Below are 112925 nucleotides of genomic sequence, written 5' to 3' on the forward strand. Positions count from 1 at the left end.
TTTTGATTCCTCACAGGCCTATTTCAGGAATATACTTCCATGAAAGGTGCAACAAAGAGAACCTGGCTATTTTTAAAAAAATGATCTCTCAGCTGAAGCAAAGGTAGTTCTTTATATACATGATTTTCTCCTCACTAAATTGCAAACACGGAAGAATTAGGCAATCTTAAAAAGAAGGTTGCAGCAGTCTGGAAATTACAATAAACTACAACATGAGGTTTGCTACTGATTCCGATATAATGTATTCCCTCTTTTACATGTAATCATGGTTTGGTTTGGGTTTTCTTTTTTTCCCTGAGTCCTTTTATCACAAAGTATTTGAAAGTTAAGGTATATCAGACCAGAGACTGACAGGGTTTTCACTCTGCCACCCTCCACACATGCCTTGTGAAACGGCTTCTGGTTTGCATGGCTTTTTGATTGCGAAAAGGGCACCTCCTTTCTGAAAAGGGGATCTCCCTTCTGAAAAGGGGATCTTGTTTCTGAAAAGGGGATCTTGTTTTAGAAAAGGGGATCTTGTTTCAGAAAAGGGCTCTTCCACATGCAGTGGGCTGGCAGCCCGTGTCCAGCCATCGTTTCACGAGCAGGGTCACAGTTCTGTCAGCACAAGAAATGTCAAGGCGGGGACGAAGCATGGGAGGAACGTGCTTTACAGTGAAAAATAATTAAAAAAAAAAAAGTATGAATATCTGTGAATGGAGTCCAGGTTGAAAAGGTTGGGCTGGAGAGGGAGAAGTTTCCCTGTTTGCTGCTGGCTCTGGGACAGCTTTGGCCTCACGCTGGGTGAGGTTTGTCTGGAAACAGAGGTGCATTTCCACGCAGCCCCTGAGTTCAGGTGGTTTCTATTTTTACAGCTTTAAGCTAGAGAAGAAATCTGGTTTGCTGTTTTGGAAAACACCAAGTGTTTTAGTATAAATAGAGGATACGCTTCGATGGTAATTCCCATTAAAATCGGTCAAATATCATTACTGGAAAGTGTTATCTGCCACAGATAGCCTGGAAAAGCTCCGGGGCAGCCCCTGAAACAACAAAACCTGTGAGAGGTGCAGGGGAACAACCCCTACACGTTCAAACTGTGAAGCCCTCCTCTGCGGAAGGGCTCTCCAGGCAATTTAATATTAAAATCGAAATAACTGGACGTTATAACAAAACAAAGCCGAGGAGAACTATCAAGAACCGAAGCTCCCAACTCCCCTGACTCTGGCGGGAGCTTCCCCGCCTCAGCCGCGGGGACTACAACTCCCGTCAGGCTTTGCGCCGCCGCGCCATACCCCGGCGGAACTACATTTCCCAGAAGGCCCCGCAGCTCGCAGCCTCCCGGGGCTGCTCTACAGCGCATGCGCAGGGGCGGGGCTGATCAGAGCGGAGCGGGGGCCTCGGCGGTGTCGCCGCGGTCGGTGTCGGCTGAGGCGGTGAAGTTTCTGCGGAGGTAGAAGAGGGCGGGAAGGAGAAGGAAGGGCCGCTCGCCGAACCGAACCAAGCCGGGCCGGGCTGGGCTGGGAGGAAGAGGCAGGTCCCCGCGCGGCCCGGCTCTCTCCTGACGGGGACTCCCGGACTGCCCTGGACTCCAGTGAGTGTCTCGGCCGGGGCCGGGGGAGCTGAGGCGCTGAGGAGAGGCTGAGGCGGGGCTGTGGGGCTGAGGAACTGAGGGGCTGTGAGGCTGAGGGGCTGTATGGTTGAGGAGCTGTGGGGCTGAGGAGCTGCCCGGCCCGTCGGGACGGCTCCTGGCTGATGCTTCTTCCTTCCGTGCTCTCCCCGGGTCCGGGCGGGCAGGGCGGGCAGTGTCCTCTTCCCTCGACGCCTCTGCCTTTGTGTAGCTCCTCGATCGCAGCCGCTTCGTGCCTTTCCCTTCCCTCCTCCTTCTCCTTCTTCTCCCTTTTCGTTTTCTCTCCGAAGCCACTGCCTTGGCGTGGGGGCTCTGCCGTGGTTCTCCTCGGGGCAGCGCGGAGGAGGCCGTGGCGTAATTCCCCCGGTAAAGGCTCTGTCACCTCCCCAGAGGTGAGAGGACGGGTCTCATTACCCATTACTATATTTATTATTATTGTTATTCTTTCTTTTCTTCCTTTCTCCTCCTCCACTTCGCTCTGGAGGCATGTTGGGAAGGAACGATCTTATCTGGGCAGAGCCCGGCAGTGATGGTGCCGGGGAGGGTGTGGAGCAGCCCGCCTGCCAAGCCGGGCCTGGCTCCCTCCTGCTCATCCCCTCCTCAAGCTGCAGCTTCCAGCAGAGCTGCCCACGATTGGGACACCCAAGACGGAGTTTGGGGTAGTTTGCTTGTAACTTCCAAAGGTTCTGATCGAGGGCATTTTTAGGGAAAGCTGGCAGTGCAAGCCTGCATCTGCGAGTTGTGTTCTGGCTTAGTTGTACCCCGGGCTGGTTATTTACTGGAGCAAAGTGTCTTTAAATGAGTAACTCGACTATAAATGAATGTTAAACTGTAACTAACGCTGTCAGATTTGTAGGTTTTAGCACATGTAAAATTCCCAACGTGCTACTACGTTAGCACAGATTTTAATGCTGTATGCATTGTGCAGTTCTCTGAGGTGTAGCTGATGCATAATCATTGTGTTACTGCATAAAATATTTGCAGTGTTATCAAGAGGACAGTCATTACTGTTTAGGGAACAGAATCCTGTTTTGTGGCCTTTTTTCCTTTTTTTAAAAGTCTAATTTTCACTTATCAGTGTCCTATGTTACTTTAAAAGCAAGCATAAAAAACTTCCTTTTCAAGTATAGAAACAGTTATTAATTTGTTAAGCAGAGCATTATGAATTAGGCATGAGCAAAATGATGTTGCAGAGCTGAGAGGGAGACTTTCTTTTTTTTTTTTTTTTTGTTTAGATTCTTATGAGCCAGACTTCTGCATGCTTCTTCTCACAAAAGCATAGTACTTTTTAAAGAGACTTCTAGACACCCTTGCATGTAAGCAACCTGACTGGCATCAGCTTTTTTGTTGCCTTCTGACACTAAAAGGGACTGTAATGTCACTAAATAGACATTTTCACTTCTCTTCCTGTTACCCAGTGCTGTATGTGACACTGGAAGGCAGAGCTATTCTTGATCTTACAGTTTAGGCCTCTGAGGTGCTAGGAATAGCTGAATCCAGCAAGGTTTGTTTGTTTTTTTTCTTTGATTTGACCACTTCCTTTTTATATTTTGGGCTGTGTGCCTTAGGATGCAGCACAAGCAGCATCTGCACGGAGATGGAGCTGGGCATGGCAGCTTTGGGTGGTTGCTCTGTAGTGTTACTCTGTCTTAATTTGCCATAGTGCACTTTTAAGGGTGGGGTTTTAAAAATATTTTTGATTTGAAGGTAGTTCAAGTCTGACAAAGCTTTGTATCAGTTTATTTCAGAGTTACAGGTCCAAATTAAAAACAAAATCAGTAGTCCTTGAGAAGGTCTATACATCCAGTTATATATAGGAAGTTTTCTTTAAGTTTTATCACCTCTTCTCATGAGGTGGATGAATTCACAGATCACTTTGCTGCATTACAGTAAGTCTTAATAGTGGGTTTGGAACAGTGCACTTGCCTTTTAGGTCCCTGCAGCCTTGTCTCCTACTTCTGGCTGGTATTTTTGAGAGTCATGCAAGTAATAATACATAAAACTGTCAGGTATGTAAAGCAGAGAAGTGCACAAGTGCTGCTTTCCTGTTTGTCTCACGAGTAAGTGTTAAAAGTGGGCTGAAATATTTTAACAGCAGAGAGAGGTTCTTGGCCTGGCTGTTATTTGGAGGCAGGCATTTTTAATTCTGGAATAAATAAGCACTGGTGCTTCATAAAGTGATTAATTCAAGAGATAATCCATGAGAGCTTTGTGTATCCTGGATATCACTGAATACGAGACTGCTGGAGACAGCTTTGCATAAAATGTAAAACTTTGTGTGTTTTTCTTGTGTTCTTTTCTGCAGTTATTAAGCATTGCAATTTTGGTTTGTTAATGTAGAAAATTTAATTTTTATCTAGCTGTAATGATGAAATCTACTTCTTAAGCTATTTTTGTCTTTTATAGCTGCATTTGTCTATGTTCTGTTGTCTAGCTGTACATTTCTAGAGTGGACATAAAGAAAAATAGGCACAGGAGGTCACTGACAGGTATATTGCAGAGTTTAAATGTTTCAGAGGAGCAGATGCTGTCATAAAAATTAGAGAATAGAGTAGAATCAGTGTATGAAGAACATAGGGAGCATCTCAATGCCTTTCCTCCTCCTCCTGTCCCCCTGTATTCTTCCTTGGGAGTGGTGAGTGACAGCAGACAGACACACACGTGGGGAGTAGGGAAGTCATGTTGTGTATGGGGAAAAGAACTGAATGCAGGAAAAGGCCTTGGTTTTTCCAGGTAGCTGTGGCTTACTTCAGAAGACAAGGGAGCTATAGCAGCAGAAATAATAAAGGCTGCATGGCAGAAAGTTAGTGTAGAAGAGAGGGAGTGTGAAAGTCAGGTTTTATTGACTGGAATAGACTAGAAAGAAGTTGAGGATGTCACTGAAATGTGAACAGATCTCTTACTTGCAACAGTCTCTGGTGTAGTGTTGGACATAGCCCAGACTGCCAGGCCTGCAATATTCCCAATCTATTTTAGTAGTAGAATCAGAATTCCATCAGTGTCTGTTACTAAATGTTCCTGCTTATTTAAGCTGACAGTTATTGTCAATGTAGTAACTTCAAAATGCAGCAAACTCACTGAGAAGTGAGTGCAGAGGTGGGAAGTTTCCTTGGATGCCATGGATTATGCTTCCTTGAACCCGGCTGTACCTCAGTGTCTGCCTTAACAATGGCTTATGATACAAGAGCTTGTGTCTTTCTTGCAAGATTTTGTTTTTCCCTGATAATTATGAACAATAGAAACATTCTTAGAAAATACTTTCAGGGGTTTGAAGCCAAATAAACCTTTGTGCAGCTGTGTAATTGTATGAAAATACAGGGTTTTAACTAAATTCCCATAGTTTGGCACTGAAGTAACTGGCTTTAGCATGAACTTTTTTACAAGGTGGAGCAACTGCTGTAGGTGCCACCAGGAAAAAAACCCCAAAACAATACAAGAATTAAAACAATCAGTGCAGGTATTCTTTTGGTTTTGAGCCTAAATGCAACAAGACAAAAAATGCTTTCAGTGCTTTATAAAAATATATAAGAAACAGAAGCTCACTAGAATTTTGATACTTAACTGACAGAGAAATAGTGTAGCTGCTTATAAAAATCACCTACTGAAGAGGAGGGAGTAACAAGTGCAGTTCAAGTTCAGCTTTTGAAGTTACACTTGAATGCACAGAAGGGCAGAAATGAATTGCAGTGGGAGCTGTTTCAAATTTTTTTTCCTGCTCTTACACTGATCTCTTGGAAGATTTGTAAGCCTAGTGTAATCTTGACAGGTCCTGTAGTCTGACTCTGAGAAACGTTTAGATAAACATTCATATATGGTTCGATTTTTATAAATAACACTTTCCTGTTAGTGCTAGGTAAAGCAGCAGGGTTTTGTTGCTGTTGAGGAAGGAAGCTTGGTTCATTGTCTCAGCACTAAGCAGCAATTTCTCCCTCCAGGGACTTGCAGAAGCATCTAGAATGTGTAGGTGTTTCTTTAATCTTGGAGAAGGAACTTATTAAGCTTTCTGGTGCAGAACTGTATGAGCCACTTACTTTTAGCAGATGTTATCTGCAGGAGTAGGGAGTTGCAGGTCTGGTAGACGTTTGTGGCATTCAAGAGTTTAAACAGTTTTCAGGTTTGAACATATGCCTCTGCCTTGAAAATCTGAATAGTTTCAGGTATTTTATGTAGAAGAAAGGTGGTTCAATGGTGAGGTTGCTGCTCTGGGAGTTGGGAAACAGGTTCAGCTCACTGTGTTGCCAAAAGCTTCCTGTGTGGCCTGGGACAAGCTGCTTCTCTGTCCCTCGGTTCTCCTTGCTGAAACTGCAGGGCAGTAGCAGTTCTCTGCATCCCACGAGTGTGACAGGGGTACAGCAGTCAGGTTTTCATGTGTTCATTACATCAACATGGGAACTTGGGGCATATAACTCCCTTGTGCCAGGTGGCAGAGGATGAAGAGAGATTTGAGAGAGAAAAGTGAGGGGTAAGCTCCAGGCAGAAGGCATAAAATCAGAAAAATAAGGAGGGGGGCAGGGGAAAGGCTTTGGTTGGAAATCACTAGGATCAGTTAGAAACAGACAAGGCAAGTACTTAAAAAGTTTCAGGAGCTCGAGCATTGCTTTGTTTAACAAAGTACGAAAGCAGTGCTTAAAATACTTGAATGAACCTGGCAAATATTTTCTATTATGATTCAGCCACACAGGGAACAATAGCAAAGCTGTCTTCGTTCCTCTCTCCACTGCTGTTTCCTTTGGAAAATGTTTTTTATTCTGGTTAACCATTACATCCAAATGTTTTAGCCATCAGTTCTGTTCATTTGTTCTGCTGGTATGATAGGCAGAATGTCTTAAATTCAGACCAGTGTATTGACCTTTCATGTGAAAGCTTGAGAAAAGATGGAAAAGCTGTCTCCCATCTTCCCCAAGGGGCAAGACAATTTGCAGCCACCTCTAAAGAGTAAGTGGCTTTAGTAACTTCATAGAGCAAAAAGTATTTTGGATTTAAAATCGTTCTGGTGAAAATATAAGCTGGTGTTGTCATGCTGTAAACTGAAAATGTAGACGAGACAGCAATTACCAAGCTCTGCAAACATGTTTTCATTGTGGAGAGTCAACACTCCCAGGAACTGTCTCTATACTGACAGATAGGTGATAAATGCATTAGTTTAACATGGAATTGTTTTGATGTGTGTGCTTTCCATGGGTGCTTTGGTACCCACCACATTTACATCCCATGTCCAAGAAAATGTGTTTGAACTTGTCTAGACTAGTGACTTAATTAAGTGTTCTCCTGTTAAGGCTGAATAGTTACATGTCAGGTTTGTTGTAAGAGTGAGAAGTCCTCTTAAAACTGCACTTCAAAAAGTGTTGTTAAATATATTGGTGAACTCTTCAGGGAGACTTGTAATAACAAATGAAAACTCAGGCTTTACTAATAATTCAGCTGACAAGTTATTTCTGTAGCTAGCAGGGTTGGTGCCTGTATGTGCACTAGTCCTGCTAAGTTAGGTAGCAGTGTTTAAAGCAAGACCTGGCTTCAGAAGTGTTCTTGCCTTTATTAGATTTTTTTCTCATTAACTTTTCCCTCCCCCTTTTTTGTTTTTTTCCCTTAAATCAAGTTCACTGTAGGAGCTGTAAATTATTTATGCTGTTTGCTAATTCATGCTGGTGCCCTGATTTTTGGGTGGAGGAGCAGGATTTCTTAGGTCCATTTGTTCCCATCTTCGGGGGAAGGCTACAGTTGGGTGCTTTGCAAACCAGTCTGTTGCATACAGCTCAGGATTTCCAGGCATGTTATTGCACATACACAGGATTTGTGATTCTTCTGGAGCATTTCCATCCTGCAAAGGCCCAGGAGCCTGATGACTTCCTGGTACTTTTGGGATTACTCTGTAGGTGGAGCATGGTTTCTCTCCACAGGGCATCGTAATTTACACTTTGGGAACCACCAGTGTCAACAGCTGTGTAGTAATCTGGTGTTTGTGTCACTGCACAAAGAAGAAGAAAGGCAGGGAAGAAGGTCAGCAAGCAAGACAGAAGCTGAACCTGGTTTGAGGACAACTCCTTGGGCTCACAAGTTGCTGCCAAGGAGGTTTGAGGACAACTCCTTGGGCTCACAAGTTGCTGCCAAGGAGGAAAGCTGCTGGAAGTGAATTGTGTGAGAGGTTAGAGTGAGGTATGTTTGTCAAGTGAAGCATCAGTGTGCTGGCACCATGCTACCAAACCTACCATAGCAGATAAACTTATATGAAGTATTAAAATTTTTCCCTGTGTCAGGTGAGACTTTTTTATTAATAAAACAGAGTGGGATTTTATTTTCTCAATTTAACAAACACATAAAAAGGGGGAGGGGAAGGTAATGACTTCAAAACCTTCTTATTCAATGGGAGCTTAATTTTCTCCTCCCACCATGGTAAAGAGGAGCTGGCACATGTTCTGTAAATGAGTACTGCTTCCCTTACAGGAGACAGACAAAGCCTTATTCTTCCTAAAGAACTTTCATTAAACTTGCACTTTCTGGAGAGCTCTGAGATTAGTCCTAATCTCTGTGAATCCTTCTGTAGTACTAATCTGACAGATAAGTGAGATAGATTCTGAAGGAGACATCTGGTCCTCACAGTAGTGGGAATTTTGGCTTGCACAGTGGCTTATGCAAAGAGCTGAATGTGATCTGTACCATTATGTCCCACAATATTAAAATAATACTGACATTTTAAATTTTAATGGCAACATTTTTTTCCTTCACAAAGTGTTAATGTAGGTGAACCACTGTGGCTTCTTGTTCTGCATTGAGTTTGCTAAATTAGATCAAATTTGATCATCAGTGCCTTCCTCTGTGTTTTGGTTTCATTAAATCCTTCCACATCCTTAAAAAAGGTCAAACCAAATATTCTGCTAAACGTTCTTTTCATTATTTGATACTTTAAATGAATTGAAGCATCACTGAAAAACCAGTTCCTTACAGTCCTTTTTAGACTCCACAGTTAGGTTACAAAAAGTAAAAAAAAGTTTGCTTCCTTTGTTCTGAGATCTGTAGAAAAAATAAAATTGTTAAAAGTTGGTGTTGAGATGGCCTGTTCTGTGCAGTGCTACTCGTAGACATGTGAAATCACAATTTGCAGGTGTTCAGCTCTTCAGAGTGTTTTAAATATGTACATTTTAAGGGAATTAATCTGACTCTGTTCTTGCATTTAAATTTGGAACTTGCCTTTGAGTCTGTATGTAAAAGGTAATTTTGTACTCTGCAACATTCTCATAAGTTTCCCTCTGTTTGGCTTCTACCCAATGTTTTCAGCAGATTTTGGTGCCACTAAGGCCGATTTTTTTCCAGAATATACTTTCAAAATCAATCTTACACCTTCTTATCTATGTGCTGTTTGTTCAGCAATATAAGGTACTCTGGAAACTGAGGAAAACCTTTTCAACTTGCTAATTTCCTAACCATCTGACCTTTCATTTTTTTCATCCTTTACGGGAAGATGATCTATGTTTGGTTGTGCTGGTGAGTTTGTACTCAGGATTCAGGGTGAAAATCACCAACCCTGGCTCAAAAGGGGCAAATTTAGGGTTGGAGTGTTTTGTGTATGGGTTTGCTTGGGTTTTTTTTGCCACCAACCTCACCTTTTCTTACTGAAATTCCTCTGGTCAAATAAGCTTCATAAGGATTTGTAGTTTGATGGAGAAAGTCTTTGTGCTTTGTTGGGATACTCTTGGGACTCTTTCCCTTTCATATTTGAAGACAAACTTGGGCTGAATTTGGGATAGCTGGCAGTGGGTGGAAGCTGAGTTCTCAGGAGTGGTTGGCCTAGATGACTAGCAATTGAAATTAAACAGTTATGTTACTAATGAGTAACTAGTATTAGCAAGTAATCCTAATAACTAATGTGCTTACTCACTGATTAATTTTTAATTTGGTTTAGTTGTCATGAATGGAAGAATTTCTGGACTAATGAACGTAAGCATTTTCAAGAACAAGGACCTTATTTGTCAGACTTGGAAATTTGCATACTGAAAATTTTGAAAAGGCCCATAATAATATTAAAAATGATAAATAATAATTAGCCTCTCATTAAGAATTCTAACTAGAATGTAACTGACATTAATAAGCTTTTAAAAATTGTTTTGAAGATTGTATAAGTCAAAGTGAATGAGTTTAACTGTGTTTTATTTTCCTCTGTTGTGCTCATCTCTAGTTATATCTCGTTCTGAGGGACTTTGTGTTACCTAAATTGAATAGGAAGAGATGAAAACCATACTTCTGACTGTTCTAAAGGCTGCTTTAATGAGCATACTCTTTCACCATCTTTTAACTTCATTGTTTTACTTTATTCCTTTCTAGGCTAGCTATCACTCAGAAGGTATTAATAGATAAATTTCAGGAGTGTCTTATAATGGCCTCATTTCACAAGGTGCTTCCTTTTATTTGCATCAACTCTGTGCATTTAATGGACAGTTGAAATACTTGTTTTAGCCTGACAAAAACCATTAATACTTTAGGGTTTATTTTTCATTTTGGCTGCCTTAAGAGATTAGTGATAGAGAGGGATTTGACATCCTGTGCAGTGCATTTCCTCATTTCATCATATCCCAAAGCATTTGGCTGCTACTGCAAGCACCTTAAGATGGAGGAAAGCAGTTAAACTGGGAGTGAAACATCAATTCTAACAATTCCTGCAAAAGTTCTTGAGGGAGCACCAGTTTTTTCAATTGTGCAAGTTGCAGGTCAGTATTTGGAACAGACCAGTGGAAGATGGATTCAGGGAACTTTGGAGTAGTTTCCTTGGAACTGTGTCTTCCCCTAAAACAGACTGAAATTTGTACATAGGCAAAGGTGACATTCCTGCAGTTTAGCCTGGAGATGAAGGGGTTGTGGATGGATTGATGTCCCTCTCCGTGGGGAATGACTGCAGCTTTCTGGTGAGCAGAGATTGGAGTTGGAAGGAGTTGGAAAAAATCCTGGGTCTCTGGGGGCTGTAGGTTTTACTGGAGTAAAAGAAGGCTTATTAAGCTGTATGCTTGGATGCATTCCTGTTGTCAAATGTGTATTTTAATACGTGTTGGTTATATGTGGGTATTCCCCCCCTGATTAATGCTGTTGCATTTAGGTAGTAAATAGCATGGAATAAAATGCCAGTAATTTGGTTTGCTGAGGTACACAGGGAAGGGGGAATAGTTGGCTTACCCTGATGTAACAATTCTTTCTGGAAAACAGCAGACGAGGTGGGTTCTGAAGGCAGAATGGTGACTGAGTAAGACTTCAGTGCCCCATGGGACTGCTGGTTTTGTTAGATGATTCATCAGTGTAAATGATGATTTTTCTATCTTGTGGCCACGTTAGGAGTTGGATTGTTTGGTTTGCCTCACTGTTTGATGAGGGATAGGAGAGGTCAGTGCTACTGGTGCTTTCAAGTTGTTTTTGTTTTATTTATTTATTTTAAATTGACTCTGTATGCTTAGGAATTCTCTTCTAGGTGAATATTGGCCTTCAGCAGCTGCTTTTGTCTTCCTTTTTGACTGCTTTAGAGAGAGAGAGAATCTAAATTTAGGGATCAGCATATCCTGGAGACTTCCAGTTCTCATTCATAGGCATTCTCATTGGCAGAAATAGTTTAAAATGTTGCTTTTTCACACTATTCTAGCAAATCAAAAGTCATGCTGTCTCTTAACCAAAAGCATTCAATGTCTGATGTGCCCCCCAGAGCAAAACCAAATCAGTGAAGGAATCTTTGGGAAACAGAAAAGCTCAGCAAGTCATGTTAAAACAGTCAATCCTAAATTATCTTTGGTTGTCATCAGAATTGTACCAAAGTCATCTCTCCAGCTGCTGGATTAGTGTTTTTCTGTCCTGTTCTTGGTGCTTAGGAAATTGTGGCTTGAAGGGATTTGTGAAAGATGAGCAGAGATGTAGTCTCTGAGTTTAAATTATCCATACGGTGTTCTGCCTCCCCTGGAAGGTTTTCAAGGGGTTGAAAATATAGAATTTTGAATGACTGTTCTGGAAGATTTATGGGATTTGTTTTCAGAGGTTGTTCCAAGCTGGTTGTCTCAGGGTTGGATTTCCACCCCCTCCCACCTCCTCTTCATAGTCCTGGATGTACTCAAGAGGGAAAGCTTTAATTGCTGTATTCCTCAAGGGATAAGCAGGACTGTCTGAACTTATCCCTCACTCTTGGGAGTTGGTAAATGGAATAAATGGCCAGTAAAAGAGATGACCAACTGGAGAGAAGCTGATTTACAGCAGGAAGCTGCTACTAATTGCCAAGGCAAAAGCCAAGAGCATTTGATAATTAAGCTGTCCTTGGAACTGCAGGAAAGACTGGAGATTGCTGGGGATCCTTCCCTTGGCAGTGATGGAGCTGGTGTAAAACAGCAGAGCTTTAAAAGGGGGTGGGGAGGAGGGGCTGGTATGACTTGTGACATCAGGTTCAATTTATCTGGTGTGGTGTGGTGCTGTGAATGGTGTTCATCTTATTGCAGAGCTGAGTAAGTGGTAATGTATGTGTCTTAATCTTCTTAGCTAATAGAAAAAGAACCCCCAAGTCATCTCCTACATTAAGTTAAATCCAAAGTCCAAAATGCCCGTGTGCTTATAGAGCAGGAAGCAGAAGTGTTGCTCCAAGTTAAAGAAATAAAATAACAATAAAATTATCCACAAAGCTTGGGGAGAACACATGTAAAATAAAACTAAAAAGGCACTAAGGAGCAGTAGGGTAACCTCAACACAGAAAAGTTACCCTGCATGCCACTCTTAATAGTCTGGTCTGATTATGTACCCAAAGATATGGAGGCTGCAAGCTCTCTGTAAAGGAGGTGAGCTCAAGAACAGGTGCTGGTGTGAAACTAAAAATAGAAATTAATGTAGGAGAGTTTAAGCAGTCTGTTATAAATGGTGCAGTGAGGTGCTCATGTGCCTCTGCAGGTTCTGGTTGTGCAGTCATGCATTTATAGTTACAGACTGGGAGAAGGTGATCTGTAAATCTGTGATTTTTATTTATAGTGGTGCCCAGGAAGCCAGGCAGCCTTCAGTTTGTGATATAAATGCTGAGGAATGTTGGTGTATGGCCTGCCCCAAAGGAAAAGAGCAGTGAGAGGGGAAAGCTGAGAGAAGCTGGGCTGGTGAGGTATGTACCTACTTAAATTAGTAAGTACACTGCCACTGGAAAGGGGGATGTAAGATTTCAAAAATAAGCAAGACATCCTGTTTGGATTATAGCACAGCCCACCAAGAAAGCAGTTTTAAGGAGCTGAGAATTTTCTGATTCCTTACATTGGAGTGACAATACACACCACAAAAGGGTTTTTCAGAAACAGATTTGGCTTCTGGTGGATTATGTTGAGAGCACAGGGAGATTTATTCTGAAGTAGCACTGTGTCATTGACTCATGTTCCTTCCTCCCCTGTGCTTTCCAGCTCCAGGGAGGAAGGGCAGAGTTGAATGAAGTTGTATGCAATCTGTTACAGGTTTGATATCATCAGCTTTTCTCTCTCCTACAACTCATAATCTTTCCACAATACTTGATTCTAAAAAGTGGGCACAAGAGTTACTACACTATAATAGGAATTCTCAGAATATAACTGCAGAATATAATAGTGCATCTCCTAAGAGCTGTAAAACGTACACAGACTTGGAGATTTTTGTTTTATAATCAGCTGAAGTAATAAATTCATGAAAAATCAATTTTATCTAGGTGTAAGACAGGGTCTGTATGCTGAAGACTCTTTGAAGTTGAAGCTTTGGTGATTTGTTAGGCTGATAGTCTTCCAGCCAGATTCCCTACACTGAAAGATTAATGCTGGAGTTCTGCAATTTCTTTTGTTAATCTTTACAAGTAATGTGTTAATTCTGACTTCATTACTTTTTTTGGTCAGTGTAGAGTTGCCAGGAGAGATGTCAGGGTGGTTTTTGTCACGTATGTTCAGCTGCTTTAGTAACTGAAAGGAAGGCACAAATTGATTTTAATTTTATTTTTTTTTCAGTGTGTGCCACATATGGTGGTTCATTAATGAAAGCTGAATAGAATTGGTATTAATTTACAGTGGAATCTTGCCAAGGTACAATAGAAAGGAGACAGACTTTTAAAACAGGAAAACAGTTGCATGATTTCATGTTTGATTTCAATTTTATAGTAAAGTTGAAGGGGTTTTGGTTTTTTTTAAATCTTTTAATCTTTAGGAGCATCAATCTGGTAGGTATCAGTAATCCCAAGAGGAATTTCAAACTAATTTGAAGAAAAGAGCAGTTACCCAATTTTAAGTTTTTAAACTAGTGATAGTTGTTTTTTCAGAGGACAAAAGAGCTGCAAATAGTATAGAAATTGGCTAGTAGTAGTTTGAAACAGAAAATCAATGAATTTAGGCTTTTTTTTTATTTTTCTCCTGTGAAAATCTGTGTAATGACAAATGAAAGCTTCAAAATTTTGTCCTTTGACCTGGAAAAAAAAAAAGAATTAAATTGTTGGAGTAGTTCCACTTCAGCTAATTGCATGCTCATAATGGGGTGTTCTGAGCATCCTTCCTTCCTTACACATAAAGGTCTTTTTAAAGGTAGATACTCTAACATGAAGTTGGTTTTATTCAAGGATTTTTAATCAATTTATAACTTGTTTCAAACACAAGGTTTTTTTTGTTTCATTTTCTTCACATCTGCAGGGAAGGCAGCTTCAGCTGGCTCAGGCAGGAAACCAGCCACCCATCTCAGCTTTTTTTAGGAACAAGGTTTTTCTGGGCTGTGTAAACTCTTGATACTTTATCTTAGAAGTGCTGTGTATTTTGCTGAGGGACCACCTGGCACAATTAAGGACAAGACTGGTAGACGAGAATTTAAAGAAAACAAAACCAAATTAAATGACAGCAATGTGTGATGCCAAGTTCTGCCTGCTTTAGGGTAGATCTCAGAGGATGGCTACACTTCAGCTTGCCCCAAGCCACAGATGTGCTTCTGGTGAGATGTTGCTTCAGTGTAAAGTGATCCCAAGAGCCAGGATATGAATTACTGATGAATGTTTGTTACAAATGTGACATCGTCTTAAGAGTGCTCAAGTGTTTTTGTTTGCTGCTAACTCAGTTACAGCTGTGATACTGAAGTTGTGAAGAGCACACTAATAAACCATAGATAACCTGAGTGAATTTTGTTACTTTATTGATGAACAAACCCCTGCCTTTGAAGCTTTAAACCATCTTTGCATACCTTAAATGTGGAGTCTTTTAGCTGTTGGAGGTGGAAAGAACAACAAATCAGTCAAGCACTTCATGTAAGGCTTACACCCACTTAATATCTTTGCAGCTGTGTATAAATGTCTCTATCAGAAGTGTGTTAGTTATACACAAAAATGCCTAGAACTTCAGAATTTAGTAGCTTGCATCTAAAAAAGAAACCACTAAAATTTTGAATAGTCTGCCATCACTATGTTACTGCAATCTTTTCAGCTTTTTTGCCTGTAGTGCTGAGCTGAGTTTTAGATCTGGACCCTGATGCCATACTTAGTGTATCAGACTTGAGTCAGCACCAAGAGGTGAATTTGGTATTGGGCACAAGAAAAAATCAGTTCTTTGACAGACTGAAGTGAATGATTTTAAGCTGTTTTCTATAAATTCTTCTAATATGGTATCTGAATCACAATACTGGATTTTTCACAAAAACTTCCTCAGAGTTGCTGAAGCAAAATTTGAGTAGCATTCTAATTAGCCATAGAAAAGGACAGGTGTAAATACAAGCATATATCCACATATTTGCTTATAGGATCCCTCAAAATAAATGGATGCATCTCTGTAAATCTGATTCTTCCAAGTAAACACTTCAAACTCTGCTTCACCATGTGTCATATTTTACTGTGGTGTATCAATTGCCGGGGAGAGTTATCAGGTGTCTGCCTCATTGCAGATGTATGTAGCTGTTTTTAAATCAAATAACTAAAAGCAAGGAAATAGTCAAGATAAACAATTTCAAGAGATTAATTTTATTATCAAACAGAAAATGTGGTGAAAAGTACAAAATGCTTAAACCCTCTTACGTGTAAATATTGTTGGATATGTGCTGTTTCAGAGTAGATAACACTGAATTATTCCTTTCCTTCTCTAGGAAAGCTTGGCATCAACCAGATTTTTATCGTATTTAAATGTTGCTTTATTGCCATTTTTAGATAAGTATGCAAATTTATCTTTCATCTTACAAGGCTGACTCTTAGAGTAAAATGACTGACCCATAAAATAAAAGGAAGAAAAAAAAAAATGATACAATAGCCTTCAGTAAGGCAGGCCCCTAAAAGGTGAAGCAGGCAAAATGGGAATAGGTGACCAGCAGTTACAGATCATTCTGGTTTTATTTATTTAAAGCAAAAGCAAAAAAAGTCAAAAAACCCCAACAAAATAACCCACCCCAAAACCCAAAATAAAAATGGAAAAAAGCCTCAAATGTAGTACAACAGGGTTGTTGAGGATTTCAGTTTAGAACTAACAAGTATGTCCACATCTCTGTTGCTGTTCACACAACTCCATTTCAACTCTTTAATGTCTAAAGATGAGAAGATGTCTGTTCTTAGATGCTGCTAGGCATGAAGTTCTTTTTTGTAGGAGAAAGAAAACATGAACAATGTTTCTGAAAGCTTTTCTGTTGAATTTGCTGAAGCAAAATACGAAGAATCAACGTTGGATGGTAGAGCTGCTGAGAAAGATCCTTTCTTGACCATGAAAGGCAATGTCAGAGAAGGAAGTGTAAACCCAGGCATTATCTTAACTCTGTGCAAGTCATGGTGGAGAACCTTTGGCTTTTCTGTGTGTAGAGCATATATTCTGCAGTGTTCTACATCAGGACTTTAGAAGCTAGTCTTGATGGTTATCTACTCTTTCCCACCTGTATCTTTGCCTTTAGGATGTCATTTATCTTAAGCATATGATTCAAAGAAGTAAGACCTACCTAAAAACACAGTGGTAGTGGGGGGGAAGCAGCAATGCCTCACTTACTCTTCTGTAGAAACTCCTTTAAGCTACTGGTTGAAACTGCTGAAAATGTCACGGGTAGGCACAGAGCAGTCTTAAAATTAGTAACAAGGAAGTTGGCTTAAATTCTGTGCTTTTTTTGTTTTTCAGTGTGATGCTCAGGGTCAGAAATGCCTTATGTGGATCGTCAGAATCGCATTTGTGGTTTCCTAGATATTGAAGAAAATGAGAATAGTGGGAAATTTCTGCGGAGATATTTCATCCTGGACACACGAGAAGACAGCCTGGTCTGGTACATGGATAACCCACAGGTGAGGTGATCCTAGCAATAGTTTCCTGGCTTTTACCAGTTTTCACTTTCTTAGTTGTTAAGTTGTTTTTTTTAAAACAAACCTACTTTAAAAAACCCACGTTTTAGTATTACCTTATGGACCTCGGAGCTTGGGGAAAAAATAAGTTCCAGCAGTGAAATAATTATAAATCAGCTAATATATGCAGACAAAAAAAAAAATGAAGTCCATATTTCTGAAAATGCTTCCAGTTGCACTTAACAGTAGAACATTAAAACCAACTTGAATGTTGGTAAATTGCCAACATTTGGAATCTTTAGGGATTTAGTGATCATAGGGGCATCTAAACTTGATCCCCCCCCTATAAATCAGTTGTGAGGTTTGAATCGTGATAGGCTGTATTTATTTTCTATTCATTGTTTTGAGTGAGAAGTGCAGGTCCTTGCAGGCACTAGGCAGAGCTGTTTAATACATCCAGATGAGCCCAATCATATCCTGGTTTCACTACACAACTCTTTTAATTCATGTGTGTAGTTTTCCTTGCACTGCACGAGTCAGTGTTAGCTGTTCCATATGGCTTTACCTCAACAGAATCAGTTGCTGAAAAGCAGTTTCTGGGGATACTTGCAATTTCAACACAGCCTGAGTGGTGTAGGGATGAGGAAAGCCTGCACCATGGTGATGGGACAGCATCCTTTCTGTAAAAGCTGCTTCTGTAATGTGCGTGCATCAGTGTGTTCTCTAACAGAGAACAGATAATTGCTCAGGGCTTGGGTACAGAGACAGGGAGAGCCTAGGATCTAGGTCAGCTGACAGCTGTCTGCCAGAAGAATGTCCCTCTACCATTCTGCCAGGAAGACCACAGTTAAAATGCAGAAGTCTGTTGTTCAAACCGATGAAAAAAATAACAATTAAACGCTGTGTAGTTCAATGAATGCAACTTGTGACTGAAGCAGTCAGGAATTCTTACTGAGGAGAAAAAAGAAATAACAAGAGAGCTCCAATGTTTGATCTCAGTGAGTGATATGAAGCAGTTCTTTTCTTCAGCTTCTCCTGTGATATAACCAGGGCATGTGGGCAAAAACTTGAAATGCCATAGAAATTGCAGTCATCAGAAGCTTTTAAGACTGATATTTACAGTGCACAACTCTTAGTTTTTAGTTAAGCCTGTCTTAGATTTTTTTTTTTAATGTGAAGAGTTCATGCACAAATGAAAGGGTGCCTTGCACAGGGCAAGTTGAATCTTGTTGATTTTCTTCCACTGCTGCTTTAGTTTTGAAGAACTACAGAGCTTTTATAGAGCCACTGTTTGGAGACCATCTTTAATCCTATAAGTGATGAAACTCTTTATATAGGATGAGTCTGTGGTGTGTGCATGTGGGCCCTTTGTTGCTGATGGAAGTGCTCTGTTTGTTTCTGTGAAAATCACTTCAACTGTGTAAAGAAATAACTTTTTCAAGTCCAAATTACTATCCTAATAAAAATAAAAAACAATGGTGTATGCTGGGATCAAAATCACTCTAATAAAGTAAAACTTAATTATTTATTTTGGCAGAGTGAGAAGACTTTATTATTTCAGTGTTACCTGTCTACAGTAAACCTCTAACCTACTTCTTAGCTTTGACATATGGTTGGAATAATACAATTATATACAATATAATACAATTACCTATCTGTCTTTCTGGCTCTGTGTAGCATTAGGCTGGATCCTGATCTCTTAGCAATGCAAAAATTCATAAGGCACTGTGGAAATAAGGCAGAGCACTTGAGGTGGGGACAGGACCAGCAAGCAGATGCAATACCACTGGTATAGTTTCCAGGGAGACCTGCCCAGGGAAGAATGTAATAGAGAGTAATTTTGAAAGTAAAAATTGTAATGGAAAGTGAAAAAAAAAGCTCTGTTTAAAGGAATAAAATCAGACTGATTTGTCAGTTAATAAAAAAGGTAGCCATGGTTTGTGATGCTCACTTTTTTAGCTGTTGTATTTCTAGGCTACTTGCTGGTAGTGAATAGTAATGTAAGGGTTAAGACCTGGTGTATTAAAGGATAACCAGTAGACAGCTCCTTTCAACTTCAATTTAGGCTCAACTGCAACTTTGGGAGGTATTGTGGCCTTTCCCTGCAGTAACTTGGATATTGAATGATAAGGTTGTGATTTTTCAATCTGTTTTAGCAAATATGTTAGACAGCCTTTGAAGTGTCTGACATAATAGATGAATGTCACTTCTTGTCCCTTCCTCCTGCCCTGGTCAGAATACATAAAACTCCAACATCTGTTAAGGAAAAAGTATTCTTTCCGGATTTCCTGGATGCAGACCTGCAAGAGTCCTTTTTCCTCTAGTAAAATACATAAACCTCTGAAACAATTACTGTTTTGTATTGTTCCTAGCAGTTGTTCTGTTTTTAGTTGATTAACAGATGTGTGTACAATAAACAAGTGGTTTAGATCCTGTTTCAAGCATACATTGTGCATTGTCTGTACAAGCACATATAGGATTTTATCTCTGTGGAATTATTGGCTTTTTCTGTGTAAACACTGACTGTGATTTGTAACATCTGATTTGTTTCAGAACCTTCCCTCTGGATCTCCACCTGTTGGAGTCATTAAACTTACCTATATTTCAAAGGTAAGATAATCAGTAAGACACTGGGTGCTAAATTTTTGGTGATACTTTCCAAGTGCTGCTTCTGGAGGCTTCAACTTTTAAACATTTTTAAATGTAGTACATGGAAAATGTTTTCCTTGTGTGCTACTCCAGAATTTTAGAGAAGGGTAACACTTCAATAATGTTAGGCAAAAATTAGAATAAATTACTGTGATGCTCAGGTTTGTTTTGTGATTTCAAATGGCAGCTCTTTGTGCTGAACAGAATTGATATTTCTAAACTCTGATTGTCAGTTCTTTATGAAAATTCTAGTTCCAGTTGGTCTTGAAGAAAAGAGAGCTGATTTATCAAGTGGAAGCTAAGTGTTTGGGTGTGATGGTATGCAAGTAATCATCATCTTTAACAGAGAGAACAGAAAATTTTCTAGAAAATACATAGTTCATCACACTCTGTATGTGCACCCTTTAAATATGTCTAAAAGAAACTGAACTAAAAAAGTATGGCTAAATTTGTAGCAAGATGCTGCAATAACAACAAAGTGGAGAAAACCAGTTGACTTTCTTTTTCTCATCCTTCTTTTGCTTTGCTTGTTATCACACTGTACCTTCCCCTTTCCTTGTTTCGTTGTTTAGTGGGTTTTGGGTTTGTTTGGGGGTTTTTATTAGGGTTTTTTTGTTTTGTTTGTTTTGGGGTCTTTTTGTTCGGTTTTTTTTTGTTGGTTTTTAATTCTTGTGAGGGATATCATTGATGCTGGTTATATAGCTCCAGAAATGTCTGTGAAGACCTGCTGATGCCTTTCCCACTTTCTTCTTTCTGTGCTCACTTTGTCCCAGACCTCACAGGTGTTATCTTAAGAAATCTGAAATCATAGAATCATAGAATTGGCTGGGTTGGAAGGGACCTCAGAGATCATCAAGTCCAACCCTTGATCCACTCCTGCTGCAGTTCCCAGCCCATGGCACTCAGTGCCACATCCAGGCTCTTTTGAAATATCTCCAGACACGGAGAATCCACTACTTCCCTGGGCAGCCCATTCCAATGCCTGATCACCCTCTCCAGAAAGAAATTCTTTCTAATCTCCAACCTAAACCTCCCCTGGCACAACTTGAGACCCTGCCCTCTTGTCTTGCTGAGAGTTGCCTGGGAAAAGAGCCCAACCCCCCCCTGGCTCCAACCTCCTTTCAGGGAGTTGTAGAGAGTGATTCCTGCTGGATGGAAACACCAATGCAGCCTGGAGTTGCCCAAAGTCCATACAAATGGAGATGTTTGCAGGAAGCAATGAGCATTTAAGAATATTACAGGTGTTTTATCTGACTTTCAGTGGGATCAGGGGTGTGCATTTGCAGGCAGCTCCAGTGTGCCTCCTGTGTAGAGGCTCTGTCTTTCTAAACCAGAACATAAGGTTTAAGCTGTTTTCTTATATGTTGCATGTCTTGAACTGAATGTATACAGTATTTTTTATTACATCTCTATTTTTATTCCTAACAAGCATACTCTGATGCTGATCTATAATTTTTGGACACTTGAAAGATTAAAAAAAAATAATATTGTGATATCTGATGTATACTTTGTGTGCACCATGATATTTATAATCTTAATTTCCCTACCAGGTTAGTGATGCAACTAAGCTAAGGCCAAAGGCAGAGTTCTGTTTTGGTAAGTCCTTTCATGCAGCACGTGCATCAAGTACTTTCTTCAGAAATTTGAAACAGAAATAATATCCTGCAGTTCTGTTGTTAAATACAGGTGGCAATGTGGTTGTTTGTTTTTTTAAAAAATGGTTTGTATTCAGTGTTTGTTCTTTATTATGAGGGAAATGCTGCCTTCTTCATAAGGTGCTCTCGTGGCTGTCATGTTGCAGCTTACTGAGGAGTAAAAGCTGTTTTTCAGATGTTTGAAATTTTTGAGGCATTAATAAGGTAATAAAAATGATGGGTGTTTTCTGAAACTGTCAGCTCTGAAGATAAGTTTTTAATCCATGTTACTGATAAAAGAGTTGATTTAACTGATAGAAAAATATTGCCAGCCAATGCTTTTACATGAAATTTCAGCCTCTGCTGCTGCAGCAAAGAACAGATTTTTTTTGGAGTGCTTTCTAGGTTTATTGGTACTTAAACTTGTTTAAAGCTGAGTAAAGCTTTAGATAATCAAGAAAGGCTTATGGGCTTTTTTAAGATTATTTTTACCTATAAGTAATTTGTCCAGAATTTACCATAATTCCAGAGTGCTTTGACAAGCAGTTGGCATTCACAGAAGTGAGTATAGAGACTGGAATCAGGCTCTGCTTTGTTTATGAAAAACCCTTCTTTATGGCTGCATATATGGGTTTTACCTCAGAGGAAGGTTCCAAAAATTCCTGAAGCTTTTATGACAGTTAAGGTGCCCTTTGCCACATGTGGTGTTGTACAGACCCAAGGAAGGCAGCTCTCCTGGACTCAGGCAGTCTCTGTGCTGGAGCCTTAATGAACCAAGATGCTGGCTGGAAGCTTTTAACATTTCTGGCTTATAGAACTGGTTTTGATACTTCTTAGAGGAAAAAAAAATATATTTATTGTCTTTCTTTAAATACTGGAAGTTCATGTTCCAGTCAACTCATTATACAGTTCTGTGTCTTTAATTTAGATTTAATGATGTTTGCTTCAAACCATCCACTTTGAGGAGAAAGGTGATTCTTAGGAATCAGTACTGATTTTTCCCCAAATTTAGAAAAAAACCAAAACCACACAAAAAATTAAATCAAAGAAGCAAGCAGAAACAGTGATCATGGTCACATCATTTGGTTTGTTGTAAAGGATTAACAGATACTGCTCAAAGGTTAAAAGGAGAAGTTGAAGAAGTTACCAGGTGGGAAATGTTGCTTAGAGAAATTGAGAAAAGGGAAATACAGCTGTAAAAAATCTGATAAAATTCAGGGCTTTTTTTTTCCTATGTAATAAAAGCAATTTAACAAATTCTATGTGATGCCATTTAAGAGGAGAGCTTTAAAAAAGGTGTTTTTCAGAAAAAAGCCAGAGCCAGCCTGTCAAGTGGATGTATTGTATCTTAAGTGACTTTTTAAAAAGAAATAGAGCAGAAAGCTTAAATACTTCAACTGTATTTTCCATGATGCTGTTAAATTTGCTCTTAAATCTCAATATTGTTAACTTTTCATAATGTTTTTTTTCCAGTTATGAATGCAGGGATGAGAAAATACTTTCTACAAGCCAATGATCAGCAGGACCTAGTTGAGTGGGTAAATGTGCTGAACAAAGCTACCAAAATCACAGTAAGTGGTTTAATTGATATTTAGCAATGCTTTCAGATGGTGTTAAGATGCTTCTCTGTAGCCTTTGCCTCCAGTTTTAACACTAGAGAAGTCTTTTCATCTCTACAAACAAGTCTCAGCTTGGCTTTCCAAAACTGGGAGAAACTGTCCCTAAACTGCCCCTAAACTTGAGTTGATTTTGCTTTGGAAGCTGAACAAAAATGTCATTATCTATTTTTTCCATCATAGTGGTGTCTAATAACTTAAAATTTCCCATCCACATTTAATATTAATTGAAATATCCAGAAGGCACTTGCAAGCAGTGAAATAAATACATTTTGCCTGGTGTCAGAAGTTTGCATTTCTTCAGGTATCAGTAAAATAATGAGCAAACACCTTGTGCCATGTTCCAAAGGCTCTCTCCTGATTTCAGGTAACATCCATTCAAAGAAACATCCTAAGTGTTAACTTACTTTCCTGGTTTGTACCAGGCCAGCTTGTTATCACCTGACAGAAAAAAGGATTACCTCAGTCTTTTCAGGAGGCAGAAGTGGTGGTTTTGTTTTCTCTCCAGTTTTGGGGAAGTGATGACACGAACTGCTTTGAGAATGTACACTTGCGAAGAAGGGGTTCTGGGCATGAGTGTGCACATTTGTATTTGTTGTCAGTATCTTCCTCATTTTTAGGTTATCTAAGGATGTTTCCACAAGTTGTTTGCATTGGTTTTGTGTAGCCCTCTCTTTGGAGTTATAAAAACAATATTACTAATCATAAATAATAAAGACCAAACAAAACAGAAACACAAAGCCTTCTCACTTGGGTTTTTTTTAATAAGGAAGACACACACCACAGGCAGGTTTGAATTGTTTCCTGTTCAAGAAATAGAGTTAATAAAGAATTAAGTGCATCAAATCAGAATTTAGTCTAAAGCCATTCTAAATGGCTGGTGAAATTATTAGTTTTTCTTGTCTTTGAAGGAGAAAGCCTTTGAACTTCTAATCTCTTCAGAGGTTATTTAGTATGGTCGGTGACTTAATCAAATCATTAACATCAATTACTAATTTTCACATGAGCATTGTTTGCTGTAGGTTGCAATTCTCCAAGATTTGTTGTTTTTTTAGCACTCTGCATACTGTTAATTTCAAAATAAGCTGTGAACCTTTGCAGCCTGGCATGTGGTGTGCCTATTCCTGAGCACTGCTTGTAAATGCATTCACAGGAGAAGGTGGTTGTGGGGTTGGTCTGTAGCATTTTGAGTTGGAGTCTGATGGCTGAAACACTTGCCCAGTACAGCTGAAGCTACCAACCACTTCTCAGGGAAAAAAACCTGAGGCCCATGGTGGGTGTGCACTAGGAGAATCTCATCTTCCAGTGTCAGGCCTGGCTGTGACTGGTGGAAGTGACAGGCTGAGCCTGATGCCACCACTGAGCAAGTGCCACCTTCCCTTGGCCAGGAGGAAGCTGTCCCAAGCTGACATTTGTGATCTCAGGACTGTTTGTGCTTCTTTGCAAGCTGTTTTATTGTTTGTTTGTTTGTTTTTTGTAAATTAAGCAGTGCTGGGCTTAGGAACTGAAATCACAGCAGACTATAAAGTAGCTTTGTTTTTGTTCTGTGTCAGTTCAGTTTCAAGTTCTGAATGTGCCACAGTCTGGCATGGTAACACACTGTGTCAAAATGATTTGTGTGTTTCCCTTCTTTCTGAAGGGATTTGGGTGTCCTGTGTAAATAGCCAGGAGGTTGGTGGCTGGGATATTTTGGTGTGAGTCTCTCAATCTCACTGGAGTGACTTCAGATTAATATTTTATTATTAGAGGTGAAAGGAGATGATAAATGGAAGTGTCTTGGGTAGTGCATTTCTTAGGTTCCAGGTGTTTACTTCTTGCCCAAGCTCTGAAATTTGACTAAACTTTTGAGACCAAGGCACTTATTGGAGAAATTAATTTCCTGTGGCATTTTGATTGTTTAAGTTCCACATTTGAGAGAATAATAAGTTAATGATAGTTATACAAATAGGCAGTTAGGGGGATTTTTGGACAGAATGTAGCAATTCAAGAAGGGCTGATGGAGGCAGCACACACAGTCTTCATGCCAAATATTCAAGTATTGGGGTGTCAGGGCAAATGTCATTCTGCTCAGGCATCCTTGCTTGCCAAAAGTCTCCATCCTGTAGCCCTGTTTTTGTGGCTTAACTGTGCTTGCTCTACAGGCAGCAGGGCATCTCCAGCCTAAAGCATTAACTATTTTAACTGACAGGAAGTAAAAATGAGGAACTAGTTCTTCCACAAGTTAGCAGGACTTCTTGAAGGTCAAGTAGAGCACTGTCAGCAAAGCTGGGAGCTGATTTTCAGTTTTCACCTGGTGAAATGTCTTTATTTGCACCACTTTTCTTCAGAGAACTAAAGTGTAGCCATTGCAATATATTTTCCTGTAAGATGCTCCTATCCTTTTACAGTTAGAAAACATTTGTTAAATCCTTCTGAAGACAAATTAAAGATGCTTGAATAATGACTGGGTTTTAGGTCTTGATAAAAAAATTATGTTAGTTAATTCATGAATTCCACTTCCAGGTACCAAAGCAGTCTGATCCTCTGTGTCAGATGGATAATGCAAATCGTCAAGCTGAAAGCCCAGGTGGAAAGAAGCAAGTGTCCTACAGGACAGAAATAGTTGGTGGTGTTCCTATCATTACACCTACCCAGGTAAGACCCTTAGAAGAAGGCTGCTGTGGTTTGGTGGGGGAAGCTTTGTTCTTTGAGAGGTGAGAAGAGGTTATGTATCACAATATATATCACAATATAGCTGTCAACTTCTCACCCCAGGGACTTAGACTTTGTGCAGCTTTTATTGCTTCTGACTGGGTTTTTTGTTTTGAGGACTTCATTCCCTTTGTAGAAGATTATAGAGAATTCCACAAGACTATCAGAAATTACTTGTGTTGATTTTTGTTCACAGATATCAGTGTGCTGGAAATTGTGTGTGTGAAATTAAGTTTTGGTGTTGAAAAGACAAAACTTTGCATTGTTAACTGTCAGGAAAAGTGAGTAAAAAGGGAGGTGGTTAATACAGCTGAATTAAACATGCACAATTTTATTAAAAGTAGTGAGGATGATGGCAGATGAAACTGTCACAAGGGCCTCATGAAATGGCATGTGTGAACAAATGAGATAAAGCAAGTGAAATTGAGTGAAAATAAATGTGATTTAAAGTATTCTGGGAAAAACAATCTTAGTTTTAATAGACAGTACTCTGAAAGGGATAAGAGCTGCATTTCCTAGAAGAAAACACCACCTCAGTGTTCAGTAGCAGTGGAGGAAAAAGCCCACAAAGAGTAGGCATGACTAGAAGAAGAAGGAGCAAACCAGAAGATACTTTTGTTGCTGTATAAATCCTGTCTTGGCCAGATCTTGATTACTGAATCCAGGTTTGTTTTCATCTTAAAAACTAGAACTGGGAAGGCTTCAAGGGTGATTGGTCCATGTGGAATGTTCTCCATATGAGGAATTCCTGAGTAGGCTTGTACAAAATAAATAGCTGAAGGATGTCACAGCTCTACAAAATCACAACAGGCAGAAGTGGATGGTGTAAACTTTATTTTCCACTATGGGCTTTTAAACAAACCAGGTAAAACAAAAGGAATGAGCTCTTTCAGTGAGTAATAAAACATAAGATACTCATTGCCAAAAAGTGGCATAGATGTAAGAAACTTTTCTGAGTTTGAGAGGCAGTATAAGCTCATGGAAGAAGAATCTATGCAGCACTGAAGATGGAGATCTGTCTGTCACTGGGTGTAAATTACATGTATACATCTGAACTGCCTGTAAAAAGTTGGTGAATTCTGATGTCATATGGTCCCAGAAAGAGCTTTTCCTTTGCTGTAGCCTCCTCTAGTGTTTTGCTCTGAAAGTCATGTTCTGAGTTTGCACTAAATCCCATGCATGTGTCTTGTTTTTAGCTCTGTAACATTCTTCATTGAGTGTCTGTCAGTATTGTTTGAGAATATTCAGCACTTTTAGTGTGGTTTCTCTATGGAGCTTGTAAGTGCTCAACCAGAGCCCTTGGGAAGTCTCCTTAGTGTCTCTAGAAATCAGTTGAAGTACTTTGTCCTTTCAGACAAATTAGAAATGGGATAATACAATTATTTCCTGCCATAAGTAGTATAGTTATTATTTTACCTTTAGAAAAAACAGAATATTCTGAACTTCCCTGCTTTTTTTTCTAGAAAGAAGAACCCAGTGAGTGCAGTGAAGGGAGTGATAGGAATTATTTGAAACGGTCACAAAGTCACCTTCCTTATTTTACTGCTAAGCATCCCCCAGATAATGCTATTATCAAAGCTGGCTACTGTGTGAAGCAGGGAGCAGTGGTAAGTACCTGAGATCAGTGTTCCACTAACCAAGAACAAAGATCCTAAGGGTTGGTAGTTGTAGTTACAAGATAGATGATTTTAAAAAAAGAAAAAAAAAAAAGCATAATTACCAGTAACTTTATCACTGCTGACAGTACTAAAGATAAAATTTAGCCTCCAGTAGCATGTAATTTGTGTCTGTGTTGGTTCTTTCCATGGCTTTCTTCAGTGTTGTGTTGTTGGAACTGTTTAGGAGAAGAAAAGTTGTGTGCAGAGACTTTCAAATTATGGTTAGTGCATGCAACCAGGAATGCTTCTGTTATGCAGTTGTGTAGAGATCCTTGTTTTGCTTACTTATTTTTTTTTACTTGATTTTTTTGCAGTTTTCTAAGAAAAAAATAATTGTATATAGTCTTGAATTATTTTGGGTGCACTATATAAATATATATACACACACTACACACATTGATACATATATATATAATATAGAAAAGCTATCAATATTGCATACTGATAATTATAGGAATTATGTAGTATCAGAGTAGAATTAGAAGTATACAAATAACATATTACATGTAAGTATGCTTGTATATATATATACACAATATACATATATTTATTTTCCTTTGACAGATGAAGAACTGGAAGAGAAGATACTTTCAGTTAGATGAAAACACAATAGGATATTTCAAGTCTGAACTGGTAAGTTTCCAAATGTGTGTTGTTGTCCAGTGATAGTTACAAGAAAATCTAAAGAAATATCCTTGTATTTGAGAAGTCTGCTGTGCTTATCCTTCAGCTCTTAGCTCTGTACTTTAATAACTTTTCATGATCAGGCAGAACAAAATTAGTGTCTCTCCTAAGATGGACTCTTGTCATATATTTGGGAACCTGTCTGTGTGGAACTCAAGAGCATAGAGATTCTACAGTGACCCTGATTTTTATTTTTTTTATTAGTATCATGTGTTACTGTGCACTCACATATGATTAATGATGTTCTCAAAAGAGCTGATCTTTGTGGGGATACAAAAGTGTAATTCTGCAATTCATTATTTAAAGTTAGAATTATGCAGTGTTTTATCATGCAAATGATGGGATCTCTCCTCACACACTTCTTCTGCCAGGGCAGCCAAGATAGGCAAAGAATTCTGCTGTTCAAAACCCATATTTGATGTTTTGGTTTCACAATCTTCCTTCCCCATTCATCACTCTTGACCCTTCTGACCAATTTTGACCAAGTGTTAAGTGCCTTCAGACTTCATTTAAAAATGGGATGGCTGGTGCTCTGATGCTGGAGAGGAACTGTTTTTCCCAGTAAGGAATTCCAGACTTGCTGCACGTGAGAACATCTGTACATGAGGAATAAACTGAGTTACAGTGTATTGTAAATCCAGGGAAATGGAGTTTAGAGGCCAACTCCAAGATGCAAAATGTCAAGAAGCCAAAATTACCTGTTATAAACCCTCTGGTTTTAGTTAAAAAAAAAACCCAAACAACTGAGTCCAGATTGCTCACAAGCAAATTCTAATTTGGTGAAGAATTGGACTGCTTAGAGTGTGTTTCATCATGCTCATTCCCAGTTAAACTGTTTTGAACAGTATAAATCTTGCAGTGTCCTCTGATTTTCAAGCAAATATCCCTTGATGCAGTTTGAGGAAGGTACTGGAGTGACCAAGTGTCAGACAACAGAGAAGTAGCTCTTGCTTCACAGTTTTTTTACTGAAATCAGTAAGCAGGCATCTCTCTTCAGGGAAGTGAATACTGATAGTGTCCTTTGATTGCATTGTGACAGTTAATCAAATAATTCCACAGTTAGGAAATTTGATCATGATAATCATGTTTCATATAGGTTTTTAAAAGATCTGCCTTACAGATATGTTGGAGTGAAACTTAAATCTGTACTGGAAAGAGCAAAACTTTGACAGAGCACAGTGCACCAAGAAGAAAACATCTGCAACAATCTAGCCATAGGTTCATCAGACTTTTTTCTCCTGAAGACACAAAAAATGTAAACTGTTCTCTTCTGAAGATTAGGAGTAGTGAATGATTTCTCTCAGCGATGTGTGGGATCACTGCTTCCCTAATAATCTCCTGCTCCTAATTAGAGGAACACAATGATAGGAGAAAAAGCTTCTTCAGGGCTTGTCATGCCTTTGTGGCTAAGGAGGTTGTGTTCAGCAAGTGTAGCATTGAACGTCTGACTCAGGAAAACCTCTTTCTGTTGGATTTCACTTCCCAGTAACTGTAATTTTCAGTCAAGGGTGGCTCTTGAAGTTTGTCTCAGCAGCCAGCCTGCTCACCAGTAATTCAGATCACTTGAGATAACCAGTGATGCAGTCTTTTACATCTGTAGATATCTGAGTTCTCTGCTCTTGAAAATTTAAAAACTGTTGGTTTTTTAAATTGAAGAATGTGCAGATTCTGAGGATCAAAATTAGAAAAATGATAATGATTTAAAAAAAATCAGAATGTTATTATGGTTATTTGGTGTCCTGTGCATCCATCCACACACACTCTTAATTCCCTCTTTGCAATTTGAGGAAGAGCCTTTTTTAATCTTCTGGTGGAGTACAGTGTAATGCAGGCAATATCAGACTCAGAAAAGGATAGTTTCTGAGGTGCAGTGAGTGTCTGTGTTCCAGGCATGATCTCACAGCTCACTTCTGAAGTTTTGCTTCAAAAACTGTTGTAATGAATGAGTGAACCCAGGAAACCAGCGAGGGGAAAGAGGCAGAAGAGCAGAAAACATTGAGCTTTAAAATGTGTGCTTTGGTCTGCTGTGATCTAACAAAAAGTGACAATTAAGAGTGGTTCTATTTGGGTAACATTCTCTATTTACTGTAACAATGTAAATCTTTTAATTGTATGTGGTAAGAATTGTAGATAAAGTCCTCCAGAGCTGACAGCTTTTGTTTTGTCTGTAAGCTGAAGCCAACTGGAAATCCATTGTAACCCTGCTTAAAGAAAACACATTAGGAGGTAAAACAAGTGGTGTTTTACTGCAGGATAATAATCACAGCAAAAGTGAAAATGTTTGTTTGATTATTCTTCCTTTTTTCCTTGTTGTGTGAAACTTGAACAGAATTTTAACACTTCTGTTACAATAACAGAATTTACCTATGTTCCAAGGATGTTTTGCTCTTCCACAGGTTTTGGTGCAATTGATTTATTTGAATTATTTTTAATTGTGTTGAGTAGAGGGTGCAGTTAGTCCTGTTTAAAATCAAGTCATGGAAAATTATTTTAACAGTGGTTTTACTGAAATAAGCTGCTTTAAATCATATTCCATTTTTTATCTAGTTAAAGGAAGGAAACAGATGGTTGTCTCCATTATGGTAAGGTGAAGTAATGTTTTGGGTTGGGTGTTTTTCTTTTTAACTACTTGATTTCACCCTTTTTTTGTTCCAAGTGCAGTGGTTGGCTGAGTACTTAAAAAAGCAAATTAAATTGTGGTTGATGTCACCTTTTGCAGAAGCAGCTATCGTGTTACATCAGTCTGCTGCTGTCACCTGTCCTGAACTCTGGCTTTCTGACTGGATTCTATTTGTTAGATACACTCTATACTGAAATATTTTTGCTTTTTTATTTCAGGAAAAGGAACCTCTAAGAGTTATACCACTTAAGGAGGTCCATAAAGTTCAGGAATGCAAACAAAGGTGAGGAGCGAAGCACTGGTGGTGTTAGATGGGGTTGTAGTACATACATCACATTGTCATGGCTAGGCTGCCCTTTGGAAGCAGTGGAGAACTTGGGAATAACTTCATGTGATGTATGCATGAGTAATACTCTTTATTTATAGGACAGCAAGTATTTTTATGCATAGAACTGGTTTTGAGGGCTCTGTGCTGGTGTGTTTCAAAGCTGTAACATTCAGTAGAATGTAAATGCTTGGGACAAGGGTGGAACAAAGGAGTATCTACACTCATGAGTTGGAGCTGCATGGCTGCTCTCTGATTTGAGGCAGGGATTTTTAGGAGTCTCTATTCTGCTTTAACACCTCATCCCTCAGAGGACAGTACTTGATGTTAAATGTCTGAATTGAGATAAGGACACTATTCCTCCTGCTGTTTCTCTCCCACCAAATGGCAATATACCAAGGACTCAGCTGCCTCAATAATAGGTTTTTTTGGCAGGTTACTGTTCAGGACTAATACTCTGTGAAGACATAACAAAATATAAATGTGAAATCTGTCAGAAGTTTCACTAGAACAATAAATATTTTACAGCTTGATATGATACTGCTTATAATGTTACAGTTAAAATATATATAGTAGTAGGCATGCCACTGATAAATAAATGAAAATCTCAGGACTAAAATGACTGAGAGATGCTCATTTTCTTTTTCTACTTGGCATTTACCAAGAAAAAAAACAACAGTAGAGTGAAGAAATGCAAAGGTCTTCAGACAGTAAATGCTCTGGTTCCCTGCACATGACAGAGTCTTTTTAAAAAGGAAGGTTGTACTTACTGTTGAATAATTTTTGTGTTTCATTTGCAGTGATATAATGATGAGAGACAATCTCTTTGAAATTGTAACAACTTCTCGAACCTTTTATGTACAGGTAATTTCTTTTTTAAACTTTGGGCAAACCCTGGAGACTGCCACAGTCAAAGCAGAACTCCTGTTTTGCTTTTTAAATTGGATTTAACTGTGTGATGATTTTCAAAGGGAAATGTGGTCTTTATGTTTCAGAAAGATGCATACAAGAAATATTCCACATTACAGCAACTGTTAGGTTGCTACTGTATGAAAGCAATAAACAAGAAATCCCAACATGCCTCTGTTGGTATTCAGGTCCTCAAATTCTGTAGGACCAATTCTGTATTTTAAATCTTTTCTTTTAAAGCACTGTATTTTTATGTATGTTGACTTCTCAGTTTCAAGCTAGTTACCACAACAAAATACCCATTAAAGCACAGAACCATTTAAGGTTTCTGTACCTATTTGGTAACATGTATTCATATGCACTTTATTTATTGCATACCATGTTTTAAAAGTTGGGATATGCAAATCACAAAGACTTTTGCTGCTCCTAGCTGTGTGGGAATGTGATGCTTTTAGTACTGGGAATATTTTTTGTTTCTTGTGTAGTTTAATACAGTCAGTGATGCCAGATGTTGAGTTCTGAGCTGTCCTATAACTGAACATAATTAAATGACACGTTGCAGATACTTCATGCTGGGTAGATGTGGTAGTTTGATAAAGCTGCAGCTTAATTAGAGGGAATAGCTGTAGCTTTTTATCTGTCTTTATCCCAGATATGTACACTCTTGGTGTTCATGGTTTTTTTTTTTGGGTGGCTGTTCCAAGGAAACGTACAGCTGAGCCCCAGCAGAGATTGATTTTATATATAAAAATAATATTATTTGTATATTAAAGTTTGTATATTAAAATTTGTATATTATAAGTAGATTATTTTATATATATATATAAAAAATCAATCTCTGCTGGGGCTCAGCTGTACATTTCCTGGGATATGTGTATATGTATATAAATATATTTTACTTAATTTTTTTTTCTTTTGGACTAACTGTTCAGTAAATACCCCTCATAGAAGTGAAGTGCAGCAGTGAGTGCAAAGTACTGAAGTTACATCGTTGGCCAAAAGCTGCCAAAAGGGGTCAGCAAATCTCCTGTGAGGGTTTCTGTGGGCACTTGAGAAAGTAAATAAATTGGGTGTAGTGTATGCAAATAGCATAAAACCCACTTAGTTCTTGCTAATTATTTATGTAATAGTAAATTCAGAGTGAAAATTAAGAAATGCCTGGATTAAGAAATGGGAATCTCAGGCTACTAAAGTAGGCTGCAGGTGTCATTTTAGTGCAGATGGTCAGGACACTGACGAGTTGCAAGTTGATTTTATTAAATGTCCTGCTTGTTATCTGATCCAGGCTGACAGCCCAGAAGACATGCACAGCTGGATAAAAGCAATTTCTGGGGCCATTGTAGCACAACGGGGACCTGGAAGATCAGCAGCTTCCGTATGTTATTCTGACCCTCAGAGAAAATGTGATTAATTGCTGTTCACTTATGCACATGGAGTTGTAGATGGTGTTTTCCTTTCTCCTGTCCTCTGTCCTGTCCTGTAGTAACGTGGCATCTCTGCATGAACTTTCGTAGACTGGCATAAAATATTTTGTGTTTTTAGTTGAGCACTTCCATGTGTGTGACTTGATGTGCATTTTATTGTCTTGAACAAGACAGACAAGTGCTAACCTAGAAAAATTCTTCTGCATTGGGTATGATTTTTGTCACTATGATGCTACTTTTTGGGAAGTAAAATTGAGACTTTTAAATTCCTGTGAGGTTGCTGAAGTTCACAGTCAAATGACAGTGTCTTCATTTATTTTTAGCAACTCTCACTACCAGGTGGTCATTCTTTGTTGGTGGTAGTTTGTTGTGTAAGCCCATTCAGATTTAAAGTAACTTCTCTGAGAGATCTCTGCTTGCATGAGTTAGATTTTGCTGTTGGAATTGTAGTGTGGACACCATCCAGCACTGCTGAACTGAGGCACTGTGACACATCTCCCTGTTTGTGAAGCCACATGCACTGAAACTGTATTAGATGTTCATTACGTGTAATCACAAGTACATAAACTTCTCAGCAGTGGTTACTTTGCTGTCACAGTGTCTCCAAGTATGTCCAGACGTAACAAATGGAATACTTTTACAGTTCAGGTGCTGCAAGCTATGGTTTCCACTTCCTGGCTATGGGATGTTTTGTAATACGCTGAATATATCATTACCCCCATAATCTGAAATCTAATAATTGAAAATCTGGCTTTTTGCATTGGCATTGATCCTGTGTTTCTCTTCACTGTCTAAGCTCTCAATTATTCTTTTGCAGCTGGGAGCTGCTTCAGGCTTTGAAATAAATTTCCTATCGTAAATCTTATTGGGGGAAATGAAAATATGCAGGTGACTCTCCTTTGTGTATGCTTGTGTTTTTTGTTTTTGTTTTTTTTTTTTTAATTCGTGGGGCTAACTGAGCAATCTAGCTGTTACTGTTTGCATCACTTCTTTCTTTTTCCCTGTCTTCTCTTCTTTCCCCAAGTCTAGGTTACTCTAATCTTAGCTTTGCACTGTGTTCCAGATGCGGCAGGCCAGAAGGCTGTCGAATCCTTGTATACAGAGGTATACATCAAGAACTGGTGAATGCAGCACGTATGTGGGCTCTCATGTAAACTTGCCTTCTTAACAGAGGGCTAGGACTAGAGAACTAATTCACATTATAAAAAAAAAAAACAACAAAACCAACTAAAAATAATGCTACCTGTTCTCATTACCATGACTGAAAACTTATCTCGTAAGTTAAATCGTTGGCTTACAGATTTGCACTGGTTTTTTTCTTGCTTTTGAAACAATTGGATCCTAAAAGTGGCAAAAAAATGTGTATTTGTATTTCAGAGTTACATGATATCATTTTAAAAGGAAAGTATTAAAACGAATTTGCATGAGAGTTCATATTTCCATTTTACTTTTTTTTTTTTTTCCTGAAACTGCGCAAAAGCAAAGTTAAACTTAAGCTACCCACAAACTAATACAGATGGGTGCACACCAAAAAATGCACGTTGTAGCTCTGGTAACTGGAAGGGTAATTAATACTCCAGCCTGATTTGCATGGCTTGTAAGTCTCTGCATGAAATGAGTAGTTCACACGTAGAAGTGTTGTAGTCTTTAATTGGTACACTGTTCAGAGCAGTCCACCTTCAGAGTCATATAGCAGCACAGTCTCTTAGCTGTGAAATTGCAGTCAGTGTGGGCAGAAAAATCTGAATATCCTTCAGTTCAATTGAGCAAAATGTTTATTGTAGAGATCTTGTCCTAAGATCCCTTTTGTCCTGTCTGTGTAACTAATAATGATTAGTAATAACAATAACAGTAGGTAAATCACTGCATTGTATGTTCTGCTGAAGCAAATGTGTTTCTTAAAGTGGAGTAGTGAGCCAGGTGTGAAATACAGTAATGTGAACAATGTGAAATATGTCACTGAAATGAAACACAAAACTGAAGCTTTAAAAAGAAGCTGCACAGCTCCTTGGCCCAGTCATGTCAGTTAATTTATAAAAAGAAATTCAGTAGTATAGGGCAGGATCCATTATGATTAAATTTATGAATTGCTGTCATGGCATTCTAGAAGAAACTTGGAAAGCTGCTATGAAAAACTTATTTCCTTTGTGATGTGTATTTGCATCTTGGACACACATCTGTGATGTTTGGTTTGTGGCTTTTTTTTTTTTTTTTTTTTTTTTTTTTGCTAACAAATGTGCTTGAAAAGTGACTTGTTTTGTGTAGACACATGGGTTAGCAGATTTCTTTAGTTCCTGTACTAACACTGGCAATGGCAGAAGTGGCAGCAGCTGCAGCTCCTAATCCATACAGAGTGAAATATTGGCTGCATCATCACACATCATTTTGATCATAGCATTTAACACAATGTCCAGCCCTGCTTTAGAGATATCCACATGGATCTGAGACATCCTTCTGGAAATGATGGATCATCTGAGGAATGTTTTGTCCTGGAGAGGTGGCCTTAGGTCAGGCTAGGACATCCTAGGACATGGTCAGTGGCACTCTGAACCTCTGCTTTGCCATCTAAATCACTTCCAGGGAGTCTGGGAACTTGTTTCTATCAGTGAGCAAATGGTGGAAGGTGATTTTCACAGATTTTCATAGTATCAATCTGCCAGAGTAACGTAAAGGTCAGTGGAGTGACAGTTAACAGCAATAAACACAAGAAAATAACCTGACAATTAAAAAGGATCGCTTAACTTTTTAATTTAATAGTTAACTAACAGTCTTGACAGCATAAAATAGTTACTATTTTTGTTTGGTCCCTGCAACAAACTGGGGAGATCTGTATCTCCAGAGGAGGGACCAGTAAAATGAGCATTACTTCAGTGCCTGATGTAGATGAATCAGCTTAAATACATTTTACTCATTTTTCTTTTGGAAAGATGTGACTTTCACGAGCCTTCAGAGCATGTATCTTCAGAAGGTTACTTAACATCTTAGTAAAATGACAAGCCTCCATTTGCTGGACTGTGTTATAAAGTGTAAAGAAGAGCTGCTGAGCTTGATTTGAGAACTTTGAATGTCTTCAAGTGAAGACCTGACGTTGCTGTCACACGCTGCTGTAAGCTCACATTTAACAACACACTGCCTTCAGAAAGCTTCCTGCTGCTGTGCCTGCTGCTTTGCTTTGTGTACTTTCTGTCACGATTTTTTGTTTTGTTTTTTTTTTTTCTTGAGAGTGTAATCTGCAGCTGCATCTTTCCAACCTGACCCCCCTGACTTCATCTGACCCCTTGCTCTTCTTTTCCAGGAGCATCCCGAGTCTTCTTCCGAACCCGTCCATGCTCTCCGTTCTGCCCTCACAGCCCCAGCCACCTCACATTCCACAGCCCCTCACAGCATCCCTCTGGTCCCAAACCCTCACTCCAAATACCCTGCCTTGGAGAAGCGAGGATTTCACGAGTCTTTTACCAAGGCCAAGCCAAGGAGCTACAAGATCCAGGTTGTCTCTCCAAGAGAATCAGCTTCCAAAGTGACTGAAAGGGGCTTCTGGGAACCCCGAAGTAAAAATGGCACTCAGGAACAGGATCCTGGCCTCGTGGATCTGGATGATGCAAGCCTTCCAGTTAGTGATGTGTAGTGGGTGGAAGTGTTTGGAGAATGATCCATTTGTTTTGGTCCTCTTAATTTCCTTGCTTGGACTTTTAACCAAAGAAAATTATAGGAAATGAGAACAACAACAACAAAAAAAAACTCAGAATACTGATTTATTTTTTTATATATATGTATGTGTGTGTTTCTCTGCACACATGTGTATATATAATGTGTTTGTATATTGCCTTTCAGCTGAGGGTCAGAAAAAGACCTTAGGTGTTTTCTCAAAGCCTGATAGTAAATCACTTACTAGGGAGGGCCAAACTGCACAGTTTCAAAGAAAAAAAACCCCAAAACGACAGAAAGACAAAAACAAAAAAGTACCTCTGCTAGTAAGCAAGGTACCAGCAACTTTTCATTCCTAATCTGGCAAATTTACTAAATTTACAACTAATGCTGTGTTGTGGAGAACTAATTGCCAACAAATGTGATTACTTAATTTCAGTGTGAACTGCAGTAAGGTTTTAGGCATAGATGAAAATTGGTTTTCTCCGTGACTTTCGGATACCAGGAAATGCACAAAATGTTTCTTCTGTTCTTTAGGATCAACAGTCTCAACTGATTTGTTGTCAGAACAAGAATTCTGAACTCCCTTGGAATTCCAATTATGGTGCTGTAAAGATTTCCACTGAAATAATATTTTGTATAGTCAGCCTATTTTTTGATGCACTCCTAAAGTTGGGTTGTAACTTTTTGCACACTGGGATTTAAATGGGCTGCACGTAATGGTGTTTTGGAGTGGGGGGAGAAGAGAAATTGGGACTTTTGAATTTGGACACTTTAGATCTTTTGAACCAAGTAGAGTTTATATCGTGTTCCATGAGGCTTTGCAGCAATTCTGTACCCTAGATGTCTCAATGTGTTGTTTGATTACTGTTTTGAGAGTGGGTTTCCTGATCAGTGCTTTGTGAGCAGTTCTGGTTTCTACATTTGATCAGTGGGAGACCACCTGGTTTGTAGTTTTGTCGTTATTGGTACTGAACTGTTCACAGTCATGCAGTTGTGGCCTCTTAACTTTTGGTGCACTGATAATCTCAAGTGCCTGTTGTTTTTTCTCACGTTGTTGAAACACTTTTGGGTTGGTTATGTGCATACAAACCATTCCTAATGGTTTTTGAATGTTGGCTTGGAGTTGTTCTTGAATAGCATAGTTTGAATCAGCTCTTTAAAATGGAAAAGTTATGCTAGGGATACCAGTGTTCTGGTATTGCACCTGCTAGCTGTGCAATATGTGTTTTTTTTTTAAAAAAAAAAGAGTAATTGTTGTTTGTGTACCCTGTGTTATGGGGCTCCAGTGATGCAAATGAAAAAGAACCTTTACATTTCAAGTGTCGGATTAGCTTGTGTGCTTTTCATCAGTTTTGAGAAATGTTTTGCTTTAATCAAAACCCCACAGATGTCTCATGCTGCTGCTTATTGTGATTCAGTTTGTCCAGCTTGGCAAGACTGTTCTGTTGTCTGCTGTAACCCAAGATACATATCACACAGCTCCATCTTCTCTCCAACTCCCAAACTGACTTCCTGCTTGAGAGATACAGATGGCTTTACCACAATGATGTGTTGATCCAAGGATAGAATAATTGGTGTCATTTTAAGACTGAGAGATAATTTCAAAACCTTGAATTATATCAGCACCTTCATTTTTCTTTATCCATAAGCTAACCACTGTCTTAAGACAGTGGTGTTTGTTAATGACTGGTTTTGTTTGACTCTTTAGATCTACGTGAAAACTAGCACAGAGTTGGAAGTTACTGTAAATGTCTGAACTAGTGTTGTAGGTTTTAACTTCTATAAAGATTAAACAATAGCTCTTTAAAAGCTTATTTTTTCACAAGTACGTTCTGTGTGGAAGACACTTTGCATTGAAATATTTTTACTGTAGTCTAACATCTGAAATCACTTCTCTGGTACAGCTTTCACACTGCATGTTCATTTTATTATATTTTTGGTATTGGCAATTTTACACATTGGGTGGAGGTAAAGCAGCTCCATTATGGGACTCAAAGAGGAAAAAAAGAAAAAAAGAAATGAACTACTGTTGTAGTTCAGTAGCATAGGGAAATATTTGTGGTTGGTAATTGTCAGGGTCTCCTATTTATCAGTACTTTTATAAATCTATGAAAATTGTTAAATTATTTTAGAAACAGTGCTGTAAATATGTCACATTTAAATTGTCAATAAATCAGTTTGGGTAACTTAAGATCTGACTGAGTTTCCTTGCACCACGTTAAATATTTTATTAGAAATATCTATTCCTTTTTAAGAGGTCAGATTGTGTCCTGTCCAGCTATCATGTCTTTTTATTTCTTCAAATCTGATCAGGTTGGAAAGCAAGAGATGATATATGGTAACACCAAATTAACCATTTGGGAATGGGCACCATCTGGAAGGGAAAAAAAACCCTACAACAAGATGTGTGCTGGTTTATACTGAGTTTCCTGTTGGCTGTACAGAGCTGAATTCAGTGTGACTGTGACATCTGACTGAGTCACTCCAGGTATGTGCACTTTGGGAGTTACACAGGTGTCAAATGTGCACCCTCTTGCCCTCAACAAATTCCTGAGCAGAGGACTCACTGTGTTGAGTGTCTGGAAGCTCCCATTTTTCCTAGCTGCACCACAGGATGCAGTCTGTGTGTGATTGTATCTGTGCTCACCCAGCTCCCTGGATTTTCAGCTGGACTTTTTCAGCTTGAGCATCACATCTGAATTCCCAAAGGTGATGGCAGCTGTAAGGAGCTGATGTTTGGGTAAGGCCCCTGGTGTACCAAGTTAGATCCTAATCCCTGTGCAGCAACACTGTTTATTCTTCCAAGGAATAAATGTCAGAATAAAATGCAGTTACTGGCTGCAGCTCAATACAGGAGCTGAAAGAACCATTTCTAGTTCATCTGTCTTATCCCATCTGTCTCTGCTGTTTAGCTTTCAACTTTTTTACCCTCTAATTACTTTTATAAAAATCTTAAATTATTTTTCACACTATTTTTCCACTGAACTGTGGTCCCTGGAATGACTTGGATGATCTTACTATCTTCTGTCTTACCCTTTTCCATTAGCTCTGTATTTGCCGTTGTCTCTTTACTGAAGAGGGAATGGAATTATTCTTTATGTTTATACATTTAAACCACTGTATTGCAGTAACAAATCTGACAGAATTTTACTGCTCAACCTGCAGCCTGCATGCCTGAAAGTTACTGCCAAAGGGAATGGTCTGGAATATAGTTTAATAAACAGGCATGTGCTTTAACCTCTTGAAATAACAGGATTTCAGCACCACCTAGAGGTCATGCTGTAGTTTTTAAAAGTACCTGAGTCAGACATTCACTGTTTACTTCTGAATCCTTAAAATCCATCTGGAAACTCTAGTTGGTAAGTCACTGGGCTACTCCAAGTTGTTTTTATTTTGTATTTCTTTTAAATTCTCCTTTTAATCTTTGACCAGTGATGGCAGCAAGAGGTTTGATGACAAAACAAATTACTCTCCCTCCCTGCTGCTCTTGTTTAGGATACCAGTTTATTCCCAAGGCAAAAAGGAAATAACTACTAATGCAGTGAATAATGAAGGTGTGAGACTTCTCTTGATGCAATTCCAGACAATCAGAGGAGAGTAAAAAAATAGTTCAAACAGCAGAATGGTCAAAACATTAATTATTGCTTGGAAGATGGGGATGTCTGGCAGTGTAAGGCAGGAACCTTCTGTAATAAGAGGTCTGGAGCTGAGCTAGCTGACTTGCAATTAGTTTAAAAACTGCAGAACATACGTGGGAAACTGGTTATCAAGAGTGATGCAGCTGGCCAGAAAAAAACCTTTTAAAATGTCTTAAAGGAGTACGAATTCTTCAGCTATGGGATTAGAAAGGAAATCTCTCTGCTTGGGTAAGTGAAGTGAATGCAACACAAAGATAAGAGTTTGGAGGCAGAACAGGGTCATCTGGGCTGCAGGTAGAAGAGGGAGACCAGTTTGAAACTTCATTTCTTCTCATTATTAACTGAGCTGTCACTTCAATAGTTTTAGGTTTTTTGGTAAAACTCTCAGGTTTTGCAGTTTATACATAGAGCTAGGTTCAGAATCAGAATTCTGTCTAGAAATGAGCTAAAAATGGAAATGTCATCACAGAGTATTTCTCATTTTAAAAATAGCTGTATTAGGAGAAAATGTTGATATTCAGAGGTTTATTTCTTCAAGCCTATGTTACAATGGATGGAGAAGTTAGCACATGAAAAAGGTGTGAGAAGGGGAAAATACTTTTTTATATAAACTTTACATATTAATTTGAGGAGAGAGGGAGAAGAAGGGGAAATTTGGACTGGATACTTTTATTTTAAAAGTTAAAATGGAATAAAAAAATGTATCCCTCTGTGCTATGGGTAGTTTTACCTTTTCCCAGTTTTCTTTAATGTAACATTTGTCTGTATTTTAGAGCACCACCTCCATAACTCTGTGATGCTGCTAAAACACTTCTGAGATGTTCCATGGAAGTGCTGGAGGTTGCTCTCTGGAAAAGTGTCCTGTGAGTCCTACTCTGGAACGAATCACATCTTTGCCTTGTTTTTTTTTTTATTTTTATTCAGATTTGCTGTGCAACCTCTGAGAAAAAGAAACCAGCATTCATTTTTAAAGGCACTGTGTAGCAGTAGTTGGATATTTCCCTTTAATGTGGGCCCTTTGGAACTGTGATCAGGGATTTGCATTGTAAACAGCTGTGGCGCTTGTTAATTCTGCATGTCAAGCTCCACAGTGAAAACACCTTTTGAAGAATTTTAAAATATTCTGTTGCACAAGATTCCTGTTGCCCCCATTCTCCTAATGTTACCTGGGCCCAGCAATGCCACAGTGATCTCAGCAGATGGGGGCTTTATAGCAGAACATTTATTTGCTGCAATTGAAGGAAGTGAGGAAGCTTCACCATCGTTTTACAGTCCCTGCCTGTCGTGTAGTGCTTGTACTCCAACTGGTAGGATCTGACATCAAGGAAAAACACCTGGACACAAATGCCTGTTAAAATTGTTCAGCTTAGCAATGGTTTCTGGGGGCAGGATGCTTGCAGAAGACACCCTGATAGTTCATTCATTTTGTAAACTATACCAAGATGCTCACCAAGCACCAGGGCTGAATTCCCACCTGGAAAAGATGTAGTTATGTAGTTTTAACTTCCCTGGTTTGCAGCCACTCTCTCTAAGTAATGGCTTTTTTTTTTTTTCCTGTATGTAGCAACAAATCCCTCAGACGTTTTTTAAAAGCTTTGGGTTTGGGGAATTTTCTGTTGGGTTCATTTTGTTTGTTTACGTTTTGGTTTATTTTTTAAGTAAATATTTAACAAAATAGAGAAGTCCTTTGAAGTGGACAAGTCCTGTGTCTTTGGTGGGTTGCCAAAAGCATACAGGGCAGCATACCTTATTCCCACAGAAAATCTCAGAGAAAGTCAATAATGAATGGTACAAAATGATGATGCAGTCATAACAAACCTAGAAAAGCTTTCTGCAGAGCCCAGGCTATTTCAGTGTACCCAGAATTAAAGCATCCTGGGCCATATCAAACTTCCCCCCTCCTCTTTTCTGGCCAGAATCCTTCTAGCTCTAGATTATAGTATTAACCCCTTTCTGTCCTGCTAAATCTACTCTTTTTTTCCCAAAAAGCTTCTTGCTTCCCACCTTTTCAATCTGTGCCCAGATGATCATTCCAAAGCCATCCCCTTGTCCCCCATGTGCAATAGCAGTGAAAAAATCTTCCTGCAGGTGTTTCTCTCACTCCCTCCTTTGCTGGGGAGGGCACTGGAGGTGGCAGCTCTTCCCATGGGGCATCCAGGAGTTGGAATTGATGATCCTGATGAATCCCTTCCAATTTTATTGCTTTCTAACACTGAGATGTCAAAGGCATTGAATAGTACAAATGTGGAGAGCTGGTAGCCTGTGGTCTCTGGATGGAGCCTCCTGGCATTGAGTTCCCTTTGAAAAAGGGAAATCAATTAAAAATTACATTAAATGAAATTAAATATTTTACAAATAAGTCTCTCTCGTGTAAGTATTTTTCAGACCATGTTTTTAGTCTCTCTGGGTATTGATCAATGCCTGCTGGCTTGGAGAGCTGCTCTGTGTGAAAATGTTGTGATGGGGGGGAAAGAATTCCTAGGTTTCTAAGCACCTTTCAGGTATAAGGCACTTCTGCACAGATTAGATGGGATAATTAACAGTAAGTTGTCAGTAAAGTTATTAACCCTACAGAGACTTAATTATTTTGGAAAGTGAGATGTTTATTTTCAGTTGGGTGTGCACCCATGTTAAACCTATAAAATCCATAGTATAAAAGTACATATTTTTTTTAATGCTCAGATTAAGGTTCACATCCATACCTGGTTTAAGAAGCAAAAAACATAACAGCAGAAAGTCCTCAATATTATTCTGCTTCTTAGAAAGTGAGCTGCTAATTAATGGTTTACACATAAGACCTTGGGATACCAAGTTCTGGGCCCCTCAGTTTAGGAAGGATATTGAGGTCCTGGAGCAGGTCCAAAGGAGGCAACTGGGCTGGTAAAGGGACTCGAGCACAGACCCTATGAGGAGAGGCTGAGGGAGCTGGGGGTGTTCAGGCTGGAGAAGAGGAGGCTCAGGGGAGACCTCATCACTCTCTCCAATTCCCTGAAAGGAGATTGGAGCCAGGGGGGGGGTTGGGCTCTTTTCCCAGGCAACTCTCAGCAAGACAAGAGGGCAGGGTCTCAAGTTGTGCCAGGGGAGGTTTAGGTTGGAGATTAGGAAGAATTTATTTTCTGAGAGGGTGATCAGGCATTGGAATGGGCTGCCCAGGGAAGTAGTGGATTCGCCGTGTCTGGAGATATTTCAAAAGAGCCTGGATGTGGCACTGAGTGCCATGGGCTGGGAACTGCAGCAGGAGTGGATCAAGGGTTGGACTTGATGATCTCTGAGGTCCCTTCCAACCCAGCCAATTCTATGATTCTATGATTCTATACATTGAATTCCTTTTGCAGTGTTTATTGCTGGCCTATCAACTTTCTGGGCCATCCCTTTTCTGTTCTATTTATTTAAGAAAAAATACTGATTAGTGTATTCTATATAGGTCTTTAAAGGTCTAAAAGAGTAGTCTGTAAAAGAGAAGATGATGGTGCTGGTTGAATTGTGCAAAAGAATAATTGTATATTGTACATAATTGTCCTTTTTTTTTTTTGAGACAACACTATAAACTTGCAGTAGTTCTGGAAGTAGTTACAGATTTTACTGAAGATTTGCAAAACTTATCAACTGAATATTTAAGCAAACATTTTATACTTCCATTGATGAATTATTCCTTTCCTAAGGACAAGGGTGCCTTCACTTTATGTAGGTGTTGAACCAGGGTATTGACTTACTGAATTATAACTTCCAAGTTATAACTTCCCTATATAGTTATAATATATTTTATATATATAATATATATAAAGTTATAATAAATTCCCAAGTTATAATAACTTTTCTGTCAGTGGGGATTTTTTAATGCTTTCTGAGCCTCCATTCCTGCCCTGCCTTTGCTCCCTAGAATGCCCAGTATCAAAGGACACCAAGCTCAGTAAGACACAAACTTCCATGGATCATGGAACAAGGAGGTTTCCCACTGCCTCTAATCTTTTCCTAGAGAGAGATACGGCTCTGATGGCATCAAACAGCTACTTTAAGTTACTCTGCAAAGGTCAGGAGAGAAAAATCAGGTTGCTTTTCTGGGGGTAGGACTAAACCCCCCAGTAACTGACCAATTGCTACTTAGCATTTTGCTCTGGCTTCCAAACAGGACTTTTATACGAGCTTTTCTGAGCCTGTATTTCATGTGTTTTAATATTACAAGTGATTCATCTTGCTTAAAGAGTTGGCTTTATTTCCAAGTAAAGGAAGAAATCCAAAGCACCCTAACCCTGAAGCTTATGAAAAGTAGCAAGTAACAGATAAATAGTTGATAATTGTTTAAATTAAACTTGTCAACATTTTCAATTTTTTTCTTAGATTTTTTTAACACTGTAATGATTTTAATACTAAGGAACTTTTGCTGTGATTTGTTCCAGATTACTACTTTGATCCCTTCTGAAGTCAAGTAGTTCTCCTGAAATCTCTTCTCTTGCACACCACAGAAGTCATTGGCAATCAGCAGAGGTAAGGAGTTTGCATTGGAACTTTTCTTGGGAATGTTGGAGTCTAGGTGGTTTCCCATCTCCAGGAATCAACCAAGGAGTTCAGTAAGTTTTGCACATTTATAGTTTTGTGGTCACAACCTGATAAGATTTTATGACATTCCCTGAGACAATTACCTTTTATTTCTGACACTTGGGTTGTTGCTCATTTTTAAAAGATGCTTCCACTTTTCCTTGGAGAAAAGACTTTGTATTCTGTGTTGGGGTAGTTAGGGTTAGGCTGTCACCCTCAGTTTCTTTGTGGCAGCTCATCTACCAGTTCACAGCACTTTCATCTTGCCTGATGGTCTGTGAAGTTCATTAGGTCTTTGATCATGGGGCACCAGATCAAGATATACTTAAACAATTACAGATTGCTCACCTGCTCATAATGAAAAGAAAATTTGGCTGTGCTCGATTTCCAGCTCTTAATTTTTGGTTTATTTTTCCCTACTAGGTTTGGAGGTGATGCCTTTCCCCTCGGAAGGTTCTTGTGTGTCTTTACACCACCTTTCAAACCACCTTGTATCTGCTAAGAGAGCATTTGGTGAGGAGAACATCCATCCCTTCTGGTCCCCCAGGGGACCGGCCCTACCCACCCTCTTTCTCGGCTCTTCCATCTTCTTATCAGCCAGGAATGTTATCGGTCATTACTTCAGATCACCTTTCCCGTAGTTCTTCAAAGTGTGTGGGGGGGAGAGTCTTTAACTCCACCCAAACCCTTTTCCTGGCAGCATCTTTTGATCAACCTTTCCCGCCCTTCTTTGCATCCTCCTTCATCGGGTTTTTTTGGGGATGCACCCTGGCCGTGCCTTCCCCATCCCGAATTTTTAACAACTCCCAGAGGTAACAGAATCATCTCAAAACCATCTTTAAAAAAAGATGGGGTGGTGAGGGTGTGTGTGTGTGTCACAGTCCGGGATGAGTTGGGAAGGGGTTTCATGTCCCCAGCAAGGGATATAAGGTCTGGGGTGAGTTGGGAAGTGGTGTCATGGTCCAGGGTGAGATGGAAAGGGGTTTTATGTCCCCGGGAAGGGGTGTCACAGTCTGGAGTGAGGAGGGAGTGGGTGTCATGGCCTGGGTTGAGGTGGGAAGGGGTGTCTCATCCTGGGGTGAGGTGGGAGGTGGGTGTCATGTCCCCGAGAAGGGGTGTTACAGTCCGGGGTGAGTTGGAAAGGGGTTTTATGGCCTGGGGAAGGGGTGTCACGGGCTGGGGTGAGTTGGGAAGGGATGTCACAGTCCGGGGTGGGTTGAGAAGGGGTTTTATGGCTCCGGGAAGGGGTCTCGTGGTCCGAGGTGAGTTGGGAAGGGGTTTTATGGCCTCGGGAAGGGGTGTCACGGTCTGGGGTGAGTGGCGAAGGGGTTTTATGGCCCCGGAAAGGGGTGTCATGAACCGAGGTGAGTTGGGAAGGGGTTTTACGGCCTCGGGAAGGGATGTCATGGTCCGGGGTGAGTTGGGAAGGGGTGTCACGTCCACGGGAAGGGATGTCACAGTCTGCGGTGAGTTGGGAAAGGGTTTTATGGCCCCGGGAAGGGGTGTCACGGTCCGGGGTGAGTTGGGAAGGGATGTCACGTCCCCGGGAAGGGGCGTCTCAGCCCGGGGTGAGGCAGGAGGTGGGTGTCTCAGGCCGGGGGAGGCGGGGGCCGTTCCCACCGCCCCGCCCTCCCCTCCCGCCCTCCCTCCCCGCCGCTTTAAGCCGCTCTCCCGTCCGGCCGCCCTCAGCCCTGGTTCTCCGCCGCCATGCCGCTGTGGGGCCGGTGCCTGCTCTTTGCCTCCCTGCTGGCCGCCGCCACCTCCGTCCCATCTCCCTCCTGTCCCGAACGCTGCGAGCGGTCCCGTTGCCCTCCGGTCCCCGCCTCCTGCCCCGGCGGCCCCGTCTTGGATGCCTGCGGTTGTTGCCGCGTCTGTGGGGCGGAGGAGGGCGAGGTCTGCGGCGGTCCCGGCGGCGGCCCGCCCTGCGGTGAGGGGCTGCAGTGTGTGGTACCGCCCGGTTCCGGTGTCCCTGCTTCGGGTACGGTGAGGAAGCGAGCGGCTCTGGGTCGCTGCTTGTGTTCCAGCAACGAACCCGTCTGCGGGAGCGATGCTGTCACCTACGCCAGTCCCTGCCAGCTCCGGGCCGCCAGCCGTCGGGCAGAGCGGCTCCTCCAGCCCCCCATCATCGCCATCCAGAGAGGAGCCTGCGGGCAAGGTAAGGGCAGGGGGAGAGGGGATGGTGGGGGAGATGGGGAATCTCGGAGCTTTGTGGAAAAAAAGCCCTTTTGGAGAAAGGGGGGCGAACAGCAGCCAGACATCCCCGCGGGAAGGGGTCCCGTCCCGGCTGGTGGGTGGCATCACGAGGAGAGGGGATCAGAGACAAGGGTTGGACTTGGGTCAAGCCTGGCATTGAAGTTCAGGGAGAAACCAGAGCAAGAATGCAGTGTTTGTCTTCGTCTGCTAAGTGTCAGGGTGAAAAAAAAACACCAAACCAAGCACCCTAAATCCAAACTTAGAACTAAACATCCCCATTCCCTTACCCCCCAGGGGAGTGATGCCGGGCTCAGATTTTAAGGGAAAAAAGCCCCAAGCTACCAAAACAGCCCCTGGTGGATTAAGGACCCGGCTCTGGCTTCACCAAAGTTTGGAGAAACATTTCAGTGCGCTGCCAGCCAGGAGCTTTGTCACAAAGAAATGCCCTGGGAAATGAAGCCAAGAATGCAAAAGCTGCTAAAAATGCGGTGGCAGCGAACGAAGGCTGTGAGGGCAGAGCAGGCAGCAGATGAGCTTTGGTTTTATTATTTTTTGCCAGAGAGGGGGATATAAATATATATATATATATATATATATATATATATATGTATGTGACTATATAGAGTGTTAAGCTGATTTTAGTGAACTTTTTTGGAGGCTGGAAGTGGCCATCGAGGAGAGTAACAACATAACCACTAGTGTTTTCCCAGGAATTATGATTTCTCAGCGTTGTTACTATTTAGTTGTTATTTTAGTTGAGTCGGATGCACCTTGAGTTTCTCCGAGCTGCAGGATGGATGCTAATTATTTGTAAACCACATACAGACAGGTTGCTGGGTTATGAAACTGTGTGTGTTGGAGCTGCTGGACTCTGCATTCCACTGAGGTGTTCAGTCTGGTAGGAATGTTGAGTGCAGGATGAGAGACAGAGTGGCAGAGCTGGGGGATAAAGAGAGAAGGATCTTTGTGGGATGCAGCCCCTCATCCAGGCTGGTTTAAACCTTCACTAAGGCTGCATATTCCTCCCAAGCACATTTAGGAGGGAATCTGTAAAAATCGGTGTGAATTAAGCATTTATTTCTGAAGTTTATTGTTACCTTTTAGTAAGCCAGTGCTGTTTGACTGAGGATTGATTCTTGTGGCATAGGTCATCCCATTTCTGCACTTATTGCTTTAAAACCCAGTATTTTGCTAGGTTTGTCCCTCATCTCTCCAGCAGGATAGTCATGTATAGTCACAAACATATAGTGGCTGTACATTGAGTTTGAGCAACGTACTGAGCCTGTATTACAGATCCATTACCAACTTTGGTCCCAGTACAATCAATTTCTTGTCCCCCTGATTTTCCCCTCGGTTTCAACACCTCATTGTGCTCTGTGGAACACTGCTGGCATTTACAGATATTGCAGACAATTAAAGCTTTCAAGCAACAGTTTCCTGATCTCCAGTATAATGTAATGCCTCGCCAATTTTAGCCTCCATTCATGAAACCAGTATTGCTTTCTCAGCCTTTTCTGCTGAACCTTTGCAGAATTCAGGCTGTGTTTGAGCTGGAGAGCCTCTGTGAGGCTGAACAGAAAATGCATTGCCTGCATATAGAGCTGGTGTAGGAAAACTGTGCTGGGTACATCCTGGGTACATCCAGACAATCATTTTGCCCCGTTGCATCTCTCTTGGGAGCAATGCTTGTTTTCTGCATCACCAGGGACAAAAGGAAGGTGCTAGAGAAGCTGGCCAGTAGCACATGTTGATCCCTAGTCCAGAGCAAACACTGCTGCAAACAAAGCTTTTTGCCATATGTAAAGAACTGAAACCAGAAAGAAATGGAAAGTATGCTGTAAAGTTCTGTTCCCTGGAGGTGGGTTGAGTGGCTGTTTGGAAAAGCCATTGCCTAATGTGTGAGTCTTCAAGAGCTGTTCATTTTAATTTTAAGTTCCTTTTCAGGAGTGCTTTTGCTGCCTAAAGATGGACTTAATCTTTGGTAAAATAACATATCTGTGTAAATAATGTGGTGATAGCAGTGCAATGACCCAGGGAAATTAGGAGTGGGGATGTAGGGGAAGTGCTTGGAAAACACTTTGTTGTTGATTTTTTGTTGATGATGTTTTGCATCACTTTAGTAGCTGGTCAAGTATTACATAAAATTAAGTAAAACCTTTTTTGGATTCGGGAGGTGGCTTTTTTTTTGTTTGTTTGTTTGTTTTAATCTATAATCTATTAATCTTCTACAATCCACATGCTTTTGTCCTCCAGCTATTCCCAGTGCATCTGTTCAGCTGTGTTCAGGAGAGGATGCTTGGTGGAGGCTGCTGTGGTTCTGTGTGTGGAAGGTGGATATTTTCCTGGGCAAAATGGGAAAGTCAGTCTTAAAAAGCAGAGCCAGGCATGGACCCAGAGAAAGGGGAAACCAGGCTCTCTCTGGAGAAACCCCAGGAGCAGCAAGAGAAGAGGGTAAAGCCCAGCTGTGGCTTTTAGCCAGGATATAGATGGGTTAAATTTAGCTGAGGATGGCAGCAAGGCTCCTGGCTCTGCCCTACCTGGGCTCACTCCTGTTAAAGCCAGGCTGGGCAGGTGACAAGTAGGGTGACAATGCTTCTGCACCAACCTGGGCAGGGCTGCTGAGCTGCAGCTTTCACCAAAAAATTCTTTTGCCAAGAAGGAGATGAGTGATGTTGGCAGAGGGCAGTCAGGCCTGCAAAGCTGAATGGGGCAGCATGGTGTGGGTTGGTACTGATGAAATTATGAAGATGCATAAAGAAGGGGAATGTCCTCTGAGCATAAAACATGACTGTGAAGACCATCCCAAACTCCAGAGTGAGGTCAGTTCAAGGAGACCTCAGTATCCATTGTCCTGAGGTTCAGTGCTCTGGGAGGATGTTTTCTTTTTCTTCTGCAAATATGTTTTTTGTGCTCCAAAATCCCTCGTGCTGACCAATGGAGAAGGCTCAGGATGTTTGACACACAACCTAAACCAGTTTCCCTTCCTATCTTCTCCCTGCAGATGCTGGCAGGTGTTTCAGGACAGTGTGCCCTTCTCTCCAGGTTGTGCTCTATGCACTGCAAGATGCAAACTCACCTCGATTTGTCTTTTCCCCTTTAACCAGAGTAGTAAAAAGAAAGTTCCTCATGGATGCTGACAGTTCCTCTGCCCCTTTTTGAGCCAGGTTTTTAGGTTTTGGGATTCTTATTAGATTTACAGTGCCTAATGTAGCATCCCAGTAAGCTCAGCACTTCTCAGCACACCAGCATCTGTCACAGGTGGGTCACTCTTCCCTGTCACAAACATCCTTGCACCAGGGTGTCACATCTGGAGCCTGATGTGTGCTCTTCTGGTTTAGATGAAGGAGGTCACTGCAGCTTGGGAGAGAAGATGGAGATGAGTTTAGGGGTAACTCAGTACTAGAAAGGTGTGTATCACTAACATGTACATCACTAGCTGTAGAAACAGCTTTGGTGCTTCTCGTCATCTCATTATTTTATAGTTCCAGAGAAAGGAGGGAAGGGAAAAAACCCCATCACTCAAACTCAGTCTCTTGCAAAGTGGCTGATTTTTGTATTTTGAAACGCGCCAGGAGAAACTGGATCCAAGTGACTCTGTGTAATTACCTGGCAGAAGAAAAGGAGCTCTGCGGTCAATAAGCCATTTCTCAGTGGTTCTGAGTCCTCCAAAAGGGGTGTAAGGGTAAGATCCATGCAGCAGAGGACAGGAAAGAGCAGTGGATGGACCTGCCTGAACTCCTGTAGGGTGGGCTGGCAGTGTGAAGTCTTGCAGGAATGAAGAGTCAGGGCAAGAAGAGAAACTCAGCTGAGAAATCTGGGAAGGTCAGGAACAAAGCCAGAGATTTATGGAGAGGGAAGCTGCTGTTGTTGTTATGGACTTGGCTTTCAGCTGTTTCCTAAAAGATAATGAGAGGCACATCTTGGTTAGGGTGCTGAGGAGGTGTTGGGGGAGCCTTTGAGGCTGCTTGGCACGTGTCAGGTCTATTAAAAGTGACCTGAGAGGACTGGGTGTTAAGGAACTGGATGCTCAAATAAGCTCTCCAGTGTCATTAATTTTTTTTTAGCTGCCTTCATCTCCCTCAGTTGCTGTGTCTGGGTGGTCTGAAAGTCATTATCTTCTGACTTTCCTCAGTCTCTTGCAGCAGCAAGAGAAGGGGAGGGAGGGAGGGAAGAGGCAGCTGAAGGCAATGGAAATAAATAGCAGCATATTTCCAGAAGAGAACCAATTCCCAAGTGTGGAATTAAAAAGCTTTTCCAAAGCCAAGTATTCAGCTCTGAGAGGAGGGAACTGTAAGAAGTGGTTTGTCTGAAGCAGCTCACCTTTTCCCCTCTCCACACTGAGATTTCCTTCCCGGAAAGCCAGCAGTAATTCTCTAGTCTTGAGACTTCAAACAGTCGAGTGGGTAAACACAGATTTGGAACAAGGAAAGGTCCAATCCTGTCATCTTATGGGCTTTGAAGTGTAAAGGTACCTGTGGACTGGACAGGAGTACTTAAAGCCATGAGTAAGCAGGAGGAATCTTATTAAGCAGAGATTTGGATGTGATGGAGGCAGCGTATCCTGAGCAGTTGAAGGAAAGAATCTGACGTCCAAGAAATAGGAGAAGCTGGAAAATATTTTTCAAATGTGAATTTACGTGTGCTTGGAGTGAAAGGAAGCAAGGTTAGAAATAGAAACTGGGGTGCTGTGGAACTAAATTTGTGTTGTAAATAAAGTCATTCCTCCTTCCCATAACTGCTGGGGCCTTTAGGATCTCTGGCTGGACTTGGCAGAGAGTCCCACAGAGTTTGTAACTGGGCCCAAGTGAATATCTGGCATTATTTTGGAGGTTGTGTTCAGGATCTAGAAAAAAAAAAAGAAAAAAAGAAAAAAAGACTTTTTTTTCTTTTCCTTCTGGATACAGGTCATTGTCATTCCCAAATTGGTTTACCTGCCTCAAAGAGAAGAAAATAACTGAGAAATAAGTCTCATTTCCCCTGTGTTGAAGGGCTATAAAATAATGCATTGATTTTGCACTAACTGAAGATGCTGACCTTATATCTGTAGGTAACAGGAGACATTGTAATATCTTAAACTTTCAAGCCACGATCCAGATGAGCAGTTATCTTATTTTAGAGTTTAGTGAGTTGACCTGACTGCCACATTGTAGTGACTGGAGATGAATTAGGCATCCAGACAGGACAGCTCTTGGATTTCTGGGTTAATATCAGCTACCCTGGTGCACTGATAAGAAGAAGCACGAGGCTGGAGGGCTGTTGGGTTGTGCAATTCCTTGTGAGTGCTGAGCCAGGAGCTTGATGCTGGAGACAAAAATGTGTGCAAAAAAATCCCATCTGTGCAAGTAGCTCCATGGGGCTCTGCTTTTATTGCACATTGAGTTTCTTGGTGTGGTCATGGCTGGGCTGAGGCTCATGGCAGAGGAACTCTACAGGCACCCTGTTAAAATTTCCTGTGTTAACTAAATGATGGATCCAGCACTTGGACTCATCACTTTCTGTCAGGGTTTCTCAGTCTTTCCATTTGCTCTTGTGAAGTTCCCTTTTTGTTGAATAGCACAGAACGCAGCGAGTAATCCCAATATCCAGTTTTACAGGCTTGTTGCCAGCAGTATTGATGAGATGGAGCTCATCAAATTAAAAAAAAACAAAACAACACAAACTCCATGCTTCTGATTGTTGCATTTGCACATACTTTTCCTGACAAACAACTGACAAATGGGATAATGCATATTAAATCTTGTAACCATGCACAAAGCTGACCAATAGTCCTAAATTTTAAATAGTGTGTATAGGAGAGCATTAGGAGAAGCTCACAGTATTTTTTCAGAGGTTTGTGTCATTATTCTGTTATACAGAGAGTGAATCTAGGGCAGGAGAAGATAAAGAGCTTTGCTCAAGGTAAACCAGTAAAGCCAGTAGCAGGGCTGAGAGCAAATGGAGCTTTTATGAGTCCCTGCTCATTTTTCTGCCCTTGCCAGCATTGCTGTTCTATTTTCCATTAGTTTTCTTTTCCATTACTTTATTTCTTAAACTTGCAGACTGCAGTTTTGGCTTCGTTCTGTGAACTGCATTGATGATCTGTCAATCTGTATCTGCAGAAAGTCATTTTGGAGAAGGAAAGTAATGGGTGGACCAAGCCCAAGCACTAACAAGGATGGAAAACCCAAGCAATTCTCTCCCTTCCCACCATCCCACCCCCCAAATAGACACATTCCCCCCACGAATCTCATACATTTGTGGTGGAAAAGGGGTGATTGATTCCTTTTTCCAGGACAACATATACACTGTTTGGTGTAGCTGCCCATTCTGGATCAAAGGTCCATATGTAGACTTCTATCTAGAAAGGTAAAGCTTGGCTTACCCTTGCTTTCCTACACATTCAGGTGGCAAAAGTGGGCATAAAAAAACCCCACTTATAAAGTATGAATATGCAGATTAAAGGAAAAAAACCCACCAAAAACACAGTATGTAAGTAGTTAATTTTGGTAGAGTATTGGTGAATATAACGAGTAGAACTCTAAATATCCTAAACATATGGATATTTGAGAGAATGAAATAGAAACCTGCTCTCCTTTTAACCTTTAAGGAGAAAACTTGCTTGTGGTGGAGCAGAGGGCTGTGTGACAGTGGCTGGCTGACCAGTGGCAAGGCCACCTCCTTTCTGCAGTTCTGAAAGCAGGATGGCAGAGATGCCATCTCCATTCATCCAGTTCCATTGCCCAAACACTCTCTGACTTCCCCTGTCCCCATTTAAACAAATCTGGATCCTCTCAGGGTGATTCTTAAAACACATGTAGAAAACACTGGCAGAGGCTGAGGGATTTGTTCAGTGTGTAGATCCTGTGGCTTTTTGGAGCTGATGATCTTGAAAGTCTTTGCCAACCAAGGTAATTCTGTGATTTTTTTTGCTATGTGATCCTGCTGGCTTTATGCATTCTACAATTACAAAGCCCCAGAGGAGGAGGGCTGTGTATTTTATCACTGTTTTGAGGTTTTTCTCTATAGATTTGATCCTTCTGTGTGCCATCTCTGTGTCACTGGAAGTCCTGCCACAGCTGAGGGGTGAAATCCCTGCCCTTTCCAGCTGCACGGAAGCAGCATTTTAGGAGCCTTTTTTTTTAGGCTTCCATCTTAAGAGGCTTTCTTTAAGTTTCTCCTCAGAGAGAAAAAAAAATATTTAAAAAGCATGGAAACATGGACTTGGTTTTATTCCCTTGTGTCTACATACCAGGGTTTCTGGAAGTAGAAGTCTCTCTTAAAAAGGGATTTATTCTAAAGATGCAGTATGAAAGTTTCTCGCGTAGTTAAAATGAGACCTTAATGGTTTTATAATTATAAGAGGGATTTTCAAGATCAAACAGCTCTTGGTTACACATAAGACATAAGAATTACTATGTTGTTGTTACTTATTAGGTATTTTGGAGATGTTTTGCTTGTTCTCCACCTGCGATGTGAGGAGCTGGGATGTAGAGCAGGGATGACCCGAGTTGGAAGGGATGTAAACTGAGCAGGGCTGAAAAAAGCAGGGGAGAAATTTATTCCTGACTCATCTGCTGTATTTTCGGCCTTCTGCAGAGCAGAGAATACCACGTCTGCTTTAACCTGTTGACTAAACTATTCTTTTCATCTGTCTGCAGGCAGCCTCTTTTCCATAACTACCTGCCTTCTATTTCTTAACATTTCCAGTTCAGACAGGACTACCCTTAATGATGGTTTTCAGCTCAGCATGCTTTGCTCTTGTCCTGAATTGCTCTTCACATGATTTTTTTGAGTGTCTCAGCATCAGCTTGTACCCTTCCTCCCCTCCTCACCCCCCCCAGACAGCTCCCTGTGTCCCATCAGTCCTGGGCACTGCTGGCACGGCCACCCGGGGCGCTCCATCCGTGTCACCAGGCTGCTGCCTTGCCACCAATTTGTCATCTCCTGAGATGAGCCCGGGCTCTGCATTGTATGAATATGGCAATGCTGCTCTGGGAACAGCTTGTTCCTCCTCCCAGGGCTGCGTTCCTCCAGCCTGGGGCTCCAGCCTGGCTGTTTATGCAGAAGTTGGGTTTCCTCCCACCTCACCGCTGGTGTTTACAGAAGAAATCGCAGTTTCCTGTTGTGTTGGATGGAGCTCTTGCTCTGCTCTGGATTCCTGCCCTCCCTGCTTATGCTGAATATTTTATTTTTTTTTTTTTTTTTTCAGAGGCAGGCAATGCACTTGGTTCATAGAAAAATTTCTGGCATTTCTCAGAGTCCTTATAGATGTTTTTTCTCCCTGCGAGGGTTGCTGGAGCCCAGCACTATTCCCGTGAGATAAAATCAGGAGTTCTGCCCATCTTAAAGATAATTCTATGACACTGAGGACTCAAATTGTGTTTCAGAAGTTGTGTAGACACTGAGTAACATAGCTTAGACCAAGGCACACACATCCTGGGTGTTCCTCTGTCTGCAGAACCTTCCTGCTATTTGATGTCTATCTAGCAATTCCATAATGGAGTTGCAAGAGAAGTTACTCTGTCTGATTCATTTACTACTTACTCTACCTTGTAGACAAGTGGTAGGAAATGTTCCTGTTTGGCTAAAAATTGAAGTTTAAAGTTAAATAGAAACTTGCTACAAGAAAGCTGCAGGCACATTGCCCAAGGACATTGACAAGAAAATCTTGAATTACATTGGGACTTGGGTCCAGCCTCTTCAGTAAAATGCAACAAAGTTCCCTGAAGTCCCTCTGCTTTACACTTTAATTATCTTCAAATACTTCTTTGTGTTGTTTTCATGGAATCCCAGACTGGTTTGGGTTGGAAGGGACCTTAAAGGTCTTCTAGTTCCAACCAGCCCACGTTGCTCGAAGCCCCATCCAACCCGGGCTGAGACACTGCCAGGGATGGGGCAGCCACAGCTTGATTTATAAATGCTAAAGACCAATTTGTTTTGTTCTCTTCATGCACCCTGGTCACTCCTGTTGCCAATATCAATTTTTACTTATTCACACATCAGCATTTCCAATAATTTGACCTCTCTGGTTTGTGGCCAGTGGTTGGGCACAGGGTGGACACAGAGACCGAGCTACCCAGACATCATAGCAACCTTTGTACCAGCATCATCCTGCTGCTTGGTGGGCTTTGGGTACTCTTCGACACTCTGTTCCCTCAAAGGCAATAAATTCAGCTTTTATTCTTGAGAATATCAATTAAACCATACAATTTATTCACCTTTTTGTACCCCAAAATGCTACAACATATGAGCCACCACACACTGGTCTGAAAACTAGTTTGGTTGTCATTAACTTAAAAGTCTTTTTCTTCCACAAACTTATAGATAGAACTTATAGATTCTCTATTTTGTTAAGCTTGGCAGGTTTGTTTGTTTTTTGTTTTTTTTTTCCTGGTTTGTTTAAGATTTAGTGATTACAATTGATGGTTTCAAGCTTTTGGATCAGCAGGGAAAATACAAAATTCAAACCTCTTACTTGCAAGATCTCTGGTACATGTGGCAGAGCCCTTGTTAGAAGTTTCCAAGAGGGAATTGATCACCTAAATATTCTAAATATTATGATCAATATTATGGTGATAAAAATGGACTTTATTTTCCCTTTGTAAGCTTCCGTTCATGCCAAAAACAATTTTTACATATTTATAAATACTTTACTTTTTACTTTAATCGTGCAGTGGTTCTTGCTGCAGGAAGGATTTGTGCTGTTTCCCATTTGGTAGAATAAAATTCTTGAATTTTCTCCATTAATTAGTGCTATGAAAATATTTTGCTTTTAGTGATGGCCCAATAGTAGAGATTTTTATTTTCAGAAACCTGTTAAGTGTCTTTAGTTTCTTCTTGGATTACACGGGGGAAAAAAAAATAACTGATGTAATAGATTTATTATTTATTAGCAAGTTGCTGTGGTTCAGACCTCTCAAAATTCCCTCTGCTAATCTGAAAGTTGTTCTTAAGCGAATCATCTACGATAGGTAGAATGTTGTTTCTTACTTAGTGTTTTCATTGCTTAATATCCTTTTTTTGGTGTATTACACAATTTATCCTTGAATAGGAAGTGGAATATTTAGGCTTGCAGGTTTATGTCATTTTTTTTTTTTTTTAATTTTTTTTTTAAAAAGGGTGGCAGCAGATTCCCACACATCACTTTTTCCTTGTGTCTCTCCAGCAGAGCTTGCTGACCCCACCATCCTCAGTGTGATCTAAGCCCATTTGCTGGAATTTTTATGTCTATAGAAGCACCAGAGGTTTTAACATTTCCCTATATGCTACGAATGGGAGTTGGTGAACACACCAGAGGCTGGAGTTTTATTTGGGAGGTTGGAAATTCTCCAAGTAAAATTTTACACTCTTGTGGTTTGTGTCCCCGGTTCTGCCAGCCCAGAGGTTTCCTGAGTGCTTGAGCCCCTTTGGCTTCATTCTGCAAAGAAACCCAAACCCAGGCTGTGCTTTCAGACCCTAATGTGTTTATGCACCCGGGGTTGTGTATCTGGAGAGAATTTTAATCAAGCAGCAAGTGCAGGAGGAAGCACCCATCCATTTCCAGCAGCCTGGGTAGCTTAATACCTGTAGTTATCCCATAGGAGGTTGTGGTTGCTCTGCTCTTCCTCTGTGTAACTGGGCAAGGATTTCATAGAATCACTTAGGAGTGCTCTGGAGTTGAAAGGGGAAGATAAATTAACCACAGATCCCTGGATCTGAGCCCAATTTTATTCCACTGGCACCAGCCTGATATTTAGCAGGCCCCAAACCCCACCAGCTGAGATGGTATCACTGGGGCTGGGGTGGGAGGAAAAACAACCCTGCCAGCTGAGCCTGCCTGGAAGGACAGGGATGCTGCACCCTTCCAAGATGAAGCATCTTTAATGATGAACCTGGAGGTGCTGCTCCATCCTCCTGCAACTTCCACATGAAGTTTTCCTTCACAGTTTCAAAATTACTGATAGTTGCAGCTGTCTTGGATGATTTCTGTTTCATGGGAAGCTGGTTGTTGTTTTTTTGTTTTTTAATCTTAACAGGAATGAAAGTTTCTTACTTTTTTTTTGTTCTGTTTTTGTTGTTTTTTTTTTAAAAAAAAGGAAATTAAAAGCTTGATTCCAGATTGAATCTGAGCTTCTTGAAGTAGAATGTGAGGGTATCTGGTGTGGTCCCCCCCAAGTGAGGGGGGAAGGAGACTTGCTGATGTTTTCTGGGGTGTTCCTTTTAAAAAATGTCCCAGTGAGTGAGAAAATCGTGTGGGAAAGGAGACACAGGGGTGTTGGTGGTGCCTGAGCATGGGCTTGGCTGCCTTGGATGAAGCTGGGAAGTAGAATGGGCAGTGAGCTGAGCTGGTCCTGAGAGGTGAAGGCTGAAGCCCCTTGTTGGAAAGTAAAGCCACACATGAGACCTGGATGGGGAAAAAGATGGCTTTTTGACTGAGCTGTGCCTAAAAACGTGTATAAAGAGCTGTTCTCATGAGAGGTGAACCTATGCTGAGAGAAGACCTTGCAGAAGAGCAGATCCAGCTCTCACAGCTGGAGAGGTCACTTTTAGGAGATACTTTTTGGAGGTTTCTATCTCCAAAGCATCCTTTCAGTTTAGCTCAAAGGATCACCAGGAGCAGCCTGTATAATTTGTAAGCATTGAAGCATCGATGCCACTCTGAGCACTGACCTAATCAGAACCCAGATCTTAAGATGCTTTTTGGCTCATCTTTATGAAACCACATTATTTTAGTTGTTTACAGCCAAGTGTGCTTTTTTTCCACAGCTTGGTTTTCTGTCTTGCCTCCTAGTAGTCTGTTTACTGATATTAGCCCTGTTAGTGTCAGTTGGCAGAGATTTTCCTTTTCCAAGGGCTGGCAGCCAGCACACCTTTGAAGTCCTTGAAAAATTAGTTGCCTTGGGAATTTTTCATGCTGTAACCTATTCATGTTTTATTTTTTAAAGTCTTTTTTTAAATGATTAACTGAATTCACAACACTATTCTTCATAATGTCATTAATAACACTTTCTTAATCATCCTCATGGGTGTTTAGGGCCATTGTGCAGTAGTTCAATGAAAATGTTACAAAATGAAATTATCACATTGTATAAATAGGAAGAAGAACAGTTTACAAAGATCTGAACATCAGGACCTGAAGGTATTGAGGAACTAGAGCTTCATTCCAGCCCACCTTTCCATGTTTAAAAATAACCTCACAAAACCAGAAAAAAACCCCAACCCTAAACACAAAACCCCCAAAAAGCAATGAAAAGTCAGTAAAGAATAAAATCCAGAAGGGTGTGGCTTGAAAAAAGAAACAAACTTAAGAAAAAGGCCAGAAAATTGGGCAAACATTATTCACATGATTCAACACTGGTTATTCCCAGGAATGTACATTCTGGGGACCAGTTTAAGCACAGAATTAAAGAGCTATCCACGTGCTTGTAGGATAGTTGTGAGTCAGGATGGATGTTGTGGTTAGATGTGCGTGTCAAAATACACAGACAGTGGGGATTAAATAGTCAAAATCACATCATCAATCAAAACTTGAGCTATCCCCTCCCCCCCTTTTTTTTTTATTTGCTTAATAGTCACACAGTTTACTTAAATCACTGCAGAGTCTTGAGCTTTTTAAACCTGGAAATTTAGAGGATGTTGCACGCTACCCTTGGCATTCTTAGAAGTTTGGGTGTTTTTTTTCCCTTAATAAATCCCTTAACTCTTAAGTACAGCTGGAAAAATGTGTGTTAGAAGAGGAAAGGATCTCCTGCAGAAGTTCTGTCTGCTACAGTGGCTGGTGATGGCTGGAAACTGCCATGTGGAGGTTGGGGAATTAAACATCTGCTCATAGGAGGTTTGTATTATTGGGGTTTTTATGGCAATTCAGGCCTCCATGTAGTAAGCACCTTTGCTTACTGGGGGTTCAAATCTCAGGTAAAATTTAACATGGTGGTGGCTGCTATAAGAGGGGTAAGTGCAGCTCCCAGCCACCACGTGCATAGCTCAGTCATCCCAGAGAGCCATTAGTTATGGTGACCATTACACATGTCCCTTTTGCTCTCATTATTTTCCCCTGTGATGCTTTTTCTCAGTGGGTTTTTATTTTTCAACATATTAATGCTTTGGCCTTCAGATTTTAAGTTGTCAGGTGATGGCAAAGACCAGTTGGCAGGAATTATTTTTTTTTTTTTTTATGTTAGCCCTCAATGAATTTGTCTGAATGGTACTTTGCCTTGTTTATTTGCTCCCAAAAGGTATGTTTTCCATTTAAATGGGCAGTTGTTCAAGAGCTCTTGCAAAACTCTGTTACACAATGCAAGAATTCCTAATACATAAGCAAGGGGCAGGCGTGGCCAACTGTTGTCAGCTTTTTAGGTCAGTATGCCATGAATCAGTATTTATTATCTAACTTTGGTTCAGAATATGAAATGTTGACCTTTTAACTGTGTGGCTAAGTTTGAGACCATGAAAGGAGGTGGATTATCCACAAAAGAGTGTCCCATTTGAAACCTTGGCATCCTTAGCCCTTGGTTTGAAGGGAAGGCTGCTCTCTGAGGTGAGGTATTAGCAGTCTCACCATGTGCAGCTTTGGCATCCTTTCTCCTCTTGAATAGCTAAATGCTAAAAAAGAATTTGGAAATGCTAAAAGCATTGGAAAAGCCCAAGTGTTTCCTGTTGGTTCACCCCTGGAAGCTCTCTTTGTCAAGGGCAGGATGCGACCTTTGAACATCCCTGCAGCTTTGTAGTGGGGATGAAATCATTTTATAAGCTGTGATCAAAAAGCATATTGATGGATACAGTCATGCCCTGTGGCATTTTATCTCAACCTTGTGTTAATCCTGTCTGATAATCTATCACAGCTCCTGTTCTAATGGCACTGAATGCTTCCCAACTGCAGTTCTCATTCTCCTATCAGTTTTCCAAAAATGTTCCTGCTCTGGTTGTCAGCTTTCTAGTGATGACATGGCTCATTTTAATACTGAATATTTCTAACAGACATAAATCCCTTGGTAGTTTGATGTTTGTCAATCAGCAAACCCTGGTGCCTTTCTGGCATAGAGATCCAAGGAAAGCAGCTTGGGTGTAAATCAGAAAAAGCACAGAGTACTTTGAAGGAAAATGGTAGCTGAGGACACAAGCTTCCAGATCAGGGTTCCTGCTTCATAAAGCAGATTAACTTCTCCAAACTGTGCTCTGAAACTGCAGAGCAGATTATGTGCTTGCTGCTGTGGCTGCTGTTTAGGAGGAGTTGCATTTAAAAGCCCTCGAGATGCTTCACAGGGTATTCACAGGGCAAACCCAGGTCCTTGTGGGATCAGAGAGGGGCTGAGCTGAGCATCCACCCCTCTCATGAGGGCAGCACATGCTGTCTGCCCTTGGTAAATCACCAGGAACTCACAGTTCACCCCTGAATCAAACCAGTCTCTGATTAGTATTAAAAGCAGCAAAGCTTTGTTCCAAAATCATTCCTCTGGATCTCCTGCCTTGGCTTTTTGCCTCCAGTCTGTCCTTAAAAGTCTGCCTGGTTTTCCAGGGTGATTTTTTTTTTTTTTTTTTTCAGACTGTGAAGGTCATTCAGGTATCAGTAGTGGGGTGATTTTATAGGATAGTCCTCTGGCTCCTTCTATAATTCTGCAAATAAATCACCCTGTTACGCCATCACAGACACTTAGAGCACCCACAAGCTGCTTACTGCTTTAATCTCTGGATGGATTTAGAAGCCAAAGGGCAAGGATGGATGGGAGAAGCAGAGCATGTTACCAGCCATCTGAAAGTCAATTCCAGAGTCAGCCTTTGTAACACGAGATGGAGGCACCAGATAAAATGAGGAGACTAATGAAAACAAAGGGTGTTTCTTGCCTCTAGGGAAACACAAAATAACTCTTTGTGGCAGTTCCTTAGTTGCTCCTCACTTAGAAAACAACAACAAAAAAAGTTTTGTCCCTGAGCTACTTGGGAAAAGGGGAAGCTGTGTCAGAATTGTGATTTTTTGTTGGTTTTTTTTTTTTTCCCAGAGATTTTCAGCCATCTGATGGTGGAGACAGGTTTTCTGTTGGCCACAATGGGAATTTGATACCCAGTTGCTTTTGAAAATCCCATAAATGCTGGGTGACCAGGAGCTTTTGTGTTACAGCACTGCCCAGGAATGCAGAGCTTTGTGGTCCCATTGTTTTCCTGTCCATATCTCTTTGGTAGCCTTGCAAGTGCATGGGATCCTCTCTGGAGCTGATGGACCACAGTGGGAATGATGCCTTGAGTTAGGGTTGTGTAAAGCAGGTGTAACTTCCATCCACCTGCTGGTGGCTGAAGCTGTGTGGGGACAGCAGTGGGAGAGGCAGTGCAAGGCTGGTCCCTTCCAGAGCAGCTGCTGAAGGCTTAAACTGGGGTGAGGACGTTGTTGTCCTCAGCATTTTCTGAATGCAGCAGTGTGAGACTTGAAAACTCACCAAGCAGGCATATTTTGGCAGAAGAACAGAGCCCGTTTGTTTCATCTGAGAAGACCATACAAGCTAAGTAGAGCATCAGAAAAGAAAAGAGGTGAGAGCAGTGATGGGGGCATCTGAGTACAAGATGCCTTTCAAGAAGGGAAGACTTGGCCAGGGCAGGGCAGACACAAACCTCTGGCTCCTCCAGTGCCTCGACTGCTGCTCCATGGCCCAGTTACATGCCCTTGAAACAAGAAGAGGCTTCATGGACCCCTTTATCCCAGTGATGAACATGATGCCATCTCAGTGCAAAGAGCCTGGAAAATCTGGGGACAAAAAGGGCTGTGCTGCAGATGACTTTTAAGGAGGGGAAATACACTCCCTTGGAGCTTTTTTTAATTCAGGTGTTTTGCAATGACCCCTTCTCCTGTCACTCAATAAACTCATGACATGTTTTCTGTTTCTATTTCAGGCCAAGAACATCCTAACAGCCTGAGGCACAAATACAACTTTATTGCAGATGTGGTGGAGAAGATAGCTCCTGCTGTGGTTCACATTGAATTATTTCGCAAGTAAACAAGTCCCCAAATTTTGATTTTTGTGCTCTTGAAAACAGCTGCCAGTGTGGCAGTGATGTGGATCACTGCTATGGAATAGCAAAGAGTTGTTTGAGATTATAAACGTTTTCCTTGTGTAAAAATTGGAGATAACATTTAGGTGTTTTGGCAAAAAAAATAAATTATCTTGTTAGTGATAAGAAGTAAAAGCAGATCTCTTAAAGCATTAAAAACCCAACAGACTCTTTGAGTGTTGTTTGGAGTGATCTGTGATCTTTCAGCTTTTTGCAGTGATAAATATTTCTTTCCCATGTCTTTTAGACTTCCTTATTCAAAGAGGGAGATCCCTGTTGCCAGTGGTTCAGGCTTCATCGTCTCAGAAGATGGACTGATAGTGACAAACGCCCACGTTGTCACCAACAAAAACAGGGTGAAGGTGGAGCTGAAGAATGGTGAAACATATGAAGCTAAAATTAAAGATGTGGATGAAAAAGCTGACATTGCACTAATTAAAATAGATGCTCAGGTGAGCAACACACCTTTGCTTCTTCATTTATATCCTCCTTTCCAAAAGCTTTTGCTGATTTTCCTGTTGGGAGGAAAAGGTAGTTTAGTGGCCTGACTTACAGAGAATAGTTGTGGTAGGTGGATGCACGTTTTAAAAACACAAGTTTGTGGTTGGTTGTGGTTAATTTTATCCCCTGTCAGTGTAGTGCAAGTAACTACATAGCCCTTCAGCATGCATCCTCAAAATAAAAGACACCAACATAGTTTGCTGGCTGGGTAATATACACATACATTGGGTAATATAACTCTCTCCCTGTGGGGAGAACTGGAGATATGTGGAGGGATGTATTAGTCCTTCTCATGTGCCTCTACTGAAATCACAGATTGTTTCTAGAGGATGCATTTGTCCTTCTGAAGGGCTGTACCACACTGATGTAGACACTAAAATGGAAAATATCTTAGGAAACATCCTGAGCGTGCAAATTAAACCAGCTTGGAAAGACGCTTTTACACTGGCAGATGGTTTTCTGAACAACTGAGAATGCAGCTTCCCATCCTTCCCAGCCTTCCTCCATATCAAACATTTGGCTGTCAGCATCACTCTGCCTCCTGGGATGGCAGAGAAGCTGCCCTGGGGTTCTGCAGACATCAGCAACGTGGGGCAAGTGGAGTATTGTGTCGAAATACTGTGTAATGCAGATGCAGTTTGATGTATGGGATTGGTTGGGGTTGCTCCTGTTGGTTTCCCTTGTTTGGGGCTGTTAGTTGGTGACCTCCTAATTCAACAGGCGAGAACATTTCATTTGAAACACATGGCTCAAAAATGTGTAGATCTTGCAGTGTTGTTTTAGTTCAGACCTATTCCCCAGCGAGGTCAAAAGTGTTTGTGCCAGAGTTCATGACTAAATCAGATGTCTAGTGCAAAACCCTTGGATGACCCAAGATATGAAGTCCTCCTGCTGCTCTTTCCACCTTTGTAATTTAAAAGATTTTTTTTTTAATTATTTAAAACCTTAATATCAGCATGGCATAAAACCTTAACAATAAAATTTTTGCCATGTTTTTTTTTTTCCCCTCCTCTGTTTTCCTGAAGTAACCTATCTGCAGGTTTACCAATTGCTTATTTTCCTACATTTAGAATGAAGAAAGCAAAAGCAGATCTGCAGTAACAGAGGACAAGGAAAGATCCCCAGGATCTGGCAGCATTAGGCTGAGGAGTGGAGGGCAGCTGGAAAAGTGATTTATAATTGGAAGCACAAAATGGGGAAAATAGACCAGAAAATGGTAGTGAGGAGGAGAGGACTTCCAGCAATAGGAGAGCTTCCTAGAGAGGAGCTGGTGAGATAAAGAGGAGACATTGACCTGATGTGACAGATTGTTTTGAGAAGGGAGCAGAGAAGGAATTTTATGTTATTTGAGACCCTAAAGAGATGGCTCCAAAATTTCCCCACTAAGCTGTTTATGGGAAGGGAGAACCTGGAAAACTGGAAGCAGTTTGGAAAAAAAGAGAATGCAGCCATGGGAGTTGCCTTCAGCAGAAACCACTGCTCCACGTGACTGGAATTGGCAATTCTAGTTATGACTTGTGAGATGGCAGATACTCCTAATTTTTAAAAATTACTGCTGCATAATGAAATAATAATCATCACTGTCTGGGGTTGGTGCAGGGTATCTTCTATCAGTTTATTTTTTAATGTAGTTGTGACCCTGTTTTGCAAGTGGCAGATCAACTGGTTGTTTGTAAGTGTTTGGAAAGAATAGATGATTTTTGATCCAGAATGCAGCAGCTTTTATACTGTGTTAAGAGAAATTATTCAAAGAATTGTAATTATCTGTATGCAACTTATTAATTCAAGGATCTGTCTTTGTCTTGCTGTATTGACTTCTGAAGCTGGCCAGCATAGCACATGCTGCAGATGATGAGCTCTGCATCCTATTTAATTTATATATATATATTTCTGTCTTAGAGCTATCTAGAGCCAGATCAGCTACAATTTTCTTTTCGGTGGTGGAGAAGGGAGGGATTGATTCATTAATATTCAGTTCTCTCTGAGGAAAATGGTTGGTTTTAATGAAACTTTGGGAAATGTCTCCTTGCCTGGAGGCAGAAAGAGCTGGGCAGGCCCCCTCTGTCTTCCTCAGGTAATGTCATCTAAACACATCCCTCTGGGCAGCAGGAGATCAAATTTTATATTCTGCTCCAAATTAAATTGAATACAGATATCAATCTGTGCTGGACATCCTCTCAGTAAGTGTCCTGTCAGTTGTACAAGCTTTTTGTGTTGATCTCCCCTGGCCCCTGTTGAATCTCAAGATAATTTTGAGAAGACTTGAGGAAAAGTTTTTAAATTGTTTGGGTTTATTGCTGGGATGAGAGACCAGTTTTCCAGCAAGCTCTTGGGAAATCTCAATCCAAGGTGAGGCCTGAGGCATTCTTTGTTTTCAGGACAGATGATGCTTTGCACTTAGAGAATTAGAAACACAAAATTTTAAGTGTTCATTAAAAAAAGTTGAAGTCAGCTGAGAAGGTGATTTTCCGACTGAACTTTCCTGGGCTGTGTTCACATATCCATTCAGATTCAGTGTTTGAGCTTTCCTTTTTGTTCTGAAATGCCTTGCAATCATTCAGATTGATAAAAGGCTTTGTAAAATCACAGGAGTAATAATTTGTTGAAGTGGAAAAGTATGAAAAGTATTTGATGACTAAAGAAGTCAATGTGGTGGTACAAATAACCCTTTAAAAAGCTGGACATGGCATGAAAACCACCCCTAGGAATTTTTCTGAGGCTAACAATTGGAGGTCTTCATTGTGAATAATTATTTGAATCATCAAATCTAAGATGCAGAATTGTTTTGGGGTTTTTTTCCTTCTGGTTTTCTGTGGCATAATAAAGCAGCATCTGGAGGGTGAAGGATTCCTTTGTGGTTAGAAACAGAGCTGGGCTTGAAATATGAGTTTAAGCTGTCAACTGGTAATGCTAAAACTGTGAAGATTTTTCCTGCAGCCTGCACTCTGTTTTTCTTTAAGGTGTGAACTCCTGGCCTAAGAGACATTACTAGAAGTAATTTGGCTTTCTGAGTGCAATAGGAAATGAAAGAGGGTGATAAAATCTGGGCACCAGTAAGGATGAATGGTTCCCCTGATTAAATCCTTCTCCAAGAAATAACATATTGCAGCCACTGAGGAACAGAAACCTTGGTAAAGTTGTTCTAATCCTAAAATACTTTTACAGTCTATTGAAGAGAAAAAACTGTATTTCTTGTGTCTGTAGTGAGAGACAGTGGTTTGCTGAAATGTTGGATGTAGGAAGTAAGATTGGGGTCCCTTGTGAGTGCCACCACCCTTCCTCATCCAAACAGCTTTGAGGAGACAGTGATACTAGAAAGAAACAGCCCAGTGGTAAACAGTTTGGGTCTGAACATGCAAAATTTTTAATCCTTGCCCAGGAAAATTTGGACTTTGGCAGCGTAGGCAGAGGCTGCTGAACTCCATCCTGTGTGGCACGCGTGACACTGCAGTAGCCTGAAAGCCATCAAAAATGTTGCACAACACTCCAAAGCTGGCAGGTGCTTTTGGGCTGGCTGAGCTGGATTATGAAATTCATCTCTAGACAAACAACTACCTTGGTAAATGAGAAATGTGTGATACAACTGCTGAAAGCTGTAAACACCAGGAGCAGGAAAGGAAATTTTAGGGTGACTTAGTGGACAATGTCAAGGTTACTTGCAGGCAAAGTTCTAAAAGAGGCCTGTGCCCTCACCCAAATTGAAACTGGAATTATAGAACCATAGAATGGATATGGTTGGAAAGGACCTTAGAGGTCATTTAATTCTAACCTCCTGCATGTGCAAGGACACCTTCTACAAGCCCAGGTTCTCAGGGCCTCATCCAACCTGGCCTTGAACACTGCCAGGCAGGGGGCAGCCACAGGTTCCTGGGCAACCTGTTCCAGCATCTCAAAACCCTCACAGGAAAGAATTTTTTCCTAATGTCCAATCTAAATCTCCCCTCTTCAAGTTTGAAACCATATCCCCTTGTCCTCTCACTGCACACCTATGTAAAAAGCCCTACCCCAGCTTTCTTGTAGGCCCTCTTTAGGTATTGGAAAAGTCACTATAAGGTCTGTAAGCCAAAAGTAGTGGAAGATGGGAGGTGGCTTTTGTCTGGAAACCAGTTCCACTCTTGGAAATCAGACTCTGCCCACCAAAATGTGGCAGGTGCCTATGGTTTGGCAGTGAGTACAGAAGGAGGGGAGCACAGAGAATGGCTTTACACTGGGCTGTATCTTCTTTCTGCACTCTTAAAACCAGCCACTGCTTCTCAGTTAGCACCTGAGCCGTGGAAAACACTCCAAGGTCTGAAGATTTTTCTTCTTCAGTGTGACCATGTATTGGTTTCTGTATCCCAGGCAGGATTTGGCATCTCCATGGCAGTGGTGGGTGTTGGACTGATCTCTAATTTGTGGTGGTGTTTCAGCCTTCTTTACTGAAGGTTTTTCCTCCATCTTACTAATAACCACTTAGTCTGACACTTTTAAATCAACAGAACCTACTGCCCTCATTCCTTCAGTGGTTTCGTGAGGCAAGGCAGTGTCTGGATCTTTGTGGTCAGAGGGGATTTGCCTTTTTGGTTTTTTTCCCCTGTGTGTACAAACAGGAGGAAGCAGGAAAGCAAACCTTTCTGTTTGTCTATCCATGTTTTAATAGCCTGCAGTCTGAAAAACCAAACTACTGGAATACCAGATGTAAGTGGCTTTTCTAAAATGCTATTTCACTTTGAGATCTGTTGCTGGATATTATGTTGCTTCCTCTCCAGAGCCTGAGGAAGCCCACATATTGGTTCCAGAAGTCTTCAGGACTCCTAGAAATGAAGCAGCTTGTAAAAAGCTTGCACGTTAACTCCTGTTTACTCACCAGCTTCTTGCCATCTTCATCTCTTCATAACCCTTGCTGTGGGGACCGTGTGCCTATCCAGCTCCTTACACAGTGAAATGCTCACACACCTCCAGGGGGGGTCTGCCAGAAGGTATTTTAATTTCTTTTAAGGGAGAAGAGCAATATCTTGCCAGGTAATTGAAATCCTGGTGGAATTAGCAAAACAGCACTTTGTCCTTTTTTTAATTTTTTTTTTTTCTGTAAGCTTCCCATGCTCTGTATTTAGATAAAGAGACTCAGTTTTGTTTTTCTAACTATAGAAGAAATACTTTTGCAGGCTTGTAATGCCTTCAGCTAGGGTTGTTCATTTGCTTTGGCATTTTGTCAAGTGGTTTCTAGATTGTAGATGGTACTCTACATTTTTATATGCTCATGGCCTGTGTTTTTATTTTGCCATAACATATTCTGAAAGCTAAGTAGTTTCATTAATGAGAATAGAAATGCAATTCCCCAGGAAGTTACATGTTTTACTTACAGCTGAATTACTGTGCCATACAAGCATCTGTTTCCTTTCCACCTAAAATGGTGTGAGGGAAATCTGCCACTATTTAACACAAGTTGAACTGAGAACAGCAGTCTCCTCAGTTTATTGATCTGCTTCCTGCAAATTCATGAGCTTCCTTCCACAAATGAAAGGGCTGACAGAGCAGAGAAGGGATTTTCTTGCTTTCTGTGCCAGCATAGAAACAGATTAATTTATTTCATGGATTTAGAAGTTCTGAAACACCTACTGGTTCTAGTCTCTTGGTTTTTACTCCTCTCCATCACTGCCTGGTGGTGGTGATGTGCTGCCTCCTCTTTTAGTTTCAGACCTGATTAGTCCAGGCTGCAATAATTTTACCTGCCACAAGCAGGGTTGCCAATGTACCTGGGGTGAACATCTGTCTCCTGGTTGGTGATGAGTTTCTTCTGGACTTGTCCTGGCCTCACGTGCTGAGCTGCTGCCTCCCATCCCCAGCACAACCTCCTCTTAACCATTGTCTGCAGCTGTTCCTTGTGGTGCTGTGCAGCTCTCCATTTCGTGGGAGTTATGTTGATCCAGGGTTTGAGTCAAATCCGTTTATAAAAATGTCTGAAGCCCTAGGGGATGAGAAAGGCTTAAAATATTAACACTAATTAATGGCTCCTTCTCCGGCTGGGTGTAAACAGTGAGTCATGTGCCACTTATGGCTTTGCATGTTTAGTCCTATTTCTGTGTAGCTGCAGAATGCCTGCTTGCAGATTTGTTTTATTGAGTAAACACAGATCCCAGCAGAGCCCCGAGGCTTCACCAAATGAAAAAAAAAAAAAAAAAATGGAGGGAAAGAAAAGATATTTCGTGTTGCCCAAGGTCATGGAGTGAGTCACTGGGAAAGCTGGGGTTAGGTGCAGGGTGTTTTTGGCTCCCTGTTCATTGTGCTGCAAGGCACACTCATTTGTCTGGGATTTTAATTAACTGTTGGGGCAAATCTATAGTTAACTGAAGAGAATCACGAGTTGTAACAGCAGTTATGTCATCCTGGTGCCCAGCAGATGTTATATAAAAATTGAAGGGTGCCTATTTATTAAGGGCCCTAGAGCCTCGGTAACTTCAGGCCATCAGCACTTGGACTTGGTCTTCAAGAAGTGTCCTAGGCAGGGGGTAACATCTGAAGGGTCCTACAGGAAGGGTGGAGATGGATGGCAAGGGTCTGTAGTGGTAGGACGAGGGACAATGGTTTTAAGAGTAGATTGAGACTGGATGTTAGGAAAAAGTTCTGTACCATGAGGGTAGTGTTAAAATGGAACAGGCTGCCCAGGGAAGTGGTTGAGGTCTCATCCCTGGAGATATTTAAGGTGAGGCTCTGAGCAACCTGATCTAGTTGAGGGTGTCCCTGCTTACTGCAGGGGGGGAGGACTAGATGACCTATAGAGGTCACTTCCAGCCCAAAATATTCTATGATCCTGTGATTCTATCCTGGGCAGGAGCTGGCCCATGGGAGGGTGTGAAGGCACAGACAGGGTGTTCTGATACAATTCTGGCTGCAATGCTGCTGAAAGTGCTTGCCCTGCTTTTCCAGAGCTCCTCTTGCAAACTTCAGAAAGACATCCTTCCCACTCTATCACCTGATATTTGGTGGGGATTTTGATGAGCCTTATACTGCACTTCTAAACCTCCTCTACAATTTCAATAAACACTTGGGCTTCTCCGATAACGGGAAGTTTAGTTCTGAAGGTGGCAAGGATATTTTCAAGCTTTTTTTTTTTTTTTCCTTATTTTTTTAAGGAGAGAAACCCCCAAAATTAAAGCCACTGCCATGAATATATTCATCACAACCAACTCGTTATGGCATTTACTTGTAGATGCACCAATCAGAGCCTTTACACGCTGTGGAATCCTAAGGAATGGAGAGACTCATATTCCAGAGCTCCATTTCATAATATCTGCAGAGCCAGGGGATGGTGTTTTTTGTTTTTTTTTTTTATTTTATTTTGCAACTGGATTTTGTCCTTAGCAAAGGGAAGGTTAGGCAGATGCTTTCCAGAAGGAGTGCTGAATCCCAGGGATGACCCCCAGCCAATCCAGGCAGTGTTTGACACTGAACCAAAGCCGAGCTTGTATAGGCACAGGCTTGAAAACTCAGCACAATCAAAAGTAATTGTATTAGTCAGAGATTGTTCATGTATTTTCTGCCTGCTGCCAAATCTGACTTTTTGGCTCAGTGACTGTTTTTGTAACTCAGGAACGTGGTATAAATTTTTAACTTTGTACACCACCAGGCTTCTTTTTTTGCTGTTAATGCAAAAAAGGAAGGTTTCTTTTTTTCCTTTTGCTTGTCTACATGTCATTCACTGATAAATATTCCCTTTCTCTATAAAGCATCTGTTTTCAGTGCACTGGGACACGAAGCCACTTTTTATGTTTGTTTTTTTTTTTTTGTTCTTATTTTTTGTTTCTTTTTTTTGTTCTTATTTTTTGTTTATTTCTTTTTTGTGTGTGTGTCTTTTTTGTTGTTTTGTTTTTGTTTTTTTCTTAATAAGGAGGAGCAGCACCAAAAAATGCTCTGCATGACCAACATGTTGAAAACACGTGTGATGTGAGCTCAGTAGCATCTGGTGAGAGATGGAAGGGCCAGGGTGCTCCCTCTGTCCAAGCAATACCCACATGGGGCTGTTTGTGTTGTGTAGCCCACGTGCTTCCCAGCAGAGCTGCCTCTTCCCTGCTGCCCTGGAAAGGTCCCTTGGACCTCTTAGGGCTGTGGGCTGAGATGATGAACTGCTCAGCAGCCTTGCCTTGGGACCTTGCTGCTTGCAAAGGAAACTGTGTCACTGTTGAACCCTTCCCAGAGTCAAACCACAGCCTTGGTTGGGTTTATCTGTGACTGTGGCACTGGCAAAGAGTGTGGAAATTATTATTTAATGCTAGGGCATTGCTGGTTCTGAAAACTTTCCCCTAGAAAGGGAAAGTTTTTCTCCTCGCTGTGTTGCCTATTCTGTTGCTCTTCCAACTGGTTCTGTTCAACAAGGAGTTGGTTAATTATTTTCTTGCTGTATGGAGACTAAAGGATGAGTTTCCATAGAGCATCTTATCCTGTCTGGGATTTGGCAGCGGGTTTTATTGAAACAGTCTGTTCATCTGAGTGAAATTTTGCTGGTGGAATTGTTACAAAGGATACACAGGACCAGGCTTGTTCCATATTAAAACCATAACTTCTGTATTTTGTATGGTGATGACTGAGGTCTTTCATTTTTTTTTTTTACTTTCCGCTTTGCAGACATTGTGTGTCTCCCAGGACATTTGAAATAAAACTGTAGGTGCAAAAAAAGAAAGTGAAAGGCATTGAGGTTAGTTTATATTAGTTGGGTTTTTATCCCCAGAGGTGCAGGGGACCAGTACAGGCTTTCAAACTGCTGGTTACAAAAGACCCCTAAAGAGCTAGCCCTTGATTTCCAATTTAAGCACATAATATTTTCCCTTCCCCCCCCCCCCAAATTTATTAATGATTCAGCTTCTGTTAACTCCAGAAACAGAATTATTATTAACTTGGGAATCTGTACATGCACATAGGGCATAACAACCCTTGCCTTGTTTCTGTGCTGCAGGTGAGCACACAATATATAGCTTTATGGTCCCATCACGTCTAGGCACATAAATCTGTATGCTTGGGGTCAGCTATAAGATGAAAAATGCACCTCTACAGCTTTTCCAGAAGGGATAAATTACAAGAAGGAGGTACTAAGCCAATCTGTACCTCCATTTTAGGTACACAGTTCAAGAGTACCTTGAAAGTATCCCATAAAGTGACTGCATTACCCACTCCTTGGAAACTGGTTTTAATTAATATCTAAATGGAGCTTCTGCTGCCTCTAGAATCACTGGCTTATTTTTAAGGTTTATATTAATGCCTTTTTCCTTTTGGAGCTGTTTGTTTTTTTGAATAAAACAAAGTTCAGAGGTGAATTCAAGAATTCAAACTTGAAGGGAAGGTAGGTTAAAGTTGGGTGTGCCAAACAAAAGATGCATCCCTTCAGACTTCTGTTTCCATTTTGGGGTCTGTAGCCTCCAAATCCTTAAGTCAAAACTAATACCTGTCCAGGTGCATTGATAGTAGTAGAAATACTCTAGTGACATGGTTCAATATGTAGTTAGATACCCAGGGAGGGTCAGGATGATTTGGACAACAGATTAAAGGTAAAAGGAGTAACAAAAGCCACATCACTGTGGTGTGTGATTTTTATTTACCATGAAAAGGGTAAAGACCAATTCTTGAAAAAGTGAAGGAGAAATGGAGCTCAATGGGCATTTTACAGGCAGGTGATAAGGAAAGGCAAAAGTATTTATTTGAAATATGGAGGCCTAAGAAACTTCCTCTGTGTTTTCTGGCTGCTGTGCAGGGGGTTTGGTCTGGTTTGAATCATTGTTTATCCAGCCAGTTCCGTTCCTCTGCAGATAGATCATGTCTTGGAGAAATCATCCTTGCTTCCCTGGATCCATTGTGTGTGGATCCAACCTTCCCTCCCTTTGTTTTGTTTTGGGTTTAATTGCTGTAAATTGCAGTGCTCTCTCTTGATGCTGGATTTAAGAGTGTTATGTGTCTTGCTGGGAATGTCTTCAATAACATGATGGTTAATATGTTTAGAGATAAGATCTTGAAAGGAAAATGTAATGCTATCCCCTCCTGTCATAACAGAAAAATGATGGCTTTAAATCCCAACATCTTCAGAAGAAGCCATCAGTGTATGTAGGAGGCAATATAATTACTTAGAAGAGATTCTCCACTGAAGAAAAAAATAAGATGAAACATTAGCTGGTGCTTTTTGAGGATATAGAATGCTTTTAACTCTCACTGTCTACCCTTGATACACTTCTGCTTTTGCTTTCATGAGTCTTCAGTGTTCACTCTTAAACAATCTATTGTTTTTACTTAAACTTTGGCTGTTGGCTAATTATTTCAAGAAGCTGTTGGAAACAACTTACTCTGAGTATCATCAGATGGTTGCTTTGTACAGCAGAGCATAAATATTCCTTTGGTCTTTCAATGTTTCTGATTTAATGGATACCTGTTGTGGAAAAAGAGCCCACTGTTTAGAGCAGGAGTTCATTGAGATGTTCCTGTGCAGAACCCATGTGAAATAATCAAAGAAAACAGAGCAAGAAAAATCCCCAAGGGTTAAAAGCCTCTCTTTTTTCCCTCTGTGCTATTAATATATCCATGTTTCTGTGGAATTTGTTCTACAAGTGTAGTGGTATCTGAACAACCTCTGAATTTTTCTTTGTTCTTCTTCCCCCCCCTTTTTTTTTTTTTTTTTTTTTCTTTTTTTTTTTTTTTTTAATTTATTTCTATCTGTAGGGTAAATTGCCAGTTCTTCTGCTTGGTCAGTCTGCAGACTTGAGGCCAGGGGAGTTTGTGGTTGCCATTGGAAGCCCCTTTTCCCTCCAAAACACAGTGACCACAGGGATCGTCAGCACCACGCAGCGGGGAGGGAAGGAGCTGGGGCTCCGCAACTCCGACATGGACTACATCCAGACAGATGCCATCATCAACGTAGGTCCCCCACTGAACCTCCTTCCCCTTCAGCACTGGGATTTCTTGAATACTTGCTTTGAAAATGTCACCAGTGATGGAATTCTTCGTAAGGGAGAGCAGAGCTTTCCTTTTATCCCTGTAAATAGGGACAGCTGCGGTGCAGCAGCACTTGGTTGTTATTTAAAAACTCCCCCAAGGAGCCACACTGAGGACAATATCTGCCTTCAGTCCAGAATTACAAGGGAGGAGGCAATATTCTCTGGTGAATAGGTATCTCTTCAAAATCCCATCATGTTTTCTAAAAAGAAGCCAAATTTGTTTAAGGATTCGAGTTTGTTTCTGCATTGAGGCAAAACAATAGGTTTTGTACCTTCTACTGTTGACCTTGTAAAGAAAGCTTCACCAGTGGCTCCCAGAGCTGCTCTGAAGTATTCCAAGTTACTAGTTACTGCTAAAACAAAGAAATCTTGGCTTTCTTAACTTGCTCTGGCAAGAGAAGAAGGTCTGAGCCTTTGCAATGCTCAGCTAAGAGGGGTGATGTTAAGGGCACTCAATGGGTTTGGATGCTAAGACTGTTCTACTGCACATACTTAATAATAGACAGTGAAACAAATTACTAGAGAAATATTGGAAAAATTTCTTTCATGTTCTGCTTGCTGTGAATGAAGAGGTAGATATTAAAACATGTTCTTGCCATATGTTTACTTTCAGTATGGAAACTCTGGAGGACCCCTAGTAAATCTGGTAAGAGCTTCTTTAAGTTTGCTCAGTGTCAAGCTTTATTACTTTATAGTTTTAAGCTTAAAACCAAAAGTCCCACCCAAACCAATGAACAAACAGAATCCCCACACCAGAATGTGATTTAGAGCTTTCAGTATCTGGCTGACTATACAAAGTTCACATGGTTCTTACTAATAGTTTGTATGTTTCTGTTGGCAAATCATGAGTTATGAGATATGCTTGGATTTCAATATTTAAGTTGCTTATGGTTTGCATAGTTTTTAACATGTGTAATGCCCTTGGTTGTTGGGTTTTTTGTTTGATTTGTTTTTTTTTTCTTTCCCATGCCTTGCAAAAACTAAAAAGCACATTTTAAAGCTGAGGTGTTTGCCATCAGTGCATACTATGCAGACAGCATTATTTTTCACATACTGGAACTCAGCTTAATGGGTCAAAAACATATGTACCCCTTTATTTTGAATCACCTAGGGAGGTGAAAAAACTCCCACACACTTGTCAGGATATTAGAGTTTATTTTTGAGGGGAAAAAAAAATGCTGCTGAGATTTCAGAAGTGTGCAAATCATCAGGTGACAGCAGAGATGTTTTATCTGAAACTCTCTTGGAGTCACATTACTGGAAAAAGCTTTTGATTTCAGTGAGCTGTTGCTTTTCTTTTTATTATTATGCAATGTTTGCTCAGGACTGGTCAGCACCACACTTCATGAGGTGCCTGCTGGAATAAACAAACTGAAATTGGCTGTAGAATTTGCTGCTCGGCTTCTGCAAGCAGGAGAGCTGCCCAGTTCTGATCTCTCTTCTGCAAGTGACGAGATGAATATCCACATCAGTTCTCCAAAATTGTAGTTTATAACAGGCCCAAAAAAAGTTGAGACTTCAAGGATCCCCATAGAAAACTGAAAACCCGTTACAGGGCGTGTTGTGTGTGTTTGTCTTTGGAAGAAATGATCCATTTTGAGACATTTCATATTTACTAATAACAACTTCTTGTTTCTCCAGGATGGTGAAGTCATTGGAATTAATACATTAAAAGTTACAGCAGGGATCTCGTTTGCTATCCCATCAGATAAAATCAAAAAGTTCCTGACTGAGTCCCATGACAGACAAGCTAAAGGTACTGTAGTTTTTTAAAGGTATTTCCCTGCTTTGGAAGAAAAGGACATGATAATAAACAAGTAAATAAATAAATAATAATAATAATAAAACAGTAAAAAGAAAACAGGAATAAACCAGAAAGCCAACAGCCTTTGAGGCTCCTTTGGTAAGAGCAGCTGTTCAAAACCTGTCTTCCTTTTTGTAGGAAGAGCTATAACCAAAAAGAAATACATTGGCATACGAATGATGTCCCTCACTTCTAGGTAAGTAGCAGAGGTGATTCCTCACCTTTCCCGAGCGTGGGCACCGCGTGCATTTGGATCAAGCTCATGATCTGCAGAAACAACCAGGAGAATGGACCAGCAGTGTCTGCTTCTCCCAGTGCTGGTGACAACTCACAGCTGATTTTTGCTACCTTTTTCCTCTGCGTCTGCTACACGGTTGAAGTCTCCTGTAGACAACTGTATGAGCTAGTTTTTAAACCACTCCTTGGCTTCTCCTTAACCCTTCAGAAGAGAGACTAGTTAGTACTTGTTAAACTGCCCCTGGGCTCCACTGCTATTGTTACCATCTGTCCCCGTGCTGTCTTGTGGATCGAGGAGAAAAAACAGGAGGGTATGTTGTCATGAATTGCAGGAAAACTCCATGCATATTTCCATTTATCTAAACTGATTTTCATTAAACAATTCAATTAATTTAAAATGAAGCTTTTGTGTGGACTTGCTTATTCATCCTTAAACCAGAAAACACTCACGAGCAGGTGAGGCTGCGTCCTGTAGGAATAACCAGAAGTTTTCCCATGTGTAGGATCAGAGGTACAGCAGAGCATTGGCATCTCAAAGGGCTTTTTGTAGCTGCTAGTTCTAAAGCAACATTTTGAAATGTATCCACTCCGATCCATTGGATCTGCTGAAATGGTTGTCTTTAACCAGAAATAGGCATTAAAAAAAAAAAAAAAAAAAGTGGAATAACTCTTGAAACACTATTAAGGGTTAAAACAAATTGTGAAGCATCACATCAGCTTATGTATGGTGCCTCAGCCAGTGCATGTAAAGTGAGTTAACTAAGTAAAAATGTGTGATTTTTAATTTTTTTTTTTTGTTTCCCATCTTGTCAAAATATTTTTGTTGCTGTTTCTTCCTTTTTTCCAGCAAAGCTAGAGAGCTGAAGGATCGCCATAAAGACTTTCCTGATGTTGTCTCTGGGGCCTACGTTATTGAAGTCATTCCAGAAACACCAGCTGAAGTGTAAGTTCAACAGCTTTTTAATTTTTTTTTTCTCAAAACCACTGCCACTGACTTAAGGGGGTAATGGTGGAGAATGTTCCCTGTTTAACTGGCTATTCTTGATTATGCTAAATTAACAGAATTGCCACCATCTGAAAGCTATTAGCTTGTCTGCTGGAAATCAGCTTGTGGTTTCAGGGCAGTCCCTGCTGGGCAATATTGCAATCATATCAGGGTATTGCAGCAAAGCCCTCTCAGTGTTCCTGGCCAAAAGGCCAAGGATTCAGTGGGTGTGGAAATTCAATTTTCATTTTTCTCAGCGATGGTTTCCAAGACATCTGTTGTACCCGTGCCAGCACTGGATAAAGACATTTGCTTGCATGTGCTCCCCATGGCCCTGAGAGTCCCTCCTGCAGCAGGGTGAGAGAAAAGCTTTGTGTCCACCTTGTGGAGATGTCTCCATCCCAGCCCAAGCACTGGGCAAACCCAGCAGCTTCCCTGCTGCTCATCAGGGGTGAAATCCTCCCCTGGCAGGAGACACTCTCCTGTGCAAAAGCTTTTTCAGAAGTCAGGGTACTTTGGAAGGGCTTTTGGGGTTGGCCAGCTGGTCTTTTTCTTCTTTATTCAGTGTTTGCTCAGAACTTCACCTTCTGGTTGGTACCATGCTCGGTGAGATGCCTGGTTGAAGTAGAGCATCTGGCTGTGGTCACCAGCACTGGTCTGGCTGCCTCTTCCTGGAGACACTTTCCCTTCAGGGTCTGGTTAATACAAAACCACTCAGCTCTCCAGGGTAGAAAATAGAGACTTCAGTAATTTTCAGTAAAACTAGAGATCATTTAAGGGAAGAGTAAATCAAAGGTTAGACTGGATGACCTTGCAGGCCTATTCCAGCCTGAATGGTTCTCAGTCTTTGTGGCATGAGAGAAGTGTAAGTACCACCAAAACCAGGTAGGCAGAAAGCTGCTGGGAGCAGGATGTGTTATCTCTTGAGGAGACAGAGGATGGTTGAATTCTTTCTTTTTGCCATGTTCTGGTGTCCTCTCCAATGCCTGTTGTGTAGACCCGATAGGCAGGGGATCAGAGCAGTTCTGCTGTCCTGGGTGTGAGTTGGGAGGAGAAGGCTGGCTGAGGGATGAAGATAACCTGGGATGGTCTCTCCCATGATGTTCTAAGCCCTACACTCAGCAGGCTACCAGCTTTGTTGCAAACATTGGCCAGGGCACCCTGCTTGCAGGAGACATCATGTAAGGCGTCTTCTGCGAGCGGAAGAGACTGATGACTGCTCTGTGGTTTTCTGAAGGATTATGCTGAAGGGCTGAATCATGTCTGATCTGGTTCCTTGGTTAATATTTCCATAACTTGGAGCCAGAGGGTTGTGCAAGACCGGGCAAGACATTGTGGTGGTGGATGGTATCCCTCACCACCCTGTCTCCCAGTCCCAGCAGCAGTCTCTGCCTGGCCCTGGGCAGGGGAGCTTTGCCGTGCCAGCTCCACTTCTGCCCTGTCTTGCTCTGAGTGGGGAAAGTTTTGTTTTTTGGTTTGCATGTGGTGCTGAGGTCAGAAGAAGGGGAGGTGGGTGCCAGTGAGCAGTGACCTATGGAGAACAGCATGGATTCAGGACCCAAATCTTTGGTATTAACACATAGGACCACTCAAATTGCTTTGCTGTGTATGCTTGAATAAAAACTGGAAAAAAATATTTTAAAAGGAATTCTTTTGAATGAAAAAAACCACACCTCAAGCTCTTCTACTGAATCAGCACCTAGGGGTCCTGTTGCAGAGTTATTGCACTGCTTGCAGTCGTGGGTTCCTTTGAAGACAGTGAGATATGGGACCCATCAAACGTGCACTTCCACCTGATTTCTGAGGCTTCTGCCTTGCACTGTGATCTTCCCCTCTTCACCAATTCTGATTTCTGCACACCCACCGTGTGCCTCTGCAGTTGGGTGGGAAAGCAAGGGGAAACCCAGCGAGTTTCTCTTATTTATTTTCTATTTGAAAACCTGCTATAAAGACAATAAAATAATGCATTGCTTGCTTTGCCTTTTCAGTGGTGGCCTGAAGGACAATGACGTGATTATAAGCATCAATGGACAGTCAATAAGCTCAGCCAGTGATGTCAGTGACATTATTAAAAAGGACAGCACATTGAACATGGTTGTACGCAGGGGCAACGAAGATGTGATGTTGACAGTTGTTCCAGAAGAAATTGATCCCTAACCAGAAACATGAGCTGGATTTCATGTTTTCTTTTAACAGCATTGGACTGCTTCTTATTCTCTCTGTGCTGGTACAGGACACGTTAGACTTCTGACCAACATTCTGCTTGTTCAGTGGATTAGTATTGGCCAACAGAGTAACTTCTAATAGGTTTAAGGTGCAAAATCAGTGTAATTTCACATACTCCAGATGATAATTTTTTTTTTTTTTCCTTCTGTATCATGTATGCAATGTATTCTTTACTGGCTATTACATCCCCTGCTTAACAAATGGATGTTTGCTGCCCTGTGTTAAATAAGTTCACCATTATTTCTGCTAAGATTTAAACAAACCCCACGCACACAGGGTGTGCTGTGGTATTCAGGTATTTATAGGTTAGCTGTGTTTTAACTGGAAATACCATTGTAAAGCAGTAGGTTTAAAAGAAACAATTGGAGGGGGGGGGGGGGGAAACCCAAGAAATTTCGGTTTATAAACACAAAGAAATCCCAACCCAAATAACCTTTTGAGGGTCCCATTGCAGGATTTTAATACTATGATATTTTCCTAGTGTTATTAAAAGAATTCAACAGTACTTCTTGTGAGTCACTTTTACTTCCCCTGGTGGATTGTTTTCCTGCGAACAGCACATCTGCCTGGAAGGATGTGCTGGTGGTCTCCTTTTTGTTACCATAAACTAAAACTCTTATGCTTCAGTATGTGCTTGTATTTGGACTCCTGTTCATCTGCCTTTCTTTGCATGCTTGTCTCAAATGTGTCATATCTGCTCTCACAGCTTGCCTGATTTCCAGATGTTAGAACATGTTCTTGATTTTTTTTTCCTTTTTTTTTTTTTCTAATTGCAGCTTCACCAATGCATAAATTTGCTTGCTTGCTCACTATAAAGATTATCCCATGACCACAAGTCCTGTGCCATTCTAATTTAGACATTAGGATGTTTTTAACCATTGCAGATCTGGCCTTGAGCTCTCCCAGACAGGTTGGTTTATTCACAGCTTTGGGTTCTGGTGTGTGTGTGTGATAGGAGTTGGTTTTGGCTGGCTTGGGGCACTCTTCTAACATAGAAACTACTCTTTATATGTATATTTATGGATGCTCTTGAAGCTTGGGTACTGAATGGGGTTGTCTTCCTGTGAAGGAGAAGAATCTACTAGATATAATCACAGTGTAACTCCTCATGGGGTGAATGACAGAGGAGAAGGAGGTTTTTCTTCCCTCTCTTGAAATGTGGATCTCAGCGAATAAATGCAAGGGCTAGAGACAAGTTTGGGTGACTCATTCCCAAACATGCTGCTCTTTTGGAAACTGCTTCTTAGGAAAGCTTTCCAACAGCATAGCTGGCAGCTGATGATTTTTAAAGAAAGAGCTGTATTCCATGGAACTGCAGCAAGAAATCTTCTAAACCTGGATCCCTGACAGTGCTTTTTCTCCCTCTGTCTGTATTTCAGTTCTGTTTTAGCCAATTTACCCCAGTTTGGGGATTTTCTGTCTCCCCAGAAACCAGTCACTGCCTTTACTCACCTGGGTCACTATAAATTTACAGTCAGACAGTGCATTGGTACTTGATGTGGCTGAACACCTTGCTATTGATTTACCTGTTCCCTGGCTGTGCTAAATCATCTGTGTCTGAAATTCTCCCAGGATATATGATGCCAAGTGCTGCAGGTCTGCAAAAGATGCTAAATGGGTCTTGCAGAGTTGCTTTGTAGTGTATTTGCACTGCAGCTTCACCTGCCTGATGCTGAGCAAGGCTTCAGCTCCCTGTTGAACTGGTGTTTTATTTTGCAGACCATCCCTGCCCTGGGTAGCTCTTAGTGTGGTGACACAGAGTTCTCTGCAACAATTAATTAAAAAATCACCTACCTTCTCTGCTACTGCACCTATCTTTCCCAGCAAAACTCAAGCTAAAGCCCCCAAAGCCAGGAAATTGTGTTTAAAACAGGAGTTATTTTTCATCTGCCTTTTAATTTCAAAACCAGTGGTTGCATCATTTACAGAGTTGGTTGATTCTCTTTGTTTCTAGTGTTTGTTGTTGTGGTTTCTTAATATACAAACCCATTATTTTTTATTTATTTGTGATTTATTTATTTGCTTGGTTTATCACTGCTTCCTTCGGGCTTCCCCTTGCACATCACATTTTTATCCCTGTGCTTTACTCTGGGTGCTGCTGTGAGGCAAAAATGCTGCAGGGCCAGGTTTGTGGTGTGTGCATTTGGAAAGAGACAAATGCACTCGATTTCTGTAAAAGGTTTTTTGCACCGCTGGGATTAGTGAAGGATTTGAGCGGATTTCTAGCTCGCAGCTCCATCTAGTGGGATGTGAAATCCTCCCTTACTGCAGGCAGTCATTTGCCGTCATATAGTTGGAAGTCGTTTTCTGATTCATCTTTCTTTCTTTAAATTTAGAAATTATTTATTTGCATCAGATATTCAGAACTCCATGCACATTCTGAAAAATATTTAGAGCTTACTCCTTTCATATCCAACCATCTTTGCAGCCACCCAGATGATTTATTACACTCAAAATCGCCTCTTAATGTTTTTTAAGTATATAAAATGACTGGTGAGCAGAGCTGTTTGAGCAGTTTCTGCTCAAACTTCACAAAGTTTGTCTTTAATTCGCTTTTTGGTGTGTTATTGGGCTATAAAGTTGAAATGGTGTTTATCCTCTGTTGCTTCAAGGCACAGCTCTTTCCAAACTGCGACTGAAAAATGCATCTGACAGAATAGCTTTGGCACAGCTCTTATAATTATCAGTTTCCTGGAAATTCTAGCAAGTGTTGGACACTAACTCAGGGAAATTGAACATTCTGGCTTGATTTTCAGTCTTTTGGAATGTCTGAAATGGAAACTGGGGTTGCTGTGTATGTGATGCTGAGAAGATGGCTGTGTGTGGCTGTGCTCGGAGGTAGTTCTGAGAAGTCAGTTCACTTATTCCATGAAGGAAATGTCTTGAGCTGTAAAAGGAATGATCATGACTAACAACTGGCTCTGTGGCTTCCATATCAAGCAGTAAGGTCATGTGGTTTCAATGGCAGTGGACTTTTTTTTAATTATCTTTTTTATTTCCTTTCCCTCCCCATAGATCCCCATCATCTGAAAATGTTTTTCAAATGGCATCTTTCTGAGTTACAGTGAGAAAGATATTTAGTAGGGTATTAGGTTATATTCATGTTCTTCTATAGCAGAAAAGTACTCTAAAGGCGATCAAAACTGTGGCTGCAAATAAGAAGTAGTGGTGTTCAAGGAGTTTCCAGAGCAGTGACTGATGGGTGCCACTGACCTTGTGTTTGTGTGCAGTGGGAGGAGGCTGCAGGAGTCCTGCTCATCCTTACAGGGAGAGTAAAGAAATCTTCATTGGAGGTCCCAGGAAAAACCTCCTTGATTGAGTTGTATTTGAGATGATTCCTAAATGTCTGTATTATTTACAGCTGTTTCCTCTTCAGCCAAAAAATAAGGATGTGACTTGGCATCTTTTACTCTGTCCTCCCCCTCCCTTTCCTCTGAACTCCCTCCCCAGGAACATTATTGATGGTTTTCAGAGAAGGGAAAGCAAAATTACACCCTGTGCTGATGCTAAGACTTTGAAGTTCAGTATCAGCAAGCTGGTGTGAGGTTTTCTTCACTCTGAGAGGCAGTGACCCCAAGAGGCAGGAAGGAGCCAGGCAGAGAAGTGATGGCTAAAGGGCTGCCTCACCTCGCTGCACCTTCAGCATTAGGATGAAGCTGATGGGAGCCTGGCAGCCTCCCATCCCTCCCCAAAATTCAACCAGTGTGGGATGAAGCCACCTGGAGCTGAAGGGTTGATAGCACCACTTGTAATGTGAAGGTTTTGACAGCCCAGCAATGAGTGGCAGAGACTTGGGCTGATTTGATGTTCTTGGTGTGGCTCTAGGTCCTATTGCTGTGTGTCCAGCTGTGCTGCACAGCTGTCTGACACACTTTCTGTTCTGTTACCCCCAAACTCCATTTTCTTGTGTGAGGTGCTGGGAAGTCAGGGCTGGACCCACTGAGCCCCAGGAATTAATCAAGTTTGGCCTCTTTTTTACTTTATGAGTATGCAACAACTTGATTTTTTTTGTTTTTAAGGGTTATTTATTGCTCCAACCAGTGCATATGTAATTCACCTAATTGGACAGAACAAGTGAGGAGCTCATCAGTTTAATCTGCATTTTTTTTGAAAGTTTGCCTCCAATTTTCAAGGTTTTGTTTAGTAGTCATGGTGCTGCAGTCCCTATAAACTCTCTGAGTAAGAGGGTAATAATTAGGAATTGATTAGAGAGAAAATGAGTCAGAGCAAAAGCATGGGAGTTAAATTTACTGAATTTGGTAAAGAATTAACTTTAGGAGCTTGGAAATACTGCACAACGAGCAGGAGGGGTAAATTAAATATTTGTTCTATTCATTCCTTTGCTGCTCAGTGTTTATGCAGTGAGCACAGTGATTTTTTTCAGACAGTTTGCAAAGGGGAGAGCTGAGGGAACTGGGCTGTGGCACAGGAGTGGATCTGGGGCTGTTGCAATTCACTCTCTGGACCTGCTGGAAAAGTGCTGCTGGGCTCCATCTCATTGGGATGTGGTTATGGGGCTCTCGTGATGGGAATGTGTTTGCCTCAGGCTGTGGGACCAGAGCCCCAGGGGGTGCTCAGGGTGTCTGTACCTGTGGGTGCTGTGCAGATGGGGCTCAGGGGGGCTGACTCGTCTGCTCACCAACCTCTGAATCTGATATTTAGGAATTATATATTTTTTTAAACCCATGGAGATGACAAGTGGTCATGGCAAATAGTGTTGTTTAGTTTTTATTCTTGCTTTTTTAGTATGAAAAGGATTTTCTGTTCAAAGATTCGTGTACAAACACATAAATCTACTTTCCCTGAGTAATTAAAGCTGTTGCTCCCTCTTACTGAAACCAGACCAGCTTTCCTTCTTTTCTTCCATCCCATTCTTTTAATCATTTTAATTGGCATTCCCTGCTTTTTTCCCTTATGTTTGTGCTTTTAACTGCTATTAAACCTAACAGGTTTGTCCCAGCACTGCCTTGAATCCTGCACTTTGCATTTCCACCTGCTCCCTTGCTTTCATCTGCAGCCTTTCAGCACAGGACATCCCATCTTCTGCACTCCAAGGTAACCACATGAAAGCCCCCCAAAGCTGTGAGAGGAGCAGCAGCCCATGGGGATGGTTTTTTTCCTCCTTATTTTTCCTGCAGCAGGGAAAAAAAAAAAAAAAAAAAAAAAAAAGAACAGTATTTTATAGGACCCTGTGGTCAGGTAAGTCAATGAGGGGGTGAGTTGAAGATGAACCCCCCATCCCCTGTGGCAAAGCTCTTCCAGTGGCTGCTGGTGCTGTGTAGAAGGGTGCTGGGTGGGGATGTTCATGTCAGGAGCAGGGAAAAGCTGATGGCCATGGGAGCCTGAGCTTGAGGGTCTGTTCAGAAAGAAGAGGTGCTCTCATTGCAGTTTATTGCAGCCTCCTGAGGGGCTGAGCAGCAATGAAGAGTCCCCTTCTCTAGGAATGTTCAAAACTTGCCTGGATGCCATTCTCTGCAAGCATCCTCTCCAGAGGTCCCTTTCAACCCCTGACATTCTGCAGTGATGTGAAACAGTTGGTTTTGTTTAATTCTTGGGTAAGTTCACATGTCTGGCAAGGAAGGAGAGGCAGCAGTCTGGACTGGAAACCTGGAAAGCTTCAGGATGCTGCGAGTGGTTTGAAATCCTCTACAGCTTTGCTCGTACAGGGAAAAAAAGAATCCAAAACAACCCACAACAAAGTAAAACAACCAAACCCCCAAACCTGCAAGTCAACCAGGAATAAGCAAATATAACAGAAAAGCAGCTCTAGCTGTCACACCCTGCTGCAAGCCAAACCTGTAATAAAACACACCTGTAATTCACTGGGGAATAAAAAGCACATTTTCTCACTTCTGAATCATAAAATGTGATCAGAGCCAATATCTTTCTTTCTCTTCTTGTTTCTCTTCTTGTTTCTCTTCTTGTTTCTCTTCTCTCTCTTCTCTCTCTTCTCTCTTCTCTCTCTTCTCTCTCTTCTCTCTCTTCTCTCTCTTCTCTCTTCTCTCTCTTCTCTCTCTTCTCTCTCTTCTCTCTCTTCTCTCTCTTCTCTCTCTTCTCTCTCTTCTCTCTCTTCTCTCTCTTCTCTCTCTTCTTTCTCTTCTTTCTTTCTTCTTTCTTTCTCTTCTTCCTTTCTCTTCTTTCTTTCTCTCTCTTCTTTCTCTCTCTTCTTTCTCTCTCTTCTTTCTCTCTCTTCTTTCTCTCTCTTCTTTCTCTCTCTTCTTTCTCTCTCTTCTTTCTCTCTCTTCTTCCTTTCTCTTCTTTTTCCTCTTTCTTCCTCCTCTTTCTTTCTTCCTCCTTTCTTTCTTCCTCCTCTTTCTTTCTTCCTCCTCTTTCTTCTTCCTCTTTCTTATATCTTTCTGAACACAGTCTGCCTCCTTTTTCTGGCTCTGGGGTTATTTATTCTGTCAGGATGGCAGAAGTGTTGGATGCAATTATAAGTCATTGGGGAAAAGAGCCATAACTGCTGATTATAGAGCCAGTGATCAGCCCAGCCCAGCTGAATGAATGAAACTGTTGCCTTAACTTCAGGACTCTGTGTGGTGGATTGTTTAGGATGTTGGCCAAAGTGTAGACGGAAACAAAAGGTTAATAATATCTAGCATTGTTAATTTCTCTCCCTCTGCAAAAACAATGTGGGAACATTGTCAATATTTGTGTAAAAGTGGTGTTAAACTTTATTTAATGAGAAAACGAAATGTTTTGAGGGTGAAGCAATTCATGGCAGGTTGTGAACTTTAGCACCAACTTGGGGTTTGGAGCTCTTGCTTGCAAGAAAACTGAAATTTTTCAAGCTCTGATATTTGCCTGGCACTTCTGGCTTATCCTTTCTGATAATATTTTTATTTTTAAGTGTAATTTTATGGTGGTGTGGTTTCATGGATCATTCAGTTCATTGTTTTCATTTCTGTGGCCAGCAAACCATAAGATAGTTTCAGACCCATCACTCTCCTACAAACCACTGCTCACCTCGATCAGCTCTTGCTGTTTTGTTGAGCTATAGATTAAGTTGGTTCAACAAACGTAAGGCAGGATTCAAGGGAGATTTTGGGTGGGTGAAAGCTGAATTGTCCTTCCCTGTATTTTGCTGGCACCCGTTGCTCCTAGTTTTGAAGGCACTTGGATTTGATTACTGGGAGTCAGACATCCTGAAGGGTCTGGAATGATGGGTGAGCTCAGAGCTGGCTGTGCTGGGATGAGGTTACTTCCAGGTGGGAAAGCAGAAGCCATTTGCTTTCTGAGCATGGGTTGTTCTCATCTCACAAAAAGCTGAAGAGTTAATCTGTTCAGCAAGGAAATGCCCAAGATGAGCAGGGGTCAAATCCATCTATCTCATCCCAGAAAACCAAATCTAAACATAACCACCAGCTGGCCAGGGCAGAAGAGGTCTCTGTGCTGCTACCTGCATGGTGCCAGGAAAAAAAGACTTGAGGGCAAGGAGCAACTTTTTAGCAGTGCCCAAAGGCTGCTGAAGTGTGCCAGCCTCAGCCCTGCTCCTGGCTCTAGATCTCATTACAGTCTCTGCTGCAGCAGCTTGTTATGTAAACCTGAGATACTGAGACTTCTGATTGACATGGATAATATCTTCAATTCTGTTTTTCATTTCCCTTTGCCATTGAGCCTTTCTCTGTCTTTACCAGCTGCAGGGCTGAGTGTGGTGTTTCAAGGAGTGAAGTGTGTGTGTTCATATAAGGACCATGTTGTGCTTCCACAGGATGTGATGAGTTGTGATGGGATGGGATATGTTGGGGTGTTTGTCACCAGAAAGTAAACAGGTTTTCCTGCTCTGCAAGGCCTTCCCTCGTTGTAAGGCACAAGCCTTTGATTTCTGCTCTCTCATAAAGACCTTTGTTAAAGAGATTTTTGTTGCACTCAGGTGTGGTAATGAGTCTGTATACCTCACTTGGGTGTGAAGAACAGCTTGATTTTCATTAGCTGGGATGGGCTGGAGTCAGTGGAAGTCCAGGAGAGGGAGGAGAGCTGGAAGCTGATGAGAGGTAATCAACAGGAATACAAAATAAAGACCAGGCAAAAGTTTCATGTTTGTAATCACCTTCTGCCTAGAACCTTCCCCAGATAATCCCCCCCTTCCTCAAGAGTTCAACATCTCTTCTGGGCATAGGAAAGCAATTCAGTAATAAGAGAGCTGGTGAATAATAAATATTTCAATTATAGTCTTATGCTGCCTCAAAGGAACGGGGCTGTTTTGCTCTCAGGTGCTTCAAGCTTTAAAAAACCAGATTGAGTCTATTTCCAACATCTTAATTTGAAACATTTCTTCAGGACAGGTACAGGATAGAATTTTTTTTACACTTCAGCATTTTTCTCGAGTGAAATTGTTTGCAGAATTTGACCTGAGTTTATGACAACTCTGTTTTTTGGGTTTTATTTTTCCTCTCCATTTTTCAAAACTGTTCATTCCAGCCAGGGATACAGTTACTGTTCAGGAAGGTGTTGTAGATCCTGAGGGTTGGAAGGTCAATGCAATTATTTCCTTGTGCAGCTCTTGGCTCAGGAAGAGCTCTTTTCACCTGCAGCAAACACAGCAGGCACAGGTCTGGGCCACACACCCACTGCACAGTGTCCTCCTCTAATCTATGGATCACACTCCTATGATGGATTCTCTTGGAGAAGAAGGAGCCAGCAATAGAGTAGAGAGAGAAGGACTGGGAAACAAGCAGAAAACCAGGAGAATGAAGGTACACATGAGGACTGAACAGAAGAGACCCCAGGTATCCATCTGATGGGGACTCAGTCTGTGCAGCTGTCCACAGCTGTGACATCTCTGTGGTTGGTGTGTTGTAACCAAGGAAGATCTTGGATCAGTTCTGTTGTAGCTGTGTGGGGGCTCTCAGGCATCCTCAGTGACACAGCCAGAGCTGTGTAACACACACAAAAAAAGTGAGGAGCAAGTGAGGAGCAAACCTGCAGGAGTGATGCTGAGGGAACCCGTGCAGGGTGTGCAAGGCTGAACAAAGGAGAGGATGGGGGCTTGTGTGGATCAGCCACCTTGAACTCGCTTAAAACTTGGAGTCATCTCACAGGTTCTCCTTTTCCATTCCATTATTAACAACTTTTGTTATCAATGATTTAACCTGCTTTTGCTTTTCTTTCATCTCTCTTGGGTATGTGACAGCTGCCCCAAGCTGTTTACAAAGCCACCTCCCTAATTTCCTTCAGTCCCTTTGAATGATCACATCTTCCATCTGGCTTGCAAAACCCTGATAAGAGGACTACCTATGCTTACACAATCAATGAACTGTTTGCACATCTTCCTTTCTCCTTTTCAGCTTCTTTTCACTCTTCTGTCTCAGGGTGAGGTTGGGTCCTGGCTGGGCCAGGGGCCAATTCTGGGCCAGGAAAGTTGCATCGTGTGGTTCATGGGGCACAAGAAAAATGTTTCTGAGCTCCTGAGAACTAAACCAGTGACCAGTCAGTAATGAGCCCAAACCCATATTAAACTAGCAGCAGGATCAACCGGCATGCCAAATTTTTGTCTACTTGAAGTTTTTACACAGTTTGTCCAGGAAAAAAAAATAAAAATTGCAGAATTCTGCAGTAGAAGAATTATTAAGATCCTGAACCAGTGGGTTGAGCTTTGAAGATTGCCCTGATTTTGAACTGAGGGTTTAGCAGGGAATTTTGGTTTGAGTTTCTGACACAAGTAAAAGGGTTACTTTGGAGGTTTCAGATTTTTAGGAAAAGACTTCCAGAGCTTAAACACCCAGTCTGAGCCTTGCTGCCCTCGTGAAGAATGTTGAAGGATGAGCAGGGAGACGATAGAAGAAGAGGAATGTGCTCACTTTCTACTGAATGTTTTTGGGATGTCTATTGGGACAGCAAGCGCATAAAAGAAGTCTGAGGGTGTTCAAGGCAACCCAGCTTCCTACTTCCACACTCTTCTACCTCCAGAGAGTTAAGAGATGTGTAACAGGTATTTGAGAGACTCATGATGGTAAGTTATGCGTGGTTTGACTCAATCCCTAAAAGCACAACTTTAAGACTGGAGGCATGGTGTTTTTTTATAAGGGATGCAGCTGGAGGAGGAGTCCAGGCCAGTCAGAAGGGTCTCCATAAGCCCTTGATTGTTTCCCACCACTCTCTTACCCTTCCAGTCACAAAAAGGAGGATTCTGCTACCTGGACTCAAAAAGCAGCTTTGGCTCAGACACAACCCAAACCCAAGGAGGGGATATGTTCTGTTAGTGACCAGAACTTCACAGCTGAAAGAGGGATAGGATGGAAAACCAGCAGCTATTGCAGCCACTTTGGCTCTCTACCTTCCCTGAGGAAGATGGCAGGTGGTGTCTTCTAATGGAACCAGGAAGCTATAAATGTTAACAAATCAATCATAAAGCCACGGTGGTGAGGGAAGAGCTGTGTTTGGTATTGACTTACTGAAGGTAGAGATTGGGCTGCTGAGCTACACCCTTTGGTGTCTCTGCCTATAAATTCAGGTGCCTGCCTGTAACCAGGAGCTCCAAGGAGATGGCTGCCACCATGATCTTGGTGTGGATGGTAGTGATGAGTCTTCAAATTCGGGTGGAAGCAGGTAAAGGGTCTCACTGCTGCTCAGCTTCCTGGCTCTATTTCACACCAGGCTATTGCTGAGGTTTGAAGGGTAAGAGAGGATTCAGCAGCACAGCTCAGCTCTTTCAAAACCCACCAGCAGGTCAAACCTATGAGCTGAGCAAACCAATCATCACACCCATTGATTCAAAAGGTTTTCTTGTAACTGCCTAATGAATGTAAATTGTTGTCCTCACTGTTTCTTGTAAAGAGGTTAGGAAAGGAAATACAAGTGAACACACCAGTGATGTAATTTTCTGAATCTTTGTGTTGGGGAAATGAATTCAAAGATTAATAAGTATGTTCTGGATAAAATGCATGTGGATTCTACAGAGAGTGGGGTGCTTTTCAAACCATGGGGTTTGCATTTGCTTAAGTGTATTGTTGCAACTAACACATTGGTGTTTCAGAAGAGAGTGCTCTGATAAACCAAGCAGGGCACATGTTCCTATTATTACTGTAATGTTCCTATTATTACTGTATTATTAGAATATTCCAAGAATTACTGTAACTTATATTTCTAATTTCTCACAGCCTAATTCCTGTGGTGAGTATAATTTGATCTGGGTGCAGAGGCAGTGATCTGCCCAGAACATTTCATCCCTTTGGGGACCCGTACAAATATCTGTGGGTCTAATGGGAGGGAAGATGTTTCAAACAGGGTGAAGTTCTTCTCCTGTGGTCCAGAAACCCTTTTCCCTTTTCAAGTGAGGCTTCACTGGCTGAGCAGAGTGCCAGCAGGGTGCTGGAAGAAAGCAGATTTCTTTTTTCAGCACCTGCTGCTGCATGCTTTGTGCAGGAGGGAGGGATGGAGCAAGATCCTCTTGTTCTATCACTTGGGAGAAGAGATTGACCTCCATTTGTCAGGGTCACCAGGGGCTCCTGTGCATTAAACCATTCCATCCATATTGCTTAATTCATGTCATGTTCTGTCAACTTTTTTTTGTTGTTTTTTTCTTGTGATGACAGTGCCAAGAGGCTTTTGGCCACCAGCTTTTACCACGAAAAAAATGTTTCCAGCAACAGGTAAGTTAAAATTTATATAAAAATGTACACTGGCTATAGTGGTGGCATTGCTAAATCTTCTCCCCAAGATGATGGCTGCATTTCAGAACTTTTCTAGTCCAGTTGTAGCTGATGTAACCCACCTCCCAGTATAGTCAGGGGTCCAGTGTCCTTCAGACTGGGCTCCCAGATGTTGAAATGTCCCCACTCAGGCTCTGTATGGCAGAGTGTGTGTGCACTGAAAATGCAGCATGGAACTGTAGGTATTGTCACTCTTCTCCAAGAAAGAATTCAAGTCATTGCTGCAATGAAGAGCTCAAATATATCAGTGCTTGGGCTAATTTTGAGTGTAGGTTAATGATAATGTGATAAGCAGAAGAACCTGCTGAGTTTCTCAGTGTTCCCTTGATAAGCTGACCCACATCTACAATTTTGGGGATGTTTCTTGACCTTTACTGGTGTGTGGTGACCAGTGATGTCAAGAATAAGTCTCCAGCCATGTAGATTTTAACCTTTAATCATCTATTAATTAGCATTTAGTTGATAGCTGCTTGACTTTTCCAAACCTAACAATTTCTATGTTAAGATTAGATGAGCAACAACTGTGTATGGGGTTTGAAAATCCCCACCAAGTCTCCTCTCAGAAAACCCAACTCTCCAAGTTGGATGAAACACCAGGAAGGAGATCACCTTTCTGTGCTTGCCAGAGCCCAGCCCCAGGGGACACCTTTGATCTCTTGGTGCCACCTGGAGGACTTTCCATCCAGTGTCCTGTACAGCAGCCTTAGTGGAGAAAACTCCTCTCTGCCCCAGAGTTTATGCCACCAAGTGGGCTGAGCAGTGAGGTATGGATGAACTCAGTCGTGTTGGAAGGGGAAGGGAATAAAAGTAGCTTAAGTGTGGTGGGAATGTCAGCAAAACCCATCACAGAAAACTTTTGGAGACACCCCACCCCCCAATCCCCTTTTTGTCTGCACTTGTGCAAAATTAGGGAAAATATTGGGATGTGCAGCTTCCCTTCCTCAGCTCCCCATAATCTGAGCAGCTCGTCAGGGAGTTTTCTATCACCTGTATTTATATTAAGATTTTCAGAGTAGCTTTGTTCTTGGTATGGAGAAAGGGAGGAGGAGGAATGTTCACAGCCTGTGCTCATGCAAGAAGCAGAGCTATCACCATCTGGTTGGATCAGGTGAAACCAGAAGAAACCTTGTTCAAAGCAAAGATTCTTCTCACTTTGAGGGCATCTGACACTCTCTGGTCCAGCTGCAGGTTTTGATGGTTCACAGAGATTTGATGATTAATGGATGGAAAAAATCCTGCTGAGGTCAACTGAAAGGAACCTCCTGAATCTGAAATTTGTCAGCCACAAGCTGCTAGAGGCTGTAATGGTGTTTGGGGAAGTTTCAAGCTATATTTTCCTTGTTGATCTCCCCATATGGTTCTGGTATGTTTGTCTTTTTTCTTCTCCAGAAGACCCAAGTACATCTCCAACACCACCATACAGCTCCACTACTTGTACGTAGAATTTATCAGATTTTTATTCTTTATGGCAGTGATAGCTTTACATTTTTACCACCATCATATTTATCCCTGGGTAGGAAAATTGTATGATGTTTTCTGGGAGCTGGAATTCTGGGAATGGCCCTGACCCTAGCAGCCAGCATCCTTGCTAGGACAAAAGGAATTTTCTGTCCCTTGTGCCCTTCACTGGGGACTTGATTTGACCCACTGGGGACTTGACTCATGGGGGAAAGGGGAAAACATGCTGATGTTTCCCAAAGGATTTGTCCTAATTCACTTCCTCTCCTTGTGTTTTTTTTTTTTCCCCCCTGCTTGTTCTCCTCCACAGTTCCAGTCATAACTGATGGTGAGTCTGTCTGCCATGGTCCTTGTCATGGTCCTAGGGATGGACACATGCGTGCCCACTGCTGTCCCCTCTCATGGGGAACCAAGAAGTGGCTATGGGCTGGGGGTGGCTGCCAGGGGGTGTTGGTGGGCAGCCATGCCCAGGGAGGATGGGGGTGACTGTGTTCTCCTCTCAAATGCCACTGCCTGAAACCACTTGGAGCAAATGTTGAGACTTGGTTGGTACTGCAGCCATCCTGTAGTGCTGACTGGGCTGAGGGTTTCAGGTGTCAATGTCCCTTTTGGAGAGGGATGACTCTCAGTAGGATGTTCCTCTTAAGCAAAATGCTGTCTGCTCACCTGCTGCTCTCTCCCTGCAGTGTCAGATACCTCCAGCTTGATTCCTTCCTTCGGGCCAACCAGAGGCAGGTCTGGAGTGGGTTGTGGGACCTGAAAAACTCCTGTCCCTAGTTATGAATGATAGAACAGCAGGATGGCTGATGTTGGTCATGTTTGGTGTTTCTGGGTTACAGTGCCCACTGCCTGTCCTGGTTTTATATATCTCAGGGTTACCTATGGGGTTCTTTGTCTGAAGTAAAATGCTGCTCACTCATCTTCTGCTCTTTCCCTGCAGAGCCAGATACCTCCAGCTTGATGTCCAACGTGTGGATGACTTCAGGTGGGTTTGGAAGGGGCTGTTTAGCTCCTGCTTCTACTTATGGATGACAGGAATGCTGAGGCTGGATGGGACCAGGACCTCTGGAGGTGCCCTGCTCCTGCGTGGTCAGATGGAGCTATGTCCATGCCCTTCTCTGCTGGCTTCTGATGATGGGCTTTCAAGATCTCTCTGTTCATCCTTCAGGCTCTCCAAGGCCCATCTCCTGTGGTGGTTTGCTTCAGGGTTCATCTGGCTCATTCCACAGCCCAGGATACCCCAGCTCCTACCCCAACAATGCCCGCTGCCTCTGGCACCTCCGGCTGCGGGAGCCACGTGGCAGAGTGGAGCTCAGCTTTGTAGATGTTGAGTGAGTCCTGTGGGGTGAGCACCATGGTGTAGGCAGGATGCCCAGTGCTGGGAGGGCTCAGGGGTGGTTTTGTCCACATTGCAGAGCCTTGGCCACCTCTGACCCAGCACTGGGACCGGGCTGGGAATGGAGATGGGTGGCTCGAGGTTTGCAGACGCTGCCAGCACGTGGGCTGGGAGGTGGCACCATGGATGGTGCAGGAAAATCCTCCTCTCTCCACAGGCTGATCCTCCTCTCTCCACAGGCTGGAGGGCAGCAGCTGCCAGTACGATGCCATTGAGGTGTATGATGGAGGGTCCCTGGAGAGCCCACTCCTTGGGAAAGTTTGCAGGAACGACCATCGTGTCTTCAAGTCATCTGGGCACCAGTTGACCATCCTGTTCCACAGTGATGGCAGTGTCACTGGCAGAGGTTTCCAGGCCTCCTACTACTTGTTTCTTGATTTTGGCAGCACCAAGGGTAAGATGGCAGTTGTCCTTTACTTTTTCCCAGGGCAAAAGCATTAATTCTTCCTTAAGGGCCTTCTAATGGTTCCTGACCTGTGGGCATCACACAGGATCCAGAGTCACAGGGTGGTTGAGGTTGATCTCACTTGGTCCAGGGTCCAGAACTGACTGAGGTTCATTTTTCTTTATTCTAGGGGTGAGGGCTGTTTTAAGTAAAATGCTGCTCACTCACCTGCTTCTTTCTCCCTGCAGAGCCAGATACCACCAGCTTGATTCCTCCCTTCTGGTCAAGCAGAGGTAGGTCTGGAGGGGTTGAGATGTTTGATTGTCTCTTGCTCAGGTTCAGAGGATCACAGGATGACTGAGGTTGGAAGGGATCCTTGGAGATCATCAAGCCCAACCTCCAGTACTAAACAATTGCTGGTTCATGTTCACCTTGGTGTCTACCAGGACCCCCCAGTGCCTTTTTTTGAGAGCTGCTTCCTAGCTAATGGTTCTTGGGTTTGTTCTTACCCAGGAGCAGGAGACTACACTTCTCCTTGTTGAAGTTACATGAGTTTTGTGTTGGCCCATTTCCCCAGCCTGCCAAGGTCCCACAGGGTGGCAGCAGGATGGTCTGGTGAATCATCTACTCCTTTCAGTTTGGTAGCATCAGCAACCTTGCTGATGGTCCACTCTGGTAATCATCAGGAGGATGAGGCAAAGATGTTTCTCCATTGGCATGCACAGCCCTGCTGATGGGAGCTCCTGTACATACCAGAAAGTGACCTCACTCTGGGCTGGTGGGATGGAGAGGGAAAGCTTTGAAGTGCAGCCACACAGGGACCTGCCATGCATACAGGTGGTGGCTGTGGGTTTCAGGTGTCATTGTCCCTTTTGGAGGGTTGACTCCCAGTAGGATGCTCCTTTTTGGCAGAATGCTGCTCGCTGACTTCTGCTCTCTCCCTACAGAGCCAGGAACCTTCAGCACGGTGCCTGCTCTGACATCGACCCCAGGTAGGTCTGGAGTGGTTTAGGGATCTGACTGTATCCTGCCCCCACTTGTGGATGACAGAATCAGAGGACAGTTGATGTTGGAAGGGGATTCTGGAGATCATTTGGTTCTATGTCCTGGCTAAAGCAGGGTCACCTAGAGCTGAAGACTGTGGTGTCCTGATAGCTCTTGACTTTCTCCAAGGATGGAGAATCCATCACTTCTGTGGGCAGCCTATGTCATTGGTCAGTCACCATCATAGTGAAATGTGTGTCCTGAGCTTTGGGCTGAATATATAAGGACCATCTTAAGAGGGATTCCCAGATAGAAGGGCTCATGTCTTTGTGTGTGTGCAAGTGCAGAGGAATTGCTTGGGCATGGCTGTAGCCAAGGAGAGGAATGTCAGTGCTCATCATTTTGAGGCATCAGCATTATAAAATCTGTTCAGTGTACTTAGCATCTCCCAATCTGCATTGAGGTGCATGAAACTAACAGAATGACCACTGAAGCTGGTAGAAGTCACTGCCCCTAATTTTTAATTCTACGTAGACACATGCTAAAAGCAACCTGAAATGGTGTACATTCATTTAGTTAGTTAATTATCCTCATATTTTGCTCTGCAGAAGATTATTCTTGTGGTGGTTTGCTTTCCTCTCCGTCTGGGACATTACAGAGTCCATTTTACCCCAACAATTATCCAAACAATGCCAACTGTGTTTGGGAAATAGAAGCACAGAGCAACTTTCTTGTCACCCTTGTTTTCGGAGATGTTCAGTAAGTAAAAGAAGAATCACCTGGGGAGATGGTGGGTGGGACCTTGGATTTACTAAGCTGACAGCTGCTTGATTTCCAGGATGTTTTTCCAAGTACATTGGAGGTTGAAAATGTACAATTTTTTTTAGTTTGGTCAATAGTGGGCTGGCAACTAATAAGACAGGAACTGAAGGCTGTCATTCTGTTCCACTAATTTGATAGTCATATTAGCAAAATATAACCTTTGGCTATGAGCAGTTAATCAGTTAAATAAAAAAAGAGAAAAAATGATGATGATAATGATGACAACAACAACAACAATAATAATAACAACAAAATAGTAATACTACTACTAATAATACTAATACTACTAATAAGGCTACTAATAATAACAATAATACTAATAATTATGATTATAATCATAACAATGATAATAATTTGAGCCTTTAATTAACTAATGATGTTTTCTCCCCAGGATGGAGGGTGGCAGGTGCCTGTCTGACTACTTGGAAGTCTATGATGGGCCACTCTATACCTCCCCTCTCCTTGGGAAATTTTGCTCTGGTTCCTACCAAACATACACATCTTCCTCCAACCTGCTGACCCTCCATTTTTACAGCAACTCTCGACACACCTACAGAGGGTTTCAGGCTTACTATTATTCCACTCCAGCAGATCAGAGCACCAGTAAGTTTGTGTTTAAAGCAAGACCCTGCTTTGCTTCTCAGTCATCTTGCCAGTTCTCTAGCTCTCAATCTTGGACGTCTTCAATCAATCATCCATCACGTGGTGTTTTAAATTAGAGCTGTGGCATTTCACAGAGATAAATTTATAGAATCATAGAATGGCTTGGGTTGGAGGGGACCTCAAAGATCATCTCCTTCCAACCCTTCCAGATGCATGTATATGGTTTGAACTCTGAATTCCTGCAGCTGCTTATAGCAAAAATATTGTTTATTTACCTATATTGTTTATTTACCTATATTGTTTTTTGGTCTCCTTCTTGAGATTGTAACATTTTTTTTCATTGTCATCTAGCCCTGCTGTGTTTCCCAGATTACATGCGTGCAACTGTGAGCAGATACTACCTTCAGTCACAGGGCTACTCTGCTTGGAATCTCACCTTGAACGACCCCAATTGCAAACCCAACATTACCTCTGACTATGTTATATTCGACGTTCCCTACATGCACTGTGGCACAGTGAGAGAGGTATGGCTGTAAATGCTCCAGCAAAATGTGTAAATATTGTGTGTGTACAAAAGAAACAAACCCAAGAATTTGTATAGGAGAACACAAGCTGAAATTTAGACTGGGGTCTGCTGGGGCTGGATACATCCTGATCAGTCTGGGTTGCTTCTGTTGAGAGATAAGGTTTATTAACACTCATATTTAGTGTCTGCTGTCAGAGCACTCATTTATAACCTGTCTTCAATCTCCTAAGGAATAAAATCTGGAAAAAAAGCAAATACTTGGCATTTTCAAGGTGCTGATCAGAGTGAGGTGGTTTAGAAGATCTCAAAGTTGTTACTAAATATCATGTTTTAAATCAGATTTCATCTTAAATACCCTGCATGACCTTCCAGGCTTTTAGTGTTCAAAGCATTGCATAGGTTGTACTTAATTCTGTTATGTCTGCATTAAATGTGAGTAGTTCTCTAGGCCCATAGTGTAGGCACTGAGTTACATGTAGGATACAGACTCTTGAGAATAGCAATTTCAAGTTTCAAACTGCTCCACAGCAGATTTTGATGGAAATAATGCAGTTACTGTGCATGTTGCTGTTAGGATACAGCAAAGTTCAGAGTACATGATGCATACCTGACTATATCAATTAATTTCACTTTTTATTTTATATACCAAACAGGGAGACAACAACACAATAACTTATTCCAATATGATTAGAGGATCCTCTTCTGGTTCTGTCATCACAAGAAACAGAAGCCTTCACTTGCATATCAACTGCAAAATGCTTCAGAACACATGGGCACAAACAATGTATATTGCAGATGACAATTTTGAAGTCAACGAAACTCAGTATGACAGATATGATGTAAACCTCACCTTTTATCACTCTCCCTACTTCTCTCAGCCAGTGAATGACTCTCCATACTATGTTGACATCAACCAGAATTTGTTCCTTGAAGCTTACCTGAACAGTGCTGATCCAAACTTGGTTTTATTTTTGGAGACATGTGTGGCATCTCCCACTCCCCAGAATTTTACCACAGTTACCTATGATATAATCAGGGATGGGTAAGCTCTTATGCATCACAATTACACACAGAATTGTCTTTGGACTACTGAATATATATTTTATTTTATTTTCAATCATAGAATGTGAGGTTGGAAGGGGCCCCAAGAATCATCTGGTCCAGCCAGATATATAATATTATTTATATATAAATATTATGTATAATATTACAATATTAGAATAATATTACAGTAATATTATTATATATTATATGATAATATATTACATAATTATTATATAATATTATTATAGAATATTATTTCTATATATATATAATATTATTATATAGAATATTATTTATTGTATGAAACATCTCAGCACTCCATTGAGCTGAGACTTAAAACTTTCTAAAGCAGTGGAATCCCCACTTCCCCTGGGAGGTTATTCCAATGTCTGACTGTCCTCACAGTGACAAATTTTCCTCTACTAAATTGCTTTCTATTTTAATTATTAATATGTTAATAGTTTAGATCATTATATTATTAAATTTAAATAATATTGATATATTAATATTATTTTATCTTAAATTGAATAGTGTAGAATAGTGGACTACAACATACATTAATGTCAGCTTCTAAACAATTGATGAACATGGGCATTTGAGTTTTATTGGGAGAGAGGGGACAGATTGACCCAAAATAGAACACACCCCTCAGCTTAAAATGACAAATAGACTAAAGGGCTTTGGCCAGCTCATGGGACATCTCAGGTGAGGTAAATTCACCTTCAGAAAAACACACACATGCTGGGGATTTAGACACTCCACAGGCTGATGGGAGGTAACAGATTTCTGAACCATTTTCATCATAGATATTAAAAAAAAAAATTGCTTTTCATGGTATATCTTACATTGCATGCAAATGTCTGATGGCAGTGGGCACTCACGAGAGCTTTTTGTTGTTTCTTCTCAGGTGTGTTCGAGATTCGACCTACAGAACCTATTACTCACCCTACAAACACATCCTCAGGTTTCAATTCAGTGCCTTCCAGTTTGTTCGTAGCAGCCCTGTGGTTTACCTGCAGTGTGAATTTGTGGTGTGCAGGGCCTATGACTATTCTTCCAGATGCTACCAAGGCTGTCTTACAAGGCCCAAGAGCCAGGCAAGCTTTGGCCATCCAAGTGTGAAAGTTGTTACTGGCCCAATACAGCTTCGGCAATAGGAATGTGGCTGGTTTTGAGTAAAACCTTCTCTTTTGGTTGAGAACTTCTTTAAATGTCAATTTAAATTCTGAAATATTTAGCAGCAGCTCTACAATAAATTTTAGGAATGTGCTTACTGCCTCGTGCCTGTTCATGTCCCTCCACATCAGTTGCCCTTCTTCTTCATGTAACTACAATGCTGATCCTGTGGGGAGTCCAATGAGACAGGGAATGGGCAGGGAGGTGGAACCCACCTGGACCCAAACTGCATTTCTGTGTCAGAAAAACCCCTCTGAAATGGCTTACCAGAATAATTTGTGATCTCCAAGCTTTTGTTAATTGTTTGTTTTCTTAGTAGTAAACCTGAAATGTTGAAGTTGTAGCTTAAGTTCTATAAACAAGATCCACTCCTATAGACCTGATCCTGGAGTTTCCAGAGTGCAGGAAATAATCTTTAAATCTGATGTACAGTCTTTCATTTGTTTTTTATATTTTGAAGATAACACGATGAGGGATCCAAGGTCACCTCATCTTTTCCCAGAGCTGGACTTTCTTCCTCCAGGAGAACACAAGTTCATGTTCTGCTCCCACTGATAATTCTCATATTCCCTTTGTTAAAGATAACATAGATTAAGGACTGAAGTGGATGAAAGTTTAATGATTCACAAGTACTAAATATTTAAGACCAAAGTATGTGGAATAGCTGGAGAGCTATAACAAATTTCTGTTTTCATTAAAGTGCAGCAAAACCCCAAATGTCTCCCTAATTTCCCCCCCTATGAAATGAATGAATAGAGAAGCTCTGAGCATCCCCAGAGTAATATTTATACTCTGATAACTGCTGTCAGGTCTGAAGTGTTGGACTCCATTTCTTGGTTACGTGTGGTGAGTTTCCTCCATCTAAGTGTTAAATCTCAAATTTTGGGTCAAATAGCATAGCCACTGAAGTGCTCTTAGTAAGTACAAATAATAATTGTTAGTAACTAACATCTAGTCTTACATTTGCTATTTCTAATTGCTTCAGTGCTCTAATAATTGTCACTTGAAGAGTCTGGTGTTAGTATTTATTTATCTTTCAAGGCTCTTTGTCAGTTCAGTACAAGACTGTGTTATTACTGTTCTCAGCTCAGGTTCTTGGTTCAAAACCACACCAATCTTCTGACACTGTAGGGTGGCAGCTGCAAAGGGCACAATGGAACAAGTCAATGGCTATTGTCTCTTTATCTTTTAAGGGGTGATTCATGCATCCTGATGACAAGACAGGAGATTCATTGTATTATTGTACTTGTGTGAAGCAGGGAACCAAAGGCAGTTGCAGCATAGTGAAATTCTTGAGGAAAAAAATATAGGTCATACAGGGGTTGAGGTGTACAGGATTCCTAGTTTGAAAATGAGGTGTCCAGCACTCTTAGATAATTTGGAAACACAATGCAGAATGGGTTTGGATTATTTTAAATGTTTTTATAGATCTGTGCTATTCTTGGACTCTATTTGTTGAGCTTACAATCAGTTGAATCAAAATGAATGTTAATGAAAACCACAAGAAGATATTACAGCCACAACCACCTTTCTCCACCTTTTTTCCCCTTCAGTTTTGTTTTGTTTTGTTTTGGTGGTGGTGGGGGTTTATTTGTTTGGTTTTGGTTTGGCTTTGTTTTTTTTAGACAAATAGACCCATGCAAAATCCCTCTTCTCTAACCAAGATGAGTTTGCAAGGTCTGAACTAACACTTAGCTGTTCTTTACATAATGACAAGCACAGCCTGGAGACCTCATCACTCACTCAGAACTCCCAAGAACTTGGCAGTGTTCTCACTTCATGCTAAAGACCAGAACCTACAACTTGGTGTTGCTATGGTCATGCCCCAGCTGTGCCAGGTCCCGCAGGATGGCTGAGCAGAGTCTGGTTTGGCCTTTGGGAGATTTGCAGTGGGAAGGTTGAAGTATCTTGCCCTCTGTATGCACTCATGTTGTGAAATTTGTGAACTGAGTGCCTCAGTGGAGATGTAAGGATTTCAGCAAATATTTTCAGAATGGATTTTGAGAAGAGTACTTGAGGCTTGACTTTGTGGAGCTTAAGGCAAACATTTAACTGCCTTGATAATTTCCAAAGATCTGGGGAGAAGCTGTTCATAGCAGAGAAGTTATACACCTTTATATATATTTATACACCTCTACATATATATATTTAGACATTTGCAATGCTTTGTTGCTAATTATAATATTTAATTTTCATTACCTATCTTGGCTCCCAGTTAGGAGTCAATGCTTTGTGCAATATCTAATGCAGCAATATATATGTGAACTGGACTCCACCTAGTGTGGCAAAATTCAGAAAACTCTTTTTCCCCATCAACAAATTGTTTATAGTGCCTGGTAAGGCAGGACAGGGAGAGGAATAGGTCAGGTGTATTGATATTATTCATTGATATTTGTCATTGCCAGTTAGTAATGGCTCCTGCTACCTGAGGTTATCACTTGGCACAGATCAGACTGTGAAAAGCACATTGTCAGACATGATCTGCCTGGTTAGGTGGAGGAAAGGGAAAGATAAAAGAAATGGCACATACTGCACTCTGCATTCTATTTGGCTACATTTGTGCTTCAGAGAAAGTTAAACATACAGCTCAGAAAAATAGGCTATGTTGCACTGGATATTGGACTGCAGGTATGAGGAAAACCTGTAACTTTCTGTTGGAGGACTTTGCTGTTTACCAGTTAGTATCAGCTATAAAGCAGCATAAAAGTTTAGCAACATGGGTGCTGAGAAGCCACCACCCTGACTGACACTGTGAAATGACTGATTTCTGTGTTTTATATTGAAATAATCTTTCACACAGAATGGAATGCATATTTCTTACCTCTATGCTTTCCTTGGGTTTATGCAGAAATCATCATTTCCTTCCTGATGAACCTTCTTCAGGTTTGAAGACCAAGTCAGGGAATGGAGAGGAGCAGGTGGTAACATTGGAGAAAGTTGGAAGTCTTGGAGCCAAAGTGTCTTCTCAGTTCATACCTTCTTTTTCAGTAGCCAGTTGCCTCAGGCTGCTCCATTTCTGGTATATTTTATCTCAGTAAAGCTTAGAAAGGAAACTGGCATTACTTGAAGACTAAAAATCACTCAGCAAAAAATGTTTGGAATAAGTACAGGTCGTGTGAATAGGTGATTACGAAAAGACACTGGAAGGCAGAGGCTTGAGGGTCAGATGGAAACCAGTTGTAGGGTAGTGAAAGAAGGGAGCAGATGTGGCTCAAAAGAAGCATTCACCAAGGTTGTACTCATTAAAAAAAAAAAAAAAATCCTTCAAATGAAGACTGTTCAGGACCTTCATGAATTATGTGACCAAAATCCATGTATACTATGTTATGAAATGCAGGTCTGATTTTTTTTTTTTTTTTTTTGGCACTTCCCTGGGGTTACAACTGAAGTTTTCTCCTGTTGTAGGGACAAAGCAAAGCAGTCTAAGAGTAAAAGTCTGAGGAATATTGGGTGGTCTCCTGTGTATAGCATGAAATTAATCAGTACATATCAAAGAGCTGGAGTCCTGCAGGCCATTCCTGGGCAGATACAAAGGATCAAGGTGGAGAGTGATGTATTCAAGCTCCTTTCTGCAAGAACCACATGGCAGTAAATCACTCCATGGATCTAGAACCCAGTGTTACAGTAAGGAAAATATTTTAATTTTTTCTTTCTTAAACTGAAAGATAATGACTGATGAAGGGAGATGGTGGAGCTTTCTATAGTCTTTAACAGCCCTGTGTGCCACTAAAAATGACAACTGAATAGAAAAGTTCAATCTTTAGCAGTTTGGACCTGTTTTTTGGTTGTTTTTTGTTTCTGTTTTTCAAATTGCATCTAAAAGATAACATTTAGTTCTCTAATTCAAATGTAACAGTATAATTTAGTGAACACTTGCTCAAGCAAATAGTGAATAGAGGGTATCATGAGTTAGCTGAGGCTGATTTTCTGATGATTTCTGATTTTTATTTAGGTTTCTTGTCCATGCCATCTTTTATAACCTGGTAGGACCAATTTGATCCCATGTAACCTGTCTCAATAAGAAGTAGTCAAGAGCCAAGGCAATAGATTCCATTTCTTCCTGATGTGAGGACAGCATCAGGCTGCTGACATGCTGTCAGGAACGTGGCCTCATGCATCAGGTCATTAACAAGTTTTTATGGTTCTTCATTTTGCAGCAAACTTCCTGGTTCTCTGATGTCAGTATGTGCAGCCAGAAAGGAGAGAGAATCTAACCCATATTTTGTACAGGGGACACAGGAACTTTACGAGCTGCAAACCAAAGATGCCTGTTATCAAACCAGAAGATACTGAGTACGAGAAGTATGGGAAGATATTCGTACAAATTAAGGTACACTTACTGGAAAATGGAGCTCCTTGGTCTGGATAAAGGTCTTTTTTTTTTTTTTCAAGAATTTAGAGGCAGGGTTATGACTTTGTAGCCCCTTCCCAGTGACTATGTGTGATCACTTCCCAGAGCACATGGTATTGTTTTTGTTTTTGTCAGGGAGTCAGGCACAGCAGAGCTGTGAATTGCAGTGTTCAGGCTTGCATTTCTTTATTAACATACAAATACAATCAGTTGTATTTACTATTGTCCTCTAGCTTGTTTGCTCTTCTCAGCCACTTCTTTGACAGCTTCTGATTTTGTTTCTGGAGTCTGGGTTTTTGCCTTTCCTTCCTCTATTCTTGGGCTGTGAACCTTTACAGAAGATGCATAATTCCCTTCATTTCTAGACCCAAGCTGTGTTTTTCTGCTGGAGGAAGGTTGGAATATACCAGCAGAAATAATGTTAACTATTGTGGTTTGCCATTTGTATCACAGCCAACATGAACAGCTAGGTACACCCTGGATGAAGGGTAATGAATAGAACATCACACCAATAAATGGCCTTTTTCTAGCTGGCCCAGAACAGAAACAATAGAATTCCAATACAATGACTCCAGAGAGCAGATTAGCAGGACAGGGTCATGGGCTGTTTTGTCCTAAAGCAATCTCTCAGTCCATTAAGATTCCACACTGATCAAGTGAGGAAACCATTTTGGTTTTACTTCAGTCCTTTCTTTCCCTCTTTATAGACTTTATGATTCAAAGGATTGAAGGAAGCCTTGTTGGCAAATTCAGCTAAAGAACAAAGCATTCTTCAAAGATTGAAGGAAGATGTAAGTAAACTAGAGCAACTTGAACAGAGGTCTCAAGCTGAGGACAACTTAGGGTATATTATAAAAAGCTGGCATTAATTTGCTTTTCTTTTTCTTGACTTGTTTGGTTACAAGGAAGAGGGAAACAAGCCTCTAATTTCAAGTGGAAACCACCAGACAGATAAATATTTATGGGACCAGGGCTCTCTACTGGAGGGTTTATCAGGGACCCTGCTGGGAATTTGCTGCCTTACCTTGCAATGAGTTACAATTTACTTGAGTCATTATCTACAAGCAATAAATGGGATGGTGGGGACAAAGAACCATAGGTTCACTACCCTGGTTTCAGTAGTAACACTGGGTCTGCACATACGGTTAAGATAATGTATATTAATAACACTACCACACATTTTCCAGGAAATGAGAACTTTATTGTTCATTTATAATCATTCGGTAAAGATCAGGACGTCATAAAAATATTGCATGAGAAATCAGATGTAGCAAGGGGCCAGGCTGACCTTGTAAGCCTCACCCAATTGCAGGGGCAGGGTACAAATTCTGATGCTTTGCTTTGTTGGCATCTCTTGGTACAAGATGGGTACCACCAAGCTCTTGCTGGGATTATTCCTCTTCAGTGCAGTACCCCCAAATGCTGCATCAGGTAAACCACTTAAAATCTTTTGAAAAACTCTTTTCAAAAAGGGGTAGGGAAAAGGGAATGTCTTACTCTTCTCCACTGGTTCCATAGCTGTAACTCACATGCTACTGAAATCAACTTTGTGCAGAGATAAGAAATAAAATAGACTGAAATGGGATATCATCCCATTGTCTTCTTAAAAATCTGAATGAATCAATATCATGATTCACTATCGTTCATTTGGAAGTGAATTTAGTGCAATGCAATGAATACTGATTTAAGTGTTTTGCAGTAGTGTCTTGTAGCATAGTTTAAACCAAGTAAGAACTACTATAGGAGCATGAGAGATTTGTTTCTCTAAATCTGTGGTTTCCAGTAATGAATTAAGAGGGAATGGAATTTCTTCATCTGCAATGTAAATTTGCTTTAAGAAAAAAAAAAAGCATCCTAATCCTAATTATTATTACTAATACTAATTTCTTCTGACTAGAAGACCTGTTGTTCACTGTTTGTTGCAGCTAGAAATAAGGAAACAGCAGCCATCATGATGAATGTTGAGTATGGGGGATATTGAGTGGATTGCTTATTTTGCCTACTGGTTTCAAATAGACAGTAAAAAAATGTTTGAATTATAACAGTAGATTAAAAATAAAACAAAAATAAGCCAAGGAAACTCAAAATAAGTAAATAAGAAATCAGAATAAGAAAAAATAGGACAAAGACTCTCAAAAAGTAACAAAAAATTAAATTAGAATTTGAAACAACAACCTGACATGCATCCATGATGAATTACAGTGTAGTATTCAGCCAAAGGATGCAAATTCACCTTGAATGCCTCCAGAAAATAGGAAATTTCCCACCTCTCTGACTAATCAAGAACCAGCACCAGTTTGACCGAATAAAAAATGTGTTGGAGATAGCTAGCCCTTGTGGTTTTCACTATCTCAACACAGCTGACGTGATGGCACCCCTAAGCTCTCCATGACATATATGTCATGGTGGCACCAGCCTCCCAAGTGCTGGAAGATAAACTTGCCATGCTCCTTCATCCACAAGGTCCACACTTGCTTCTTTCTCTTTATCTTCAGCCACTGAAACACCCACAACGAATACAACTACAACACCCACAACCAATACTACTGCAACACCAGAGACTACTATAAGTGAGTCTGCTTTTTCATCTTTCCAAGTGCTCCTATGAGCTGTTGCAGTTCCTCATCCCAATGGTTGAGTTGTATCATTTGCACACTCCCATACTTGTGGAGAGAAGTCCCTATTGGTCCTCACTGTTGCAGTCCTACACACTGCCCCTCTGTGTGTCTGATCCTGCTGCTGGGGGTGGAGTTCGGACTGTGCTGATCTTGTGGTGACAGTGAAGATGGTGGTGTTGTTTGCTTGGGTGTCATTCTTTTCTCTTCTGAAGCACTGGGAGACTTGACAAAGGGGCCTTTTTAAGCCATGTTTATATCTATCTTGAGGACACATTCAAATATGGTGGTTTGCCTTGCAAGCACCATATAAGATCGCTCTGCTGACACTCCCAGGCTCTCCATCACACACACATCATAGGCTGGTAGAATCCTCTCCAGTGCTGAAACATAAACTGGTCATGCTCCTTTCATTACAAGGTCCTCATTTCTTTCTTCCTCTTGCTCCTCAACAGCTAGAACAATAATAACCACTACTACTCAAACAACAACTATCACAAGTGAGTCTCCTTTTTTGTCTTTCCGTGTGTTCCTTTGGGGTGTGGCAGTTCCCAGTTCCTAGGGTGGTGTTTTATCATTTGCACACTACCATGCTTGTGGAGAGAAGTCCTTATTGATCCTGACTGTTGAAATCCTACACACTGCCCCTCTGTGTGTCTGATCCTGCTGCTGGGGTGGATGTTGTGGTGACTGTGAAGATGCTGGTGCTGTGTGCTCAAGTATCATTGCTTTTGCAGTCTAAAAACTGAGACATTGGAAACAGGGGTTCTTGCTGGCCACATTTATGTCTATCATGGTGCCTTGGTCACATGTTGTGGTTTTTCATGGCTGCAAACTGAGAAAGACCACCCTGGTGACACCCCCAAGGTCTCCATCACACACATGACATGGTGGCATCAACTCCCAAGTGCTGGGGGGTCAGGTCTCTGAGCACCTTCAATGACAAGGTCCTGACTTGCTTCTTCCTCTTTCTCCTCACCATCAGAAAAAACAACAACTACTACTATTCAAACAACAAAGCCTACCAGAGGTGAGTCTGCTGTTTCATCTTTCCAAGTGCTCCTGTGAGCTGTGGCAATTCCCAGTTCCTAGGTTGGACTTATATCATTTGCACACTACCATACTTGTGGAGAGAAGTCCTTATTGATCCTGACTGTTGCAATCCTACACACTGCCCCTCTGTGTGTTTGATCCTGCTGCTGGGGATGGAGTTCAGACTGTGCTGATGTGGTGATGGTGAAGATGCTGTTTTTGGGTGCCCGGGTGCTGTTCCTTTGCTTTCCTGCCAAGCATGGGGCTTTCTGAAAGGGGCATTTGTTTAATCCTTGTGATTTTTATTGTTCCCACCATTGAAGATCACCCCTGATGAGACCAAGCTCTCCATCTCCCACCTGACAGGTTGGCATCAGCCTTCCCACTGCTGGAAAGTAACCTGGTTGTGCTACTGAATCTGCAAGGTTCTCACTTGCTTCTTTCACTCCCAAATCTAGAAGGTTGGGAGACAAGATCCCCTCATTCCAAACAGATCTTCAGAGGAACTGTTCTTTCAGTTGGGTCTGAATTTGTCATTCTTTGTCTGGATGCTTCCTTTGGTGGTACCAGGGAGTGGCTCACAGGGTGGGGTTTGGTGTTGTCCATGGCAGAGTAGAGCAAGGAGAAGCAGAGCCTAATGGAGCAGAGGGTGACAGCCCTGGTGGCCTGAAAGTCATGGAGCATTGTCAATGTCTTGGGCAAGAGAAGGTGCCTGTGTGCAGGAGGGTTTTGCCATGGTTTCCATGTCTCCTTGTCTCCAAGGTGCCTCCCTGAGCCTGGTGAACGGCAGTAACCGGTGTGAGGGCCGTGTAGAGATTTTCTACTCCGGAGCCTGGGGCACCGTCTGTGATGACGATTGGGACCTGCAGGATGCTGAGGTGGTGTGCAGGCAGCTGGGATGTGGCTTTGCTCTTTCTGCTCCCTCAAGTGCCTTCTTTGGACAAGGCTCTGGCCAGATCTACCTGGATGACGTGCGCTGCACTGGCAAGGAGTCCTCCCTCCAGGTGTGCCAGCACCGTGGCTGGGGTGTCCACAACTGTGCCCACAGTGAAGATGCTGGAGTTGTGTGCTCAGGTACCATTGCTTTTGCTCTCTAAGGACTGGACACATGAAAAAGAGGCCCTTCTTGTCCACGCTTAGGTCTGTCATGGGGCCATGGTCAAATATTGTGGTTTTTCACTGCCTCACACAGCAGAAAATCTAGTTCCTGATGCCCCAGAGCTTTCCAACAAAGGAATATGATATGTTGACACCAATCTCCAAATTGCTGGAGATAATGTGGCCATGCTCTTTCATCCAAAAATGTCCTCACTTGTTTCTTTCTCTTCCTTCACAACAGCTTCAAACCCCACAGCCACTACTGCTCCAACAACACCTACTCCAGGTGAGTCTCCTGTTTCATCTCTCCAAGAGTTCCTTTGAGGTGTTGCAATTCCCAGTTCCTAGGTGAAATTTTATCATTTGCACACTACCATACTTGTGGAGAGAAGTCCTTATTGGTGCTAACTGTTGAAATCCTACACACTGCCCTTCTGTGTTTCTGATCCAGCTGATGGGTTTGGAGTTCAGGCTGTGCTGATTTCATGGTGGCAGTGAAGATGCTGGTGTTGAGTGCTTGGGTGCTGTTCCTTTTCCTCCCAGGTCTAGGGAGCCTTTCAGGAAGGGCCCTCGTTGGCCACATTAATGGGTGTCTTGAGGACAGATTCAAAGACTCTGATTCTTATGCTCCCACCATTGAAGATCACCCTCCTGATTACCCCAAGCTCTCCATCTCCCACCTGATGAGTTGGTATCAGCCTCCCCACTGCTGGGAGGTAACCTGGTTGTGCTACTGAATCTGCAAGGTTCTCACTTGCTTCTTTCACTCCTAAATCTAGAAGGTTGGGAGACAAGATCCCCTCATTCCACACAGATCTTCAGAGGAACTGTTCCTTCAGTTGGGTCTGAATTTGTCATTCTTTGTCTGGATGCTTCCTTTGGTGGTACCAGGGAGTGGCTCACAGGGTGGGGTTTGGTGTTGTCCATGGCAGAGTAGAGCAAGGAGAAGCAGAGCCTAATGAAGCAGAGGGTGACAGCCCTGCTTGCCTGAAAGTCATGGAGCATTTCCAATGTCTTGGGGAAGAGAAGGTGCCTGTGTGCAGGAGGGTTTTGCCATGGTTTCCATGTCTCCTTGTCTCCAAGGTGCCTCCCTGAGCCTGGTGAACGGCAGGAACCGGTGTGAGGGCCGTGTAGAGATTTTCTACTCTGGGGCCTGGGGCACCGTCTGTGATGACGATTGGGACCTGCAGGATGCTGAGGTGGTGTGCAGGCAGCTGGGATGTGGCTTTGCTCTTTCTGCTCCCTCAAGTGCCTTCTTTGGACAAGGCTCTGGCAAGATCTACCTGGATGACATGCGCTGCACTGGCAAGGAGTCCTCCCTCTTTCAGTGCAGTCACCGTGGCTGGGGTGTCCACAACTGTGCCCACAGTGAAGATGCTGGAGTTGTTTGCTCAGGTACCATTGCTTTTGCTTTCTAAACACCGGGACATTTGAAAAAGAGGCCCTTTTTTCCCACACTTTTGTTTCTCATGGGTCCATGGTCAAATATTGTGGTTTTTTCACTGCCTCACACTGCAGATCAAACTCCCAATGCCCCCATGCTCTCAATCACACACATGGCATGCTGGCACCCACCTCCCAAATGCTGGGAGATAACCTGGCCATGCTCCTTCATCCACAAGACCCTCACGTGCTTCTTTCTCTTCCTCCACAGGAGCTTCAAAGCACACAGCCACTACTGTTCCAATAGCAAGGCCTATCACAAATGAGTCTGTTTTTTCATCTTTACAAGTGCTCCTTTGAAGTATGGCAGTTCCTGCCTCCTAGGGTGGAGCTGTAGCACCTTCTCACTTGTGGAGAGAAGTCCTTATTGGTCCTGCCTCTTGAAATGCTACACACTGCCCCTCTGTGTGTCTGATCCTGCTGCTGGGTGGAGTTCAGACTGTGTAGATTTTGTGGTGACAGTGAAGATGCTGGTGTATTTTGCTGGGGTGTCATTGTTTCCCCTTCTGAAACACTGGGAGACTTGAAAAAGTGGCTCTTTTGTCCATGTTTATATTTACCTCAAGGACATGTCAAGATGTGGTTTTCCTTGCATCCACCATATAAGATCATTCTTCTGACACTCCCAGGGTTTCCATGACACACACGTCACAGGGTGAAAATAAAACTCTTCAGTGTTGCAACATAACCTGACCATGCTCCTTCACCCACAGGGTCCTCACTTGCTTCTTTCTCTTTATCTTCAGCCACTGAAACACCCACAACGAATACTACTGAAACACCCACAACGAATACTACTGAAACACCCACAACCACTGCTGCTGAAACACCAACAACCACTACTAGTGAAACACCAGAGAATACCACAGGTGAGTCTGCTTTTTAATCTTTCCAAGTGCTCCTATGAGCTGTGGCAGTTCCTCATCCCAATGGTGGAGTTGTATCATTTGCACACTTCCATACTTGTGGAGAGAAGTCTGTATTGATCCTGACTGTTGCAATCCTACACACTGCCCCTCTGTGTGTCTGATCCTGCTGCTGGGTGGAGTTCAGACTGTGCTGATCTTGTGGTGACAGTGAAGATGGTGGTGTTGTTTGCTTGGGTGTCATTCTTTTCTCTTCTGAAATACTGGGAGACTTGATAAAGGGGCTCTTTTTGGCCATGTTTATATCTATCTTGAGGACACATTCAAATATGGTGGTTTGCCTTGCAAGCACCATATGGATCCTTGCATCCTCTTCTGACACTCCCAAGCTCTCCATCACACACACACACATCACAGGGTAAAAAAAACAAACCTCTTCAGTGCTGCAACATAACCTGACCATGCTCCTTCACCCACAGGGTCCTCACTTGCTTCTTTCTCTTTGTCCTCAACAGCTGAAACACCCACAAGGAATACTACTGCAACACCCACAACTGCTGCTGCTGAAACACCAGCAAACATTACTGCTGAAACACCAGTAAACATTACTGCTGAAACACCAGCAAACACTACTGCTGAAACACCAACAAACACTACTGCTGCAATACCAACAACCACTACTGCTGAAACACCAACAAACATTACTGCTGAAACACCAGCAAACATTACTGCTGAAACACCAGCAAACATTACTGCTGAAATACCAGCAAACACTACTGCTGAAACACCCACAACCACTACTGCTGAAACACCAACAAACATTACTGCTGAAACACCAACAAACACTACTGCTGCCATACCAACCACCACTACTGCTGAAACACCAACAAACATTACTGCTGAAACACCAACAAACACTACTGCTGAAACACCAGCAAACATTACTGCTGAAACACCAGCAAACACTACTGCTGAAACACCCACAACCACTACTGCTGCAATACCAACAACCACGACTGCAACACCAATGACTACCACAGGTGAGTCTGCTTTTTCATCTTTCCAAGTGCTCCTATGAGCTGTGGCAGTTCCTCATCCCTATGGTGGAGTTGTATCATTTGCACACTGCAATACCTGTGGAGTGAAGTTCTTAGTGGTCCTGACTTTTGATGTCCTGATCCTGTTGCTGGCGTTGGAATTCAGGTTTTTCTGATTTTAGTGTAAATCTTCTTTTCTTTTTTGTTTGTATTTCTTGTTCATCTCTTGCTTTTTTTTTTTTTTTATGCGTATATATTCCTTTAACCTGTCAAGCGTAAAATAACCCAAGAGAGTCAGATTTCTCTAATGAGTTCTTCACACACATATCATGCCTGAAAAATGCACAATCCACTAGCTGTCTGATATTCAGTCACCTGTTACTGTGGTCTGGACACATGAGATGTATTTTCCTTTAATCCAGGAATAAATCTAAATGGATCATATCTCTCCTTTTTTTGATTTTTTTTTTCTTTATTTTTTTTTTTTTTCAGGTAGAAAATATGCTTGTGGTGGCTTGCTTTTTAATTCCTCTGGAACACTTCAGAGTCCTTCTTATCCTCTGAATTATACAGATAATGCAGATTGCTTGTGGCAAATACAAGTAACAAATAATTTCCGCATTCTGCTCACATTTGGAAGCGTTCAGTAAGTAGACCAGCTCCCTCTCAGGCAATAAATGTGTCCC

The 112925-nt window shown here is 41.6% G+C and overlaps 3 protein-coding genes across 8 annotated transcripts; all 3 read left to right on the plus strand.

Annotated features, from left to right (window-relative positions):
• The first annotated feature begins 1360 nt into the window (after positions 1 to 1360).
• On the plus strand, positions 1361 to 38875 carry PLEKHA1 (pleckstrin homology domain containing A1). Of its 6 annotated transcripts, none has more exons than XM_030453509.1 (13): positions 1361 to 1570; positions 16669 to 16829; positions 19380 to 19436; positions 21026 to 21071; positions 22583 to 22680; positions 25228 to 25359; positions 26880 to 27023; positions 27639 to 27707; positions 30597 to 30661; positions 31504 to 31567; positions 32898 to 32987; positions 34100 to 34140; positions 36332 to 38875. In XM_030453509.1, exons 2-13 carry the CDS (start codon positions 16689 to 16691, stop codon positions 36555 to 36557), a joined length of 1173 nt encoding a protein of 390 aa, XP_030309369.1. In that variant the 5' UTR covers positions 1361 to 1570; positions 16669 to 16688; the 3' UTR covers positions 36558 to 38875. The 6 variants fall into 6 exon arrangements, with proteins under 6 accessions (XP_030309369.1, XP_030309365.1, XP_030309367.1 ...); XM_030453505.1 differs by having other exon boundaries at positions 1375 to 1570; positions 34066 to 34140; XM_030453507.1 differs by having other exon boundaries at positions 1375 to 1570; positions 34100 to 34170; positions 36332 to 36646.
• A 7679-nt stretch (positions 38876 to 46554) lies between these two features.
• On the plus strand, positions 46555 to 80257 carry HTRA1 (HtrA serine peptidase 1). Its single transcript, XM_008492109.2, has 9 exons — positions 46555 to 47013; positions 62889 to 62988; positions 63295 to 63499; positions 74226 to 74420; positions 75114 to 75146; positions 76142 to 76256; positions 76443 to 76500; positions 77389 to 77484; positions 79515 to 80257. The coding sequence occupies exons 1-9, from the start codon at positions 46566 to 46568 to the stop codon at positions 79681 to 79683; spliced, it is 1419 nt and encodes a 472-aa protein (XP_008490331.2). The 5' UTR covers positions 46555 to 46565; the 3' UTR covers positions 79684 to 80257.
• Positions 80258 to 90236: 9979 nt separating this feature from the next.
• LOC103526965 (deleted in malignant brain tumors 1 protein) lies at positions 90237 to 100152 on the plus strand. The gene is made up of 12 exons (XM_030453694.1): positions 90237 to 90300; positions 91287 to 91343; positions 93802 to 93846; positions 94030 to 94192; positions 94437 to 94651; positions 94891 to 94935; positions 95590 to 95634; positions 96235 to 96385; positions 96840 to 97051; positions 97403 to 97575; positions 98231 to 98619; positions 99529 to 100152. The coding sequence occupies exons 1-12, from the start codon at positions 90237 to 90239 to the stop codon at positions 99776 to 99778; spliced, it is 1809 nt and encodes a 602-aa protein (XP_030309554.1). The 3' UTR covers positions 99779 to 100152.
• Positions 100153 to 112925: the final 12773 nt, after the last annotated feature.

This window comes from Calypte anna, chromosome 6 (genome assembly GCF_003957555.1).
Source record: "Calypte anna isolate BGI_N300 chromosome 6, bCalAnn1_v1.p, whole genome shotgun sequence".
Classification (NCBI taxonomy): domain Eukaryota; kingdom Metazoa; phylum Chordata; class Aves; order Apodiformes; family Trochilidae; genus Calypte; species Calypte anna.

Excerpts from the sequence above, each read along its gene's own strand:
- PLEKHA1 (XM_030453505.1), top strand. The coding sequence starts at position 16,689 with ATGCCTTATGTGGATCGTCAGAATCGCATTTGTGGTTTCCTAGATATT. Across the intron at positions 19,437-21,025 it reads AACTTACCTATATTTCAAAG|GTTAGTGATGCAACTAAGCT; the intron begins GTAAGATAATCA and ends TTTCCCTACCAG. Across the intron at positions 31,568-32,897 it reads CTCGAACCTTTTATGTACAG|GCTGACAGCCCAGAAGACAT; the intron begins GTAATTTCTTTT and ends TATCTGATCCAG.
- HTRA1 (XM_008492109.2), top strand. The coding sequence starts at position 46,566 with ATGCCGCTGTGGGGCCGGTGCCTGCTCTTTGCCTCCCTGCTGGCCGCC. Across the intron at positions 62,989-63,294 it reads CACATTGAATTATTTCGCAA|ACTTCCTTATTCAAAGAGGG; the intron begins GTAAACAAGTCC and ends CATGTCTTTTAG. Across the intron at positions 76,257-76,442 it reads CCATGACAGACAAGCTAAAG|GAAGAGCTATAACCAAAAAG; the intron begins GTACTGTAGTTT and ends TCCTTTTTGTAG.
- LOC103526965 (XM_030453694.1), top strand. The coding sequence starts at position 90,237 with ATGGCTGCCACCATGATCTTGGTGTGGATGGTAGTGATGAGTCTTCAA. Across the intron at positions 94,936-95,589 it reads TCCCTTCTGGTCAAGCAGAG|AGCCAGGAACCTTCAGCACG; the intron begins GTAGGTCTGGAG and ends CTCTCCCTACAG. Across the intron at positions 97,052-97,402 it reads TCCAGCAGATCAGAGCACCA|CCCTGCTGTGTTTCCCAGAT; the intron begins GTAAGTTTGTGT and ends ATTGTCATCTAG.